The 108,921-nt window shown below is 32.1% G+C and overlaps 4 protein-coding genes and 1 long non-coding RNA gene across 5 annotated transcripts; 3 read left to right on the forward strand and 2 right to left on the reverse strand.

The window, feature by feature from the left end:
* The first annotated feature begins 8,731 nt into the window (after positions 1–8,731).
* Positions 8,732–43,005, forward strand: LOC139504029 (neural cell adhesion molecule 2-like). The gene is made up of 9 exons (XM_071294083.1): positions 8,732–8,953; positions 26,606–26,651; positions 29,425–29,724; positions 30,546–30,827; positions 38,592–38,858; positions 39,681–39,983; positions 40,772–41,107; positions 41,600–41,890; positions 42,544–43,005. Exons 1-9 carry the CDS (start codon positions 8,732–8,734, stop codon positions 42,996–42,998), a joined length of 2,502 nt encoding a protein of 833 aa, XP_071150184.1. The 3' UTR covers positions 42,999–43,005.
* Positions 43,006–46,835: 3,830 nt separating this feature from the next.
* Positions 46,836–51,858, forward strand: LOC139504532 (uncharacterized). Its single transcript, XR_011659251.1, has 4 exons — positions 46,836–46,972; positions 48,337–48,426; positions 50,348–50,404; positions 51,216–51,858. It is a non-coding gene; the product is annotated as an uncharacterized lncRNA (long non-coding RNA).
* Positions 51,090–66,931, reverse strand: LOC139504528 (acetylcholine receptor subunit beta-like). The gene is made up of 6 exons (XM_071294633.1): positions 66,745–66,931; positions 61,985–62,136; positions 60,555–60,599; positions 59,838–59,953; positions 53,313–53,845; positions 51,090–52,356 (listed from the first exon to the last, which is right to left on the reverse strand). Exons 1-6 carry the CDS (start codon positions 66,779–66,781, stop codon positions 51,980–51,982), a joined length of 1,260 nt encoding a protein of 419 aa, XP_071150734.1. The 5' UTR covers positions 66,782–66,931; the 3' UTR covers positions 51,090–51,979.
* A 7,338-nt stretch (positions 66,932–74,269) lies between these two features.
* On the forward strand, positions 74,270–77,632 carry LOC139504531 (uncharacterized). Its single transcript, XM_071294638.1, has 2 exons — positions 74,270–74,536; positions 76,458–77,632. Exons 1-2 carry the CDS (start codon positions 74,335–74,337, stop codon positions 77,612–77,614), a joined length of 1,359 nt encoding a protein of 452 aa, XP_071150739.1. The 5' UTR covers positions 74,270–74,334; the 3' UTR covers positions 77,615–77,632.
* A 190-nt stretch (positions 77,633–77,822) lies between these two features.
* Positions 77,823–86,094, reverse strand: LOC139504525 (uncharacterized). Its single transcript, XM_071294628.1, has 7 exons — positions 85,927–86,094; positions 84,407–84,582; positions 83,217–83,362; positions 82,479–82,698; positions 81,777–81,970; positions 80,573–80,641; positions 77,823–79,808 (listed from the first exon to the last, which is right to left on the reverse strand). Exons 1-7 carry the CDS (start codon positions 86,037–86,039, stop codon positions 79,161–79,163), a joined length of 1,566 nt encoding a protein of 521 aa, XP_071150729.1. The 5' UTR covers positions 86,040–86,094; the 3' UTR covers positions 77,823–79,160.
* Positions 86,095–108,921: the final 22,827 nt, after the last annotated feature.

Raw genomic sequence — 108,921 nt, forward strand, 5'->3', positions numbered from 1 at the left:
ACAACCTGGCATATATGGCATGATTTGCAGTATTCTGCGACATCATTTCGAAGTCTGGGCCAGTAGAAATGCTGCAATATCTTAAGGCAAGTCTTCCTTATACCTAAGTGTCCAGCCAAGGGTGTGTCATGGGCAAAACCAATAATTTCTTGCCTATAAACTTTAGGCACCACCACTTCGTATACCACTCTCCATTCCTCCTCTGGGGTAGCATCAGGAGGCCTCCACTTCCTCATTAAAATGCCGTCCTGATGGTAATAGCATTCGGCCACTTTGTCTGCTTCCTCCTGTGGTTGAGCCCTCTGGTTGAGCTGAAGAACCTCAGGGTCTTTATGTTGTTCTTCGAATAAATTCTTTCGGTCTAATGAATGGCTGTTTACGTTTGGCCATGGCATAATAACATTCTTGTTAACACTAGGTGGTCTTATTATGGCCTTTTCTGAGCTACCAGGACCTTCAATGTCAGCTAGGAAAATGTCAGAAAGGTCCATGTAATCAAACTGGTCTTCTTGCAAATTCTCATCTTGTTGTTTCTAGCCATCGCCCTAGTAACAACACAAGCTGGATAGAATTCAGCATCATCTTCAGGTAATTTAACATCCACCACCGGTTTAGTGGTAACAATTGGTTCAGCAACCACTTTGTTCCTAGCTAGATCATTTCCTAGCAATAATGTAACACCCTCAACAGGGAGATTAGGACGAACACCCACAATTACTGGTCCAGTTATCAAATCTGACTTCAGATAAATACGATGGAGAGGAACATCTATACAACCTAACTCTACACCTTGTAACAAAACGGAGGCACCAACAGAAGTCTTCTCGGACAAAGGCAACACACCTTCTAACAATAAAGACTGAGAAGCTCCAGTGTCCCGTAAAATCTTAATAGGCTGAAGAGTGGTATCATCAACAATAGAAATAAACCGATCAGACATAAAGGGTTTATATTCCTCCATGTAATCACAAAAACTGGACTTAAAAGCCTGACTCGCAGGACGTCCAATGTACTGGTAATATAAGGTGTCGTACAAGCACTGGACTTTGGCTTATTATCTCGTTCATTCTTCTTCTGGAGTCTAAAACAATCAGCCATCAGGTGACCATTTTTCCTACAATAAGCACAAATCAGTCTCAAAAGTATCAAATTTTGGACTAGACATATTATAATTGGACTGACTCTTATTCTGTGCTACAGGCTTACTATCAGTACGCTCAGTGCTTTGATTTTTGTAATTTCCACTTGAAGTATTAAGATTTTGACCCTTGAAACTTCTTTTATGTGAAAGGGTATAATTATCTGAAATTACAGCTGCATCATGTATTGTCTCAACAGTTTTGTCGTCTAAATGTGTTTTTAAGTCTAAATGAACACATTGTTTGAACTCTTCTAATAACACCAATTGTCTTAAGTTATCAAAATTGTTATCTGTTTTCATTGAAGTAAGCCATTTATCAAATAGATCTTCTTTTTCCCGAGCAAATTCCACATAGGTTTGCGAATCAAACTTTTTATAAGATCTAAATTTCTGTCTTTATGCTTCTGGTACTAGCTCATAAGCTTTCAAAACTTCCTGTTTCACCGTGTCATAATCAGAACTTTTTTCTGATGGAAGTGCGGAGTATATTTCAGCGGCCTTGCCCTCCAAAACACTTTGTAGCATTGTAGTCCAATATGGCTTTGGCCAATTCAAATTATGAGCAATTTTCTCAAACTGTGGAAAATATTTATCGACTGTTTTTTCACAAAATCTGGGAACCAAACGTATATTTTTCGCTGCATCAAAATATTCTGATTTCGGCTGGACTTTAGTGTTGTTTTCTTCCTTGACCATTTCAATTTTCATTTTCTCCATCTCTAGCCTTTCCTTCATTTCAAGTTCTTTTAACTCCATTTCAAGTTCTTTTAATTTGAATTCATCTTCTTTTTCTTTTTTACCCATTTCCAACCTTTCCTTCATTTCCAGTTCTGCCTGATTTAATTTAAGTTCATCTTGTTTTAATTTAAGTTCATCTTCTTTTCTTTTCTCCATCTCCTTCATTTCCAGTTCCTTTAATTTGAGTTCATGTTCTAATTCAAGCTGTTTTAATTTAAAGGCGTCAATATTTTCTACCTTCAGTTCAAGAGCCTCTACACCTAAAATTTCTGCGTCAAATAAATTGTCTATAACCAAATTTTTTATAATTTGTTTTCTCATAGATACTTTAAAATCTAAATTCAGATGTTTAGCAAGCAACACGAATTCCTCTTTCTTTAAATTATCAAACCCCTCCAGGTCTGGCGTTTTAAAAAATTTACCAGCATCAAATGCCATTTTGTAGAATTTTGTTGGCTATTTATAATAAAAAATACTAAACAAATTTTGAATAAGATATTTTCAGTCTCCCAGACGAGCCCCCAATTTCTGTTACGGCCAGAAATCGCCTTTAAATTGTAGCCAACAAAAGACACAAATCAATAGTAAAATTTAACAATATTTATTATACAAAAGTTTACAAGAAGTATTACACAAATATTACTGTCAACTTAATTGTCAAAATATGAGTCTAATCTTTTATCTTTATCTGTATCCGGATATCTTTCGGAATCCAATCTGAATATTGCGTTCACTATTAAGGTCACAATCCAGTATGATGTTGTTTGTAGAATAAAAGTGTCAATCCAAATGCTGTGAATGCTAATGTCTATCGATGTCTAAGTCCAAGTCCAAGAGTAAGTCCTAGAGTGAATTTAACTTTAGTGTCTGTATATATATATTTGTCATGGAAGATTCTAGAACAGTCTATAATGGAACATCCTAGAAAGTTACAACAGAAGTTTCTAGTAAAATGTAGAAGTTTATAAAATGCATCTTTTATTAGGATCATTCTGGAAAGTTCCAATCATTCTGTAATTGTTCCAGATATTTCTAAACTGCACAATTCTAAAATTATTCTGTAAACAACTATCATGTCACATAATACAAATCAGGCCAACATAAATAAATACAATAATTACAATATCATAACAATATGAATTTTCTTATTTCACGGTCCACTGAACATAGAAAATGAAAGTGCAATCTTCAGGTTTAAAGTTTTTGGTCAAGGTAGTTTTTGATGAAGTTGAAGTCCAATCCAATTGAAACGTAGTACGCATGTTCCCTATGGTATAATTTGTCTAATTTTAATGCCAAATTATATTTTTTATTCAATTTTACGGTCCATTGACCATGGAAAATGATCGCGCGAGTGGGGCATCCGTGTACTTTGGACATATTCTTGTCTCTTCATATTTTCATTCCATATATTTCAAAAAGCCATTTTACAAAATTCCTTGTTTACATTTACTTTTATTTGTTGTTTTTTTTTGTTGTTTTTGAAGTGTGATTTGATTTTATATTGTAGTTCTTTTTTGTGTATTTCCTGTTAATAAGTTCTATTTTTGTTGATTACATTTTGACTTTTTGTAAAAGTTTACTGAATCCTTTGGAGACAATTTTTCCGAATAATGGCTAGTTATAGTAGTCCAATAATGTTTACTCCTACTAATTCTTAAAGGAGAAAACATGATATTGTGTGGGGAAAATGCAATTGTGTGTCAACATCAAAGCAATTCTATGTATGCGAGCAGTCGGGAAAAAAGAAAACATGTTTAATTTGAAGCTATGGATAAACGCATAGATTTAATATGCGACAGTGTAATGCAACACCTAATTTATCCATTTTGCACGCTTTACAATTGTATCAAATTTCTTTTTTTCAGGTGATACATGTGAGTGCTTTGCTTATATAACTTTTTAATGAATATCTCAAAATGCCAAAAGAAAATGTAAACTTAGAAAGTCATCATTGGCCTAACAAATAGCCACACATTGATGATTCAACTTAAAGCAGTTTTTTGTATTACACTTCGTTCAGTAAACTACGAAAAATGGCTCTTTATACCAGAAATGGAAGCAGCCATAAAACAAAAAAGAACCTACCAACGAAAAAAAGTAAAATAACAAAAGTACCGAATTCTTAGGAAATCTCAAATCCGAAAGCCTATTATCAAATGTCAAAATGTCATAAAATAATAAACATCGGCATTCTAAGAACTGATTCATCGGAATATTGTTGCATTTGTCCATTGTTTTTCTCTTAAGCTACAACACTATCATGGTGTTGGTAATTTAACATTCCCATAGAGAGTAAAACATAGGTCCCTTAACATTATTCTCAAAAACATGACAGAAAGATTGTTTCCTTTTGAAAATATGTATTTAGTGAAACATTTGAAATAATCGCTCTTATTTCCACTACACATAGCAATCGACAAAAATGAATAATTTACAGAATTTTGAAATATACCTTAATATGATGACCTGTTTAGAAAATTCAAGCCATTTACAGTGAGCTTCAACCCTGCTCTTCAAGGAATTTCTCGCTGCATTGAAGACCTGTTGGTGACCTTCTGCTGTTGTCTGGTCTATGGTCGGGTTGTTGTCTCTTTGACACATTCCCCATTCCCATTCTCAATTTTAGTATATATATTAGTTTCGGAAATTTGGTTGATACCAAAGGCTTATGGTGCAAAATTAAAAACAAATGTATATCTAATTTATTAGAATAGACACAAAAAGTAAAATCACAAAAAAACAATGAACTCAGAGGAACAATCAAATGGAAAGTCCCATACCAAATTGCAACATCAAAAGCTCAAAAAATTGATATGGATAACAACTGTCCTAACTTCCTGACTTGGTACATGCTTTTTCTTATGTATGCTTGATTGAGGCTGATTCTATAAAAACCTCTCACTTTTGTGACAGTTGCATCAAATTCCATAATATTGACAAAAATGTGTGAAAAAAACAAAATTTTGGTTAAAAAAAAATGCACTCACAGTTTGTTAAAAGACAGTACTTATTGTTGTTCAGATATTTTTTCTGTTTTGAATGAAAAAAAAATGCCAATATCCGATATGGTTTGTTTTTCTTTACCATTTTGACAGCAGTACGTCGCCATGTACTTATTTGCAGAGTTGTTCAATTGTTTTATGGCTGATAATTTTCCAAAGGACAATCAATATAAGTTTGACATTTCAATAATTGAAATACTTCCTGCACAATAAAAAAACATTTTAGTTTTGAACATATTATTTGAATTTTCAAACATCCGTTAGTTACAGGATATGATTTCCTGATAAAACCAAAACATAATGTTCCGTATCTAAATATTACATGTATATATATTTAAACAATGGATGGAAACGTGAGTACACTATTTCAACATATTCACACATTTCGTTTTATTATGAGTCTGTTTCATTTTTAGCGCATCTGGCCCAAAGCTTTTCTCATCACTTGGCGTCCGTCGTCCGGTGTCCGTCGACCATAACTTTTACAAAAATCTTCCTCTCTGAAACTACTGATCCAAATTTTACCAAACTTTGCCACAATCATCATTTGGGTATCTACAGTGGAGATCACTTCTAACCTCTCATTAGAACTGTCAGAATAATCTGTCAAAGAACTTCTAACCTCTCCTAGAACAGTTTTACCTAGAACATTTCTACCCTAGAACTGTTCTAAGTAGAACTGTCAGAGAATCAGTTCTACGTATAACTGTCAGGATCAGTTCTAGGGTAGAAATGTCTAAATCTGTTCTAGGTAGATCTGTCCAAATCAGTTCTAACCGCTGAACTGACTAGATCAGTCAGGACTGTAGAACAGTTCTAAATGATGTCACTTCAGTAATTTCTTAAAATTTAGAAAAAAATCACTTCCAATTACTTAACTGCAGATTTTCTATATTTTTTTTTTGATCAAACGTTACATGTACAAATATCAAAGCGGTTATACGACTCATCGGAGAAAGATTTTTATATGATTACATATAAACATCATGGTTTACGTTGCTTCGTTCCCCGTTTCTATCAGTCTCTTCCTAAATATAACTGCATTTAATTCATGGAATTTTAGTCGTAATTTACCTTGTTTGCCTTGGATTTACATTAATTTTAGATTCAGTTTTGACAATTGTTCAAACGAAAATTGTACGGTGGATAAATTATGGGATAATAATGAAATACGTGTTGTATAAGTACACATGTCTCGTCAATTTAGACAGACTTATCCATAACGATTATAAATGATATCTGTGAGTCTAGAACGTTAAAAAAGTATACTCGATCTGAACATGAATGAAATATTTTCCCCTAGACGTTAGACTACAAACAAAATCAATCATTCTTCATAATATAATTAACAGTATACTATTCCAAGAAGAGAATTTCTCATACATGTACTTTTCATTTTAAAGTATATGAATCAGTTGTTATGATATTGTAATTATTATGTTTATTTATGTTGGCCTAATTTGTGTTGTATGGCCTGATAGTTGTTTACCAAATAATCTTATAACTGTGCAGTTTAGGAATCACTGGAACAATCACAGAATGATTGGAACTTTCTAGAATGATCCTTATAAAAGATGCGTAATTTAAACTTCTACGTTATTCCAGAAACTTCCGTTGTAACTTTCCAGGATTTTCCACAATGTTCCATTATAGAGTGTTCTAGAATTTTCCATGACAACACTATATATACAGACACTAAAGTTAAATTCCAATAATTAAACTTGGACTTAGACATTGATAGACATTAGTATTCACGGCATTTGGATTGACACTTTTATTCTACAAACAACATCAGACTGGATTGTGACCTTAGTAGTGAACATAATATTCAGATTGGATTCCGAAAGATTTCCGGATACAGATAAAGATAAAAGAGTGGACTCATATTTTGACAGTTAAGTAATCAGTAATATTTGTAAAATACTTCTTGTAAACTTTTGTATAATAAATATTGTTAAATTTTAGTATTGATTTGTGTCTTTTGTTGGCTACAATTTAAAGGCGATTTCTGGCCGTAACAGAAATTGGGGGCTCGTCCTGGGATCTTAAAAATATTTTATTCAAAATTTGTTTAGTATTTGTATTATAACTAGCCAACAAAATTCTACAAAATGGCATTTGATGCTGGTAAATTTTTGAAAACGCCAGACCTGGAGAGTTTTGATAATTTAAAGAAAGAGGAATTAGTGTTTCTTGCTAAAGAACTGAAATTAGTTTTTAAAGTATCATTTTAAAAAATTTGGTTATAGACAAATTAGTTGACGCAGAAATTTTAGGTGAAGAGGCTCTTGAACTTAAGGTCGAAAATATTGACGCCTTTAAATTAAAACAGCTTGAATTAGAACATGAACTCAAACTAAAAGAACTGGAAATGAATTTGAAGGAGATGGAGAAAAGAAAAGAAGATGAATTTAAATTAAAACAGGCAGAACTGGAAATGAAGGAAAGGTTAGAAATGGAGAAAAAAGAAAAAGAAGATGAATTTAAATTAAAAGAACTTGAAATGAGAGAAAGGCTAGAGATGGAAAAACTGAAAATTGAAATGGTCAAAGAAGAAAGCAACACTAAAGTCCAGTCGAAATCAGATTATTTTGATGCAGCAAAAAATATACGTTTGGTTCCGAAATTTTGTGAAAAAACAGTTGATAAATATTTTCCACAGTTTGAGAAAATTGCTAATAATTTGAAATGGCCAATGCCGTATTGGACTACGATGCTGCAAAGTGTTTTTGAGGGTAAGGCAGCTGAAATATACTCCGCACTTCCATCAGAAAAAAGTTCTGATTATGACACTGTGAAACAGGAAATTTTGAAAGCCTATGAGCTAGTACCAGAAGCATATAGACAGAAATTTAGATCTTATAAAAAGTTTGATTCGCAAACCTATGTGGAATTTGCTCGGGAAAAAGAAGATCTATTTGATAAATGGCTTACTTCAAAGAAAACAAAAAACAATTTTGATCAACTAAGACAATTGATGTTATTAGAAGAGTTTAAACAATGTGTTCATTCAGAATTAAAAACACATTTAGACGACAAAACTGTTGAGTCAATACATGATGCGGCTGTAATTTCAGATAATTATACTCTTTCACATAAAAGAAGTTTCAAGAGTCAAAATGTTAATACTTCAAGTGGAAATTACAAAAATCAAAGCACTGAGCGTACTGATAGTAAGCCTGTTCCACAGAATAAGAGTCAGTCCAGTTATAATATGTCTAGTCCAAAATTTGATACTTTTGAGAAGAAGTCACTGACTTGTGCTTATTGTAAGAAGATTGGTCACCTGATGGCTGATTGTTTGAGACTCCAGAAGAAGAATAAACGAGATAATAAGCCGAAGACCAGTGCTTGTACGACACCTTATATTACCAGTACATTGGAATGTCCTGCGAGTCAGACTTTTAAGTCCAGTTTTTGTGATTATATGGAGGAATATAAACCCTTTATGTCTGATGGGTTTGTTGCTATTGTTGATGATACCACTCTTCAGCCTATTAAAATTTTACGGGACACTGGAGCTTCTCAGTCTTTATTGTTAGAAGGTGTGTTGCCTTTGTCCGAGAAGACTTCTGTTGGTGCCTCCGTTTTGTTACAAGGTGTAGAGTTGGGTTGTATAGATGTTCCTCTCCATCGTATTTATCTGAAGTCAGATTTAATAACTGGACCAGTTGTTGTAGGTGTTCGTCCTAATCTCCCTGTTGAGGGTGTTACCTTATTGCTAGGAAATGATCTAGCTAGGAACAAAGTGGTTGCTGAACCAATTGTTACCAGTGAACCGGTGGTGGATGTTAAATCACCTGAAGATGATGCTGAATTATATCCAGCTTGTGTTGTTACTAAGGCGATGGCTAGAAAACAACAAGATGAGAATTTGCAAACAGACAAGTTTGATTACATGGACCTTTCTGACACTTTCATAGATGACATTGAAGGTCCTGGTAGCTCAGAAAAGGCCATAATAAGACCACCTAGTGTTAACAAGAATGTTATTATGCCATGGCCAAACGTACACAGCCATTCATTAGACCGAAAGAATTTATCTGAAGAACAACATAAAGACCCTGAGGTTCTTCAGCTCAGCCAGAGAGCTCAACCACAGGAGGAAGCAGACAAAGTGGCCGAATGCTATTACCATCAGGACGGCATTTTAATGAGGAAGTGGAGGCCTCCTGATGCTACCCAAGAGGAGGAATGGAGAGTGGTGTACCAAGTGGTGGTGCCTAAAGTTTATAGACAAGAAATTATTGGTCTTGCCCATGACACCCCCTTGGCTGGACACTTAGGTATAAGGAAGACTTGCCTTAAGATCTTACAGCATTTTTACTGGCCTAAACTTAGAAATGATGTTGCAGAATACTGCAAATCATGTCATACATGCCAGGTTGTTGGTAAACCTAACCAGAAAATACCACCAGCACCACTTCTGCCTATTCCAGCCTTTGACGAACCTTTCAGCAGAGTTCTAATTGACTGTGTTGGACCTTTACCAAAGACCAAGACTGGAAATGCATATTTATTGACAATCATGTGTACATCTACCCGCTTTCCTGAAGCTATTCCGCTCAGAAATATCAAGACACCTACTATCGTCAAAGCTTTGATCAAATTTTTCACATTAGTAGGACTTCCTAAGTCTATACAGTCCGACCAGGGATCAAATTTCATGTCAGGTTTATTCCAGCAAGTCGTGTACCAGTTAGGGATTGCTCAGTATAGATCAAGTGCGTACCATCCAGAATCTCAAGGTGCCTTAGAACGTTTTCATCAAACATTGAAAAACATGATTAGAACTTTTTGTCTTCAATTTGACAGAGACTGGGATGATGGAGTTCACTTTCTACTTTTTGCAGTCCGAGAGGCTGTTCAAGAATCCCTTGGATTTAGTCCCTTTGAGTTGGTATTTGGCCATACTGTAAGGGGACCGTTAAAATTGATTAAGGAAAAGTGGCTTACTGAACATACTGACTTGAATCTTTTAGACTATGTATCTAGATTTAAAGAAAAATTGTATACTGCTTGTCAAATTGCTCAGAAAAACTTAAAAAATGTACAGAACAAGATGAAAATATGGTATGATAAAGATGCCAGGGACAGAGTTTTTGAGCCTGGTGATAAGGTACTTGTATTTCTGCCTGTCCCTGGACATCCTTTACAGGCTAAATATTGTGGTCCTTATACAATAGAGAGTAAAATTAATGATTTGAATTATATTGTAAAAACTCCAGGTCGGCGCAAACAAAATAGAGTGTGTCATATTAATATGTTAAAACCATATTTTGAGCGTACTAATGTACTATGTGATAGTAAACCAGTTGCCACTTTAGGCATGGTTAAATTTGAGAACAATCATGACAAACCAGATGTAATTGAACCAACTTTTAGTTGTAAAAATATGGAAGAGACAGTTAGATTGAAAAATTCAGAAATTTTGTCAAATTTAGATTCAAAACTTGCACATCTGTCTTTTGATCGTAGAGAAGAAATAAAAACTTTGGTATTTTCTTTTAAAAATCTTTTTCCAGATGTGCCAAACAAAACCACTGCTGTTTGTCATGATGTTGATGTAGGAGATGCTTCTCCAATTAAGCAACATCCTTACAGGCTCAATCCACTCAAACTTGAAGTTATGAGAAAAGAAATTAAATATATGCTTGACAATGATATTATTGAGCCGAGTAACAGTGAATGGAGCTCTCCTTGTCTCCTTGTGCCAAAACCAGATAAAACTTTTCGTTTCGTGACTGATTTCAGAAAAGTAAATTCAGTCTCAAAATCTGATTCCTATCCGATTCCAATGATAGACGATTGTATTGACAATATTGGTCAAGCAAAATTTGTGAGCAAATTTGATTTATTGAAAGGTTATTGGCAAGTTCCATTGACACAGAGAGCTCGTGAAATATCAGCTTTTGTTACACCAGATGGCTTATTTCAATATACTGTAATGCCATTTGGCATGAAAAGTGCTCCAGCTACATTTCAAAGAATGATCAATAATGTTATAAAAGATTTAGACTGTTGTTATGCTTATATTGATGATCTTATTGTATGTAGTGATAGCTGGGAACAGCATTTAACACATTTATATGATACTTTTGATAGATTGTCAAAAATCAAATTTGACTGTTAATCTTGGTAAAAGTGAATTTTGTCAGGCCACTGTTGATTATTTAGGGCATACAGTTGGCCAAGGTCAAGTAAAACCTATTATGGCTAAAGTGGAAGCTATTTCCAAATTCCCACCTCCTACAAATAGAAAACAACTTATGAGATATTTAGGCATGATTGGATTTTACAGAAAATTTTGTTCAAATTTTGCTACTGATGTTCAACCATTGACTCATCTTTTACGGAAAGATTCTAAATTTATCTGGAGCGGAAATTGTTAAAAAGCTTTTGAAAATAGCAAATCACTTTTAATTAATAGTCCAGTTCTGATTAGTCCAGACTTTGAAAAACAATTTAAACTTGCCGTTGATGCAAGCGATGTAGGAATAGGAGCTGTTTTATATCAAGAGACAGATGATAATGTTGAAAAACCTATATCATATTTTTCTAAGAAATTAGACAAACATCAAAAAAATTATTCAACTATTGAAAAAGAGTGTCTTGCAATGTTGTCAGCACTTCAACATTTTGATGTATATTTGAATCCCACTGTATATCCTATTCTTGTTTATACTGATCATAATCCTCTCACCTTCATGCATAAAATGAGAAACAAGAATCATAGGTTGACTAGGTGGAGTTTATTGTTACAGGAATATGATGTAATTGTAAAACATATTAAGGGTAAAGATAATGTAATAGCTGATGCTTTATCTAGAGCTTATTAAATCTCTTTGTATATATTATGTATTTTTGTTCATATTATTCATGATAAGTTTTTGTTACACTAAAACTTCTTTTAAGGGGGGAGGTGTTATGATATTGTAATTATTATGTTTATTTATGTTGGCCTAATTTGTGTTGTATGGCCTGATAGTTGTTTACCAAATAATCTTATAACTGTGCAGTTTAGGAATCACTGGAACAATCACAGAATGATTGGAACTTTCTAGAATGATCCTTATAAAAGATGCGTAATTTAAACTTCTACGTTATTCCAGAAACTTCCGTTGTAACTTTCCAGGATTTTCCATTATAGAGTGTTCTAGAATTTTCCATGACAACACTTTATATACAGACACTAAAGTTAAATTCCAATAATTAAACTTGGACTTAAACATTGATAGACATTAGTATTCACGGCATTTGGATTGACACTTTTATTCTACAAACAACATCATACTGGATTGTGACCTTAGTAGTGAACATAATATTCAGATTGGATTCCGAAAGATTTCCGGATACAGATAAAGATAAAAGAGTGGACTCATATTTTGACAGTTAAGTTATCAGTAATATTTGTAAAATACTTCTTGTAAACTTTTGTATAATAAATATTGTTAAATTTTAGTATTGATTTGTGTCTTTTGTTGGCTACAATTTAAAGGCGATTTCTGTCATGTGAGTGTTGGATGATGCCGTTAAATAGTTTTGTTTAAAAAGCAAATCATCACAAACCACTGACTTTGGTTTAAACATATGTATTTATAGTGAATTGGGAAACAAGTTTTGCAACTTATATTAATCCCTTTCCACTTTGCGGGTGCGATAGCTGCCTTGTAGCGGCATTAGCCTGCTCTTTTTCGAAATCTACAAGGGTGTCTTTAACGTGCAAGAGATATGGCTCTCTCTTAACACGGGAAAGCCATTTATCGTCCCCTTCCGACGGACTTTCATCGTTTCCTCAAGACCAAACTCGCAAATGGTGTCAATGGAGAGCCGAAAATTCAGTCCCTGAAATTTTCATCCCAGACGGGAATCGAACCAGGAACCTTTGTGTTAGTAGTCCGATGCGCTAACCACTACACCACGGCTCTCCTGACTTTAGTGAAGGTTAACTATCATGGACACAAAGAGGAAATAATGGCACTCTAAAATTGATGTGGACAAACTTTTGAAGTCATGGTAGTCATCAATATAATCCAAAATTGGTGTCCTCTCTATCATACGATCCGTCCTGACATAGAAATATTATTAGTTTATAATGAGGCAACATGTATTTACATGATAAAGTGAACTTATGTTCAGGTTGGGTTGACGCGGTCAAATAATTTTGTTAAAACGACTCGGTCTGATGTATCGAAACTACTGACATGTGTTCAATGTTTTGAATTAAAAGAGAACATGCTGGTACATGTACTCTAACTTGATGTGGATTTTTTTCGAGTCGTGTTCCAGTATCATGAGTATTGCTGGCATTTGTATAATACAATCCATCGTGATATGTAAATATAAGTGATTTACTGTTATTCTCATCGGATTTTGTCTATTGCGTAGTCCGTTTCTGTGTGTGATACATTTTAATGTTGTGTCGTTGTTCTCCTCTTATATTTTATGCATTTCCCTCAGTTTTAGTTTGTTACCCCGATTTTGTTTTTTGTCCATCGAGTTTTGAATAGCGGTATACTACTGTTGTCTTTATTAAATATGAGGCTACATAAATATATTAAGGTTTACATAATTAAGTGCAAATATGGTCAATTTTAGTTGATGCTGTCACATATGGTTATTTTTGGTTGATGCTGTCAAATATGGTCAGTTTTGATTGATGCGGACAAATAATTTTGTTATATGAGTCAGTCTAAGATATCGAAATTAGTTTATGATTTAAAATTTTGAATAAAAAGAGGACGTGCAGGCACTATAAACTGATGCGAGCATAATTTTGTAGTTATTGTTTTTCCATATTGCTGTCATTTGTACTATACAATCGATCCTGATATAAACATATAAGTGATTTACTATGCTGCCATAGAGATTTACATACTAAAGTGTAAACATGGTCAGTTTTGGTTGATGCGGACAAATAATTGTGTTATACCAGTCAGTCTGAGGTATGAAAACTACTGGTATTTGTTTATGATGCAATATTTTGAATAAAAAGAGAACATACTGGCACTCTAAATTGATGCAAACAACATTGGGTAATCACTGTGTTCTAATATTGCTATCATTTGTATTATACACTCCATCCTTAGATAAAAATATTACGGATTTACTATGCGACTATAAGATTTACATAAAAAAGAGAAAATGTGGTCAGTTTTGGTTGCTGCGGTCAAATATGGTCAGTTTTGGTTGATGCGGACATTTGATTTTGTTACACGATTCAGTCTGAGGTATGAAAACTCCTGATTTTCAATATTGTGGTTATTTTTTTTTACTACAGTCCCTTTGACCTAAAATTGTAACTGAATTATTGTGCAGCTATATAGATTTACATAAAAAAAAAAGAGCAAATACATGTAAGGTCAGTTTTTAGTTGATGCGGTTTTCAGATTTTACTAATACGCACGTCAATCTGAGGTATGAAATCTAGTGATATTTGTTAATGATTCAATATTTTGAATAAAAAGAGGACATGCTGACACCATAAATTGATGCGAACAAAATTGTATGGTCATTGTTTTCCAATATTTGTGTAACTTGTATATTGCAGTCCCTATATTACTGTGCAGCTATATATAAAAAAAGCAAATTAGGTTGATGCAGTAAAGATTTTTGTTCAACAAGTCTGTCTAAGGTATGAAAACTTCTCGTAAACAGATATACTATTTGTTTACGATTCAATATTTTGAATAAATTAGAGAACATGCTGGTACTTTAAATTGATGCAAGCAACATTTTGTAGTAATTGTTTTCTTATATAATTGCAATCATTTGTACAATCCATCCTGGCCTAAAAATATACCTTTTACTGCAGTGTGCGGCTACATGTTTATCGATTTAAATGATGAAGTGCAAATATGATCAGTTTAACTTAAGTTTAATTTAAAACCTATTTAGTTCTAATGGATTGGGAAACAAGTTAGTACATTTTGTAAATGAGGTCAAATATTTTTTTTTATACGAGTCACCCTGAATCCCGGAATGACAAAAGTAGAACAATTCAGATGAGAAAACTAACGGCCTAATTTATGAACAAAAAATAAACGAAAAAAAAAAAATGTAACACAGCAATAAAAGAAAACCACTCAACTACAGTCTTCTGACTTGAAACAGGCACATACATGCATAATTTGACTAGGTTAAGCATGATGTATTGATTAAAAATCTGTAATAAGACCGTCAAAATATCAAAACTCGCTAAGATAATGCTTGTATCTATGAAACAAAAGCATTTAGAGCAAATCTGGCAAGGGGTACAATTGTTTATCAGGTAAAGATCTATCTGCTCTCAAATGTTGAGATGAATCGGACAAACCCCTTGTTGGGTTTCTATCCCTGTATTTGTAATTTTACGAAAATTTTGCTGTTTTTGGTTTTTATCCTGAATATTATTATAGATAAAGATAAACTGTAAACTGCAATAGTGTTCAGTAATGTAAGATCTACAAAAAGGTCAACACGACAAAAATGATCAGATGACTCCTTCAGGAGTTATTGTCCTTTATAGTCAATTTTTAACAATTTTTCGTTAATTTTTGTAATCTTTTACAAATATCTTCTCCTCTGAAACGACTAAGACAATTTTAACCAAATTTGTCCACAATCATTCATTATGGTATCTATTTTAAACAAATGTGTTCGATGACCACGCCTTCGAACCAAGATGTCCGACATGGCTAAAAATAGTACATAGGGTTAAATGCAGTTTTTGGCTCATATCTCAAAACCAAATTATTTAGAGCAAATCTGATGGGAATGCATTTGTTCATAAGGACATGTTCTATCTGCCCTGAAATTTGTAGACCAATCAGGCAACCGGTTGTTGGTTTGCTTTCCCTGAATTAGTAATTTTAAGACAATTTTACAGCTTTTGCTTATTATCTTAAATATCATTATATATAAATCATGATAAATATAAACTGTAAACAGCAATAATGTACAGCAAAGTAAGGCCTAGACATAAGTCAGCATGATCAAAATGGTCAATTGAACCCTAAAGGAGATATTGACCATTTATAGGGGTAAATTCAGTAAAAAATCTCCCATTGACTTTAATGCTAATCTATGTGTGGTAATAAATTTATACCTGATTTACCTTTAGAAATTAAAAACTATCATATATTATTCATGAAAGTACAAATGTAGCCCTATCTTTTCCAACAATAAAAACATAGGGTCATGCGGCATTTTTGGGCATTCACATGGCCTTGTTTACAAACAATATAGATTCGCACTGAATTCCTATACTGACCCCCATTACTTTTCAACCCTGTAGGGAAAAAAAATAGTACATTCAGCATTTATTTTTATTTGTTCAACTCTAGTTTTGATCCATCTACCAACAAATATTTATTACAAACATTATCTACCAATCAGAAGAGCACATGCCTTCACTTTTAGACAGAAAGCTCTCCCCTAAATGGGCGGTCCCTGATGACGTATATTTATTTACTGAATTTACCCCTATAGTCATTTATTTTACAATTTTCATAAATTGGGTAAATACTAAATATTTTAACTACATGGCTAAGTTCATTATAGATTGAGATACTTGTAAGCAGCAATAATGTTCAGTAACATAAGATCTACAAACACATCACCATCACCAAAACACTATTTTGTCATGTGTCCTTCGTTTATTATATGCCCATAGACAACGGTGGGCGACACGTGCTCTTTAGAGCCTCTAGTGTTTTCTTTATCTATTTAAAGTATTGAATGAAGATTTGTCTAACGGTAATAATCATTTTACTGATGAAGGCTAATGTATATGTAACGCGCGTTCGGAGTACCAAATTAATGACCTTGCATCTCTGGTGATTTTTCCAACCACTGGACAAATGCCATTACTGTCGGACAGGATAGAAACCCAACAAGGGGTTTGTCCGATTCATCTCAACATTTGAGAGCAGATAGATCTTTACCTGATAAACAATTGTACATACATCCAAAGAGTCAACCCTTTTGTTTTGACATTAAACATGTTAAAACCGTATATTTTACCTGCTTTGCTCGTCTTTAGATTGAAATAAATTAAACTAATTAAAACGAAGATTTAGCCATATGACTTATATTTAAAACTTACGAAAAACTCGTTTACTTTGAATTTATATTTGCAACCAGTTCGGTAGAAAGTAAAATTGTACTATGCCTATTACGTTTTAACCAAACATTTTAAATAGTTGTCTAGTCTGCTCCACATTTTGGTTAAATTATGATGAAAGCCAATGTGTATTGATAAATGATTGGTTTAATAACGATGTTATTGTTAATCGTATACCAAAATACCACCCCTTTTATTTGGATATTAAATTTTCCAATGTACGTCTCACTACAAACTGACCAGTTTTTGTGCTCGACTAGTATAATCGAGCACACATTTTACTCGACCAGTCTCGACATTGTCTCCACTGTACTTACCTAGACTTAAGTGTACTCGACTAGGTCTCGGCTTTACTTATAAGTCTGATTCAGTACTTGACGATCTTTGTGTAGTCTGAAATGGTCTTAACCCAGGCTCGACCTGTCTCGACCTGTATTGACTAGTCTCAACCTGTTTCGACTAGTCTCGACTCAGTCTCAACCAGTCTCGACCTGTCTTGACTGGTCTTGACCTTCAAATTTAGTTTTGACTGGTGTAATTCAGCCCATCTAACTGAAATAAATATTGATCTTACAAAATTCAAGCTTATTATGTAGTTTGATTAATGGCTGTAAAATGAAAGAATTGAATTTTACAATAGGTAAAAATAAAAATTATTATATATATTCAAATAGACATCTTTAAATTCTTTTATAACTTTTTCAAATCAACTTGGATTTTCATCAAACTATGCAGCTATCTTAGATATATATCAAGCTTACTGAATTTCATTTAACTTACTTTTTTGTTGTATTGCTGTAAAATTAAAAAAATAAAGTACTGTCGGTAAAAAAGAGCTAGGATTTGCAATTCGGAAAAAATAGAGATAGTACACTTTAATTTTTTTAATAGCTTTTTCAAATCAACTTGGATTTTATTCAAACTATATAGCTACCTTGGGGATGTATTAATCTTACTGAACTTTAGGTTGTTATTTAGTTTGGTGTATTTCTGTAGAATTTAAGAATTTAATTAATCTAGTTAAAATAGCTACGATATTAGAAATATATCTTTCCTCATAATTTTGGAAAAAGTATATATAAATTCTTTAATGTATATCAAGCTTATTGAATTTCACTTAACTTACTTTTTTGTTGTATTGCTGTAAAATTAAAGAATTAAAGTACTGTTGGTAAAAAGAGCTAGGATTTACAATTCGAAAAAATAGAGATAGTACACTTTAATTTTTTTAATTACTTTTTCAAATCTACTTGGATTTTCATCGAACTATGCAGCTATCTTAAATATATACCAAGCTAACTGAAACCCATTTCATTTCCTTTTTTGTTGTATTGCTTTTAAATTTAAGAATTAAAGTCATCTTGGTTAAAAAAAGCTAAGATTTGCAGTTCGAACAAAATAGAGATAGTATACTTTAATTTTTTTAATAACCTTTTCTAATGAACTTGGATTTTCATCAAACTATGCAGCTATCTTAGATGTATATCAAGCTGACTGAATTTCCTTTAATTCACTTTTTTGTTGTATTGCTGTAAAATTAAAGAATTAAAGTACTTTTGGTAAAAGAAGCTAGGATTAGCAATTCGGAAAAAAAAAGAGATAGTACACTTTAATTTTTTTTAATACTTTTTCAAAGCAACTTGGATTTTCATCAAACTGTGCAGCTACCTTAGATATATATCAAGCTGACTGAATTTCATTTAATTTACTTTTTTTGTTGTATTGCTGTAAAATTAAAGAATTAAAGTACTGTTGGTAAAAAAAGCTAGGATTTGCAATTCGGACAAAATAGAGAAAGTATACTTTAATTTTTCTAATAACTTTTTCAAATCAACTTGGATTTCATCAAACTATGCAGCTATCTTAGGTATATATCAAGCTGACTGAATTTCATTTAATTTACTTTTTTGTTGTATTGCTGTAAAATTAAAGAGTTAAAGTACTGTTGGTAAAAAAAGCTAGGATTTGCAATTTGGAAAAAGAAGAGATAGTACACTTTGATCTTTTTTAATACTTTTTCAAATCAACTTGAATTTTCATCAAACTGTGCAGCTATCTTAGATATATATCAAGCTGACTGAATTTCATTTAATTTACTTGTTTTGTTGTATTGCTGTAAAATTTAAGAATTAAAGTCATCTTGGTAAAAAAAAGCTAGGATTTGCAATTCGGACAAAATAGAGAAAGTATACTTTAATTTTTCTAATAACTTTTTCAAATCAACTTGGATTTCATCAAACTATGCAGCTATCTTAGGTATATATCAAGCTGACTGAATTTCATTTAATTTACTTTTTTGTTGTATTGCTGTAAAACTAAACAGTTAAAGTACTGTTGGTAAAAAAAGCTAGGATTTGCAATTTGGAAAAAGAAGAGATAGTACACTTTGATCTTTTTTAATACTTTTTCAAATCAACTTGAATTTTCATCAAACTGTGCAGCTATCTTAGATATATATCAAGCTGACTGAATTTCATTTAATTTACTTGTTTTGTTGTATTGCTGTAAAATTTAAGAATTAAAGTCATCTTGGTAAAAAAAGCTAGGATTTGCAATTCGGACAAAATAGAGATAGTACACTTTAATTTTTTTAATAACTTTTTCAAATCAACATGGATTTTCACCAAACTATGCAGCTATCTTAGATATATATCAAGCTAACTGAATCCTATTTCATTTACCTTTTTGTTGTATTGCTGTCAAATTAAAGAATCAAAGTCATCTTGGTAAACAGAAGCTAGAATTTGCAGTTCGAACAAAATAGAGATAGTACACTTTAATTTATTTAATAACTTTTTCAAATCAACTTGGATTTTCATCAAACTATGCAGCTATCTTAGATATATAATTCAGCTTACTGAATCCAAGGTTATTTTGTTTTGTTGAATTACTGTCATATTTAAGAAATTAATTAATGTAGGTAAAAAAAGCTAGAATTTGCAGTTTGAACAAAATAGAGATAGTACACTTTAAGTTTTTTAATAACATTTTCAAATCAATTTGGATTTTATTCAAACTATATAGCTACCTTGGTGATGTATAAATCTTACTGAATCCCAGGTTGTTATTTAGTTTGGTGTATTGCTGTCAAATTAAAAAAATAATCTAATCTAGGTAAAAAAAAGCTAGGATTTGCAGTTTTGACCAAATAGAGATGGTACACTTTAAACTTTTTAATAACTTTTTCAAATCAACTTGGATTTTATTCAAACTATATAGCTACCTTGGGGATGTATTAATCTTACTGAACTATAGGTTGTTATTTAGTTTGATGTATTTCTGTAGAATTTAAGAATTTAATTAATCAAGTTAAAAAAGCTACGATATTAGAAATATATCTTTCCTCATAATTTTGGAAAAAGTATATATAAATTATTTATATAATTCCTTTAATGTTTTATTCCTTTTGATATATATATATTATAAATATATCAAAAAGCGATGAAGCATTAAAGAAATTCTTAAAATAGTTCTTCTGATTTGTGGTGATTTATATAGCAATACCTTCTGCTTGGGGCGTTACTTATTAAAAGGATCACATCTACCAGAGAGTTTTAAGTTCTAAATAACATTTATTCAAAGTTGCAACATCGTGTTAAATCTAAATAGCAAGGCTTTTTTAATTCACTAGATAAGTTATACACGAGTTTAAGAAAAGTAGGGTTTTCTTTTTATCTGTAAAACTCACGTGTACTGATGTAATTAAACCATGTATTGTGCCATGTCATTAAATTTGACAAAAAAATATTTTAAGATTTGATTCAAATAAATTTTAACTGTAACTTTGGAACTCATTTTTTTTTTTTTAAGTTATTCAGGATTGTTATGAAAGTCCATGATATTAAATTTTTGTTTTAACCAAAAAAAAAGGTGTTTGTTTTGTTTATGCTGATTTGAAAAGGTTATGAAATCTTAAAAAAGACACCTTTTTTTTGTTTGTTAAAACAGAAATTTAATATCATTTATATATAAGGAAAGATATATTTCTAATATCATAGCCTTTTGACCTACATGTAGATTAATTAAATTCTTACATTTGACAGAAATACACCAATCTAAATAACAACCTATGGTTAAGTAAGATCAGAATATTGCAAAGATAGTTGTAGAGTTTGATAAAAATCTAAGTTGATTTCAAAAAGTTATTTTGTCAAAACTGCAAATCCTAGCTTTTTACCTAGATTACTTCAATTCTAAATTTTGACATCAGTACAACAAAAAACTAAATGACATGGGATTCAGTAAGCTATATATATCTAAGATAGCTGCATAGGTTGATGACAATCCAAGTTTATTTGAAAACGTTATTAAAAAAATTAAAGTGTATTATCTCTATTTTGTTCGAACTGCAAATTCTAGCTTTTTTGACCTAGATTAATTCTATTCTTGAATTTGACAGCAAAACAACGAAAAACAAAATGACCTGGGATTTCAGTAAGCTTATTATATATCTGAGATAGCTGCATAGTTTGATGAAAATCCAAGTTGATTTGAAAAAGTAATTAAAAAATTAAAGTATACTATCTCTATTTTCTTTGAACTGCAAACTCTAGCTTTTTTTTACCTAGATTAATTTAATTCTTGAATTTGACAGCAATACAACAAAAAGCAAAATGACCTGGGATTCAGTAAGCGTATTATATATCTAAAATAGCTGCATAATTTGATGAAAATCAAAGTTGATTTGAAAAATTTATTACAAAAATTAAAGTATACTATCTCTATTTTGTCCGAATTGCAAATCTTACCCTTTTTTACCAACATTACTTTAATTCTTAAATTTTACAGCAATACAACAAAAAGTAAATGAAATGGGATTCAGTGAGCTTGATATATATCTAAGATAGCTGCAAAGTTTGATGAAAATCCAAGTTGATTTGAAAAAAGTTATAAAAAACATAACAGATGCCTATCTGAATTTATATAATAATTTTTATTTTTACCTATTGTAAAATTAAATTCTTTCATTTCACAGCCAACAATCAAACTGCCTAATAAGCTTGAATTTTGTAAAATCAATATTTAATTAAGTTAGATGGGCTGATTTACACCAGTCAAAACTAAATTTGAAGGTCAAGACTTGTCGAGACAGGTCGAGCCTTGGTCAAGACCATTTCAGACTAAACAAAGATCATCAAGTACTGAATCAGACTAAATAATTAAAGTCGAGACCTAGTCGAGTACACTTAAGTACAGCTAAGTACAGTCGAGACAATGTCGAGACTAGTCGAGTAAAATGTGTGCTCGATTTTACTGGTCGAGTACAAAACTGGTCTGAGCAGTTGGTAGTGTCTTAAAAATAAAAATAATGTCAATTTCACTATTTGTAAATGGAAAGTACAAACATGAACATTATAAACTGATATACAATGAATTCTCGAACAGATTTTATTCGCCTTCTGGTGTGCTGTGGATTCATTTATTTTCTTGGGTATCAATTTTCGTTGATAGAAAACAAAGACGTTTCGTGGTATACGTAAATTCGTGGATCGTTTATTTCAAAAGAAAAAAAATAAGAAACGTAATTTCGTGGATTTCTTTTTGATTTAGGAGATCATATAACCTCATTGGTTTGATCAATAATAACACAAACAAAAAAGAAGGAATACATTGAAAAAGTTTTGAATTGTCAAAATCCTCGCTTGGTCATTTTAGGTTAAAGTGTTCATTGAAAACTTCTATTACAATAATGGACAAAGACAACTAATTATCGGGATTCTATAAGACAATCAAAACTTTATGATTGAAAGCTCATTTCCCTAATACGATATAATAAACAGTCATATAAGTAAAAGGTGTGAAAATCAATGTTCCTGTCATAAACAATATTACCTACGGGCAATACTCCCGTACTTAATCCTATTAATTTTTAATCACCAGTAAACCAAACTATGACACGGTAATTAACAACTTGCAGTTATTTCCAAATTTTAAAAAGTAAATTACCACTGATATTCGATATATTTATTATTGATCTAATAAAAATACTTGTATCATCTTTCAATAAAAACCACGTGTTATGTTTAAATGTTTATCGCTGGTCAACACTATACTAGAACCGCATAACATAACCGGAAATAAACATCCGACTCCATACACATTTATCGGGATTATTCTTCGTTGAATTCCTAAATTCGTGGTTCGCTGTGACCCACGAAACCCACGAAAATTGGTATACCACGAATAAGAATGAATCCACAGTATATTAAATTGAACCCGCTTTTGTTCAAATTGACTGCATTTCTTCTTGTCATTATAACTACTTAACCAACATATAAAATCAGTTGTTGTGAAATGGCCGGACTATTGTTTTCAGTAATTTAAATTTGAGTGGTGCTTGTGTATGAGTGCCTTGTTAAAGAATGGGAGTAAATGAGGACTCAGGTAATCCCACTTACAACAACATATCATTTAACAAGGATGGGTTTTTGGTGAATCATAAGTCCTCTATGGCTTCAATGAACATTCCATTTACAGCAAATATATGGACTTACCTAGCTTGTATTGGTTACCATAGCTTCGCAAAATTCCATACGAACAACGATACGTTTCCAACAAATCAGCTTGTTTTGAAAAAAGATGTTAAAGTTGAAGTATAATCTCGATCGTACCCTAATTTTTTTTATCAAAACCTTTGATTTTTCAACCCTTTATTGTACTATTGTAAATTGTCGTATTATTGGCCTTCCTTTTTTGCTAATGTGCTTTGTTAGTATTGTATGGTTTTTAATTTTAGTTCATTTATATATTTCGGAGAACGTACACATTTTATGCTTAAGCACGCCTCTAGGTGCGGGATTTTCTCACTGTGTTGAATTTGTGGCCTTCTACTGTTTCTTATCTTTGATCAGGTTGTTGTCTCTTTGACACATTTCCTTTTGCCGTTCTCAATTTTATTTGTTTATAAGCTTTTTTTGTTCCTCTTTGTTACATATTCATGATATTGATTTGTTTTTATAGTGATTCAGATTATAACACAATGATAATTAACTGCTGTACTTCTAGTTTTGACAATATTTTTGCTTGTTTTGTACACACTTCGTTGTCAATATGATGGAATTTAATGCAACTGTCATACAAGTGATAAGTTTAGCTTGCTAAAAACCAGGTTAAATCCACCATTTTCTACACGAAAAAGACGGTGCAAAGTCAGGAATATGACAGTTGTTATCCATACGTTTGATGTGTTTGAGCTTTTGATTTTGCCATTTGATAAGGGGACTTTCTGTTTTGAATTTTTTTCGGAGTTTATTATTTTTGTGATTTTACTTTTATTTATACCGCCAATTCCGCTTTTGAATTGAAAAACAAATCCTTGATGTTTTTATATATAGTTTTTTTTTTGGCATACACTTTACATGTATGTTTTGGATAACATACGGCAAAATTTTTAATAATTTAAAAGTAAAAATTATTACCCCGAGGAACATGCAATCAGAATGCTGGATTGTATTATTGACAAGATATAAGTTGAATTGGATGTCGATTTTTCAACAAGTTGTTGGCATATCTATGAGAACCAAGTGTGTGCTTCTCCCTGCCGACCTCGTCTTATTAAAAATGAGTTGGAGTATCTTCTAAAATTAAAAATTAAAAAATGAGCAGAACGACATAACCGCCTCATTTTTATACTAATTCATTATATACCAAACAAACAAATGTATTTTGAAATTATAAATGTCTCCTACCTTAGCAGCAATATTCCAACTTCATATTCATTTGTGATTATAGATTTCCCGTTTTATTCGGTTTTCAAGAGCTATTAGTTACTTTTCAGACTATATAAAACGTCACCAGTGCCTGAATAGAATTTCGATGACCCAGGGTTATGTAAAGGAAAATGTCTCCTCTGTTTTCTAAATATTTATCGGGCGAAACATAGAATGTATTGTTATATATTTCGTATCAACTTCTCCAATATTACGTGATGGATTATAAGTATAGATTCTCGGTACTGGCGTAGTTTGTCATCTCAAATACGGGCTAGTCTGTTCTTTTTATGTGTGTTTGTATATTTTCAATTTTTAGTTTTTAGTTCACTTTTGGTAAAACGAAGTTGCGTGGCTCGGTAACCGTATTTATGCATTATTTTATGATGCTATGGTAATTTTTCTAATTGTGTAATTTTTATGTATGTTGTTTATTGAGCGTATATATTATATACAGTTTATGTTTTCTTTGTGTTGACAGTGTAAACGATAGCCCAATGTTGACAGCTGTACCACAATGTATTTAACCTTTTATGTTTGTTTGTTTAGCGTTCATGTTGTTGTCACTAGAAGTGAATTATATGCAACTTTTATATAATTGATATGTTTTGATAGCTATGAAACCAGGCTTTATCCACTATTTCCTATATAAGGAAATACCTGTACCAATCTAACAAATATGACTATTGTTGTATATTTCTTTGGTGTATTTGCGCTTTTGGTTGTGTCATTTTAAAAGCAAGCTTCCATTTTCAATATCATTAGAGCTCGGTATTTTTGTTATTAATTTCAGCTTTTTTAAGAGAGCTTATTATATTAATTCCTGATATCATTTGGTTGTGTCATTTTAAAAGCAAGCTTCCATTTTCAATATCATTAGAGCTCGGTATTTTTGTTATTAATTTCAGCTTTTTTAAGAGAGCTTATTATATTAATTCCTGATATCATTTGGTTGTGTCATTTTAAAAGCAAGCTTCCATTTTCAATATCATTAGAGCTCGGTATTTTTGTTATTAATTTCAGCTTTTTTAAGAGAGCTTATTATATTAATTCCTGATATCATTGATAACAGAAATCGCTAAAGAAGTCAATAATCGGAAATGTTTTAAGCATTAGTGTATATTAATTGGAATATGCATACGCATGCTTGATTGTTTTCCAAAAAATATAAGCGACATCAATTAAGAGCGACTAAAGTGATGTTTTGTTTATTTAAATTCAAATAAAACTGTATATGAAACACATGTAGCGGTATTATAAACCACTTTCTTTAGAATGTCCAAATAGCAAACCATTTCTGAATAAGAATTTGATTTTTAACTATTGTGACTTCGGACATCACTTAAGAGATATTTTTTTCTCAAAATGCACATCTGGTGCGTTAAATTTGGTATATTTTTATCACTAAAAAAAGTCGATAGAAATGCAAAAATTAATACATTTAATCTGAATTTATGATATGCTTAACCTCCTTTACACAGCTATCCATTCCTTTAATGATATAACTTTTGGTAAATGTGTTTAATATCTTAAATAAAGGCAACAGTAGTATACCGCTGTTCAAAACTCATAAATCCATGGACAAAAAACAAAATCGGGATAACAAACTAAAACCGAGGGAAACGCATTAAATATAAGAGGAGAACAACGACATAACACTAAAATGTAACACATATAGACAAAATCCCACGAGAATAACAAATATAACATATATATATAACATCAAAACCAAATACATGAATTTGGGATAGACAAGTACCGTGACACGTCTTATCGCAATGTGAATTTACACTCAAAAATAAGAGAAAACAAACGACACAACGTTATAATGTAATACACACAGAAACGAACTATAATATAACAATGACCATATTAAACTATTGTTGACTACAATTTCTTACTTTTTCAGGGAGCTGTTTATATAAGACTACTGATGATTAAAATTTTGTCACTTGGTAAATATTCTTACTAGCTTCCATAAATAGAAGAAAAAAGTCACAGTTTTTGTGTGTTTTTTTTAATGTAATTACACCTTATCTACGAATGCTGGATTTTAATTGGTTGATAGTCAGCGCATTTTTCACCAATTTACTTTTATCTAATAAATATCGTTAACTGTTTTCATTCAAAGATACAATCTAAATATCGCTCAGGGTAAACTATTTGTCATAAAGGGCCAACCCGTGGTAAAATATAGATATATTCAAGCCCCCATGAATTATTTCGTTTCTAATAGGACAAATACGGCACTTCTTTTCGATCGAAGCGCTCTAGGTGAAAACTCGGGAAATTTACTATTCTGTCGACTGTTTTTTTTTTGCTAATACTCCTTCTTTACATAATATATCTGTTCAACATAGAACAGATCGGTGATATTTTCTTTATGAAACGAGAATAAATTATCTAAGTTTTATCTTCCTGCAACTAAAGACAATGTTTTCATTCAAAGATACAATCTAAATATTCTAGCGTCATAATCTCCAAATGAAATATTCCCATCATCGTTTTTCTCCCGCTATGAACTTAATTAGAAAATAGAAACCACTTTCTCGGATATCATGTTTTGAAATTGTGTCCAACAACTCCGCTTGCAAAACAAAATAATAATAAAACATAAGGGGTTAACTGCTCATGGTGTTCTTTAAACTGACTATCATTCAATATAGAGAAAATCTGGAAGAACGGAAATGTTCATAAAGTTTAGATCTGCCTTCTGTCTATGAAAGTTGAAGCTGTCACACACCTTTTAATATATTTATATACAATCGAACGGTATGCCTATGTAACAAATTAACAGATCACCTCGATGGTTCCATTACGGATTAAATCTCCAGGTTGATCCCTGAAATGCAGTTTCTGTAGGCTGATATGGATCCAATACGGATGCACAACGGCATGACTACGCGTTTTAGGGTATCTACGACAGATAATGTCCTTAAACATCCGTGGTAGTAACGTCAAAACGCGTAGGGATACCGTTGTGCATCCGTATCGAATTACTTAAGTTCATTTTCGAGGTGGTCTGTGATATATATTTTCCGCCGTGGATCCTTCTTAAACAAACGCTGTCGTTTAATTTGTAAACAAAATCATTTTTTATTTATTATAAAATTGATTGATATGAAATGAACAAGGCAAGTTGTAGATACAAATAACTGTCTTTTTTTTATTATTAAAAGAAAAAATTAAACTCTCAAAAATGACTTATTCAAACAATGAAAGCGGTCGTAACTGTGAAACTGATATGATGGTTGTTTTTTTAAACGAACTTGGTATTTTGATGGACAAAGTTTTTAACAGACACCTGGTATTCATACATTTAATGTAGTACTCTTCTACCTTGGTTAGTACAGGAAAGACTAGAAATTTATGTATATCAAATATCAATACTTTAAAGCATGTACATTGTTAGCCATGATTACACACATAAGCGCAGGAATTGTTCAAGCGTACGTTTCGTTAAATGTTTACACCATTACTATTATAAAGGCATTCTTGAAGTATGATGTTGGAACAAAAATCAAAAGCCTTTAGCTTAGATTTGCGTATAATATCCCAATTCAACCATCTAGAATATGCGGCTAGAACTATTTCTTCTAAGAAGAAACACATCGGGGGCGACTAATCCTAAATTCGCTCTTGATATAGACAAGTTTATTGAAATCTTGGTTTATCATTTCCATAAACATTTTAACTTGCGACAGAATTTACACAAAAATCATGTGCATACTCTTACACTTTACCTATTTTGATTAATACATGAATACTAAATGAACAGTTAACTTATTTGGCAGGAGATGCAATTTCACATTGAAAGAAAGGTTATATATATAAGCTTCGTGTCTGTGTTCAACTCGTTAAAAGATTCCACGAAGGGCGACAAGGTGTATTACCGACAATTGACGAGAATACCGACAAGGTGTATTACCGACAACTGACATGACTGACGAGAATACCGACAAGACTTGTATGAGCCCGTAATACTTTATATGAAAAACATGGCCTAGAATTACAACTTTACCAAATGAAAAAGTGGCGAATAATAGTTTCTTTCATTGATCATGTTGATATATTTTTAAAATCCTTATAATTTTTGTTGTTGACATACAACGCTTGCGGAAACCCTTGGCCTTAACCTATGATAACAAAAACTTGTGTAACTAATAGTTAGCAGTGGTGATATTGAATTCATAAACACATACATTTGCTAAATCTTGGGTGGCGGCCAAGTAAATAATGCCAAAAATGGTAAGATTTATTTAAATTTTTACCAAAACTGACATTACAACTCAAATAATGCAATTCGTCATTCTTAATTAGATGAACGAAAATAAGCTATTGATATAATTGGTGTCAATAGTAATAACATAACTAGTTGTATGTGAATTATTTAGTATAATGGTCTCTTTTAAAAATCATCATAATGTTGGGACCAAAATTTACCCTTCATGAACTTGCTCCAAACGTTATGTTCACAAACAATGCAAACAAGTCTACATATAAAGAACTTTAACCTGATTAGTCCTTTAGTATTGCCCCCGTTAAACTTAAATCAGGAATAGCAAGCAACATACCTTTGAACGAGAGGTTTCTTAAATGAAAACAAATGTCTTCTATTTAAAAGATATGTACTCCGATCTAGCACTATTATTCAGCTTTTCTTCTCTTTTCTTCATATCAAATATTTAATTTTTTATTAAATTATTTATGTTTTTCTGTATGATTTAGCATATTGTCAGAGTGACGTTTACGTTGTAATTGACGAATCCGTTGTATTGAAATGTCCATATCCTTCTACCTCAACTTTAACAACTTGGTTTGGTCCTCAAATTGTTTCCCCAATATCAAAAGGAAGCACATTGTATTGGAATACAGATGATAATCGGATGAACATTAGTGGCAATCAAAGTATCGGGGAATATAGTTTACAGATATCAAGAATTAGGACTTCAGATCTAGGAACATATAGGTGTTCTGTAAATATAGATGACATTTCGTTTCAACAAGAATTCAGTGTTATTCAAGGAAGTATGTATTTATTGCGGAGTTATTTTGCACATATATATATATATAAGGAGAGAAACTACAAACCCATATAAAATATTCATATTTAACAACAAAATCATGCAAACAAAACCCCAAAGAAAACAAAGGTAAAGGAAAGCAAGCAAATCAAAATAAAGCGTAAAGAGTATACTTTTAATTAGATAAAACGCTGGTAAATAATGGAGTTACTGAAGCTAAAGAAACACATTATTTATGTTTTCATCTTATGAATGAATGAAAAAAAAGTTCACGTTAATTAGTATCATGACTCTATTTGTTGAAAAATAATATTAGTATTGTCATTTGGCAACATTAGCTTACCTTCGGTTATAAAATAATTCTTTTAGGTTTAACATACTGATAATGAATGCATGTTTTGCAAGAAATTGTCGTACAACACAATCAACACAGAAATAACGTGAACTTGATGCTAGTGATTATAATGAATATCATCATACAAAAGTTCTATATATTTTCGAATGCGGGAAATATGTATTCAGAATTTTTTTTGTTTGTTTTCTGCTTGAACAGAAATATTTTCCATCAACTTTTGAATCAGAATACTTTTTAAAGGAAGAAACATACCCCAGCCCCCTTTGAAGTTAAAAAGTAATTCCATCACGGATAGGAATACTTATTGTAAAATAAATCCTTAACATTCGAGATTTGATAATGTCTTGCTAAAACTTTGTGAAAGCATAATTTTGCAAAATATCAAAACCCCCTAATTATTCACATAAATATCCTAACATCAGTCAAAAAGTAATGACACGGCCGTAATTCATCTATCATTTGTATTTAAGGACCACCTAAAGACCTTAAAATACTCAATATACAACGTGATAACACTATAAAAGCAATAGAAGGTAAGGAGCTGACATTACAGTGTGAGGTTGTAAGCGGAATACCTAAACAACTATTAGAATGGATGAATAAAGGAGAGACGCTCACGGAAAACAGATCAGATATTTTAAATTTTACATTTATTCCAAAACACACAGATCACTTAAGTCAATTTACTTGCAAAGCCAATAGTTCTGAATTTGATGTGATTCTAGTTCGTAGTGTAACAGTTATTGTTTACTGTAAGTATTAATTTCGTAATATGTTTCATTTTACACATTCTATTAGAAATATAAAAGATATTCAGAGGATTTCAAGGGAATATTCAAAGTAATATGTAAAAGAAAGACTGACAACGCCATGACTAACGAAATACGACGAACAACCAAACATAATCTTTAAATCACAACAAAGATTTAGAGAATCACAGACTGATCACCACGAACACCATAACACATTTGGGAAATATCAGATACTCTGGAAACGTAAGCAGATACCAAATAAGGTGAAAAGTCTCATTGAATACTTTGCAAAAAAGTTTAAACAAAATATATATATATATACAGTCCGCCAAAAGTTAAGCACCACCTATTTTTATTGCAGAGATTTTTTTTCAAATTTAAAAAATCAATTATTCCACGAAAAAAAACCAATCATATAGCAATTTTGCTAATGTATACCATAAACAAACCAGAAATGTAATTTTAGTCACTTATGAAGGTTCTATGCATGTAGGTTTTCCGTTCATAGAAATAGTGTAAATAACTGAATTCTGAAACAGAATTTAAGTTTCACTGTGATTTTATTTTTTTGCAACAATTATTCACCCAATATTATTAAAATTGTCTACACATAAGCTTTGGTATGTTCGGCAAATTTAATGTCAATATTTGAGTCAATAGCTTGTGTAACAACCTCACTTCCGGTACAGTTTCATAACACGTCGTATCATTCTCGGTGCAAGCCTTCAAGCTTTAGTTTAGGAAAATCTGTTGCATTAAACAACAAATACCACTTTTAAATCGACAAAATATTGTGAAGGTGGATCTCTGTAATTGAGATTTCCGCCAATGGCATCTCAGACATGTGTGAAAGGGTTTATGTATGGGGACAGGGAAGGCTAAAAAATAGTGTAAATGGCTTGTTGCTCTTTGGACTCGGTTAAAATCCTTGCCCTATTTGTTCTAGCGTTGTCGTCCATGTACAAGGGACTTGGCAATGTAGACGCAAGTGGGGGATGATTAAAATGAGGGACTACAATGTTTTAAGGCACCAAATCTCTGTATGTCTGTCCGTTTATATGTTACCCTGCAGAATATGCGTACCCAGCTTATAAGGGTATAAGAAGCAACCCCGTACTGGAACACCACCAGCACTGAATGCAGTCCTTGTGCAAACATTGTTCTTGGTCATAGGCCGTTTTGTTTCCCCGTGAAATTCGTATTATGGCGTGCAGTAAAAGAAACTGACTACCATCTGAACAATGAGTGTTTTCTCAGCTTCTTATGTTTAAGCATAGATAGTCAATTCAATTTTTTTTTCAATTCAATTCTTTATTACTTTGAGCAAATGATGCTCATCAGTACAAATATAATATGCATGTAAATACAATATATCATAAATAAATACATAAAACATATATAACTGATAAATGAATACATCCGAGAAGAATAATAATATGTAGTAAGTATTGGTAACTTATAACATGTCTGTTCTACGTTTAAGTGCATGGAAAAGAAATTTACAAAGGTTACATATGTCTTTTACATTTTCTGTGCTCAACAACTGTATAAGCTTAAATGACGATGGACGCTTATAATAATATGGCTTAATATACTGTCTCCTAATTGCATTATAACAATCACACTGTAAAATGAAATGAAACTCGTCTTCTATTGTATTTAAAGTACAGAGAGTGCATTTTCGTTCTGATCTATTAATTCCGTGAAATCGTCCTGTTTCAACAAATAAGTTATGTGGAGACAATCTTAATCTCGTTAGATACACTCTACAATTCACATGTTTAGTAAGGTAAAATTGTAAATGAACATTATTTATACAGTATTTATATAAAAAACACTTTGGCGAGTCATCCAATAATTGATTCAAATATTGATTAGCTTGATTAAATATTCTAGTTTTGATAAAATACTTAAGAGTGTCATTTACAACTTAATTATCTTGGTTATACCAGAAGTCATTCAAACCCAAGTTAAACAATAAATACTTCAGTTGATAAATCCAACTATTTCTGTTATTACATTGATTCTGTACCTGGTCTTTGTTACAATTTTCAAGAATACAATTATTCATTGATAGAAGTTTAAACCAGTATCTTATAATATTATACAATCTAGAATATATCAAAGGATATCTACCAAGCTCATAATATACCATTACATTCGTTGTACATTGTTTGACACCTAAACTATTTTTGCAAAAATCTAACTGAACTTTTTCAATATTCGGAGCTTTATGAAAGCCCCATATCTCACTGCCATAGCATAAAATACTACTATATATGTATCACACAAATTAAGGTATGTGAAAACATTCAAATATAAGGATGACACTTTTGATTTTAAGGCAAATACAGCTTTCCTGCCTTGCTCAGCTAATTGTTTTTGAGTTTTTTAAAAATTTCCGTTATAATTCAACAAAATACCCAAATAACAAAATTTATCAACAATGTCAATAACACTACCATCAAAATACCACTTTTCCTCAACCCTCACATTACCACCATTTCTAAATACCATAATTTTTGTTTTAGCGTTGTTCACAGTTAAACCCCATTTTTGAGTGTAGAACAAAAGTGTGTCTAACATATCTTGTAAACCTTTTACAGAATCAGAAAATAGTATCATATCATCGGCATACATAAGCAAAAATAGAGACAATTTCTGTACTTCATACGGTACATTACCGTTATTTAAAAATTCCATTTCAAAATCGTTCACATATAATGAAAAAAGGATTGGAGAGAGTACTTGCATTAAGCCAACTGTACTCGTGAACTGCTCTGAATAAAAACCATCAATTCGTACACATGACTTCACATTTGAATACATTGATTTTAGTAATGATAAAAGTTTCCCTGTTATACCAATTTTGACAATTTCAACCATAAATTCAGTCTACATATTGTATCAAACGCCTGTTTGTAGTCTACAAAACAGCAATACAAACGATTCTTACTGGAGAGTGTTTTTTGGATGACACTTTTTGATAGTCATTATCCCATTAAAACCTGACGGTAGAGTGCCTACCTGTAAGTACAGTTCTCTATACACCAAGACTTGCTCTTCGGTTGCCTCTGAGAAGTTGACTGACCAATGAACAAACACTAACAAGACCACCTGAGCAAACAGTGTATTTGTAAACGCGCAGATGTATGGAACGCCATGACTGTCTTCTGATGTTGATTGTTTAATATGTTCGGTGCTTGATGCATTATGTTTTTTATGTTCAGTAGATATCCTATTATGTTCAGTAGTTATTACATTATGTTTAGTAGTTTTTACATTATATTCGGTGCTTTGGTTATTATGTTCAGTAGTTTCATTATTATATGCAGTGGTATTTAAATTATGTTCGGTACTTCTGACTTTATATTCAGTACATTTTTCATTATGTTCAGTACTTTCGACATTATGTTCAGTAGATTCAATATTATTTGCAGTACATTATATAATACCTTCAGTAGTCCCGGTTTCTTTATATTCAGTAGATTATTCATTATGTTCAGTAAAAGCATTGGTATTATATTCGGTTCGTTCAACTTTATGTTCAGTGGTTGTATCATTATGATGATGTAGTAAAAGTCGGTAAGTCAATAACGGAAATTGTCGGAAAAAACGAACGCGGATATTTTTGACGGACATTTTATTATGAATACCTTTATGTGATTGAATGAAAATGGAAGAAACGAAAGCAGTTTTAAATCGGTGTTGTTTACGTTCCCAAGTTGGCATTTTCTACCAGGAAAAAATAACTCCTGACTTAATTTGTAAGTTGTTGCTACAATATTTCGCATTATTTGGTATGAACGACAGGAGAAAAAAAATGGAATGAAGAATAGCTTGTGTTCCTTTCAGCAGCAATATTTTTGTCTAAGAATTATAACAAGTTTTTCATTCCCAAAAGAAGCACTGGAATCCTTACTCAAAATTGATTTAAGATCATTTAGCTGTTATGGAAATTAGTGAGATGTTTAGTGTATCGGAGAGTTCAATTTATCGGAATATGAAAATGTATAATTTGAGTAAACTTGAATTTTCTAATATTTCTGACGAGAATTTAGATGATGTTATTGCAAAACAGGTAGTGGAACTTCCTTGCTGTGGAGACGTATTTCTGCTTTAGAAGAATCACTTGGAGTGATTGTCTAAAGCAGATATTAGCCCAACAAAACAGTAAGGTTTGTGGAGTGTTCCAAAATCCCAGTCCTAAATTGAATAATTTTAAACACTAGTACGTTTCTGATCCATTACAATAGATCTGAAAATCACGATATCTGATACGATCAACGTTGATTGTTGACATTATCAATATATTAAAATCAAATAAAGATCTGGTACAGATATTATTAGCCATAGTATGCTTAAAATGTGTTCTGAAAGAAGCAAGATCGCTTCATTAATCAAAAACTGATTGACTTATGTGGTTGTTGGACTATCAATGTATTTGAATTGGGACATGAAGTTGGAACCCCTCTCTTTTTGACCTGAGTTAGGACCCCCCTATTTAAAATTGCTGCATCCACCCCTGATCTTTTTTTGATAATTCCAGGTCAGAATTTTCGTTGCTTTGGATAAGTTGTCATCTACAACTTCACATGACCTGAATAATTTCAAGTAGGGGGTTAAAATTTAAAGTGCCCCTCCCCTCGTATTTTGATAGTGAAGTTAACCCCCGGGAAGACCTTTGTTTGCCGCCTGTGTGTGGGTCATACTTCAACATAATTAAGATGCGGAAAGTTCGGATCAGCCTGTTTTCCAAAATGCATAGATTTCGCAACACGTTACATCATATTTGAATATATATTATACCAAATGGTCAATATTAATCATTCATGTGATTTGTTCTGGGAAGTTTGCAAAATTTCAATGGAAGCAAGTTCTAGGCATGGAAGAAAGACCATTCACAATTTGTTTCACATTTGTTTTTTCTCTCTTTTAATTATCTAATACATGTAGTATATTAAGCTTTCAAATGTAGAATTCATAAGATCAAAATTACCCTGTGAAAGACCCCCTTTTGTGCTCGCAATTTCTTACCCTTGTATTAAGCTTTTCCAATCTAACTAAAATTTTAAAAAAGCCTTTTAACCGATCTATTTATGTACCGGATCGGCAACTTTATCATTTATTTAATCAGAAAATCTACAATATAAAAAAGAAGATGTGGTATTATTGCCAATGAGACAAATATCCACAAAAGACCAAAATGACACAAACATTGACAACTATAGGTAACCGTACGGCCTTCAACAATGAACAATTCCCATACCGAATAGTCAGCTATAAAAGGACCCGCTAAGACAATGTAAAACAATTCATACGAGAAAACTAACGGCCTTTATGTAATTTTTTTTTTAACGAAAACCAAATATGTAAAGTATTAACAAACGACAATCACTGAATTACAGGCTCCTGACTTGGGACAGGTCAAGCATTAATAATGTGGTGCCATTATAAACATGTTATTTGCCAGGAGTCTCCCCCCTCCCCGAAAAGAAAGAAATAGCCTTGCTCCAAGATATTTTTTTCCTGCATCACATGGAGCTTGAATTAGAATAAATACTTAGTATGGAAAAAATAACTACAATTCGAAACACAAAATCCGAAGGCACAAATCAGAAAAAAAGGTTTGTTTTGGAAAGGCTGCCGAGGTAAGAAATATACATAACATATTTGACCCTTCCCTTGTCTGTTCTATGAATTAACACCCTGGGTTTACAATCTCAAACATGCTAAGAAAATTCCAGTGAACCACCAACGGCACCCATTAGTAGTTAACGATTTGATTTCTTTCAAATAGTTAATGTATGACATGTATGTACGTGTCGCTTAAAACACGACCATATACCAAATGGTCAATGTAAAAACAAAAATTGCCAATGAGACAACTCTCCACACTGAGTGATCAAAATGACACAGAAATTAACAACTATAGGTCACCTTACGGCCTTCAACAATGAGCACAGCCCATACTGCAATTCAGCTATAAAACAATTAAAACGAAATACTATATATAGTAACTAATGCCGTATTAGTGATAAAAAACACACCAACAAACGACAACCAATGAATTACAGGCTCGTGGTTGAAGACAGACACATTATCATATATACAGAATATACGACGCGGATAGACATGTTAGCGCGGTGATCTCAACCCTCCCCTAACATGAGATTGTGATGTAAAAGTACAACACAAGTAAGAACGTAATAACGAATTTTAATCAAATAACTGAAGTACTGAACATCGGATGACCGCATCGTCAAGCCTGGAAATGGGTCAGAAACATACTAGTGTTCAAAAATATTCAATTTAGGACTAGGATTTTGGGACAAACCTTACTGTTTTGTTGGGCTAATATCTGCTTTAGAAGAATCACTCCACAGCAAGGAAATTCCACTACCTGTTTTGCAATAACATCATATAAATCCTCGTCAGATATATTTGAAAATTCAAGTTTACTCAAATTATACATTTTCATATTCCTATAAATTGTACTCTCCGATACACTAAACATCTCACTAATTTCCATAACAGCTAAATGATCTTAAATCAATTTTGAGTAAGGATTCCAGTGCTTCTTTGGGAATGAAAAACTTGTTATAATTCTTAGACAAAAATATTGCTGCTGAAATGAACACAAGCTATTCTTCATTCCATTATTTTTCTCCTGTCGTTCATACCAAATTATGCGAAATATTGTAGCGACAACTTACAAATTAAGTCAGGAGTTATGTTTTCCTGGTAGAAAATGCCAACTTGGGAACGTAAACAACACCGATTTAAAACTGCTTCCATTTCTTCCATTTTCATTCAATCACGTAAAGGTATTCATGAATAAAACGTCCGTCAAAAATATCCGCGTTCGTTTTTTTCCGACAATTTCCGTTATTGACTTACCGACTTTTACTACATCATCATAATGATACAACCACTGAACATAAAATTGAACGAACCGAATATAATACCAATGCTTTTACTGAACATAATGAATAATCTACTGAATATAAAGAAACCGGGACTACTGAAGGTATTACGTAATATACTGAAAATAATATTGAATCTACTGAACATAATGTCGAAAGTACTGAACATAATGAAAAATGTACTGAACATAATGAAAAATGTACTGAATATAAAGTCAGAAGTACCGAACATAATTTAAATACCACTGCATATAATAATGAAACTACTGAACATAATAACCAAAGCACCGAATATAATGTAAAAACTACTAAACATACTGTAATAACTACTGAACATAAAATACATACTACTGAACATAATGCATCAAGCACCGAACATATTAAACAATCAACATCAGAAGACAGGCATGGCGTTCCATGCAGATGACCTTTGATAAGATGACTGCTTTATCGGAGTTCAATCTTTTTGGTCGTAATGGATTTGCTTAGGGTATGTTGAAGGTAATTCATAACACCGAACATTAATATTTGTTTCGCAATAGTTATAAAAATATTGCCAGTTATATTTCGGTGGTGCTTAACTTTTGGCGGCCTGTATATATATAGCGGCTTGAGTTCATCACATGAATGCTCGCGTACATAGTATTACTCATACACCATCGTTAGAAAAAACGATAAGTATGAATTATTTTATTATGTTTAACATGTTTAAGAAGGGCATTTATTTGCTTATGCTAACAAGTCAATGATTAATATTAAGGTACGTTTATTCCCTTAATATTACTTTGTTGGTTATGACATTTTCAAAATATGGAATTTCTTTATCTCTTTTGTGAAGATGCCCCACGAGTATATTTCAGCAAGAAAGACAAATCAGTCAGAATTATAGAGGGACATCCACTAACAATTGGATGCAATGGCAATGGTTATCCAAATCCAAATAATTTTACATGGACGAAGAAAACAGGTTTGTTTGAAAATTTGATTTCAAACTTGCCATCTCTATACAAAAATAATGTAAAGAGAACTGATGCTGGAAGATATGCATGTGAAGCGTCCAATATGATAGGAACAGGAAAAAAAGAAATAGATGTGCTTGTAATGTGTAAGTGTTTAAACATAACTAACAGGGGAATGCATTTAAGCGCGTTGGTATTTTATATGGTATATGATTTTACAAACAAATGGAAGTTTCTAACGACCTTAACTGGCTATACAGACAGTGCAAAATGGTAATCAGAAATCAATATAAAGCTTATGTAAATATGTTAGTTTAACAGTGTGTTATCAGTCTAAGACCTATGAGTAATAGCCAAATATGTATTAAGTAAAATCATTGACTGCTGATTTGGATGATTGAAATTACAACAGTTTTAGAATTTATGTATGAACCACACTAGCTATAGATCCCTCCTTTAAGTAAGTCTCCGAGGGTAGCATCAGATCAGTAATCAATACTTCGATATTCATATCTTATTCAAAACATTTTTTTTTGTAAATTGTCCGTTTATAGATGTCTAACCTATCAACTCCACCTGAAAAATACCTTTGATGGTTATTTTTCATGCATGTTTTACAGGAGTGTGTGAATAACTCAGTTCGTAGAATATGATTTTCCAGAGTTATAATCAATTCAGTAGTCAATATAAGATTTATTGCTTAACTTCATTCTGTTTTTGTATGTATCTAATAAATCATGGTTGGAGTATAATAGAAACATAGGTTCCTGTTAACTTATGTGAAAAACAGATTATTTTTACAGTACCGGGGTATCAAATATAACTACTTACACGTATAAACTGTTCCAGAAAAGTTAGAGTGTTTATTCAATCATGAAAGTATCTTCCAAATTGAAACTGAATTTCTTAATTTTATATAATATTCAAACTTCATTTATATGGACTCACAATTGATTTTGTATTTTCAGATGCACCTGATGTAGGTATTCAATACAAAAACTATACCGATGCATCAAAGGCAAGACTTTTGAAATGCAATGCAACTGGAATTCCCAGCATATACAATTTTCATGATTGGGAACATACATCGGATTTTGGTGACCACATCCGCTTTCTATCCGGAGGTAGAAATGGCTATTTAGATCTACCAGAAAATGTCAAGGACAACAACTATCAAGACAACGGGTATTATAAATGTACAGTAGACAACACAATCCCCGACATACGTAGCAATATTAAACAAAATGCTGAAGTGTATCTGGACGTGAAAGGTATGATTTCACACGTCTGTCTAAAATGTATTTGACTGCTTTATAAACCAAATATAAAAGTAATAGTTTACCAATTTGACAAAATTTAACGATATCGTGTACCATGTAATGTGTTGTACATTTCAAGCGTTAATTTATAATTATAAATAAAATGGCTGATTACCAGTTTATTTCTAAAAATAATATTACTTCACGTTTGTATTTTATAATAAATGTGACTTCTTATGTCCAAACTAAAAGCTTGTTTGCATATAGTTGTCGCTATAGGACTCCTTTCTTGGACTTGACCATTCTAAATACATTTCAAATTACGAAAATGATTAATTTTTTGCTAAAAGAAAGGCAATGATATGTTATCCTTTCTGTACAAATTCAGCAAAACATTTTCATTTCCAAAGTATGAAACCTTGGTTGATATTAACTGCTCAACTTGCTCTGTATGTTGTTTTGTTAACTAACTAATTGTGGTGCAGACATAAATCATAATGCACAGCAAGTATGTATTGCCTATTTGATAAGGAATAAATGCCACGGGAATTTCTCGTTACATTGAAGACCTGTTGGTGACCTTCTGCTGTTGTTTTTGCTATGGTCGGGTTGTTGTCTCTTTGACACATTCCCCATTTCCATTCTCAATTTTACCATATATTAATTGTGTTTTCATTTATTCCCTTATAATAAAGTCACAATTTCTAAGTTGCAGGGTTGCAGCAGGTATTACACTCGTTGATTTTACTGATGGATATAACATATATTTGACATGTGACGTAAATTAACTTATTTTGTAGGAAAACCTTTTTTCGTCATTGATAACACTGACACAGTTTATGGTGAATATCATCAGTTCGTCTCCGTAGTCGTCAACATCTTCAGTAATCCGAAGTATACAACTTTAGAAATATTTGATAAAAATGGTGGTGATATCAATTCTGGACCACATTTGAAAATTATAGAAGAATACACATCTATCATTGATACTTTTCATAGTACAAGAGTTCATGTCAAGGGATATCGGATAACAATCAGAATTGAAAATCTCACTGATGAATACTTAACGGAATATACATTTAGTGTAATGAACGCTTTTGGCCAAGGTCAACATAGATTATCAGTGCTTCGAGGAAGTAAGTAACGTTTACCTTTCCTTATGATTTGCATTTAATTTTTTTTTTTTAATGAATGTTTTCTCTGTTCAAATACTTTTCAAATGTTTATATTGAGGCTTAATGTTCAAATATTTGATCTTCGTTCGTCACACTAAAATACAGTATTTGTCAAATTGAGTACATCATCTTGAGCAGGACAAAACAATACATGGAAATTGAATACTACTGAATACGTCGTAAATATGTTTGCAAGACATCGGTCGGAAATGGTGCTCACTTTGTAGTATTTTTTTTGTTTCATATCACACGACTGGTTTACATGATAGTAAAAGGTGCTATAAATATCTTATAAAATAAACATTTCGCCATTCTAAAAGGACAATCTATGTTGAGTACCACCTATGCAAGGTTTTTATTCTATATATGTAGCATGTTCACAGCTGCAGTTACATATAGTTTCTCATTTAAAGACTTAATTACGAATATAACATAATAAGTATCATATTGTAGGCCCCCCTGATACGCCTGTAGACGTTTCATTGAAGCCTGTTGTAAATGACGTGAAAATCGAATGGACTCCAAACTTCAATGGTGGATTTCAACAATGCTTTTTTATAGAATATCGAGACGAGGACAGTACAGTGTGGATTGAAGTGCAGGCATTTAATACTACAACCAATTCGGGAGCTTCCTGGACAGTTCACAATCTGAACTATGGTCGATCGTACAACTTTAGAATTTTTGCTCGAAATAGAATCGGGGATAGCAATAAAACTGATGAAATGTTTGTAACAATTAATCGTAAGTTTTTTTTTCTGTTTATACATACATATCCAGCGTAAGATAAAAAAAAACCAATGATATAGGTGAAAACTTATTTGATTCTGTAAAAGCCGTATCCTAAAACTAATACCATGTAGTGTATCAAACTGTACTATTTATGTTTTTAAGAAATAAATTTAACGTATTGGTTACACATTTGCTTATACTTATAATAATTTGCACATTAATGAACATTGAACTACACATTTTTTACACTTTAATAAGAATATCATGTTTGCTTGTGAAATAGATATTTAACTATTATATGTGGGGTCATTATCGATCTACTGTATGCCACATGAAAAAAAAGCAATACTCTACGTACACCTTAAATTCCTAAAATAGCCAAGCATCTTTATGATATGAAAAGCAATAATTCACGCAGAATCATAAAACTCATGACTTAGCAAATAGGAAAGGCATCAACGTTATTTAAATAGAGGTCAATCCACATGTATGTGTGTTTTATTACCAGCTCAATTATGTGAACTTCGCCTTAACTGATAGATGTTGGTCTTTGCAAATTAATTAAAAATAACACTTCCTAATTACATCTTACTTAATTATATGTTTTGTTTGTTTAATTTGTATTTGCTTTAAATATTGAAACATAAAGATATGTTTTTTTTTAGAGGAGCGCACACATGTTCCATTCTATAGCATTTTGACCGGATCTGCTTTAGTGATTGTGTTATTGATTATTGTGGTTACTGCGTGTGCATATACAAGAAGTTTGCGCAGTAATATCAAGATGAATCACAGTTCTACTCAGACTTACAATATAGAAGAGGGTCAATATGAAGACATAGACGAAGAACAAATGATAAATATACATAATGTAGAAACATCGGGTAGTTGTGGCATACTAGAAACAAACATTGACAGTGAGTATGAGCAACCAATAGATTCCTTAGGTACAGAGAACAGCGTTAGTCATCAGCAGAACGTTTCGTCGTCAAACAGCGAAAGCAGTGAAAATGACATTGATGAAAATCACACGTTTACAAAAGACGTCATTGTCAACTCATATGAACAGTTAACTGATAATCCAGAACCTCCTCTACCATACGACGAACTTAATCAATGATTTGATGTTTAGCATCTTGTTTATTATTATCAAGTAAATAAATATTACTTGTTTTTTTGATGATTCAATTTTAATAGTTTTCATGATAATTTTGAAGATATTCTTTTTTTTTTTTTACAGTTTCTTCAAAATATACCCAAATATCTTAGGTGTAACACCACTAATTCGGACCCGGCCAGAAAGCACATACCAAAAAGTAGTACATATTTAACACAAAATAGTTCCTACGCATGAGTGTAACTTTCAAAATATGTAGAATATTTATGTATTTTTGGCATCAAATGAAAGCTGAAGGACTAGATAAGTGATCTTTGTAGAACACTTTTGGACTTATAATTTTGAATATCAAAAAAACTGAACCAAATTTTAAAAAGAGGGTACATCTTGTCTGTTTGTCAGATCTGAAGTACCTGTTTTGGTACACCCGAAGTTCCGGGAACCAGTCCTTTCTTATATGCCATTAAAGGTATGTTGATTTTTTCAGTACAAATCACCATAAAATGTTGCTTTGACATGCAATGACTGCCACTTTATTTGAACTTAAAATTAAAGAGGTGTGCCTGCTTGAAATGGAGGAATTTAACATAGAAAGCAATGGGACCATGAATTAGTGGTGTTCTTCCTATTACAGAGAATCATCAGAAATGTAATTTTTAGAAGTTGTACCTATTCCAATGAAAATAAGTCAAATTTGATGTTAGTAATCATGTATAATAATCTTGTTTTGGTGAACCATTCTGTTTATGGGAAATGTAAGCTCTTAAATTGGCATACTTAGGTAGTTTAGCCTTTTATGGTCACACAACATGCATGCAGTTAAGACTTGACTCCAAGTTCTTTTGTTTGCATTATTTGTGATTGAAATCAATACAACATGTATATTATGACTTGTGTATGGTACACAAAAGTTCTTGATCAAATAATCCTATGATTTATCAAGTTTTATTGTTTTTCTTATGGTAGCCTTTTACAATCTAGGTAAATGGTATATGCTCATATAAGAATTTCAAAATCTCACTGTACATGCAATTTTGAACCAGTTTAGCAAGTTATCTAGCTGAGGGATATATAAATTGCTCTAAATAATCTATATTTTACCACAGAAGTATGGTTTACACCAAAAAAAAAGTCCCTTTTCCAATTTGAAGAAAAAAGGGGGGACAATATTCTCAATTATGTCTTTATGATTGGACTAACATATTTTTTTTAATGAAGAACCTGTGATAAAAATATGAATATTGGTGAGCACATAACTTTCCTAATAGAAATTGATAAATAAAACAATATTATATTAAGAACAAAAAAGTACATTATTGACCAATATATAATATCCATATGCAGTTTTCTTTGAATAACTCATATATTACTACCATTCCAATTTGAGCTTAAAATTAGTAAAATAGTATTTGGACTAAAGCTTTATATGTTGTTTATTGCTTAGAATAGATCATAGAATGAAATAAAGTGATTCTCAAATCAATATAACAAGTTTGGTTCTGTTATAGGTGTAACACCACTAATTCGGGCCCAGCCAGAAAGCACATACCAAAAAGTAGTACATATTTAACACAAAACAGTTCTTACGCATGAGTGTAACTTTCAAAATGTGTAGAATATTTATGTATTTAAAAGCTGAAGGACTGGTGACCATTGTAGAACACTTTTGGACTTATAATTTTGCATATCAAAAAAACTGCACCAAATTTTAAAAATGAACTTAAAATGGAAGAGGTGTGCCTGCTTGAAATGGAGGAATTTAACATAGAAAGTAATGGGACCATGAATTAGTGGTGTACTTCCTTTACAAAATTTATATGAACATGATAAACGCCAATACATTTAGTTGGTGCAAAAAGTGCTAGCTTTAGTCTGCCGCTCATGTATTGACTATGAGCAAATGATAAAGAAACTCACCAAAGTTATAGAGGTACCAGACTTATCATTTTAATTATTATGATGAGTTTCAATCCTCATTATTGTACTTCTTATTGAAATAGATAAACTAGCGTATATCGGACATTTCATTTTTTCTTTAAATGTTTCTAAATACCTATTAAGAAATTTTTTTTCAAGGAACATGTTTTTAAATAAATGTAGAGGGTCAAAAACTATATTTGGTATTTGGGATAATATTTGGAAAAACAAGTATACTTACCATCAGAATAATGATGATGTTTTGCTTTTGGATCATTTCGGTCTTGTTCAAGCGAAAGCAAACGTAAAGGTTTATGTTTATTCTATTTGTTCGAATGGAAGACAACACGATTACCGAAAATCTAGATTAGAAGATGTAAACGGGCATTACAATTAAAAGCATTAGAAACAAGAAAACTTTAGTCAAACACAAACATACAAACAAAAAAGCGGTAGTCAGTTACACCGCGCATATTGGGGTCAAAAACGGATGAGTTCAACGTCTCGCAGGGAAAGCAGTGTTTGCTAGTGGCATTCTTTCCCTGATATGTATTTCTGTTTTACAATTTGATTATTGAATAATTGCTTCGCATTACAATTTTGGATTAAATATGTGATGTGTACTTGTAACGGTTTATTTCTTCCTCTGTGATATTTTATCCTGGGGATAATTTGTCACAGTAATTTTTTTCCAGACATGGTATTTCACAGGTAGATTTTTTTATAGAAGAGTGGGAATCTATCTGTGTTATGCGGATAGTATGTACTGGTATATATTTGACGTACCATATTTCACAGAACCTTGTGAAATAGAGTCCCATTAACTACTATGTAAGTTACTCGCAATCAAAATATACCTGACTATATTTATAAAATGTTTCACAAAGGTAGAACAAATTTGCATGATTTATCAAAGGGAGTTAATTATGAGCAATTTATCTTTTAAAGATATTAATATAATATATTCCTGAATCTATTTCATAGTGAAATTTTTCCTTGAACCTTATTTTTTATATATTCATTTATATAGAAAAAAGGACTTACAACATGATTTAATAAGACAGATAACATTTCACAGATAAATACTATTCATCTGTTTAAATTGCTTTTGTTCGAATATACTGTTATGCTATGATTTATCTTATTTTCATATAATCAACAACTACATCTTTGTCCCCAGACAAAACTATTTCTATAGTTAAAAATATCATCATAATCAAATTCTTCCATTACTGTTAACAGTAGTAATGCAACTATACTTCTACCTTTACTTTTTAATTTATATTTGTACTGAGATCTGAAAACAACTCACGTTTACATGTATTTCACTTACACCTTATGTAATCATGATTTTATTTCACAACTACGATCTTTGATATTACTTCTGGTTTTCTTTCTTATGTTTCAGGATAATTTTCTTTTCAAAAGAATGGTATTCACTTAAATATTTCAGGAAATTTTTTCAATGAAAATTAGTGAAATTATTTCCCATTATAATACATTTTTTTTTTAACAATTTAGCTTTAATTCAAAACACACTATGATCATTTCATAGTATTTGTAAAGGATGAGTTTTTTCTAATAACTATTCAAAAAGTTAACTACCCAGATAGAATTTCACGGCAAAGGATAAAATATCGCAGGGAAATATTTTCCTCCGGATAAAAATATAACAACAACTACTGTGACATTTTTTTCCTCCGGATCAAATTTCACCCGGATATAATTTTGCTTTATATATTCACTGATGAGGCTATACGTCATTTATTTACTAAAACTTAAAAGGCACAAAATGAAATGGAAGGTTATTGATATAATGTTCCATTTCCTTTTCGAAACAGATCATTGAAACATACATTTAAATACACAGTAATTGTTCCGTATATTTCAAAGTTCAATATAATCCGTTAATGTTAAATACTTCCCGACCAGTGGTTAAAAATAGAAAACAAACTTTTCACATGAAATTTATCATATAGAAAATAGTAAAATGAAAACTTTTTTATTTATTTGTGTATTTACCCTGGTGAATTTCATTAGGGTTGGAACAGAGCTAAATCGTAAGTTTTAGATAAAAGTTCTGTTAAGTATGAGCCTTTCTCTTAAAGATAAACGGTGTTCTGGCAATCGTTGTTGATCTATACAAAGTATAAGCATTAACGTAATTGGTTACACGCTACGTTTAATAACTTGAGATGAATTATTGACCTTGCCATTTTTTTTGTTTTATCGAAACAGTTATTTCTAGGATTCATGTCAAATTTATAATGAAATTTAAACTATATGTAATATGTTCCATACAAGTTGCAATGATTATGGATTTGGGTTCTATGTCAAGTTGGAAATTCCTTATAAATATATATGTACGTCCCTGAACATAAATCGTGGTGGAACTAGACAAATGCGTTGAACTAGAGTTTCAAAATTTTTAACATCTAATAAAATGGTAAAGGCATACAGGAAGATACGTAGCTGGACACAATCATATTATTATACTCAGGGCCTACCAGTATTTGCTCTTGCTTTTAAATGCAACGTAATAAAAAGATAGTAAGCGAAAACATTTTTCAGTTCTTTAGCAGACAAGTCATTTAACAAACGACCACCTGAAAATTTTGCAAACTACGTACATGGTTACTAATAAATACGGAAATCACATTATTAGCTAAAGGAATCGGTTACATACCTTGGTGGTGTGTAGTGGCAAAGAAAATTCTTTATCTTTATATATCTCATTGTGGTTTTGATATGTTGTAGTAGTTGATGGTTAAACACTTACACAAATCAAAACATAACGGATACAATAACAACAAAAACGGCAGATAAAACATAACAAGCAAGTTTTAAAAATGCTGAGCGAAACAAATTACTCAAAATCCCAAGTCAATTGCAGGTGCTACAGAAAATGAGGCAGATCACACTCTACATGTGGCACCCGCCATTGCCATTTTTATATTAATTTTGATCTTATTGTTCAGATTGTATGTGAGAGTTTAGATCAAAATTACCGTTTTAGAATTGAAAAAGATTGTTAGTAAACTGACTAGTCTATTTCGGTAATACCAAATTCGAGATCACGACGACGGAATTGAGGTTACAACATCTGGAGCATATCCGTCAAAGGTGAAACAGGTATTCCAATAAAGTCAACCTATTCATGATGGCGTTCGTACACTTTCAAAAGAATAACTCTAACGTCACTGTTTGAAGTCGATTGTTTTATAGAAATAAGAAGAAATGGTATGAGTGGCAATGAGACAGCTCTCCACAATAGACCAACATGACAAAGACAAAACAACACAGTACGGCTTTTAACAACAACAAGCTGGAAAATTTGTTGTAAAATACATTTTTTCCTGGTCTGAATAACGACATTCTAATGTTTATTTTAATAATGCTTTTTTATTTAACATGTTTAATTTAGACAATTGTAGTTTCCAAGAAAACCATTTCTGTTCATATAACAACTGTTTAGAGAAGTACCGCGATGGTAAAGGCAACCCGTCAACAAAATGTAAGAATTAATTTAACGAATCCTTCACAACACAAATCTTAAAACACTGATTACACTAAACTAGAGGCTCTCAAGAGCCTGTGTCGCTCTTTGTGCATATTAACAATGGACACAGATACATTCATGACAAAATGGTGTTTTGGTGATGGTAATGCGTTTGTTTTGTAGATCTTTCTTTAATGAACATTCTTGTTGCTACAATTATTTTTATCTATAATGAACTTGGCCCAGTAATTACAGTGGAAAATATTTCCTAAAAATTTACAAAAATTAACAAAAATTTATGAAAATTGACTATAAAGGGCAATAACTCCTTAAGGGGTCAATTGACAATTTTGGTCATGTTGACTTATTTGTAGATCTTATTTTGCTGAATATTATCGCTGTTTACAGTTTATCGCTATCTATAATAATATTCAAGATAATAACCAAAATCGTCAAAATGTCCTTAAAATTAATAGTTCGGGAGCAGCAATCCAACAACAGGTTGTCCGATTTGTCTGACAATTTCAGGGCAGATAGATCTTGACCTGATAAAAAATTTAACCCCATGTCAGATTTGCTCTAAATGCTTTGGTTTCAGAGATATAAGCCAAAATCTACATTTCACCCCTATGTTCTATTTTTAGCCATGGCGGCCATCTTGATTTGTTAAACTAGATACCCTAAAGATGATTGTGGCCAAGTTTGGATTAATTTAGCCCAGTAGTTTCAGAGGAGAAGATTTTTGTAATAGATTACAAGGATTTACGAAAAATGGTTAAAAATTGAGTATAAAGGGCAATAACTCCTAAAGAGGTCAACTGACCATTTCGGTCATGCAGACTTATTTGCTGAACATTATTGCTGTTTACAATTTATCTCTATCTATAATAATATTCAAGATAATAGCCCAAAAACGGTATAATTTCCTTAAAATTGCAATTCCAGAGCAGCAACCCAACAACGGGTTGTCCGATTCGTCTGACAATTTCAGTGCAGATAGATGTTGACCTGATAAACAATTAAACCTCATGTCAGATTTGCTATCAATGCTTTGGTTTCAGAGTTATAAGCCAAACACTACATTTTACCCCTATGTTCTTTTTTTAGCAATGGCGGCCATCTTGGTTGGTTGGCCGGGTCACGCCACATATTTTTTAAACTAGATACCCCAATGATGATTGTGGCCAAGTTTGGTTGAATTTGGCCCAGTAATTTCAGAGGAGAATATTTTTGTAAAAGCTAACGACGACGAACACCGGACGCAAAGTGATGAAAAAAGTTCACTTAGCGAAATCTAAAACTGATCGGAATCGGGTTTTTCAACAAGTCAGAGTTTGGATTCTATATAGGATGAAATTAAACTAAAAAAGTTGTTTTATAGTATAAATAGTAGAACTAAAATACAATTTCCTACATAGACGTATGCTATATTGTGTACCTTCACTTCGTAAAATGTAAAATGAACTTTTTCGATTTTAGTCAAATTTGTAATTAATATATAATTTTTATGTATGTGTTTTTTTTATATATCAGATGCACGAGGAGACCGTCTCTCCGTCTGAATTAAGCATTTATTTTTTTCTTCTATATCACAAACAACAATCAATTTATATCCCAATCAACCTAGAAATTGTCCCGATTCTATCAAATATAATGTAAAAATAATTCTAACACCTCTATGTATTTTTCTATGGAGTTTAGAAACAAACAATATCGAAATTCACAATAAAAAACCATACTTTGATTAAATCTGACAACGCCACGACAAACAAAACACAGTAAAACAACAAACAAGCGTTAATGTACAAAGTTCATTAAGGAATGAGCAACACGAACCCAATATAACACTGTGGCTGAACCTTTATAACACAAGGTGCCCCGAAAGTCAGATGGAAGTTACATTCGCATCGGTTAATACATTGTACATTTATTTCAGTGATCAAAGATACTACAGGTTTGATCAACAAAACTGCCGGATTGGTCATTAAATCAGGTGCGATGAAATGCTTCTTTGAAGTATTGCCTTTTTCATATTATCATTTTGAAAAATACAGGTCGCATATTCAAACTTGTTTATTTACTTATTCGTCAACATTTTTTCTTCTTCAAATATTGGAAACCATGTGTTATAGGCAGATGTAAATCATAGATATTTCTTTGTCTAGCTTTTACGCAAAAGTGAAATAAGTCGTTGCTTGCACAAATATAACAATACTTTAAAAAAATTTAAATGTAATTTCTATTATCAACAGTTTATCATAGTCCGTTATATCTGTAACACGTTGACGTTGTGGTTAAATGTAGTTTCTGAAGAATTTAGGGTATGGTTGATTATGAGGTTCTCTAAAACATGGACATGTCATTGTGCGAGCGGAACCTTCTGTAATTAGTTCCTGTTTTCTCCTGATTTTTTGTGTAGTATTATATAGAATTTGGCTAAAAAAAATATTCATTTTTCTGCCCGAGAAGGGTAGAAAAACATTTGTATGCAAGAGAGAATCATTATCAATAAAAATACAAAATTACAAAAACATAAACTGATATAGTTATTAAGAATCATAGATACCATTGTATCACAAAATCCCGACAGGGCACCAGACCAATGCATACAATGTACCAGTTTATCACAATTAAATTGAAAGTTTTGTGTGTATTCCTCAAAATTAACACAAATGACGAATGTTGAAATGAGTTTTAATTATATAACATACATTTGTAATTTAAAATTTTTAAATGAGTTATCAAACACATGTTGGTTCGAACTAAACAGTACAATTTTGATACGACTTTTTCTACTTTTTCAGATGGTTCGGTTGGTCTTCATGGCATACAGTCTGTTGTACCTATATTTACCTTGGTGATTCTTCCTAGAATCATGCTATAAGGCATAAATGTCATAAACTTACTGACATATGTGTAAATTGATATTCGAATGAAGAAACCTATCATATGATGTGGCGGATGTTTAACAGTGTGATGAGGACTATCAAAATGTAATAATGAACATAAATTTAATTGCCATCGTAGATTATTAATTTTATTGTTCAAATTTCTTTATTGTTATCACTGATGGATTCTAACAGAATCGGTTAATAATACATTTGGACACATCTACAAATGTAACTACATTTAGTAAGCAATATCGTCTATCATTTGTTTCCACAGGACTGTAATTTGTCCTCATACTAAAACTTTAATTATGAAATATTATATTGTATGTAAATTTATACTTATCTAGGACTAAGTAAAACTATTCAAAGAGTTAACTGACAGTACAATGTATATATTGACATGAAATATATATAGTTGTTCCTTGCTTGTGAGTATTTTGTGCTGTGTGAGTACTGTTTTTTACCATGGCTTATATATACAATATAATTTGTTTTCCATCGGCATTTAAAATGTGCCGGCATTCATTCATTTGATATAATAAACTACCAACGCCAATGTATCCTATTATTTGATTTTCACAACGTACAGTATGACTTCCAATGATATTAAAAAAAATTACTAGACAAATTATTCCTGTCACTATAATCATAACAACCAGTGACAAATATGTACCATATTATTTGATGTAATATCCAATCACTAATGTTAGGAACAATATTGATGTCATAAAACAAATAACAAGTAAATACAATCTCAAGAAAAATCCATCTAATATTTGACCTATATCTTTCCATGTCAATGAATTAAATTCCCCAGAATGCTTTTCGGTGGTTTCAGGTACACTTTCTGTAGCTTCTCCGTATGGTTGCACTTTTCGTCCACACAAACATGAACTATCTTTCCAACATGCAAATTTTGCCAAGCAGCTAGTCGAAATCTTTATAAGCCATTTGGGAACTGGAATTTGTTCGTCTTTATGATGACAATCTAATACATATATAGTTATGATAACGGACAGTACACCCAAAGCTAGGACAAACAGTAAGTAAATAGCTGAAATAAAAATATCTTATGAAAAGTATAGTACTTCAAACCGTATCGCTGGTGATAATCCAATACATAGCCCAGTAAATAGTTATGACTACTCGCAGCGAGAAATAATATAGGTACATGTAGACATGTAGGCACTTGTCTCATCAAAAAAGAAGTTCTTATATAACTTAACACATCAACACAGGGTAATTAACTCGCATTTTTTAAAATATCATCCCGGTCGCGAATTTCCGTTATATTTCTATTTCAAGATTGTCAACTGAAACTTGTTATTCCGTGAATCTAGATTGATATATCTAGACAATGGTGTATAAAACACCTACATTTGTTGTCGGAATCATTCGTAGCAGGCCTCCCCAAGTATGTCAATCGTAAAATTTTCGTATAGCAACAACCAATTGGAAACATAATACTTGCAAATAGGTAAAGAGCTGGAATAACAATTTGAAAGAACATTTCTGCAAAATTCGTGTTTCTTTTTAGGATATACGCTACTCTATTTCAAATTAACAAATCGTTTTACAAGTCTGATATAAATTGATAATTAAAAAAAAAACAGAACTTAAAAAACAAAGAAACAATTTATAGGTCCGTGTCCTTGTTTCTAAGATATAGACATTGGAAAATTTGGCGGGAAATGTTTCTGTCTAGGTTTGTCATTCATTTACCATTGTCAGTTTTTTCCTTTCAAAAACTATGAAACAAATACAAGAATTTCATAAGATTTAAGATATATTGACTATATATTCATTCTTCACGGTTTAATTTGAAACACTGTTGTTTCAATAATTCTGATTCAAAAAGACAATAGCTGGTGTTTAATTAAATGACTTTTAAAAAACATTTCCAACAAAATACACGATTTTCATTAATGGCGATGCTAAAAACTTACATGCATTTCAAAGGATATTAGCATGCTACAAGTTCTTGATGTTTATTCTTAGACATATACTTACTTAAAACAGAGGTAGAACTTGATGTGGACGGCATGTTATCAGATATAATAGTGAGATAGACAGCGTATGCTAGAAGAACAGTTAGAGAATATCCTATCCTTTCTCCCGAATCTGGCGGTAATTTGAATACCATTGAACTCAGGAACGCTAACAGAACCATTGGAATCAGGGAATTCAACACGTGGAACACCGGTCTACGCTTGAATGTTAATGTGAACGTTATTTCTGGTGTAGAAGAACCCTCTCTAGTATTTGAGGTCGTAAAGGCTGAAAACCCTTGGTATGTCCATTCTCCGTTCTCCTTGTAGTATTCCAAACGAACAGCTTCCTGCGAAACATACAGTGCTATCTCTATTGACGTATAACCCCACGTGGTAATAATCACATCACATGATTGGGTATCGAAAGGATAATATGTCACATCTGTCTCACAGTGTGTAATGTATATTCCAGAGGGTGTCCAAATGACAGAGCCACTCGATTGAACTTTCATCAGGACATTTGCGTCACTCACTATCGAAATATCACGCACGCTACAAAACACAAAACGTACACATGTATTCGAAATAACATAATGTACCGATGTAGAACACCTAACGTATTCGAAATAACATAATGTACCAATGTAGAACACCTAAAGTATTCGAAATAAGAAATTGTACCAATGTAGAACGTATTTGAAATAACATAATGTACCAATGTATACACATGGACAAAAAATATTGCAACACCAAATTGAAATTCAAATAAAAAAAAAACACTCTTTATTTTTTTGTGATATAATTTGTTGAAATCGAACTAGTTAAACATTATTTAAATCTCACCTGAATTTAATCAATAAATATCGACTCGATCAGTTCTTATCTGCACATGCAGCAACTGTATCCGTAAACAATAAAAAAGAATTTTTATCCTCATTGTTTTCAACACTTTAAATAAACAAGTTTTTATAAAGTTATGTGATGGACACCTTGAAATTGGTCATCTACAACTCTTAACTAAAGCAAGATGGCATATTATCAGCATTAGAGAAGCAGGTATGTCGCTGTGACAATTGCACGTATTGTTGTTCATCACCTTTCCACTATAAGTCGTTTTGAGAATAAACCTCGGGCAACAAACGATGTTAAAGACCTTCCGAGATCAAGAAGACCTCCTATAACATCTGCTAGGGAAAATTAAGCAAAATGAAGGTTGGTCAAAAGGAAACCCATTGCAAACAATACAATCCTTAAAAGAGAATGGTGGTCACACAGGAGCCTTTAAACAAGAACTGTTCAAAATCGACTCATCGCTACTGGTTATCGTGCGATAAGACCATTTCGGGGACCTTTACTTACGGACAGACACACAGTTGCCCGTATCCAATGTAGTGCAGAGCTCGCAAACGTTGGAAATTAGTATCGTAGAGGAAGATCCTTTGTTCCAATGAAATTCTCTTTATCTTCCTTGGCTCGATCGTAGCCCGGATTTGAACCAAATCGATCATATATGGGACACTATTGGGCGTAAAGTGCGCGAAAGGACACACCAGTTCAAACACGTCATAAAATAAACAATGCCCTTCATCAGGAATGGTTGCTGTTACCTAAGCAACAAATTAGTCGACTTATGGCAGGAATTAGAAGATGTTTAAAGGCGCTTATCCGTTTGAATGGAGGCTGCGCACAAAATACTTATTATTTGACATAATTATAACAATCAACCATGATGTGAACAATCATCTTAAGATTAATTTTGGAAATGTCTGAGATTGTAAAGTTCGACTACAGTAAAAGTTGTAAAATGCATTTTTTGTAAAAAAAACACTTCATTTTGTTATCAAAGTTGTGGTAAGATAAAAAAAAATTTCAAACATTTTTTTGTTCGCTTTAATGCCAATGTTATCATTAATTATGTTTCAATATTATTTTTCAATTATTTCATCATATTCCATCCAAAATAAGAGGCTGATTTTTCAAGCTTTAAAAATTCAAGGTGTTGCAATACTTTTTTCCATGTGTATAGAACACTTAACGTATCCGAAATAGCATAATACACTTTACGTATTGGATTTAACATCATGTTCCAATTTAGAACACCTTACATGTACATGTACGTATTCGAAATAACATAATGTACCAATGTAGAACACTTTACGTATTCGAAATAACATAATTTACAAATGTAATGCATCTTACGTATTCGGAATAAGATAAGGTACATTGTATCTATGTAAAGCATCTTACGTATTCGAAATAAGAAAAGGTATCAATGAGTGTGTGAAGGCCTTGTGTGAGATTAACAATTGTATGTTAAATGAGTTACCTTCGTTAAATAAAGAATTTATTATTATTATTTTTATAGGAGCACCTTACGTATTCGGAATAAGATCAAGTATCAATAGAGGTAACCGGTGAGATCACGAATCACGTACGAATCACGAACGTATCACGTACTCTGCCGTATGACACGAAGCGGGATCATTAATTTCAAGCTAGAATGTCTAAGTGTTTATCATTATCTCGCTTTGATTATAAATGCATTTTTTATAGATTGACATAGTACTTACTGCAACTGACCTCGAAAAAGACGCCTAAGTTAACGAGTTTAATGTTCCTGAATAAATTGTTATAAATGATCATAGAATACTATTTATATTTTAATTTCCGTCTGGTCGTAAATAGGTAGAAAATAATTCTGTAATATACTGTAGTGAAAAATTATAAGCAATGTGAAAGTTTATGGATGTGAAAAGGTCAAGGCCACTTCTTCTTTTGCTATGCCATAAATGGGGAAAAACAGAAGGTTCCAGATCAACGCCATTTTGTAATGGCAGCTCATAATATAAGAAGTCAAATTTGTAGATTTAACATCGTTTATGGCATATGCTTATGATTGGACCTTTTTTGTAGCATTCTATTGAATAAATATCAGGAAATTTCTCCGTTTTGTCCTTGTAGTTGACATATTGATATTTTTTGGTCTGACTTTTGACCTCAATTTCACAAAAATGGGACCACTCTGGATTTTACGACCAAACTTTTCTTATTGTACACGTTATTCCTCCTTGCATCGATATATAATTTAGATATGTGTTCTTCCGGAACATTAAAGTTTTAAAAAATGAACTCTGGTTGCAGTACTAATTACACGCGTACTGTCTGTTTTATTCTTTTTATTTTGTATGTCGTCAGTCACGGAGCAGTTTCTGGTGGGAGTTGGGGAGGGGAGTGGGGTGCGGGTCTTTTATTTTTTGATAAAAATATTTTGATTCTGAGTTTTGTAAAAAAAAAAATTCTGGCAAGCACCTAGAGTATGGAACGACCGTTTGATTTGTAGGGGGCTGAAATAAAAAGGCAGGATAGGTCATCCAAGATGGAAAATGGCATCAATTGTAGAGCTGTATGCTGCTCTTTCTAAAAAAGGGCTTATTATCTGCAGATATAGCATATCACTTACAGCATTGTGTTAATAATTCCGGAAATAAATAATTTGATTCCAAATTTAAAGAGACTGAACGAAAAAAATTTAGCTAGAAATGGAAGAGACAAAAATAATTGCGGACGAGAAAATTGAACATGCCCTTTCCCCCAGCCCATTTTCAATTCAAATGGCTGGTCCCTTAGATTTGCTTGATAGTTTTCGTCTAGTCATATATTAGGCCTGAAATCACCGGCCTTGTCATATAATAAGGTTTAAATTTCATACCATGTATTTGACAAGTTGAAAAATTCTAGCGGAACGTCTGTATATACTTTTATATAGGAAGTGACCACTCATTTGGTGCATATGCATGCAAAGCTTAAGAACGAATTAACTGACAATGTGTATTACTCCGGATCATTGTTTAGAATAAGCTAAATAACAAAAAAAGTGGAGAATTCCTTGTACTCTTTGTACTTTGGGAAAAATGGGGGAAAAAACGAATACCGAATACTTAACAGAAAACTTCATATAAACTATTGTTCTTTCGCAGAATAAACGATGAATAATCAAATAAGTAAGATATAATGATATAATTGTATAATTCCAGCGTAATAAATTCCAACTTTTTTTTAGGCGTACTATTCTTTTTTCCCAGACCAAATATCTGAAATAATACCAGCGATACCGCATACTAAATGGGGGTTAGGGCACGACCTTTTGATTCTAGGATCGGAAATGGCAGATTTTGTAAATAAATTAAAAAATAGTAGTAAATATGCTGGCTTCCACCTAAATAAAACCTGGTGTAATACATAATCTTGCGTGTAGCAGTTGATTTTTTTTTTTTAAATAAAAATCTGATTGACCAAATCTGCTAGGCCGGCCCCCTCAGAATCAATGGTTGCCTCCTTATACTCTTCTCAAAGACACATGATCGATACCCGATATAACGGCGATATAAAATAAATTAATATATAGAAAAAAGACGGGGAATAAGAGGGGGTCAACTGATTTTTCTTATTATTTGTTGCAAATTTCTTGTAAGGGTTAATCCCATATAGTCCCTTGTAAGAAACTTGCAACAAATAAAAAAAACTTTGCCCCGGTCCGACCATTGAAACATGAAAAGGGGGCGGGGCATGCTGTTTCTTTCGGAAATAATATATTTTGATTCTGAATTTTGAGAAAACAATTAATGTCCACGTAAGGAAGAAAAAAATCTAATCTTGGATAATTATCACAAAAAATAATGTTTAATTTGAAACCATGATTTAATCATGCTATCATTCCACGTGACTATTAAACGTGTACAAGGTGATCACCACAGGTATACATTTATACGTACTGTTTCGTTTTTTAATCCGTACATAGGCACTTCCCATATATAAGTTAAAAATACATAGTCTTATATATCCATCCTTATACTTGAAAGCTCGTATTTTATCATTGTTTTCTATTAAAGGAAGCTTTTTGAGGTGTCAAAGGGTATTTTAGTCGATTATTCGATTTTAATGAGCTTTATTCAATATCAAAATCACTGCTCCCGATACGTTCGTTCGTCATTATTCGTCGGTTCGTGATCTCACCGGTTACCTCTAATGCAACCATGTTACGTATTCGGAATAAGGAACTGTATCAATGTGAAGTATATCACGTAGATATAGTAATGTGGTGTAAGTTCCAATGAGACAACTCTCCATCCAAATAACAATTTAAAACAGTAAACCATTATAGGTCAATGTACGGCCTTTAACACGGAACATTGGCTCACATCGAATAATAAGCTATAAAGGGCCCCAAAACTACTAGTGTAAAACCATGTATACGTAGTACTACATGTATTCGGAATAAGATGATGTATCAATGTAAAGCACCTTATGTATTCGGAATAAGATCTAGCATCTTACGTATTCGGAATAAGATCTAGCATCTTACGTATTCGGAATAAGATCTAGCATCTTACGTATTCGAAATAAGATAATGAATTAATGTACAACATCTTATGTATTCTAAATAAAGATAATGTATCCATGCGTGTAGAGCACCTAATTTATTTGGAATGACATAATTAAGTATCTTCTTTTTAATATATGTTCTTTAAGGTAATTCAGCAATCACACCACATCTTCGTTTTATATGTGACAAAGAGGAATTTAAACTGCCTTTGAAAAAAAGGAACTTGTAAGATAGGTTTAGAAATATAGTCTCGCCACAGTGTACCTAGTATGCACCCCATAGTATGGATTTGTTTCAAATGTTCTTTAATTTAATGAGATGCTGACACCCTGTGGGATAAAATAATTTTCGAAAATCTATCGGACAGTGTTGTGGATTTAAACACACCTCTTTACGCATATTAAACACCCTTACTAAAGTAAAAGACAGTTTTCTGACACACGGGAGAAGTCCCAGGATGATTATTTTAAACTGCAGTTTACCCACTGGACTTCTTTTGTGGGGAATCTGGTCCGAGACCACAATTGTCGTCCCTTGATTTTCGATAGTCCCTAGTGTTGACAGTTGGTTACTTGCCATTAATTTTTATACCCCTTCCAAATTTATTTCTCCATGTTTAATGCCTCAAATTGCAAGTAGGGGGGGGAGGGTGAAATTACACTGTAAAAAAATTTGGGTCCAGAATTTTAAAGGAAAGTAGTGATTTGGTCCAGCTGAAAAAGGTTGAAAATTAGTACTTCGGAAGCTGCCAGAGATTTCAAGACGCCCTAAACATAAAATTGTCCATATTTTGAGTTAGAGGCGATGAAGTTTTCTATAATTTTGATATAATTTGTCCCAAAAGTAGTACAACACACTGTAAAAGTTTCTTTGAGAAAGCGCTGGTGGGATTTTTTTTATTTTCATTTATGTTCTAAAAGAAATGCACTACGAAATAATTGTGTTCTCGGACCATCTTGTTTTCATTAAATGGATATGAGACTTATTTTAATATAAGTTTCAATAATTGTAATAGAAAAGATTTGTTAAATTACGAAAATCAGAACTTGCACGTTTTATATATGGGAGGTACCGACTGAACGTCACGCATTCTTTAAGTCTTTAAAATATAGTCTGAGTTAGAAACAAAAAAACTTTTCTTCAAACAATGAATTGACTTACGAATTTTCAATAATAAGAGCCGGTCGCCATATATATTCTTCGTTACTGTAAATAGCCGGTATATTTGTATTATAGGTAGCATCTTGTGACCAGTCTAACCTCTGATCATCCCAAAACTGTAATTAAAACGGAGTACATAGATACTTGATAAGGTTATGAATGTATTGATTTTTTAAACTGAATTTTACTGTATGTATTGCTGTGTGTTTACTCTAGTACATTGGTTAGAGGTACAGGGGCGAATTGAGAATTCACAAAATATATTTGATCCCGCCGCACTTTTGCATCTGTCAAAAGTCAGGAGCCTCTGGCCTTTTTAGTCTTGTGTGTTTTTGTTCAAATTTAGTTTATTTGGGAGTTTAGTGTGACGTTTATTACATTTTGTTAAGGAGACAAATGAATCTAGACCCTTTGATAGCCTTCGGATGTTTGCTGATCTCTGGTTAGGTTGTTGTCTCTCTGACACATTCCGTATTTCTATTCAAAATTTTATCTTATAAAATACCATAAAAATGTATAAAAATTAGGAATTTGACCAAATGTTGGTAGATATTGGCAGAAGATACTTTTTCAATGTCGAACAGACAAATTATACGATTGCCTAATACAAGGAAGATTGCATCTACTTATTTCTGAAGTCGGGCAAATAGTAGATATTTTCCGATATCTGTCAGATTGGAAGGAAACTGATTTCGAGCACCTGTATTTCTGTCTTACCATTGTTAGATATCCAGCTATTGACATCGACTGGTCACTTATACTCTAAAACGAAAAACAGATAGTGTATCATGAATAATCTGACAGTCACTATATTTAGATGAAAAACAGAAATAACAGTAATGCATATTAACTTTTTTTTCATCCACAACCACTTCATTTAATTCCCTTTCAAATAATATCAATTCGTGGTAGTATATTTATAAGGAGGGGGAGGGGGGTCGGAGGGGTCCTTTAAGTTATCCCGAAATCCCGGGCTTAAAACTATGAAATCCCGAGGTCCCAAATTTAAAGAAATTAAATCCCCGGATCCCGAAAGGATCAATCCCGAAATCCCAAGTGTAAAAACACCCGATCCGGACGTCCCGAAAAGGTACCCCCCTATATTACTCTTATATATGATTTGCAAATCTACAAATATCCGATGTTATGTCTGTGTGACATTGAAACCCCTTGAACTTTGTATCTAAAATCCTCAAAGTTCTCATCTCATGTGTGTGAGTTTTTACATTCAATTTCGACTTTCATGGACTAACAGTATTCAATAAATGTGTATCGATCAAATGTCACAGCGAAATCGAATAGACTGACAGTGATAGAAGCTTTGAAGCGATATCTGTATAGTATGCAAATACACGACAGACTAGCGATAACTTTTGGGTTGTTAACACATGCACTTGTTTCTATCCATGGGAAGCCCCACTATCAACGTATATTAACGACTAACTACACGTTGATAGTGGACTTCCCATGGATAGAAACAAGTGCCTGTGGTTGTTAATATAAGTTATATGATTCGATACTGACCCTCTACGGATCAATAGAAGATTTTATTCACCCTCTTAGATATCTAAGATATTTGTATTTCTAAAATTGGTTATCTCCCTAGTGAAGTGTAGATATCGATTATTCTCACAATTAAATGAAGATATCAGAATATATAGTAGGTAGAAAAATAGACAAGAACTGTTGGTGTCTGTAAATATGAGCTGTATTTGTACGAGGCTAAGAAACAGGTGGTTATGCGAGTTTCAGCGACTTAATACTCCTGTTTCGAACCTAGGAAAAACACCTGATATTCAAAGACACATAATATATATTGTCTTATAGATTCTGGTATCTATTTTGTACATTTTTTGAACATGCTAATCGTTAAAAATGTATTTAAATTAAATCATGTCAATCGTTAAAAATGTATTTAAATTAAATCGACCTGACTTAAACACAGACCACAATGAGACCCCCCCCCCCCCCCCCCCCATTGACCTGTCATGTAAAGAGTAATTTCACAAAACCGTGTGCTTGCAACAGAAGATAGATACAAGGAGTCTTTGTCATTTATACGTTTAAGTCTTTGTTTTATCTGTACATCTGTATGGTTGAATGATTCATCGCATGATAAAGAACAATTCAATGTTTTGTGTACTTACCAACGAATTAAGAGTAATGATATTTAACGCCACAGTTACATTAACTTGAGCTAAAGGTCTGACAAAAAGATTGTAGGTTGTTCCGATTCCAAGGGACGATCTCAGATTGTCTTCCAATGCAAAACTATAGGCGGGTTCGACATTTTTAATAGCTACAAATAGACAATTAGTATATAGCAGTCATAATTTGATATTTTTTAAACTACAATGTACGTGTAATCAAATATAAAGCTAGTTAAAGCCCGCCTCCGGATGTGGAATTTTCTAGCTGTGTTCGGCTGTTTTCTGTCCTTTGATCTTGTTGTTGTCTTCTTTGTAAACATCTCCTATTCTATTTGGCAATTTCTAAAGCTTGTGTTTCCTATCATGATAATTAAAGTCATTATTTCCTTTCGATAGTTTTTTATTTTTTGTCGTTATTAAGGCTTCGTACAGTAGTTGTTGTTTGTTTATGTAATTTATACGTGTTTCTCGTTTCTCGTTTTTATATAGATTAGACCGTTGGTTTTCCCGTTTGAATGGTTTTACACTGGTAATTTTGGGGCCTTCTTAGCTTGTTGTTCGGTGTGAGCCAAGGCTCCGTGTTGAAGGCCATACCTTACCCTATAATGGTTTACTTTTTTTAATGTTATTTGGATGGAGAGTTGTCTCATTGGCACTCCCACCACATCTTCCTATATCTATTTATAATTGATTGGTGTGGTATATCTGTGTCAAAGATGAACATTGATATCCTCCCGTAGTTATTACGGAAACTCCGTCCTCTGTTTTAGTTGTTTGTTGGTGTGTTCCTGTTGTTAGTCTTTAGTTTCCGAAGTAGTATTTTGTAGAAAATTGTTTTGTTAGTTTTCTGAATCTAGATTCCTCATACATGTACCTTATAGTGTCAAAAAAAAAAAAAAAGGTTCGTGTATTGGGCGAAACAAATATCTGACTCAGTCAACCCCCCTTTTGAAGTGAAATGGTTGCTCCCTTATCTGTGTTGTTGTACATTAAATTATATAATTACTTATTGTTTGTGCTCTTTTTATCTTTTTCATGAGACCACCGGAAACGTTCAGTATTGGGCAAGATTAACAATTCAACGTATAGATGTAAATGTAGATGCGGAGTTTATTTTCGTCATGAGATATGACGTTACGCACAGAGTTCGATTTAGTAATGGTAACTCGACGTAGTTTTTTAAAATTATTAAATCCGACTTCTGTACAAAACGCCAAAGCTTTGCATTGTATTTAAGACAGCTGGCATTAAGATGTTTAACGTCTTATTAAGAAAAAAATAGACTGTATACATGACTGATTATATATTTTTGACAAATAAACTTCCTCATAATCTTATTGAAAATATATATTTCAAGTAGCTTAGTCTAGGCATGTACATCGTGTGGAAACAGCCAGCATCAAATCTGTTTAATACTTTAAAAGTATAAATGTTATCAACCGCTTTTAACTGTAGTTTTCGAACTATAAATAGCGAATAATTCTATGGTCTTTTTATCCGTTCCGTACTTTCATCATCCCAAATACAAAAATGTAGGTGTCTTACAACAAACATTCGTTCTAGCAGGCACATACATGTTTCTAGGTTTCTAGGTTCCAAAGTCGATAAGTTATTATTAATCAAAACAAATGCGCCTTTAAGATCAGCACATAGTTTACAACAATATGATTTAAGTAAAATGTTCTTGGTGATTTATTACATTTTCAGAGAAATTATTAAAAAATTTCTCCAAAAAATATATTATTACACAGATTATGTTAAATGATATGTAGCTTATGACACAAAAATGCTAAATTTTCAGTTAATGGAAAAAATAATTATATAAATTACGTTACATTTCATACGTTCCGTGCAAAAAACGTTCAATTTGGACGTGGTAACATTTTGGGGAGACACTGACAACTTGACGGAAAATGATGAAAAATTTGGAGTTTCCACGTCCACTCTGCGTAGTATTTCTATTTTTAATCCATCTGATGAGTGGAAGTCTTTTTCTACTGATAGTTATAGTTCGTTCTTACGTTGTAATGTTACACCACTGTCCCAGGTTAAGGGGAGGGTTGGAATCCCGCTAACATGTTTAACCCCGCCACATTCTGTATGTATGTGCCTGTCCCATTTCAGGAGCCTTTAATTCAGTGGTTGTCGTTTGTATACATTGTATGTGCAACATATTTGCTTTTCGTTCATTTTTTGTACATAAGTTTGGCAGTGACATGTAGTTTTCTCGTTTAAGCTGTTTTACATTTGTCATTTTGGGGTCTTTTATAGCTGACTATGCGGTATGGGCTTTGGTCATTGTTGAAGGCCGTACGGTGACCTATAGTGGTTAATTTCTGTGTCATTTGGTCTCTTGTGGAGAGTTGTGTCATTGGCAATTGTACCACATCATTCTTTTTATATAGACATTTTTTTGGCCACATATTTTCTCTCGTTATGGTTATATTTAAAACTTCTCTAAGTATACACATTTTAAAAATAAAACCTCGTCCTCTCTTGCTCATATATTCTTATCAGATACAAGCTTTGTACTTTCAACAGATTTTTCTAAAACTCAATTTCTGTGTATAATATTATTCTGTAAGTGTTTATTTCAATGAAAATATTGTTTTGTTTGTAAATTCTTAAATACTTTTTTCAATGCATAGATGATTAAAACCTGTAACAATTATCTCTTTAAATCGTGAGGGACAAAATAGAGCGTGACATGATTTTTATGGCAAAAATTTGAAAATTGAAAATATTTTATTGATTGAAAATTACATATCATTTAACTGAACTTATGTGTAGTAGACTATTTAAAGTAAATAATTACTTGACATTTAAGAATATCTTCAGAAATATAGAGAAAATAATTACTCATATGTACAAACTTTGTATTGTGAATTCAGAATATGTGTATACTTTTTTATAAATCTTATTTTTTTCAAAGTAATTCTCACAATACTTGAAGTACAATGTAGTTAATAAATAAAAAACCTAGTAAATAGAATGGGGTTCGCTCATTTTTCAAAGCCGAACGGTGAAAAAAGTTGCTAATTTTTACTTTATTTGTTCTATGGCTAAAAGTTGTCTGATTGGTTATCATATCACATTTTTTTTTCTATATCAATAATTTAGGTTTTGTTCAATGTTGAAGGTCATACGATGACATGCAATGGCTAAATATACGTCAATTGGTCTCACCGCCCCAGTGGTCGGGTGGTAGATTGTTTGCCTCGACTGCGGGATGATCTTTGTTTGAACCCCGATCGGGTCAAACCATAGACTTTAAAATTGGTATTTGTTGCTTCTCCGCTTTAAAGAGTAAGAGCATAGAATGGTTGGCTCGGTGTCAGTGAAATGTATCCGGGTATGACAATTTGTCCTTCAGTGGACTGTTACCTTGTTAACTAGCACGTTACAAATCGTTACAGTGTGTCAGGATCGAAACAAGGTTAGTATTCATATCACATATCCAGGTTCTCGTCGTCCTGAATATGCATATCAATTTGCCGCTGGATGTTAAGCAGTCATTTATCATCATCATCATTTGGTCTCTTGTGGAGAGTAGTCACATTTGCATACCACATCTTCGTATTTATGTAAATTACCAATCAACGGAAGCAACGGACGTCAAACTTAAATCGAAGCGTTTACCAATGCTGGACTTACGATGAACAAATACAAATGAAAGAATTATGATTGGTTGCATATTTGCCATATTTTTTATATTCGGTCAACGCGCTCTGACTAAATTCATCCATATATTGGAGCTAGTTGAGTCTGTTGCCTTATCAATGAGGCTCATAGAACACAAATCATTTTCAACTACAATTTGTCAACACCGCGATGTCAATAATGTGAACGATGTAAACACGATGGTATATTAGACTTGATGTACAATATAAAAACTATGTTGACTTGCTATTCTCAACATTGCAATGTATGCTTTTTGCGATGTATGCTATGTAAACACAAGATAGAGGAACGATACATCGCGAACATTGTAAGAGCTCTTATAAACCCAAGGTTGCGTTTAATATCGCTGCGGCTACGTTTACGTACATGTAGTTCTACGTAGATTTTTGTCTACTGAACGAGTAGCTAGCCTAGATTCTATCAATCTATATAGCAGCTATTGGGTTGCTGTCTCTTTTACACATTTCCCATTTCCATTCTCAATTTAAGCTATACGTTCAATAGTCATGAATCTACGTAGTCCTATGTAGTTGCAACGATAATGAACGCAACCATGTTTTCATAGTCAACATCGCCGACAAAATCGCGATGTATACAATATAGTAACGATGTCGTGCTTAGCTCGCGATGTTGACGATGTGAACGATGTGAAATTCTAAGGTTCAAACTTTTCAATCAATAATATCACGATTTTGACTCGATATTTTCAACATCGCAATGTATACTATGTAAATAATGTAATCGGAAGGTATATTATAGATACAATACAATCTAAACATAATAATGACTCGATCCTGTAGACATCGTGATGTTGACAATATCGGTAAATTATCGTTCACTGGACATACTTCAAACCAAAGTTTTAAGAATGTAAGATACATTTTATCTCGTTAGATATCAATATTATTTTCTAAATTTCATGGAATGAAGGACTTTTTGTTTTTGATACTGACTTTATCACTGTTAGATATAAGGTGAGCCCACAAATTACCGATAAACTGAAATAAAAGGTATGCCCACATTTTAAGAGGGATGAAGCATTCCTTCTTGTAAAGGTTAATCAATTGATCACTTACCTGTTGTTAATAGTAGAACAGGTATTACCACAAGCATTGCTAGTATTCCGTTGTTCTTCTTTTATTTATCAATGCCAAAGTATAGCCTTTTAATGTGGTCCTAGAGAGAAAAAGTTCATTAAAATCCTATAACAAAAAATTAAAAAATTAAAATACGTTCTTTTGATAATAAAATTCGTTTTAATTCGATGTCGGTTGAGAGGATCTTTAATTAAGTTTCCGTTTACTAACCCTCTTCATTCAAATTTTAAACGGATCGTGTCTTTTAAAACTATTTTTGAATGAAAAACGTCCTACATAAAGTAACTAATTACATTGAAGTGGTTTATATAGTAGGCAACACAAGTATCGATACGCAAGTTTGAACTCTATAATCTATTATGAAATATAATATATAGGAATCAACGTTTACTGTCAAATTCATTTTGCGGAAAATAAGTAAAAAAATCAGCACTTCTAAATCAAAGATGAGAAAAAAAGTATTGACATAGATGCAAAGGCATTACAAATTGTAAGCAAAGTATGATATGTTCAAGTTAAAAATTTTAAGTTCCAATATAGATTTTTAGTATTTTTGGTGAAAGTACGAAATTACAAGAACATGCAATACAAAATTTCGCGTATTTGCCTCCAATCAATGGTTTTGATAAGAATATTATTAAAACACTGTAAATATTAGACCAATTGTGCAAGTATTTTCCCTGGTACACATTTATTTATATTAAATATAATACATTGCCTTTTATCATTCCATTTGTGGACTGGTTTATATCTATTTATCATTCAGTTTTTATCTTTTTGAATTACAACTCTTTTTTTTATAAAAGTTTAGCTCTTATTGAGGTATAAATGAGTTGACTGTATTTAGATGAAATATACTAAATTCGCAGATGAAAATACACGTAAAGAGATAGTAACTTGGCAGCAAAATGTCCACTTGCCTTATAAAAAAACCAAATCCGTTTCCAAAAAAGAAAAGTCCGTGTGACAAAGATATGGGGTTAAAATCACTAGTAAATTATATATTTTAAAACATACTATTTACATTGTTTGTCATATAAGTATCAAATAATTTTAAACTACAATATTTAAAAGCAATTTAATTGTAAAGAGTATTAAAGGTAAAATGGTTTAAAGTTTGAATAGTTGCGTGTATAAATATTGTGTTACATGTTTTTAATGTTAAACTATAATTGTGTATATTGAGGGCGTACCAGTAATGTAGATAAAAGACACAGACAACAAATAACAAAGGAATAATGTAAATTGTCTGTTTTACGGATTTGACCTTCACGTTTAAGAAATGTCAAAAACTTTCGGGTAGATAGTCAGACCGATGACGAGTAGGGTAGACTATCCCGAACATCGTTGTCGATTGAGTCAGGCTGACCAGTCTCCCGATCACGTAATTTGTTTTGATCGGGCTTGATCGAGTTGATCTGATTGGCAGTGTGAACCTAGCTTTAGGGTTTTATATTGTTACAGATTGACCGATCAACGTGTAGGATTTTCTTAAGTTCCTTGCATTATCATCGTATGGTGTGTTTTCGTACTAATAACTGCTTACGGTTTTCACTGTTGAGTTTTTATTCACTTGTGTACACAAATTTAAAAAAGCATGTTCTATCGAATGTTTTAAGGTATTTAGATTTTTTGTCGAGGATCACTACGTTTTTTTTACTGTTTTGCGATTTTCGTATTTCAAAAAACGGCGTCATATGTTTTCTAAAAAACGAATCAGCACACGGACAGGAAATGACTATTAAATCCGGAAATGAGTATTTTCTGAAGTCGTGGTTCTGGTAATTGATTGAATCATAAAAAAGTTATTAAATTCTTTTCACAAAATGTTTCAGTACTGAAACTTAATTGTAAATAGTTTTTGGTTGATGTTTCAACTGCTGAAATTTTTAGACGAAACCCGCGTCTGGCGTATATACAAAGTTTAGTCCTGGTATCTATGATGAGTTTATTTAACATTGTGATTTTTTTAAGATTGGCACTGAATTTTTACAAAAGACTTTACTTTTTTAAATTTTAGCATGCAGTTTTCAAAATTTGTGATGAAATGGTAAAAAAATAAAACCGTTTTTATCTTTATGTGTTAAGGATGTATAAACAAATTGTCAATAGAATATTGAAGGAATGGATTTTGAACCACCATTTTATATAAGAACCCTGATAATTTTAACTCGCTGGTTTGTAATAAAAACAACCAAAAAATCACATGACAGTCACATGTCTTGAAAATCCGGTATCTGACAGGCAAACAACATATCTATACTTAATGTAACCCTTCAGAATTTTTCTCAACAACTATTCGAGTGATGCATATTTTTGACATCAAGTAAAAATAGCTAATTTGGTCAGTTTTATTAAATTTGTTCTAGCGTCTTTCAAACCGACTTTGAGAATATGTTTTAAATTTGTCAAGTTGTAGTGTTGTTGTTGTTCCAAATATAGCAACCGACAAACCCGCCACAATATGCGCTTGTGCATTCGAATCCGATGAAATATGGATGATACGAAAACATATGACGTACGAAAACATATGACACGACGATATATTATTTTTTAAATGTTGCTAAACCCGGCATGGCCATCCGCTGTGTCCAAGTTAAAATAGATCTGTTCACATTGCATTTTCTTAACCACATACTTAGATTCTTGCATTATTGTTTTTGTTAATGTTGCTAAAACCTGGCATGAACGATGTGTCTAAGTAAAAAATAGATCTGTTCCCATTGTAATTTCTTACCCACATACTGCCTTAATCAATTCGGTAAAAAAATATGATTGAAACTTAGTATAAACTAGAGCACAACCGCAATTTACCGCGAAATCTCCATATTTTCATCCTTCATAAATATATTTATTAAAGTTATGTACACCGGTGTGTAAACATTACCACGTGTACTTGTTATAGTGGAAGATATTAGCAAGCAAAATTGAGGGAATTGTGCAAATGATGATACAAGCATGACAATTACCACAAAGCATCATTATTACATACTTTGTAAGAAATAACTGCTGGCCATTAAAAAAATATTTTAAATTTGCAAGATGGCCACGGCCATTTTCTAAAATGGCTGTTTTCTCTAGTTTGAAAATACTGATTTTTCTTGAAAACCTTTCGATGAACTTCTTTTAGTAAAAAACAATTACCAGGTTTGGTGGCTACCTTACTTACGTCACATATTTATCAAAAATGAATACTTGACATATCCAGTATTTGCGCATGCGAGAATATGTAACAAAATTCTTTCAAAAACATTTGAACTATTTACTATATATTCAGTGTTTTTTTATTTCTAATGATATTATAAATTGGTTTAATAACATTTTTCAAGGTTATGATACACATGTATTTCAAACTTTTGCGCATGTGCAAACTATTTATAGACATCAAGAGCGATTTGTATGCACTACCAGGCAATTCTCAGGTATTCGATGGTTAAGGAGAAAATGTTGTAAATCTGGAGAAACATCAAATGAAACTGCAGATCAGCCACTTTTGGAAATGTCTAAGCAAATTCATTGGGAATGGCCTTATTTGTAAGGAAAATATAAGTGTATCGTCATGTTTGGTGGATTGCACATTGAAATGACTTGTTATAAAACTTTGAGTGATATATTGCGTGATAGGGGATAGACATGTTGTCTTACTGAAGCCAATATTGCAACACCAAGAACGGCAGATTCTTTTTATATATGTTTAAATGAACCTAGGACTAGACAGGCGCATCAGACAACTGCATGTGTTTTGCTTAAAAATTGTTAATTTCAGATTATGAAAGCTAAACTCAGAATATATAATTATGTCATGACTCTGTGAAGTTCAATGATTTAAAAGACTGGTGTAAGGAAATAGAGTCATCTCGACCAAAGTTTAATTCCTGGCGTTCAATTATAAATTAAGAACTTCTTCTGATTTTGGTATTATGCTCATTTCATGAGTGAGATTTCGTACTTTTCAAACAGTCCATATAAAGCATGATAGCGTATTGTTTTAGGTCTTGATCGTGTAAATTATGCTCGATCGTTACCGACTCATCTCCGAGATATGACTTCCCTTCCTGAACATCACCCACAGGCGGCAATGGAATTTGAAAATGATAATTTCACTGTACGTAAGACCAGTAAATTTCTTTCTTGTAACACAATTGATCAGGCACAAAAACAGAATAATGCAATTGTGAAGAGCGATATTGGTGCCATAGGATTAACCGAAAATCCCATTTAGATAAATGGATGGTAGCTGGACCAGGAGTCAGTATACTAGAAGATTAATTTGAAAGATCTAGTGGTTTGGGTCATTCTAAAACAGGAGAACGACATAATGAAGACTCTACGAAAACACTAAAAGATTCCTTTAAACAGCTTTAAAGGCTTTCCAAAGTGATGAACGAGTTTAGAAATTCATTTCTAGAAGAGTCGTCAGATTTGTAAAAAAAATACTCTATTTAGGAATTGTTGATTCGGAAACAGGTTAGATATGTAAATAAACTCCAAGATATTGGTTCAAACAATACGAAGATCTTTTAAAGCAAATGCAAAACGAAGGAGAACCTGCTTTTTATAACCAAATAAAAAAGGACAACTTCCTATGTTGGCCGCAAAATGAAACTGGAAACGTCTTTGTCAAAAACAAAGCTAGAGAACCTTAAAAGTGATTGCGATATCTTTTCTAGACTTTTCATTTCTTGTCACAGTAGACAGTTTTACTTGGTATATTTCTTTATCCATAGAAAAACCAAACTGCTCCTCTGTCTTTATCTCAGAATGTGACTTGAAATAGTGGTATTAAATAGCTGCAAATGGGTTTACTTGAAACATTCTGCGATATGCTGATCCAAATTCGGACGCATTTATCGTTGGTGGGGCAGCAATGGTTAATTCCAGGTCACAAAGTTGGGCAAAAATATTTGATGATTATGCTAATGATGTCATACTGCCTTATATAAAATCTTGCATCGATAAGTATTCAAAAGTAGACATTGTATTTAATGTTTACTAAATGAATAATTTAAAGCCTGTGACAAGACAAAGGCAAGGTTCTTGTGCCAGATGGAAATGTGTTGGTTCTGGTAGAACACCAAGGGTATGGAGTAGTTTTCTCTGTGAAGATGACAACAAAACGAAAGTATTAAAAGAGACTAATAAAAATGTGTATGTTACTCATGGTGAAAATATTCTTTGCAATTTCAATAAAGATACTGGCTATCTATCCCCTTGTAATCACGAAGAGGCAGATACACGAATGCTCGGAATGATTATTAAAAGTGTTGTAAAATGTAATTTTAGGTAGTACTGACACAGATGTAATTGTATCAAGAATTGCAGCAATCGCATAATTAGGTAGAACAAATTGTGGATAGGTTATGGGAGGAATAACGACTTTTGATGGCTTCCTGCGCGTGACATATCAAATGCGTTTGGTCCTTGTGTAGCTGCTCTTCCTTTCGTCCATGCATTTAGTTGATGTGGCACTTTGTCGAATTGTCATGAGAAAGGCAAAAGGTCAGCTGGGATAACAATGGAAGGTTTTCCAGATGTAAAGGATGTTTTTAAGGCTTAAATATGAAGCGAGGCACGATGTGAATTTTTTGCCAGGAAGCAGCGGCATTGTGATGCAATTCCGCCCACAAGAGGTTATTTTCCAGAGCATATCCAAAGAGAAGTATATCAACATGATCAAGGAGGAGTTGCTTGGGCTCATGTATTCGACAGGTACGTGTTCCAAGTCATGAAGACTTGGGTTGGATTAAAGAAAGAATTAATGACAGTTGGAAACCAAAATGGACTTCTTTGACTGCCGTTGCATCCTCGTGTCAGAAAATTTTGAAATGAAGAGGCGAAAATCGAGCTGTGTTGGTAACTGTAGATGCTACCGTTCTGGCCTTGTACGGGTTGTTGTATAGGCAACTATCAGATAATTATAAAAAAAAGCAACCTGTCTTTCTAACCAAACTAGGCATTTAAACTTAACAAAGAGTGTTAACACTTGTTAAGTTGGTGGAAATTATAAAAATATTTTCTACGTATCTGCCGCCCTTTTGGAACCGGAAGTCACTATTTTTCTTCATTTATGTGTTGTTTTATAGTACTTAGGAACTTTTTTTTTTAAAGTTTTATCATAACTTACATTGGATTATACATCCCTTGTGAAGTTGCTTGAAAGTATAAAAATTAAAATGTTTTACTTTTTTGCCGGCATTTTGAAACCGGAAGTCACCTTTAGTTTCATAAATATATTGTCTAGTCGTAATTTAGGAACTGTCATTTACTTTTTATCAAATCTAACATTGAATTTTACATATTACACACTTTTTAAAGGATTAACGAATTATTGTCAATTTGTAATGACGCCATTTCCGAAATGTGTGGTGGCCATCTTGAAAAAAAAAAATTCTGGCCAGCAGCGGATTTTTTAAAGTATCATTTAGTCAACCTTTATACCAAATTTCATGCTTGTATCACGATTTGCACAATTATGTCCATAATATCTCCCACTATTATAAGTATACACGTGTTGAAAGTATATAATAGGTTAAATGTTTTTCATTGGTCGACTTAGAACTGACAATAATATTTGAATAAGGTCAATTCAAATATTTCGTACTATACTTTTTGCGGTTGTGCGAATTAAAGATATTGTCACTCGAGGTATGCTTTTGGTGCAGTAAAATTTACCACCCGACTTGCTGTATTTTTTTTGTGTTGTTTTTGATTATTGTGAATACTAATGTTTGTATTAAAGAAAAAAATCTTTAAATGTTTTTGAGTACATAATGAAAATTGCTTTATTTTTTAAATTGGGTTTTGTGTTAGTTACCCGTAGCAGCCTAGGCAGACAGTAACAGATGAACATTTCATATTATGCATGTGTCTTTAATCAAATGAAAGCTTTGCTGCACACTGTCAGGCGAGCTGATCCCATACAAAGGTGTTGAGTTTATTTTTGTAAATAATTTATGTTCGCGTGAAGTTTCCACTTGTATTTTTGTCCATCTGATGAGTTAAAAAGCCCTTTTCAACTTATTTTTATATTTCGTTCTTATGTTGTACTGTTATACCACTGTCCCAGGTTAGGGGAGGGTTGGGATCGCGCTAACATGTTTAACCCCGCCACATTAATTTATTTATGTATGTGCCTGTCCCAAGTCAGGAGCCTGTAATTCAGTGGTTGTCGTTTGTTTATATGTTACATATTTGTTTTTCGTTCATTTTTTCACTTAAAATAAGGCCGTTAGTTTTCTCGTTTTAATTGTTTTACATTGTCTTATCGGGGCCTTTTATAGCTGACTAAGCGGTATGGACTTTGCTCATTGTTGAAGGCCGTACGGTGACCTATTGTTGTTAATGTCTGTGTGGTCTTTTGTGGATAGTTGTCTCATTGGCAATCATACCACATCTTCTTTTTTATATATTATGAATAGGGATCATTCGTAATTTTTCTTCCAGAAGACGTCGCTGGTGTTCCATAAGTGGTTGTCGTAAGCGCTTTAATCACTTAGACGCTTGAATTGCATTACGCGGCATCTGTTTACATTAGAAACCAAAATCAACAATCGATAAATTGACCATACTATGCCCCAATATTGTTGTGTGCCCGGCTGCAATAATTCCGAAGGCGGTCACAGATTTCCAAAAGACACTGAATTCAATTTGAAATGGAGAGTGGCCATAAAAAGACTTGATCCATCCAGCAAAAAGTTATGGAAACCAGGAAAATACGACCAAGTTTGTCACAATCATTTCACTCCAGGAGATTATAGAACCACTGGATTAGGTTATTATATTTATATTTTTCTTGAATTCAGTTATGTTTAAACTTATTTGTTTTGATTTTTCTCGATTAAACAGTTGTTTTAACAGATTATTCACAAAAAGGGGGTATTTACGAGTGCTTTAATTTTCTTTGAAATAATAAAATTTTGTCAGTTTTTCAGTCCCTTTTACATTTGATTACAAGGTAAATCAGATTATTTCTAGGCAATAGGAGAATAAATTTGCAAGTGAAACATAACCATGAAAAGAAACATGCATAAAAAGATGAGTAATCTGGATATATAATATATGAAGTCGGCCCATTTGGACTTCTGATAGAAGTCAATCCTTCATGGGGAAATTTGGAAAGCCTCAAACATAGACCCATATTTTTAAATATCGTCACATTATTTGAACACGGATGAGGATAAATCCACACATTTTTCCTTTGAAATTTCATTTCTAAATTTCTAAATGATATTGTATCAATAAAAATTGCTCTTCTTTGTTTATTTTGTATTGCTTTGTTAGAGAAAAAATATTTTTCATTGTCTTTATGATATGTTGTATTACAGAAAGTTAAAATTCAGAATTTTTGTTGTCATGAACCAAATTGGAGTTTTATTTTAAAATATTGTTTGATGCAATTACATTTTATTTATGGCTTACAAATTATTAAATATTTGTAAGTGTAAATCATAAATGATTAACACAAAGTTTCATTTCTAATATAATTTAACAGGGAACAACCATTTAACTTTGAAAATAAAGTATGGATCTCTACTGTCAGAGCAAAAGCATAATGTTTTTTTTTAATTTTTACGTCACATATATATTTAAAAAGTCTTATTTTTTATATCTTTACATTAACAGTAAGATTATTTTTTTTCCTCTCCATATTTGGAAATTATATAAAGAAAAACAACACAAAAACCATGCCCTGCATTAAATGGTTGTCCCTTAGGAACACTAAAAACAATTCTGAATTTACCTTTATTTAAATAGCATGATGCTTTGTGGTTTCTTGTTTTAATATTTCAGATGCCATCATGGAAAACAGACATTTTACTCAACCATGAAATGATGGATGGGATACATTATTATTTTTGTTATGAATTCATGGTTAAAATTCAAGACTGGCTACAACTGCTAGGATTAACATCGAGTCAATGGAGACACCTTAGCTGGTAACAGAGGTTGACAGTTTTATTATAAAATTTTAAACGAAACTTGATAGGGTGCAGTGACAAGGGATATTTATGATAGGTATAGGAAGATGTGGTATGACCCTGGAAAATAGAATTTATCCTTGTGATAAGGGACAACATCAAAAGCTCAATCTACATGTAGGATAAAAAAAAACTTAATTCACATAGTTTTTTACACATACCTTCCTCCTCTTAACTTAATTTGGGGAAAATTGATGGATTGCTACATGTAATTTGTTGTCAGAATTAGGCACAGAACTAGAATGATTGTGAACTTTCTGGCATGAATTTCAAGTGTTCATGAAAAAACAACTTACTATGTGTCAAACACAGACTGTTACCAGACAGTGAGACACTTATATCATTCACATGCAAATATAATTTCAGAATAAATAAGAATATTCAATGCATATTAATATATATGCATGATATGACATAATGTGTAGTTACCTACAAGTACATGTATGCTAAATATAATTGCAAGTAAGGGATGGCATCAAAATGTCAATGTAGGATTTAATACTTAATTCATATAATCACCCCCCCTCATTTACTTCATTTGGAAAAAAATGATTAATTGCTATCATGGCTAATTGGCTATTCCAGCTCAGAATTAAGCACAGAACTAGATTGTTTGTGTACTGCTTTTTCACAATCCAAGATAAAACACTTTATTTATCTTTACCTTCAGGGGATAATATATTTTGTATAATGTTTGGTATAACTTTTTTGCAGGTGAACGTTCACGGTTGAAGGCTGAAGCAATACCATCAATTTTTAATTTCGGACCATCTATAAAAGAAGAATCACCAAGAGCTAAACGTTTCAAACAGAGATCTGCAGATGAGCCAATACTGATACTTAATAAGTTTGATTATCAATATGAAGCAGAAGTAATTTCCTCTGAACCTAACAGTGAGAAGCCTATTATAACAGTAGATGATGTTTCCTCTAAGAACCAAGGAATTCAATGTGATATTCCTTCATTTGGAACATTTAGCATAAAAAGCTTCAAGTTCAATGATAAATTGATAAATTATTACACTGGTTTTGATGATTATGATCATTTTATGATATTTTTTCATTGTCTTGGACCAGCCGCATATGAACTCCAGTACAAGTGCTCTTTATTACACCCAACAGATCAACTGTTTTTAACCTTGATAAAATTGAGGCAGGCAAAAGAGGATGTAGAACTGGCAATGTTGTTCAAAATTTCAGAGTCTACAGTTTCTAGAGTTATCATGACATGGATAAATTTTTTATACTTTCAATTGAAAGAATTAGATGTGTGGCCATCAAAAGAAATCATAGAAGAAACTATGCCAGTTGACTTCAAGAAAAAGTTTCCCAATACTCGTGTTATCTTAGATGCAACTGAGGTACCAATTGAAAAACCCACAAATGTGAGTTGCCAAAGCACCACTTGGTCAAACTATAAACATAGAAACACTCTGAAAACTATGATTGGCTGTAGTCCGAGGGGAGCTGTAACTTTTGTGTCAGATGCTTTTGGTGGATCTGCAAGTGACAGACAAATTGTAGAAAAATCTGAACTACTTAATCCAGACATCAAAATGTTTAACAAAGGGGACAGTATAATGGCAGATAGGGGGATTATGGTTCAAGATTTATTTGCCAGTCAAGATGTGTATGTTAACACACCAACCTTTTTAAAAGGGAAATCCCAACTTGATCCCAAGGAAGTGGTCCATGATAGGAGAGTAGCTTCTAAAAGAATCCACATCGAAAGAGTAATCGGATTGTCGAAAAGTTACAAGATTCTGAAACATGGCATTCCACGTGGAAAACTTCAACTTGGTTCCAGAGTAATATATGTGTGCTTTGTCCTTTCTAATTTTAGAAAAAATATTGTACATAAAAACGCATAAAAGATGAAATTGATTTATATGCTATAAAGTTAATATATATATTATACATTGTATATGATATAGGTTTTTCTCATTGTTGAAGTCTACAGTTGTGAAATTGGCATCTGTACAAATTTTACCAATAGTATAACTTTCTATCATATTATTGGTTTTAGAACATCAGACTGGTTGATAAAGCTACTAAAGCAAAAAAAAAAGTAATGTGTGTCATAAGTTTTATTCAAGAATTTCAGAATAAATGTTAAATACCAAATACATATACAATATTAATTGACATGATAGAATGAAAAGTAACATGCTAAGGATGGATAGTCAGTTGAAATTCCCAAAAATGATTTATGATAACATAATGAACAAACTAATTTGATAACATTTATTGATACATGTAGGTGAAAACTCAAATAATGGAACTTCTCATCTAGATATTTGACTTTAAAATAAAGGGTGGGAAAATTTACAACTTATATCATTATACATGTATGTAACATTGTTATTATTTACATGTAGCATTCAATTCACAAGAAAAGAAACCTAATAATTTCAAAACAATACTCATAAGTAAATTTTTATTTTTTCAAAATTTTTCAGGGAGGTATGATTTTTTTTATAATATAAGATAAAGAGAACCCATGTTATAGGTTGAAATTCTTGTTAGCTTTTGTTTTGGGGAAAAATTAACTAAATTTGAGAATTTCATAAAAAATTGAGTTATGAATGCTGATGCCAAGGTAACAAATTAAATAATAAAGTACTACTGACTATACAATAATTTGAATGTGATGTAAACGTGTGTACCCCAAAGAGGCCTATTGATTTGATAAGTTAACCAAGCTTTATATATATTTTTCTTTAAGGGCATACGATACAGTTTTGAATCCGATACAGTTTTGAATATGTATTTACAGTTAAATGAAAATTTCCATATAGGCTATTTTTTGCCTGATTAAATATGAAATAAAAAATATACCTTCATATGCTACTTTTTGAGTTATATGAGGTCGAAATTTTGTATATTTGCTCAAAATTAGGATTTGTGTTCATATTTTTCCTTTCGAAAGAAAGACTTAACCTTTTTGTTTTAAAATATAAATACAAGTTGTTTTTTGTTAAATAATTTGTAATTTCTGTATTTTATAAGTATTCTAAAAATTTATGCATTTTTTCTTCAGAAATAACTTATAATTATCAAATGGTAAAAATCAAATTTATCGAAATTTTAAAAAAATGCACTATTGACAGTTTTATAAAATTTGGTCCACATAATCTTCCGGCAAAATGAAACAAAGTGTCCTTTTTAAAAATAGGGGTTCATGAACTCCTTTTCAGTTAGAATGTTAAAAAAAACAGTTGAAAAATGCATCTTTTCCCAATATGTCAGTTTGACATCGCAAAAAAAACATTTTACGTTAGCAACATCATTACCTCCCCTGTACATGTATCGTATGCCCTTAATGTTCCAAACAATGACTTTAAGTGAATTAAATGATTTTCTAATGTATACATATATATTAAAATATATGCAAAATTTAACATATTTCATTCAGTTCTACATTTGTGATGCAATGTAAGGTCTGAAGAACTTCTTATAGAACACTTCTAATTTTGGTATAAGACATGACTCACAATAAGCATTGTCAATGGCAATTTTTTGAACAAAAAGATCACAAAATGTGTAAACAACAAAATAGCAGTATTCCCTTTTAGAAACATACAATTGTCCTTGTATTTGAACATAATAGTTGCTTGATTGTTTAAGCACTGTATTGCCATTGTCATCATATTTCAAAAATGGAAAACATTTCCCTGGTTTTATTTTTTCATTTCTTCCATTAAAAGGACACTTGATTTCAACCAATCCATCCTCACCCACAGTGGCATCAGGTGTTGCACCTAAATATGGATGTTCAACACTTACAAACAAACCACATGTAGTGGTTTGTAGTGTTGAATTTGATTGGAATGCATTTAGAGCCTTCTTTTCATAGTTTTTTCCATGAAGCGTGGCTTGGGTAGAAAACGTGTTCCTTCCAGTTAATGATGCACACAGCTTTGTTGTATTTCTTCTGCAGGTTGCCTTGCATATTTCCCCAAATCTGGACGCAGTTAGCCTCCATTCTCTGGCTTGATACCAAGCCGAACTAACACTTTGCCCCCTTGTCATCTGTTCTATTTTTTGGGCCATTTTTGCATCAACCTGAAATTTGAATTAATAATTTATTGAATACAATAAATGTAAAATCCTCCTCAATGAAACAAAAAATTATTAGAAATATCAGTCTTATTTCACCAGATGCACATTTCAACAAATAATTTTTATTCAGCAATGCTTGAGGCCAAACTAGTTGTAATACATAAATATAACACAAACTTACCAAACCAAAGAGAAATGAGGTTTCTGATTACTTTTATTTGTCTTTTAATTTGCTATGTTTGGTCAGTGAGGTCGTCCTTGATAAATGTTTTTCCATAATTGTCTAGTTATTTCTGTTACATATTTAAGAGTGGTTTTTTTTAGTTTAAGTCTTTAAGAATGGTTTTAGCAGTGTTGCAATTAGCTAATTTTGAACTTTTTAATTCCTTCACTTGCCAGAATTAATAGTTATTTTGCCATGTCTTACTATTTTCAAAAACTATTTAGGAGTGTTGTAAAAATTCCATTTTCAATAATCACAAATAGATACACCTATTTCAATCTTGTTACAGCTAATTTCCTACAGCCTGTAGAGTAAAACTTTGGTTGCCTTGCTTGTTTTGTTTGTATAAACGTATAGCAAAGCTTTTAAATTGAGATTGGCATCTCAAAGCAATAAATATACTGTAAATATTATAGTTCAATTCAATTGATTTTTTTTCAAATTACTATAAAGTCTATTGTACAATAAACAAACAAAGGATACAAGCTAACATTGCTCTATAAGATTAGGAAATTAGCTGTAATGCAAACACAATGATACTTACCTCAACTGCATGATCAACCCAATGTTCAGTGAATGGAATTGTACTGTAGTTATGTTCAATAGCTGCTGCCTGCAACATATAGTATTTTTTGTCTACATTTGTAATAAACTTTCACAAAATCAGTCATACCAGGTAACAAGAATTTGCTATATTAAAGAATAAAAATTGTGCTCTTTGGAACACATGTGAAAACCTTTGAAGGAAAGCAGTAGCATTTAATGCATAATTGATTTGTGTGTATCATCTCTTTTCTATTTACATTATTTTAAAGCTACTGACTAATACCACTCAGTCACAGAGGCCCCAACATGACAAAATCACTTTTTTCATTTTAAAAGAAATTAGATTAGGGATTAATAAAATCCAGGAAACAAGCTCTTTTGTGTACTGTATGTGAAGCTTGGAGAAGTGATATGTAAGATTTGAATATGAGGTAAAGCAAACATAATGTTATTATAAGAACAGTTGAAGTTTTAAAGCTTATTGTAATAGCTTGACTTAATATAATAATATGGTATGAATAACACCTCCCCACAATGAAGATATGAAATAATTGTCTCTTATCATTGAGAAAATATGTCTCTGCACTATATTTGTTTCGTCAATTTTTATATTTGTAAATGTCAGCTGGTATCATTCCTGTATTGTAAATTTAAACAATAAACAGTATTTGATTCAATTTGATTTGTATAACTGAACAATGTGAGAAAACTATCTGCCTCCGAAAGAAGCATACATTTTTTTAAATGTCCCTTTTTTCTGTTGAAGTTATAGGAGAAAAATTTGTAATATCGAAATAAAAAAAAGAACTAAATTACAGAAATAAGTTAAATTTTACAATTATTTATATGTACAGCTTTTTTGAAAACAATAATAAATAATATAGGTCACCAATGAGTTAAAAAAGATTTCAATTTTCATGCCCAAAAATGTCATTTTTGCAACAAAGGGAGATAATTTAGAGCTTTGTCAATGATATAAACATTTTAAGTCATCTGTGGACAAACCGAATCTATTTGTTTGGGTTATGTTTGTACCATATCATAAAGTTATAACTGAAAGTGTAATTAATAAAATTTGTAATAAAAAACCAAAGTTTTAATTTTTTGCTGAAATTTTTGTACCTGGGAGCCTCCTTAAATGAAAGGAAAAGCATGTACCTTGACATTATTTTTAATTTCTGCGTATTTTGAACAACAAATACCTGGATATCTGCTTTGGAATATAAATATCTAATGGAGAGATCTTTTGATGTTTGACTGCAGTAATTCAGCATAAGGTTTCTGACTCTATAGTTGAAGGTGTTATCATTTCGATACTTAAGGGGTCTAGGATCATTCAGAAACTCATCACACAGCTTTCTTTTGGTTGGTAGCAATTCAGCTTTAACAGGTGAACCTGTAACAATGAAATATATGCATATAATTATGTATTTATATATGTTTAAAGGTAGGAAGAAAATTAAATGCATAACTCAGGACAAAAACATGTAAATGTTCCTGAATATGTATATTATAATGATTCTGCTGAACACAAGACGGACATGCTGAGATTAATTTGGAATGCACCAGTAAATGAAGTTACCATCATATCTACACTTATTATTTTGACTTTGATCCAATCAGTATTTGCTCCTTCCTTTTATTCCACGTGCTTATGAGAGAAGCAGCCAATTTCAAAATATTTGGTTTAAATAAGCAGCCCTGGGTTGGAACCCATATTCAAGGCAAACATACTACCACTTGACCATGAAGGTGCTCACCAAATGAGCAAATCTCTCTACATGTACATCAGGATACATTTATAGTTAACCGATAGATTGTGACTATTTCCGTTTCAAAAGTAATATAAGTATCCATACATTATTGAAATTTTAATGGTTTAAGAAAATATTGGTGAATTTTACCATGATATGTGGACTTTGGTTTGTTAAACATCTGAAGGTTTTCTGTACAGGTTTTTTCCACTTTTAATGCCCCATTGTTTACAAAGTCTTCCATCATCAGGAATACAGCTGCTAAGTGTTTGCATGTGCCATGGGGGCCTCTGCCGGCAGGACACTCACAATGGGAATTGAGTGGGTCCCCTGTTTTCTTGTCCAGCCTAATTTTATAGTTATATGAAACCTAAAAAAAAGTCATTTGAAAAACGTTGTGGTTAACATCATTTTTTTTCTCAAGATTATTGATTTTTTACACTTATATGAAGATGAATTTGATTATTTACTGACCTCAATTCCATTCTTATTTTTGAATTAACTATTTTCATGTTGTTTAACCCCCAAAAAATATATATATACTCAGAAAACTCTTACATATTTTTTTGCCAAGAACTCTACTCTAACCCTAAAAAATGGTTGCCTTCAACCTGTGAAGAGGTGTTTTTTTTACTCAATGTTGAAGGCCTTATTGAGACTTTGAAATGAATAAAGCAATAAAAGTACTTTGATTTTTTAATTTGATATATTTTCTTGCCAATGCAGATGATAATTTCAAATTTGAATAAAATGAGTTTGATGAGATTTTTGATTTCATTAGCTGGATTGGAAAATGATATATCTGAAACAATTAAAAATAAAAATTTGAATTTAAGAAAAAATCATCTATATCCTTCACAAAGAACAAAATAAATACGGCATTAATACTTTTTGTTTCATGGCTGCTCCAACTATTCCACTTAAAAATATGTTGGTGTCTTTAAAGTTGATTGAGCAGGCTTGCACTCTGTTGCTGTCATACATCAACTGGCCTTTTGTGAGTGCTTTGATATCTGCTGCACACTGTTTGTCACCTGTAATGCAAGTATACATGTATAAGATAATAAAAACAATCCTATTTTAAATTCATTATATTGACATTTCTCTTAAATTTAACAAAATGGAAGGTTAGTTATTAATTCCTGTGGTACAGGTCAGCGAGAGTAGGTAATGTTGAGGGGCTTATGCATTCAATTATTTCTTTTTTGTTCATATATTGATAAATCCCTAGACCATATGTACAATGTACATACTTGTTAACTCATTTATATAATGGTAAAGTATCCAAGTTTCTGCCTGTCATATCTTTTTCTTATAACTAGTCTTGGTAAACAGATACTGTAAAGTGACCCATAAAGTTGTTAATTTCTGTAGTTTTTGGTCGCTTGAGTTGTCTAATTGGTAATCATACCACATCTTCTTTTTAATATATATATATTTGTTTTTCATTCATTATTTTATATAAATAAGGTTAGTTTTCTCATTTGAATTGTTTTCCATTGCATTGTCATATCAGGGTCTTTTATTCCTGAATATGTGGTATGGGCTTTGCTCATTGTTGAAAGCAGAACAGCGACCTATAGTTGCTAATGTCTGTTTCGTTTTGGACCAGGTTGGCAAAAAAGTGGTCAATACTAGTATTTACCATGCCAGTGGTAAATACCAGGAAATACTTGCAAATACTGGTCGATTGAAATTTTAAGTGGTCATTACTATAAAAACCACTCTCTACCTAGTCAATTACTGTTAGTAATGAAATAATGAGTGTTCAAGTCATATTAAATGCATTCATTTCTATTTCTATTTCAAATTCATCTATATATATACATATATAATAAACAGTGATTTAAATTGATTTATTAGTCATGTTAGTACATAATATTAAAGTAGAAGATAAAAACTGTTTCGTCCCTGCCAAGGGTACTCATCAGGTGGCTTTTAAAAGGCTACCACTACAGTTTTGTTTTTGTTTTTTTTTCTTTTTAAAAGTTTTGGTATCTTGTGGACAGTTGCTTCATTGGCAATCATACCACATCTTTTTTATATATATTTTTTGACATCTGAAAATAAAAACGTACCTGCCAATCTATATACAAAGTAAGCATCAATCTGCTCCTTTGTGATTTTTGGCAGCACCATCTTATGCTCAGCAAGTAACTGCCTAAACCCAGAAACAGGCCATCCAACATCTAATGGTTCTGGTAAGATAACTGGTTCCTCTTGAAAGTTTTTGTTTCTATCATATGCATTCAATCTAAGAAAAGGAACAATTTATACCCTGTTATTATCAATGTTACATTTTTTGTCTTTACACTGTCACTATGCATCAAAATCTACTCAAACATTATTATGATTATAATATTAAGAATAATAATACAATGAAATCTTTGTTCTGATAAATATAAAAATCATGCCAAATTAAATACCATGAACAGATACATGTAGGATTCAAAAATGAATGTAATACATTTACATGCAACCTTTTTTTACATAAAAAAAATATGTTATTTTTGGAGCTTTCATATCTTCAAAATTAACTATGTCTGCTAAGTCCTTCATTCATTCATATTAGATATTACAGAGAGCCATTTTTAATTGTTCTTCAAAGATATGTACATGTATAAAAAAGTTGTTTCAGTCTGTTTGTGTGCAAAATCAAAGTGCATGTCTGTTTAACAGTGATATCATATTGGAGGCGTTAATACAAATTGTATGATCATCCTAGTATCAAAAGTTACACATATTTATATTACCTTAACAGGTAATTTGTTCCTTACTAAGTCTGCATGGTCTATACATTGTAAGACAAACAAATATCTGTATAGTACCCCTATCTTAAAAATATATATCTTTTGATAAACTTTATAAGATGAGTTTATTCAGTAATGTTGGGACCCCTTAAGTAAAGGAAGGCCAGTGATATGACTTTGTTTACCCATTTATTAATTTTTTTTGAGGGAGTGGGGTATACTTTTTTAAAAACAAATTAATCAAAGTAGGTAGATCTACATGACAGCTAGTCCAAATAATTATGATGTCTGGCAAGGCTTTTTATTATTTTTTTGGGGACAGCCTTGCCGGACGTCATTATTATTTAGACTACATGACAGCAAACAGTATGTGTCACTTTGGAATTGTTACTGTAAATTTCATGTGAAATTACATTTCATATTATCAACTTGGTATGGTACCAAAAGCTGAATACAAAAAGGATTATCTAATAATATTTTAAATAATTTTTTTTTTATTTCCTTATGCGATATTAATTACAAATATCATTTCTAATCAAAAAATTTCCAACCAAAATAAATTGTAAAAAATGTAGACCTGTTCAAATAAAGAGAAAAGAAAAAACAACTGGAGACACAACTAAGATGAAATAAAGAACTCTTCTTTTAAAGACTATTCAGCACATGAAAACACTTTATTTGTGAACTATCTACCAATAGATGCCGTTGGGAAACGTGTTTGTGTATGAAAAGCATAGAAAAAAACGTTGGTGACGTACGGACTTTTTTGGCAATGTATGTAGTTTGGACTGATGTGTTTTTTCGCTATATAATGGAAGAACCCCAATATTTCTTACAACATCGTATACCTTTCAATCAGATATGTCTTTCTCCCTCTTGTAACAGCCCCACGTAACGACAATTCCTTCTTCAAGGCTGGTACAGACCAGGTTATGTAATCGCCGCCTCCACCGGAAGCCATGTTGTTTACGTAGTAACCACTTATAGAACCGCAGCGCCGCCTGCCGTGAAAAGCCGTGAATGATTCCTATTAGAACATAAAGCTTCTTATTTAAGATTGTTCAGAACGGACGGGTTTTTCAACATGTCCAACGATAAATTGGTACTTCAATTTGGTTTCCTAACTTTTATAGTGGTTGTATGCATACAGCTCATATATTGAATATTTGTTCTGTTATTTGACAAATATAAAGAAAAGAATATGTGGTATTATTGCCAATGAGACAACTCTCCACAATAGACAAAAATAACACAGAAATTAACAACTATAGGTCATCGTACAGCCTTCAACAATAAGCAAAGCCCATACCGCATAGTCAGCAGTCATTTTGATTATAAGGTGCACAGTTTTCTTTTCTTTCAAAAGCTTTCTGATTCAATCCTTCCTGGTTTTCTTACTACAACCGGAAACTACTTATAGGTACGTTTTGCTGGTCAATAATTGATTTAAGTAGTATCAAACCCTAGGCAATCATATTTTCAATTTTCGGTATTGTCATGACGGTCCATTTCTATCCAATACTTTTATAGGAAGACTTTAATTTCTTAAATACCTCTATTTTATATTGCAACTCAGGCAAATAAACAAATCTTCACACATCATAATTTCAACTATTGAGGTTGAATGTCCCTTTTGCTTTTTTGTCTCTCTTTTACAACGAGCGGTGTTGATTTTCATTTTGGTTTCAATTTATTTAAATTGAACATCGTTACTCTAATGAATTGAACAAACACACATGTATTAAATTAAAACTCAACAGTGCGAGGAATTTAAAATTAAGGTATACATGTATGTGACAGTACAGTTTACCCGTGTTATTTCCTTTTTTTTAGCTGTTCTGGAAAATCTAGAAGTACTAATTTCTTGTTCCAGTTCTTTCTAAACTATTTCATATTTCGCATGTATAAAAAAAACAAATCTTATTAATTACTTTTGATAATAAAAACCGTTTCAATTTGATGTCAGTTGAGGAAAATCTTTAATTAAGTTTCCTTTTACTTACCTCTTTCATTCAAATTTTAAACTGATCGTGTTTTTTAAAACTATTTTTGAATAAAAACCGTCCTACATAAAGTAACTATTTACGTTGAAGTGGTTTATACAGTTGTCAACAAAGGTAAAGATATACAAAATTTGAATTCTAATTTATCATAAATATAATATAGAGGAAAAAACAGTTAAGTTATCTAATGAAAAACATTCATTTGATTTATAATTAAAAGAATCTGACCAAATTGGAAAGTGAAAAAATACCGTGTTATTAAAAATAGGGTTCAAATTTATTAAATAAGTCAGCACTTAATTTCAAAGATGAGAAATAAGTATATGCAAAGGCATCAAAAATTTTAAGCATATTATGTTCAAGTTTAAAATTTTAAGTTCTAATACCGGCGTCACACATTAGCGTATAACTCCGACGTACGCCGGGCGTGGTAAAAAATCATGCACTCTGTCAGTACGCTAGTAATTTTTTATGCATTCAACTTGCCAATCATATCTGTATCGTGTGTACAACGAGATTTAAGCGTGTATTTGGCGTACGCGAAGCGTACATCAGCGTATAGCGGGCGTTCAAGTAACGTATGTTGGCGTATGTATGGCATTTGTCTAACGTAGATGGAAAGCACGCTACGAAGGAAAAAAACGTCCCCTGAACGTATTTGAGACGCGTCCCGGTCGTACTTGGACGATGATCTGTGCTTTCGGCGTGTCTGGGACGTTTAATATTGGTTTTTTGTTACAAACACACCTGCATTCGTTAAAATTGTTAAAGTCGAACGATCTTGAAACGTATACAATGTGTCCTAAACTTGTCTCAAACTTATTTGTAGCTTTTTCAACGCGCTTGTTGCGTATGTATTACGTGCGTGTAGCGTACAGGTACATGTATACGCTTGACAAACGCTTGAGCTAGATGAAATTTTGTATGCCGGTCTATACGCCAATGTGTGACGGCGGCATTATAATATAGATTTTTAATATATTTGGTGAAAATACGAAATTACAAAAAAATGCAATACAAAATTTCGCGTTTTTGCCAATAACCAATGGTCTATATTATTATTAAGTACATTATTGTCATTATTATAACTCCGTAAAGATTAGACCAATTGTGTAATTATTTACCCTGGTACAAATTATATGGAATATACATTGCCTTTTATCATTCCATTTGTGGACTGGTAAAAAATATATCTATTTATGTTTCAGTTGTTAATCTTTTTGAAATACAAAAAAAAACTTATTAAGTTTAGCGCTTATTTAGTATAAATTAGTTGACTGTATTTAGATGAAATATACTTATAATAATTCGCTGATGAAAATACACGTAAAGAGATAGTAACTTGACAGCAAAATGTCCACTTGCCTGATCAAAAATACAAATCCGTTTCCCAAAATGAAAATTCCGTGTGACAAAGATATGGGGTTAAAATCACTAGTCTATTAAAAATTTTAAAACATACTATTTACATTGTATGTCATATGAATATCAGATAATTTCAAACTACAATATTTAAAAACAATTTAATTGTAAAGAGTATTAAAAGTAAAATGGTTTAAAGTTTGAATAGTTGCGTGTGTAAATATTGTGGTACGTGTATTTAATGTAAACAATAAGTGTGTAAATTGAAGACGTATTAGTAATGGAGATAAAAGACACATACAACAAATAACAAAGGAATAATGTAAATATTGTCTGTCTTAGGATTTGACCGTCACGTTCAGGGTTTTATATTTTTACAGATTGACTGACATGTAGGATTTTCTTAAGTTCCTTGCATTATATTTTTTGTTAATGTTGCTAAACCCGGCATGAACGATGTGTCTAAGTTAAAAAAAGGTCTGTTGACATTGCATTTTCTTACTGCCTTAATCGATTCGGTAAAAACAATGATCGACACTGAGTATAATAAAATTAACGGTACCAATTTTCTTGCACCAGATGCGCATTTCGACAATACATGTCTCTTCAGTGATGCTCGTGGCCAAAATATTTGAAATCCAAAACTTATATAAAAGATGAAGAGCTATAAACCAAAAGGTCCAAAAAGTATAGCCAAATCCGTGAAAGGAATCAGAGCTTTGCATGAGGGAGATACATTCCTTAATTGATAATAATTTCTATCATTTTGTAACAGCAAATTTTAATAGTATTTTCATGCCAGTACCGAAGTACTGTCACTGGGATGGTGATACCCTCGGGGACTTTTAGTCCATCAGCAGAGGCATCGACCCATTGGTAGTAATAAAATTAACGGTACCAATTGTCTTGCACCAGATGCGCATTTCGACAATACAGGTCTCTTCAGTGATGCTCGTGGCCAAAATATTTGAAATCCAAAGCTTATATAAAAGACGAAGAGCTATAATCCAAAAGGTCCAAAAAGTATAGCCAAATCCGTGAAAGAAATCAGAGCTTTGCATGAGGGAGATACATTCCTTAATTTATAATAATTTCTATCATTTTGTAACAGCAAATTTTTAATAACACAAAAAAATCCGTATTTTCATGCCAGTACCGAAGTACTGTCACTGGGATGGTGATACCCTCGGGGACTTATAGTCCATCAGCAGAGGCATCGACCCAGTGGTAGTAATAAAATTAACGGTACCAATTGTCTTGCACCAGATGCGCATTTTGACAATACATGTCTCTTCAGTGATGCTCGTGGCCAAAATATTTGAAATCCAAAGCTTATATAAAAGACGAAGAGCTATAATCCAAAAGGTCCAAAAAGTATAGCCAAATCCGTGAAAGAAATCAGAGCTTTGCATGAGGGAGATACATTTCCTTCATTTATAATAATTTCTATCATTTTGTAACAGCAAATTTTAATAACACAAAAAAATCCGTATTTTCATGCCAGTACCGAAGTACTGGCTACTGGAATGGTGATACCCTCGGGGACTCATAGTCCACCAGCAGAGGCATCGACCCAGTGGTAGTAATAAAATTAACGGTACCAATTTTCTTGAACCAGATGCGCATTTCGACAATACATGTCTCTTCAGTGATGCTCGTGGCCAAAATATTTGAAATCCAAAGCTTATATAAAAGATAAAGAGCTATAATCCAAAAGGTCCAAAGAGTATAGCCAAATCCGTGAAAGGAATCAGAGCTTTGCATGAGGGAGATACATTCCTTAATTTATAATAATTTCTATCATTTTGTAACAGCAAATTTTAATAACACAAGAGCACAACCGCGATTAACCGCGTAATCTCCATATTTTCATCCCTCGTAAAGCTTCTTATTTAAGATTGTTCAGAACGGACGGATTTTTCTACATGTCCAACGATAAATTAGTACTACAATTGGATTTTCGAACTTTTAAAGTGGTTTTATGCATACAGGTCATAGATTTTGAGTATTTGTTCTGTCATTTGACAAATATATATAAAAAAAAAGAAGATGTAGTATGATTGCCACTGGGATAACTCTCCACAATAGACCAAAATGACACAGAAATTACAGCTACAGGTCACCGTACGGCTTTCAACAATGAGCAAAGCCCATACCACACAATCAGCAGTCATTCTGATTATAAGGTGCACAGTTTTCTTTTATTTCAAAGTCTTTCTGATTCAATCCGTCCTTTTTTTCGTACTACAACCGGAACTTGTAGATATATTTTTTGGTCAATGATTGATTTAAGTAGTGTCAAACCCAGGTAGGCAATCATATTTTCAATTTTCGGTATTATCATGACGGTCCATTTTTATTGAAGACTTTTTTTGGAAGATTTTATATGTAAACTACCTCTTTTTTTATATTGCAACTGAGGCAAATAAACAATTCTTCATACATGTCTAAAACATTTTATTTTAATTTATAAGTTTGAATGTACCTTTTGTGTAACGTTTGAATAGTTACATTTCTAAATATTATGTTTGATGTTTGAGATTTTGATTTTGCCATTTGATTAGGAACTTTCCGTTTTGAATTTTCCTCGGAGTTCAGTATATTGTAATTTTACTTTTTTGCATCTTTTTTCAACAAGTGGTGTTGATTTTATTAAAATTGCACATCGATACTCAAAGACTAATGGATTGAACACAGTTTACATACGCATGTACAAAATAAAAACTCAAAATGTTCAAGCAATGCTATTAAAGCTATTATATGTAAAAGTAAAGTTTAACCATGTTATTTCTTATTTTTTTTTGCTGATCTGGTTAATCCAGAAATACCATTTTCTAGTTCAAGTTCTTTAAGAAATATTTCATATTTCGCATGATTAAAAGTAAATTCTATTTCCTCCAACTCCTTGCTAATGCAGTGTTGTTTATTTCTATATTCCCTTTGACAATTTTAGCACCTACCCTTAATAAATGCTAGAATCTGACCTTATGTTAATGATACGGTATATATATGACTGACGTGTATCCTATATCTCTCTTTGGTGTGGCTCGGTACATCTCGCCCGATTGTGTAAAAGTGTTATGTAAAGTTCTTGTATTCTTATCTTCCATTTCTGCTGAATATGTAATTTGTATATCTGTTATTTTGGGTCTTGTTTTTTTTTTTTTTTGTTGACATATTTGTGTGTGTTTATAGTGATTAAGATAATGACAAAATTTTGACATTTTTATTCATTATGTTTGTGAGTTTTGTTCACACATTGTTGTCAATATAATGGGACTGTCATTCAAGTAAGAGGTTTAACTAGCTATAAAACCCGGTTTAATTCACAATTTTCCACATAAGGAAACGCCTGTACCGGATCAGGAATATGACAGTTGTTATCCATTTGTTTAACGTGTTTGAGCTTTTGATGTTGTCATTTGAGACCTTTTGATTTGAATTTACTTGGAGTTTAGTATTTTTGTTAATTTGTTTTCCCACAGATTGTGAAATATTCTTAACACTTCTTAATGTAATGAAAACGAACTATTTGCTTTCCTTTCCTATATTACTCAGTCAAAACTGTGTGCTTTCCTTCCTAAGGTTACGAAGAAAACACTGGTTGCTTCCCTTACATGAGTTACTCAAAACAAAAACAAAACAAAAAAACAGTTGCTTTACTTTTTTAGGTTACGAATAAAAAACGGGTTGCTTTTCTTCTTAAAGTAACTGAGAAAAAAAATATGGTTGCTTTTCTTCCTAAAGTAACTGAGAACAAACTGACTGCTTTCCTTTTTAGCTACTGATGACACGCTAGCTGGCTGCTTGTCTTTGTTAAATAACTAAGAAAAAATAGTGTTTTTGACTTCTTAATCTGGTTGCTTACCTTTCTGAAGTTTATCAGATCAAACGTGTTACCTACCTTGCTCAAGTTGCGTAATACTAACTGGATGATTACCTTTCTTTCGTTTCATCAAATTCCAAAAGTCAAAGAACACATGATGAAAAAAATCACTTTGAGTTAACTTCAAAATGTAGAGCAAAACGTTCATCAAGCGTTTAAGTGATTATAAATGTGCAGGATAAACAAGGATAAACAAGGATAAACAAGAAATAATGTTTGTTCGTAGATACGTAATCACAATTCCACAAAGACAGCAGGACTAATCGTCAATTATCAGAACTTAATTTGCTGGATAATCGTGCAATAAAGGGTCATAGTTTGCCAACCACTCACTCAACATGGTAATGAAGTTGACGATGTCCTTTGCCGCACGAATGTTGTTCACTAAAACCAAACTTTTGACGGAAATGCATCGAATTTGAAAGTTATCTATTATGTAAGATTTTCCTGAATATATAATACTCGTTGTTACTTCTAACACGAATATATCCAATATGATAAAAATTCAGATCTATCAAAATTACGAAATGAGGCCTCGGAATCTATATTTTAATTATATTGTAATAGATCATTATAGTTTGATTAAATAAAGTAATTATACAGGTTAATTGTTATGGCGCTCGGATATGATTATTTAATGGAAGTGAAATGGAATTATTCATGTTAATCAATGTGACTTTTTATTGTACTGATAAAAATCAATTAAACAAATATACTTAACGAGTTCTTCTTGTTCTCAAATTAAATCTTATTGATTAGTTTTAAACTTTGTTATGATTGTTAGTTCTGTATTGATGAAAGATCCTCAGAGGGTGTCCATGTAATCTAATAATCACATTTTTAGGCCAAAAGAATCACAAATTCTAGCTCCGGCTGCGGGAGTTTTTCGTTGCATTGAAGACCTAAATGATGGGCTTCTGTTTTTGTCTGATCTATGGTCAGGTTGTTGTCCCTATGACACATTTCCCATTTCAATTTTCAATTCTACTACTATTATTTGAATCAAGATAATCAAATTATACAAATATACAAAATAATCACAAATGATCACTCAGGGGAGGCTAATTTGTACATTAAAATCCTTCTGTCACTACACATAAACTTATCATAGATACCAGGACTATTTTGTATATACGCCAGACGCGTACAAAAGACTCATCAGTGACGCTCGAATCCAAAAAAGTTAAAAAGGTCAAATAAAGTACGAAGTTGAAGAGCATTGAGGACAAACATTCCTAAAAGTTTTCCAAATCCAGCTAAGGTAATCTATGTCTGAGGTAGAAAAGCCATTTCACATCTTAAGGTGGTATCCAACACCTTGACTTATATTAATTTTGCTCGTTCAGTTTTTATGAAATTTTGGCAAAATGTTTACCTTGACCCTTTAATTTTTTTCTTCAAAAAATTCAAAACATTTGAACCGCAAAATGTTTACTTTGACCCTTTGAAAAAAAAATTACCTACAATGTAACACTCTATCAGAAAAAATATTTTTTGTTATAAAGCAGTTCGATAAACACTAATTGTAATCACTGAGAAGCTTAATATTTCTTTAACAATACATTGTAATTAAAACTTTTATCTGATTTTTATAGAGTTGTCTCCATGTGGTGTTAGGGACCACCTTAATTCCTTGCTGTTAAATTAGTAAATTAGCATAACTAAGATCGATTGCGGAAAGAAAATTTGTTAGATTTGAATTTTTTATTCATTTCATTTCTATGATGAACCAAAAATATGGAACATAAATAACAATCAATGACATATAATGTCAAATAAGAATAGGCACAATGTTAAAAATATTCAGTTTACACAAATATCATACAATATTTCATGCATTCAAAATTTATTACGACACACTCGACATCGCATGAGTCAAACGGTGTCTTCCCGACTGTCCTACTTTTTAAAATTACAGGTTAAAAAGTAACGAAATTTTGTGGGACAATCGGGAAAATGTTTGTGGGACAATTGGGAAGTTTAAATGTGGGACAATTGTGAATTGTTTTGGTAGCGATTTATTTGTTTTATAGTATGTTGAAGTTAATAAAAGGTTACCCATCAATGTAACTTATAAAAATGGTTCATATAAAAAAAATTCAAAATACAAGTTTAACCCTGTCGCATTTTCGCAAAAAAATCTGAATTTTCAGTCCACTCGGTGTCAAGTTTTGTAAGATGTATTTATGTATCCATCTGATGACATATTAACCTTTTTTCTACTCTTTTATTTATAGTTAATTCTAAGTGTACTATTACAACACTTTCCTAGGTAAATGAGAGGGCTGGCGCCTTCAAATAAGTTTAACTTAGCCACATTCTGTATGTGCCTGTCCCAAGTCAGGAGCCTGTAATTCATTGGCTGTCGTTTGTTGCTGAGTAACATATTTGTTTTTTTCATTATTTTGTACATAAATTATGCCATTAGTTTTCTCGTTTGAATTGTTTCATATTTGTCACGTAGGGCCTTTTATAGCTATCCAGTATGGGCTTTGCTCATTGTTGTAGGCCGTATGGTGACCTATAATTGAGTGTAGAATGCAAATGGGTTAAAACTTTATACTTTCTTTTTGTAAATTGCATGCATTATTTCTATATCTATTTAAAAACTTTACAAAAAAAAGTAATTCGAATTTCGGTTTTTAGTGCTATTTTCATTTGTTTTATAAATAACATTGTAGATATATTTCATAAATCAAAAATATTATACTTTTTTTTTTTAAAACATTTATATATATTCTTTTCTAAAATTGATATTAAATGTGCCATACTTAATTCTTGTTTATTTAGCAAAACAAACAACTGTTACTTGTTTATCTAAGAACATTTTACTTCATATATTAATGTGGGACAATCAGAACTTTTCATATGGGACAATCAGAACTCTAAAATTGTATAAAGTGGGACAATCGGGAATAACCCAGTCAAACATAGGATAATTAGAAAACTTTAAACTCCGTCTCATCGACTTTGACTTTACCATGTCCGACTGCATAACATTCCAAATAGTTTTAATTCATCTTTTTTTCTCTCTCATTCGGGCTTTTGTGTGGTTTTTTTTTCAACTAACAAATCTAAATGAATGTGAGAAATCCTTCTTAGATTTTAACAAAAATCACGAATTATGGTAATAAGCTAATTTTTTTTTTTTTGATTGAAAATGCCAAACAAATTGAAAAAATGGTACAATATTAATGTTACGTTGAAAATAAAACATACCAAAAACATCTTTTCATGGTAATTGTTTTCACTTGTTTTCACTTGTTTTCACTTGTTTTCACTTGTTTTCACTTGTTTTCACTTGTTTTCACTTGTTTTCAATATATGATTGTATAATTTGCTTATTCAAATTGTTTACAGTGCCAAGTAATGGATAAACAGTTTATTTTGGTGAAATAGCTGAAATAATTTTGTATTTGCATTTCAAAAATAAATGATATGCATCCGAAATTGATCCATGATGTTATGTTCTTTTGTTGGCCGAGAAGTCGAAGTAGATTCAACATTTTTATCGTTAACCTGTCAAACACAGAGATTGTGAGTTTCGAGATCCGCACATAGCAGGTGTTTCGACTCCTATCTTAATTGAATAGCATTGTCCGTTTTCCTGCCGAAGGTCGGCGGTTCTTTTTGGGCATTCCATTCCGTCTTCTTCCATACATAAACGGTCTGCAACAAACATAGGCAACAGTAGTATACCGCTGCTCGAAATTCATAAATCGATTGAGAAAAAAACAAATCCTGATTACAAACTGAAACTGAGGGAAACACATAAAATATAAAAGGAGAACTACGACACAACGAATACGAATACGAATACTTTATTTCTCATAAAACAACAAATACATAGTTATAGAGAATATACATAAATATAACTATAAGGTACAATTTTTACAAGCATGTGTGAACAATACATTGAAATTAACTTGGAGGACTGACTTTCACATTTATAACTTTGATAAATTTACATAGTTTTTCTAATATTACAATATTACATGAATTAAACAGTTGATTAAATTTATAGATATTAGGGTTTGACCAGCAGTATGCAGGTACAAATTTCTTTCTTTCAAACATAAAAGATCGACAATTCATAATGTAATGGTACTCGTCACCAATGTCGTTTGAGTCACAGAGACGGTAGATTCTGTCTTCTCTCGGTAAACCTTGCCACCTTCCAGACTCAATCGACTAGCGGTGACTACCACATCTATATTTGCATAATGTATAAATGAGTTTGTAAGGTAAAACATAAAAATATTTTTCCAATTGAAAATTATTTTAAAAAATACGATAGCGTACAGTTTTAGGTGATTCTGCAACAGATGCAAAGCATTCTTGTTGAAACTCATCTTGAGGTTTTGCTCAATACATTTTGACACCCATTTATCAGCAAACTGTGCATTCCATATATTGGACATACCAAGTTAATATAATACAGCACAAATTTTACTTTCTGTCCCATTAAGAAGTCTACTCCAGAAATTAATCATTCGCAGTTTTACAAACACAGTAATAGGGTATCTGCCAAGTTCTGCATACACTATGAAATTTGGAGTGGACTGTTTTAAATGTAAAATCATTTTACAAAATTGTAAATGAACACGTTCAAGAATATCTATATTTTCAAAACCCCATATTTTTGATCCATATAACAATATTGGTAAAACCATGTTGTCAAATAAATCAAGTTGACATTCTATTGACAAATTGTTTTGTCTACTAAATACAATACATCCGCAGTACTTATTGCATAATCTACGACACTTGTATTCTAGCTCGTAGGTTTACCTACTTCATCATTTCCTATCCGACCATTCATTATATACATAAAATTGAGAATGGAAATGGGGAATGTGCCAAAGAGACAACAACCCGACCATAGAAAAAAACAACAGCAGAAGGTCACCAATGGTGTTATTCTTACAAAATTGTATAAGTTTTCTACCATATGTGTTTACATTTAAATCAGTACTGTGTCGTTTTCTTTGAAAACCCAATTTATCTAGGATATCAACATTACTAAATTCATTAATATCAATTAAATTCCGTGCTAAAAAAATCATCTGTGTCCACTAAATCATTAAAGTCTCGTAAACTTGCTGGTCTACTATTAAAATCGCCTAGAAGACAAATATACTTGTTTGTTCTTTGTAACTCAAAGAGTTCAATTCTATATCTGAAAGTGCATTTTCTGATGTTATGTTCTTTTGTTGGCCGAGTTTCGAGATCCGCACGTAGCAGGTGTTTCGACTACTATCTTAATTGAATAGCATTGTCTTTTTCCTGCCGAAGGTCGGCTGTTCTTTCCGGGCATTCCATTCCGTCTTCTTCCATACATAAACGGTCTGCAACAAACAAAGGCAACAGTAGTATAACGCTGCTCGAAATTCATAAATCGATTGAGAAAAAAACCAAATCCTGATTACAAACATAAATTGAGGGAAACACATCAAATATAAAAGGAGAACCACGACACAACAGAAACAAAACATTAAAATGTAACACATACAGAAACGAACTATAATATAACAATGACCATTTTCCCAACTTGGTACAGGACATTTTAAGAAAAAAGTGATTGGTTGAACCTGGTTTTGTGGCTAGCAAAACCTCCCGCTTTTATAGCAATGTAAAATATAAGATTAAAGTGACAACATTACTTGACAGGACTACAGTACAAATAAATGGGAGAACATATAGGACAATCACACAAATAATAGCAAACAAAATGTACCATGTATGAAATTTTATACGCCTGAGTTAGTTAGGTGTGCTAAATATGGCTAAGGTAATCTATTCCTCGGATAAGAAAATCCTTAGTTTTTCGAAAAATTTAGAGTTTTGTCAACAGGAAATTTTAACTATTAAAATGACCATATACAGTAATTGATATTCATGTCAACACCGAAGTGCTGACTACTGGGCTGTTGATACCCTCGGGGACGAAACGTCCACCAGCAGTGTCACCGATCCAGTGATGTTAATAGTTATCAAAGAAACAAGGATTATAATTTAATACGTTTACACATGTTTAAACGTCTGAACCCACTGCATTTGTTTCCAACTGTTCTAATTCAGGAATCTGCTGTTTAGTAGTTGTCATTTGTTGATGTGGTTCATAAGTTTTTCTCTTATCTCGTTTTTATACATATTAGACCGTTGGGTTTCCTGTTTGAATGGTTTGCCACTAGAAGTCTTCGGGACTCTGTATAGCTTGCTGTTCGGTGTGAGCCAATGATACGTGTTGAAGCTTTACTTATACCTATAATGGTTTACTTTTTACAAATTGTGACTTGGGTGGAAAGTTGTCTCATTGGCACTCATACCACATCTTCTAATATATAGATATATAACAAGTCAAAAAGGGTACAACATCACCATTAAATAACTATAAAATGAACAAATATTAGATATTTCGGATAACAGATATCCTTCTTCAATAATAGCAAGATGTCAAATGAATCATGTCAAAATATTCAAACTGAGAAACTTTTTCTAAATCTCGAAATTTATACAATTTAAGCGAACACCACAGACGCTGATACAGTTTTAAAATTTCCAAACACGGCGCAAAGATTACAAAGATATGCCAAATGAAAATAGTTATTTTCGATGTGAACTGGCACAACTCTAAATTTACAAAGGTTGTGACAGTTTAGATGTTGTAACTGAATTGAGGGTAGTCCTCAAACAAAAAAATCAAAAATGTCCTAACCGATCCAAGTTTGTATAATATTTCAAATTTGACAACGGTAGGGCAAAGTTATACATACAATCCAGCCTTAACTCACCTTTCACGTTTGATCCGTGCCAATTGGCAAACTATTGCCAAACACCCTAAATTATCCAAGATTTTTCCCAATCCTCCTGTCTTAGCTTTTCGGAGACCAGCAAGTCTCAAAGACTTATTTGTTAGAGCTGACGTGTCCTCAGATAAAAGCTGTTCAATAGCAGGATGGTGCAAGTCACGTTGTCTGACTTGTCAACAAATACTAAATACTCAAACATTTACTTGCCACTCGACTGGGTCTGTGTACACTATATTTTGCAATGTAACTTGCAAAACCCAGAATGTTGTATACTTCCTTCAGTGTCGATGTGGCATGCAGTATGTTGGCGAGACAGAGCAGTCATTCAACAAACGCATGAATGGTCATCGAAATGACTACACTTGCAAGCCCGACCTACCCGTAAGTCGTCATTTTTAGATCACCTGGGCACACACAAGCTGATCTTAAAACTTTACTATCACAATCACAGACCACAACGAGGGTTGGTCGAAGGTCGACAGAGTCGCTCGGGAAAGATTTTGGATAAGAAAGTTACGGACAGTTTCCCCAGAGGGCATAAATGAAAAAAAAAACATAGAATGAGTCCCTCATTTTCCTGTCATCAGTTATTTCCAGTAACTCCGGCTTTTGTACTGGCTTTACAGTTCGAAATTCTTTTTAAATACCAGTTTAAATTACAGGGTTTCATTCATTCGGGATGGATGTATAAGTACGTAGCCACGTTCAATTATTTTACCTCATTAGATCAAACTTATTTTTCTAATCATTTCTAGACTGCTATTCGTTTTTGGGAGGCTAAAATATGTAGTTTCTGATGCAATTGCCCTACCGTCGTCAAATTTGAAATATTATACAAACTTGGATCGGTTAGGACATTTTTTATTTTTTTGTTTGAGGACTGCCCTCAATGCAGTTGCAACATCTAAACAGTTACATCCTTTGGAAATTTAGAGTTGTGCCAGTTCACATCGAAAATAACTATTTTCATTTGGCATATCTTTGTAATCTTTGCGCCGTGTTTGGAAATTTAAAAATTGTATCAGCGTCTGTGGTGTTCGTTTAAATTGTATAAATTTCGAAATTTAGAAAAAGTTTCTCAGTTTGAATATTTTGACATGATTCATTTGACATCTTGCTATAATGGAAGAAGGATATCTGATATCCGAAATATCTAATAATTGTTCATTTTAAAGTTATTTGATGGTGATGTTGTACCCTTTTTGACTTGTTATATATTATATTTTGTAGTGTACAGAATCATATTACATGATCCATCGCCCTGTAAGATTGATCGTTGACTATTTATTCTGTCATTTTATATATATATATATATATATATATATATATATATATATATATATATATATATATATATATATATATATATATATATATATATATATATATACAACTCGTCTAAAGATCAACCCAACAATGTTAGATTTGTAAATTTGCTTTCGCAAATTTTTTGTTCTTCCCTCGCCGGGATTCGAACCCATGCATACTGAGATATCGTGACACCTAACCGCCTGCACTGTAGCCGTCCCGCTAGACCACACGACCACCTGGGCTTCACAATAATAAAGCTTTCAGTGGCCGTGTGTTACCTTTCCTCGTCAGCTTTAATCAGCGTCGTACTACAGTACATGATATATAAAGCATGGAGATGGCAAGTTGCAAACAAATGCAGCGGATTGAAACGTTTTAATAGTTTCAAACCTTCACATACATGAAACAATAGTGTAACATCATCACATAGAAAGACACGCTATAGAATATCAATTGAAATGGTTTAACTCAATCAGAAGATATAGACATATTTATTCACAAACTAGTGATCATATGTCTGCTGTGTGGGTGTAGTCAAATTTGACTGATCTCAATTATGGTCACATATCACATTAGGTCTATCTTGATTGCTGTTTTGTCAATACAACTGATATATGAATAACTGTCATAAATTATGATGTTTAGCATCCTATAAAAACAGGTTTAATATATTGTTTTTTTTAATTGTTTTTTTTTTAAATCAGGCCGCTTGATTTTTGTTTTAGTTGTTGTTTAACATTTTGTATCGCGAGACAGTTTATATATCATGCTTTGTGGTTTTGGTTTTACTTATTGTTAAATGCTTTATGTTGACTAATACTTATTTTACTTTTCCGTCATTTGGTCTCTGGTGGATATTTGACTCCTTGAAATCATACAACATTTTCCTATTTCATATAAGCGAACATGTTTTATCTAGTAATTTACATTCGATTTTTTATTCGTTTTCAGTAACTGAGGTTTCCCGAAGATCGGTATTTACGTTTTTGTATTTTTGTCATTTCTGTTTGTGCTAAGTTCTCATCAGAACGAAGAAGAACCTTCTTATTGATTTTTACAGTTTGTTATCAAGTTGTGATATTAAACTTCTATCTCAGATGAGAGGGCTGATTGAGCTCAGAAATATATTAAGCCCTACAGTTATAGGCCCTTATTGTTGTTGTTTGTCATCTACCATTTAGTAGTAAAACTTAGACTGATGGTTTTCATTTCAATTTTTTTCCCATTTATCATATTTGGACTAAGTAAAGTATATGTTACGTTTTGGATGTTGCTTATTGTTAAAGGTCATATTATGGCCTGAACCTTTTTCCTAATATATATGTGTCCTACAAAAATAATTAACGCTTACAATTATGCAATTTGAGAATCATTTAATGGGTGTTTCTATTCATTTCATTCTCAAAACTATCTGTAACCTTTTGGGTATTTGCCTCCGGAAATAAACGGTTGACAACATTAATGACGGATGAATTGAAGTACTTCAATATGTTGCACATATTCCTCCAATTCCAGTCTTGTAAAATGTAATAACTAAAATAAAAATCAGAAATAGTGCGTAAATGAAATATAAGGTAAAGCATATCCAAGTACCCTACTACTGTGGATTCATCATTATTAGTTGGATACCAATTTCCGTGGTTTTCGTGGGTAGAGGTGAACCACGAATTTAAATGTTCAACGAACTACATATTTTTATTAGTTTGTATGCAGACTGTTTCAAAACCACGAAATCAGATATCCATGAAAAGGCAAGTGTTCTGCAATCCACGAAAAGTGATACCCACTAAAATAAATGAATCCACAGTATTTGATAACTGTAAGGATTGCGTTTCATGGAATTGAGGTACATTAGTTAGGTGAATAAAGTTATTGTAACATGATTTTGTATCTTTTATTTGTTCCTCATTTTTTTAATTCTTGTTATTATGCTATGGTGACAACTTTTTCAAAAACATTTTCTAATGGGAAGTCCCTTACCAAATGGCAAAATCAAAAGCCCAAACACATCAAACGAATGGATAACAACTGTCGTATTTCTGACTTTGTACAGGCATTTGCTTATGTAGAAATACATTGTTTATATTTAAGCTATTCAAATTATAATTATTTTTTTTCCAAATACTTTTTTTACGAATGTAGTGTTGATGTCATAATTATGGTAGGTGTAGTTATAAACCTTTTCGTAACTCTGGCTTTCCAGCTTTAAAATTTGTTTAATCGCTTTTGTAACTTTACTGCACTATTTTTATGTATGGGATGTCTTTTCATTTAGTTGTTTAGGTTGCTGTTGTATCAATTGTTACCCCACTTCTTTTATAGATATGGTCAACGATTCCATGATTTCAACATGATCATGATAACAGAACGACTGCAAACTGTCATTAAAATATCAACAATTAGTACATTGGTTGCGGTGAATTACATTGATTTCCCAGTTTAATAAAAAGCGATAATTTCACATGTGAAATAAACGTGGTTATTTAACTCTCTGACGTCATACAACAATAGGCGTTGCCAAGATCAAAATCAAATTGTGAATGCGTAGAAAAAAGATATAGTTCGTTACATTTTCTACATTAATATCATAACAAAGTCATTTCTCAATGTAATAAAAAGAATAGAGAAAACTATTTAACTCGTGACCGAACAACACTGATAATTTACTCATGCTCTACGCGCATTCGTGAATTAATGTGTTGTTCGGTTACTCGTTGAATATTTTTCTCATTTTGAATTCTTCGACTAGTTATTCTATAAGTCCCAAATCAAAAAGACAGAGATTCAATTGTAATAGTAAAAATCAGCATAGTACTTCAATAAACCTGATAAAAAGTAAAAATTACAAAATATCCGAGGGAAATTCAAAACAGAAAATCATAAACAAAATTGCAAAATTAAAAGCTCAAACACATTAAACGAATGAACAACTGTATATATACAATTCATTTAGTATGAATAAAACAAACACTCATAATAGGAAAAGTGTCAAAAAAAGATATTTAGTAAGTCAACATTGTGTTATTATCTTAATCACTACTGTAATTGGTAAGTAAATGAACTCCAAGGTTATTTTTTATCATTACTTTTCTTTTCCAAAAGATAAGAATATACATAGACGTCGATCAATTATCGTTAGTTGAGAGAAGACCGACAGTAACCTAGAACAATTAATAAAACACAAAAAACAATCAGCTAATCAACTTACAAGTGTAAAGATTGATCTTAACATGGAGAAATAAAACAAATGTTAGATGATTTCCTAATATAAAACTAAGGAGAGGTATGATTGTCAATGAAACAACTATCCAACAAAGTTAAAATGAAGTAGAAGTGAGCAGTAATGGGCAACCATACGGCCATTAACAAAGAAAAAAAATCTTACCGCATACTCGGCTGTGAAGAGCCTAGACATGAAAAATATGCTGTCTATATACTAAATTCATTGGGTGTTGGGCGTGTACTGATTGATTGTTTAGCTTGTAACTTCTTTTTTAACTTATAATTGGTTTTGAAATAGCTGTGAGTAACTGCGATTACTCGAAGCAACTTCATACAAGAACTGTTTTAGACAGTTTTAACCTGGTTCTGGTTTTAATTAATCTTCCATACAAATGAGTCTGAGCAAGCTAACTTAAAACTGAATTTAATACGTCTACCCTTGAAATGAGTCTTATCAATCTACCATAGAAATTATTCTGATCAATTTGTCTTAAAACTGGTTCTAATAAATTTACGCTGGAAATAAATAAACTTATAATAGATACCAGGATTAAATTTTGCATTTACACCAGACGCGCGTTTCGTCTACAAAAGACTCATCAGTGACGATCGAATCGAAAAAAGTTAAAAAGACCAAACAAAGTACGAAGTTGAAGAGCATTGAGGACCAAAATTCTTAAAAGTTTTGCCAAATACAGCTAAGTTAATCTATTCCTGAGGTAAAAACATGCCTTAATAGTTCAAAAACTTTTGTAAACAGTTAATTTGTATTTATGACCATATCAATGATAATTCATGTCAGCACAGAAGTGCTGACTACTGGGCTGGTGATACCCCCCGGGGAATTAAAACTCCACCAGCAGTGGCATCGACCCAGTGGTTGTAAATAGACTCATCATAGATACCAGGATTAAATTTTGTATTTACGCCAGACGCGCGTTTCGTGTACAAAAGACTCATTCGTGACGCCCGAATCGAAAAAAAAAATAAAAAGGCCAAATAAAGTACGAAGTTGAAGATAAAATTGAGAATGGAAATGGGAAATGTGCCAAGGAGACAACAACCCGACCATAGAAAAAAAAACCAACAGCAGAAGGTCACCAACAGATCTTCAATGTAGCGAGAAATTCCCGCACCCGGCGGCGTCCTTCAACTGGCCCCTAAACAAATATATACTAGTTCAGTGATAATGAACGCCATACTAATTTCCAAATTGTACACAAGAAACTAAAATTAAAATAATGCAAGACTAACAAAGGCCAGAGGCTCCTGACTTGGGACAGGTGCAAAAACGCGGCGGGGTTAAACATGTTTGTGAGATCTCAACCCTCCCTCTATACCTCTAACCAATGTAGAAAAGTAAACGCATAACAATACGCTCATTAAAATTCAGTTCAAGAGAAGTCCGAGTCTGATGTCAGAAGATGTAACCAAAGAAAATAAACAAAATGACAATAATACATAAATAACAACAGACTACTAGCAGTTAACTGACATGCCAGCTCCAGACTTCAATTAAACTGACTAAAAGATTATGATTTCATCATATGAACATCAGGCACAATCCTTCCCGTTAGGGGTTTAATATCATACCATCATAACATATATGAGAAGAACATAACCCGTGTCATGCCAACACCTGTTTTTAGAATAAATGTGTTTAGTTCCGACGCAAAGACCTTATCAGTGACTCAATATTAACGCCAAAATATGCAATCTTTAATGACTTGACAACAGTATCGTAATTATATCCATTCTTAATAAGTCTATTCAAAGGTTTTGTAAGTTTCTGAGGTGAATACTGACACCTTTGTGCTTTATAAAGAATATTTCCATAAACAATTGGATGTGAAATACCTGAACGTATAAGAAGTCTGCATGTTGAGCTATATTTACGAATGATGTCCTTATACCGATGATAAAGTTTAGTAAATGTTTTGACTAGTTTGTGATATCGAAAACCCTGGTGTAATAATTTTTCAGTAATACATAAATTTCTCTCGTTAAAATCTAAAATATTGTTACATACACGATCGAATCGTACAAGTTGAGATATATAAACACCGTAAGATGGTGACAAGTAAACGTCCCATCTAAAAATGGATAATTAACGATAGGAAATGAAAAATCATCTCTTTTATCATAAATTTTAGTATACAGCTTTCCGTTAGTGATATAGATATCAAGATCGAGGAAAGGGCAGAGGTCATTGTTAGTATTAGCTTTATTTAAAGTAAGTTCAACAGGATAAATTTCATTAATATACATACTGAAGACGTCATTATTGAGAGCCAACATATCATCCAAATATCAAAAAGTATTATTAAATTTGTTTATCAGATGTTGTTTCGATGGGTCTTTGCTTATTTTTGTCATAAATTGTAACTCATAGCAATACACAAACAGGTCCGCAATAAGTGGTGCACAGTTAGTCCCCATTGGAATTCCGATAATCTGACGATATACAGAATCCCCAAAGCGAACAAAACTGTTATCTTGTAAAAATTCAAGGGCATATATAGTATCAAAGCATGTCCAATTGACATAGTTTTTTTGTTTGTTGCTACTAAAAAATGACCTAAAAGAGTTTGAACATATATATTCACATTCTGACTTTTTATATGCCCATTTAATTAGGTGTGTGCATTTTTCTTAATGAGAATGTGAGGCAATATGGTATACAGGGTAGAAAAATCAAAACTTTGAACAGATTTAAAATCACCAATATAAGCATGCAATTTATCAAGTACTTCCAACGAGTTCTTGACACTCCAAAAGTAATTTATTCCACTATTTTCGAAGGCCTTATTTGAACAATTTATTATCAGGTTTTTAATTGTATCAAGTGTGCTGGTAAGAAGAATAAACAATTTAGTAGTGGAGCAATGGCTTGAAGACGAAATAAATCTATATTTGTAAGGTGTTTTGTGTAGCTTCGGAAGCCAGTACATAGTTGGGACTTTCATTGTATTTGGCTCTGCTTGTAAAGCGGTAGCTAAAAGTTTAAGTTTGTTACAGATGTCGTTTTCTGAAAATGGCGTCAGTTGGAATGTTGGTGAATTGGTGATTTCTTTTTTCAGAACCTCAATGTAAAATTTACGTCAAACAATAATAATATTATTAGCAACTTTATCGGCCGGGACAAAAACAAATGTCTTGGTTAGTTCTTTTAGTTTATGTTTGATACGAGAAATAGGTTTTTTTGTGGTTATTGTTAATAGTAAAATGTTCTTTAAAATGTTGAATACGTATATCAACTATCTTCATTACTGGATTAAAAAAAGAGTCCAAAGGTTTTTTGTCAGCTTTTTCCCGTTTTATCCATTTCATACAGGAAGTATGGAGTGAGTCGTGGATGATATTACGACACTCATTCCAATTAATAATTGACGGGGGACGATATTTAGGTCCTTTACTGTGGAATGATTTTAACTCTCGGTCTTGAACGATGTTAAGATCTCCTGTTATAACATGGGAAATGGGTCCATAAATATATTCGGAGGTACTACAATTACATGAAGTATGTGTATTTTCACTGATATTAACATCTTTACACAGTTGACTATAATTAAACACAAATTTCCGGGTAGATTTCTTGTAAATATAACAAATAAGAGGTAGCTCAGTATTGTCAAAATATCCAGGAATTTGTTTTTTAACAGAATGGTCGTTAAATATACCGGCAATATTTACAAAATCAAAACCTTTATTGACATACTTTATTTTAATAAAATGTTTTTTATGATCTTCAGGGCGATCAATTTTGGGAAATAGTTTAGAATAACAATATGCCATAATAATTTGAACAATTCATACTTAGGACTGCTATATTGAATTGTGTTGCAATCCTCCAAAATTTTATTTAACTCGGTAATGAACAGAGTTTTGTTAACGGAAAATGTCTGCTGTTGTTTTTTGAAATATAAATTAGGTCCGAAATATTGGTGTTATTGGTCCGAAATTTTCTTTGATTGCGATTTGTCCTACGACCGTGAGAACGGTTTTTACGAACAGTTTTAGAAACTATATCCAAAATGTTATCGGAATCGGTTCTAGATATATTACCAATTCCCATGATATTATCATTAAGACCGAGAGGGTAGACTGTCTGTAATTTTGTAATCCAATTCAATTCAATTATTTTCCGTGATCGTACAAACTTTGAATGATATTCACCAGGCTGCTTATTTACTACTTCCAAAGGTTGAACTGCTAAATATTTAAAAGGATGATTGTGCTTCTTAAGGTGTTGGTAAATGATACTTTTGAATTTATTGGGTCTTTTAAAACGATACAGATGTTCTTGAGTGCGTTTAGATAAATATTGTCCAGTTTCTCATACGTACTGAATACCACATCCCGGTTTGTTTCATGTGAGTAAATGAATAATACTGTTTGTTTTTCAAGTTATATCAGTTTCAAAATTCAAAGAAAATGTGCGACCATTAAACGTGGACCTAACCGTATTGTTGTTGAAAAACGGGGACATGTAAGTAATTTTTTGGCATGACACTTATCGATAGAAGGGTAACCACGGTTTTTATTGTTAAAAATGTTAGCGATAGTAGTATTTTTAGAGAACCGATTTTGAAGATTGAGACGTGTAGATACCCTTTGAACAAGTTTAGTATTTGATATTTTTCCATTTCTAAGCTTCGTAATTGTTTTTTGTTAGTGAATTATATTATAAAGGAGCAAAGACTGGCGTCCAGAATATGAACTAGCATACAATAATTTAAGTTATGCAAAATTGATAAATCTGTTCGGCTAAAAATGTCAAACGCTATCAGTATTAATTACCCGAAAAAGATAGGGTATATCAGGATAGGACTGATGGCTGACTAAATAGTAGAATGGGGCTGAATATTGAAATACTACTTTTTGATAAATATTCCTAAAGTAATGAACTAGAGCAGTTCACGCTCGGACACACACTCCATAATATAGTATATTATAAGAGCATAAACCTGAAGCACGGGGAGGCACTCTACTGCCTCCACACGGCACCAAAGACAAACTCTGTAAAAAATAAAATTGAGAATGGAAATGGGGAATGTGCCAAAGAGACAACAACCCGACCATACAAAAAAAACAAAAAACAAAAAACAACAGCAGAAGGTCACCAACAGGTCTTCAATGTAGCGAGAAATTCCCGCACCCGGAGGCGTCCTTCAACTGGCCCCTAAACAAATATATACTAGTTCAGTGATAATGAACGCCATACCAATTTCCAAATTGTACACAAAA

Source organism: Mytilus edulis, chromosome 14 (genome assembly GCF_963676685.1).
Source record: "Mytilus edulis chromosome 14, xbMytEdul2.2, whole genome shotgun sequence".
Classification (NCBI taxonomy): domain Eukaryota; kingdom Metazoa; phylum Mollusca; class Bivalvia; order Mytilida; family Mytilidae; genus Mytilus; species Mytilus edulis.

What these genes read in the sequence shown, in the direction of transcription:
- LOC139504029 (XM_071294083.1), top strand. Translation starts at nt 8,732, where the DNA reads ATGGCTAGAAAACAACAAGATGAGAATTTGCAAACAGACAAGTTTGAT. An exon ending in ATTCAGTGTTATTCAAGGAA is followed by an intron (nt 29,725 to 30,545) that starts GTATGTATTTAT and finishes TTTGTATTTAAG; the next exon opens with GACCACCTAAAGACCTTAAA. An exon ending in AGTGTATCTGGACGTGAAAG is followed by an intron (nt 39,984 to 40,771) that starts GTATGATTTCAC and finishes CTTATTTTGTAG; the next exon opens with GAAAACCTTTTTTCGTCATT.
- LOC139504528 (XM_071294633.1), bottom strand. Translation starts at nt 66,781, where the DNA reads ATGCTTGTGGTAATACCTGTTCTACTATTAACAACAG. An exon ending in TAGCTGGATATCTAACAATG is followed by an intron (nt 59,954 to 60,554) that starts GTAAGACAGAAA and finishes TTTTAATTACAG; the next exon opens with TTTTGGGATGATCAGAGGTT. An exon ending in AAGTTCTACCTCTGTTTTAA is followed by an intron (nt 52,357 to 53,312) that starts GTAAGTATATGT and finishes TTTTTATTTCAG; the next exon opens with CTATTTACTTACTGTTTGTC.
- LOC139504531 (XM_071294638.1), top strand. Translation starts at nt 74,335, where the DNA reads ATGCCCCAATATTGTTGTGTGCCCGGCTGCAATAATTCCGAAGGCGGT. An exon ending in TTATAGAACCACTGGATTAG is followed by an intron (nt 74,537 to 76,457) that starts GTTATTATATTT and finishes ACTTTTTTGCAG; the next exon opens with GTGAACGTTCACGGTTGAAG.
- LOC139504525 (XM_071294628.1), bottom strand. Translation starts at nt 86,039, where the DNA reads ATGGCTTCCGGTGGAGGCGGCGATTACATAACCTGGTCTGTACCAGCC. An exon ending in CTTTGTATATAGATTGGCAG is followed by an intron (nt 83,363 to 84,406) that starts GTACGTTTTTAT and finishes CTTGCATTACAG; the next exon opens with GTGACAAACAGTGTGCAGCA. An exon ending in ACCAAAGTCCACATATCATG is followed by an intron (nt 81,971 to 82,478) that starts GTAAAATTCACC and finishes TCATTGTTACAG; the next exon opens with GTTCACCTGTTAAAGCTGAA.